General features: G+C 42.6%; 4 protein-coding genes and 1 non-coding gene across 11 annotated transcripts; 2 read left to right on the forward strand and 3 right to left on the reverse strand.

Annotated features, from left to right (window-relative positions):
- Positions 1 to 22,481: 22,481 nt before the first annotated feature.
- On the forward strand, positions 22,482 to 44,215 carry LOC129817312 (serine palmitoyltransferase 2-like). The gene is made up of 12 exons (XM_055872416.1): positions 22,482 to 22,720; positions 25,278 to 25,472; positions 26,351 to 26,505; positions 27,553 to 27,701; positions 28,985 to 29,109; positions 33,837 to 33,930; positions 34,363 to 34,468; positions 35,907 to 36,126; positions 36,705 to 36,831; positions 41,423 to 41,558; positions 41,845 to 41,974; positions 43,443 to 44,215. Exons 1-12 carry the CDS (start codon positions 22,556 to 22,558, stop codon positions 43,593 to 43,595), a joined length of 1,755 nt encoding a protein of 584 aa, XP_055728391.1. The 5' UTR covers positions 22,482 to 22,555; the 3' UTR covers positions 43,596 to 44,215.
- Positions 44,216 to 45,422: 1,207 nt separating this feature from the next.
- Positions 45,423 to 60,833, forward strand: LOC129817313 (isthmin-2-like). Its single transcript, XM_055872418.1, has 6 exons — positions 45,423 to 48,081; positions 51,268 to 51,522; positions 54,566 to 54,893; positions 57,467 to 57,604; positions 57,816 to 57,884; positions 58,016 to 60,833. The coding sequence occupies exons 1-6, from the start codon at positions 47,740 to 47,742 to the stop codon at positions 58,531 to 58,533; spliced, it is 1,650 nt and encodes a 549-aa protein (XP_055728393.1). The 5' UTR covers positions 45,423 to 47,739; the 3' UTR covers positions 58,534 to 60,833.
- Positions 60,834 to 68,646: 7,813 nt separating this feature from the next.
- trnat-ugu (transfer RNA threonine (anticodon UGU)) lies at positions 68,647 to 68,718 on the reverse strand. The gene has a single exon. It is a non-coding gene; the product is annotated as a tRNA-Thr (tRNA).
- A 12,977-nt stretch (positions 68,719 to 81,695) lies between these two features.
- si:dkey-177p2.6 (uncharacterized protein LOC568712 homolog) lies at positions 81,696 to 93,932 on the reverse strand. The gene is made up of 2 exons (XM_055872419.1): positions 93,161 to 93,932; positions 81,696 to 85,910 (listed from the first exon to the last, which is right to left on the reverse strand). Exons 1-2 carry the CDS (start codon positions 93,301 to 93,303, stop codon positions 85,235 to 85,237), a joined length of 819 nt encoding a protein of 272 aa, XP_055728394.1. The 5' UTR covers positions 93,304 to 93,932; the 3' UTR covers positions 81,696 to 85,234.
- An 8,163-nt stretch (positions 93,933 to 102,095) lies between these two features.
- cdca4 (cell division cycle associated 4) lies at positions 102,096 to 111,285 on the reverse strand. Of its 7 annotated transcripts, none has more exons than XM_055872422.1 (3): positions 111,151 to 111,285; positions 104,519 to 104,785; positions 102,096 to 104,208 (listed from the first exon to the last, which is right to left on the reverse strand). In XM_055872422.1, exons 2-3 carry the CDS (start codon positions 104,581 to 104,583, stop codon positions 103,395 to 103,397), a joined length of 879 nt encoding a protein of 292 aa, XP_055728397.1. In that variant the 5' UTR covers positions 104,584 to 104,785; positions 111,151 to 111,285; the 3' UTR covers positions 102,096 to 103,394. The 7 variants fall into 7 exon arrangements, with proteins under 7 accessions (XP_055728397.1, XP_055728396.1, XP_055728399.1 ...); XM_055872421.1 differs by lacking the exon at positions 111,151 to 111,285 and adding an exon at positions 105,304 to 106,788; XM_055872424.1 differs by lacking the exon at positions 104,519 to 104,785 and having other exon boundaries at positions 111,151 to 111,281.
- Positions 111,286 to 128,929: the final 17,644 nt, after the last annotated feature.

The raw sequence follows: 128,929 nt of genomic DNA on the forward strand, positions 1-128,929 counted from the left end.
CCCCTTTCCTCTCTTCCCCTCTCCTCTCCCATTCCCAGGGAGGATAATCCATTATAAGGAGAAGGTTTAGACAGCCGTAAAAACGCTCTAATGGTTGTGTCAGTCAGAGACAACCCTCCCTCCAACACACACACACACACACACAGTGGCTGAGAGAGAGGCATGGCTGCCTGGAATTCAGTGTTTAGCAGACTGACAGCTCTGGAATGTGTTGTGAAGTGTGATTGAGTGATGGCTGGGACAAAGTCTTCATTTAATAAAAGACCAGCTGTGTTATTGTCGGGCCTAATGGCTAATAGTAGTGTCCCTTTGGATTTTAGATGGTGGCGACGTCTACGATGATGATTTCTTCCACGTTTCACTTGCTCCTCTTTGCTTCCCCTCCCTATCTTCTAACATTCACTGGTAAATTATAATAGGCAATGATTCTAAAATCTTCTAAAATCATCATCCCCCATTAACCATACACATACAGTAAATTGAAATGTCACATTGTTAGATATAGTTGATATAGGGCATTTTTGTCCTCTGCCATGTATTAACCGACAATAACATTGAGATGAATTCATCCATCTCCTGGTTGGGAGGACCTTAGCCAGTGCCGACAATGTGATTTGTAATGCTTAGGTTTATAAATAAATGGACTGCCAGGTGATCATCTATTGTCTTTCATCAGCCTGTATATTAGAGCTTATTTCATCATTTCATTCGTTATTTGTTCATTTATTATTAAGTGCATGGCGTTAAAGTATGACAAATGACGTTGAATTATGCATGTGTGTGTTGGGGTGTGTTGGGGTGTGTGTGTGTGTGTGTGTGTGTGTGTGTGTGTGTGTGTGTGTGTGTGTGTGTGTGTGTGTGTGTGTGTGTGTGTGTGTGTGTGTGTGTGTGTGTGTGTGTGTGTGTGTGTAGTTATTTGTGTGTAGTTATTTTGCCGAAACTTCGGTCTCTAATAGGCTGTCTAGGGTGTATAGGGAGAGATTGATGCCCCTTGATGATTTCATTAGATCACATCAACATAGGGAAATGACTACAAAGACTGTGAATATATCATCTAGGCATTAGCCTAGATCATCAATCAATCGGCAGGTAGCATAGCAGTTAGAGCGTTGGACCAGTAATCGAAAAGTCGCTGGTTCGAATACTCGAGCCGACAAGGTGATAAATGTCGATGTGCCCTTGAGCAAGGCACTTAACCTTAATTTGCTCCATGGGTGCCACACTACTATGGCTGACCCTGTAAAACAACACATTTCCCTGCACCTATCCAGTGCATATGACAATACTATTTAGTTTTATCTACAGTAAAGGAACGCATCAATTGAATGTAAAACACAGCCAACAACATGCAGTACATTACCAAGGACGTGTTTACCTGTTAGAGGAGACACACAATAATTAAGTGGTTGTTCCTATGTGGATATTTAATTTAGGGTTGATGCATGTTTACGATTACAGACACATGTAGTCTAATCTGTCATATTGTGGAGATTGTTTTGCAGGGATTTAACTTAGCAGGAAATGAATTGGGTAATGTATATCTACTGGTCTCTTACCTAAGTGCCTCATCTGCAACAACAACACTATCTATGCATCTCTACATTTGCATACAAGAGTAGCGATAACAGATCAGGGAAAGGGTTTTACCACAGGCAAATTAAATGCTGATACAATAGTGGCTTTGTATATTTGAGGGCTACATATCCGATCACAAAAATCGTACCGAAAATGCAGACCTCTAAATAACATTGAAAGGTAATTGATCAATGTGTGTTGCCAATAGTTCGTTATTAATTCTATTCCATGAATAGTCTACTGGAGAAGCTTATATTGCCACCGAAAATACCCAATTAATCAGAATTGATTATATTCCAATCACTACTAAATCTACTCACTGTAACAACACTGGCAAAACTGTAACAACTCTGTGGCAACACTGTAACAACTCTGTGGCAACACTGTAACAACTCTGTGGCAACACTGTAACAACTCTGTGGCAACACTGGAACAACTCTGTGGCAACACTGTAACAACTCTGTGGCAACACTGGAACAACTCTGTGGCAACACTGTAACAACACTGTGACAATGTAGTGCGTCGTCTATTAGATCCACAGCCTCCTCCCACTTAACCCTGTCCTTGATCTTATTAAATCTTTACAGTATTATCTCCACTCTCAACTTAGGAATAGCTCTCAGGCTACCTCCCAAATGGCACCCTATTCCCTTTATGCACTTCTTTTGACCTGGGCCCATAGGGCTCTAGTCAAAAGAAGTGCACTTTGGAAGGAATAGGGTGTCATTTGGGACGCACCCTACTGGTCTTAACGACCTCTATGCAGGTTGGCAGGGCCAGACTAGATCATTTATTATAGCACAGTGAATGGTATATAACCTTGTATAGAGTACAAACTCTCCCGTTGAAAATCAATCGGACAGAGAATAAATTGGTTTGATGTTATCAGTAAATAAAATGTCTTAATCTCAGAGTTCACATTGTGTAAGAACATTGCTGTCGTATATTGAGGTATACAACAGTGATATTAAACCAAAGAAATACTTCAATATTTGGTGATATGAGGGTAAGTTTCCTTTATACTATGTTCATGGTTCCACAGTGCCATCTAGTAGGGTAGGAAGTGAAATACTATTCAATGAAACTCTTACCAATTGATATATTCCCAACCAAGTTACTGGTTGTTATTGTATTGATCCCACCGTGTAGTGTGTTCAGAGTTGTGTTTGATGATTCTATTTAGCCTTTGGCTAACCCCATAATCTACTTTAGTTTACTGTGCCAAGAGAGCACACACTTACCAAGTGTGTTGTTGTTTATAGCATCTGAAAGACAGACTTTAATAATGCATCAAGGAGAAGCACGGTTTATCTTCCAGCAATATTTATATGTATCTAGAAGACCTCAAGGCTGTTGTAGCGAGATTTGTATTGTTTGTGTGTGTGTGTGTGTGTGTGTGTGTGTGTGTGTGTGTGTGTGTGTGTGTGTGTGTGTGTGTGTGTGTGTGTGTGTGTGTGTGTGTGTGTGTGTGTGTGGAAACATACGTACAGTACGTATGTGGTGTGCTAAAACACATTGACCAAACAGGAAGAGATGTTGTAACATGACCTGGAAGGCTTTTAAAGCTCTACTTCAGAGTCCTGCACTTGACTTCAGGAGGAAAAGTCCATTGTTTTAAATTCACTATCTGACATTCCACTGATTCCACAGATCAGGCGTGTTTGTTTTCTGTTCCAGGAATGTCCTAGCTGGCAACACTAAGCAAAACAGGCTATGACTACTGGGCTCGTAATGTTCCACCTTGTACTGGTGTAATGTTTATGAATGATCTTACCATTTTAACCAACAAATGGTATCTGTTTAATTAATGATCTATAGTGTCTCCATTGATGGCCAATAAACAAATGATGAACCCTTTATGATCCCTATTCTAAAGAGTTACCAAGAAGGGATACTTTATAGGTAGAAAATATGCCCATTGATAGAGGAGCGGATAGGGATCAGGTCACACAGGCATGTCATTGTGGCAGTATGTTGCTAGCTATATGTTCGTGTGTTCAAGAGTTGGCTTCTAATATGGTCAATCATAACAAGTCAATTGTGATATGTACTTGACTCACTTTGTGTGAGTCCCAATTAATATCCCTTTCCCTATATAGTGACCTACTTTTGTCCAGAGCACAATGGGCCTGGTTAAAAGTATTGCACTACAAAGGGAATAGGGTCCTGTTTGGGACATACTCTTTATTGTGGGTAAGCTAGGTCTTATGGTGACTGAGTGGGTGAGAAAACATATCCTGTGATCAGCGATTGTGACTGTATCTATTAAAGGGATAATCTACTCCAGAAAGGACAGTGATGAAACTCCTGCCAGTGATAGTCTATGTTCTATGAGTGAATAAAGTTTGCCTGGCTACCCGTCCACACGCCAGGCCCACTAACATTTGCTCTCCACGATGAGTCTGGATTTGATCTCCTCCCCGAATGCGAACACATTCAAACTGTTCTGATTGGTCCCAGAAACCAATAGGTTGGGCCAGAGTCTGAAAACACATGGGTTTTATTGTCACATACAGTAATACCAGATAGATGCAGTGAGATGTGTTGTTTTACAGGGTCAGCCATAGTAGTACAGCACCCCTGGAGCAAATTAAGGTTAAGTGCCTTGCTCAAGGGCACATCGATAGATTTTTCCACCTTGTCAGCTTGGGTATTCAAACTAGCGACCTTTCGGTTACTGTTCCTACGCTCTAACTGCTATGCTACCTTCCAGTCATTGGCTTTGTACAACGTCCTTCACTTTGACGTCAACAGAAACGACTTCTACAATGCCAGTCTTAGACTGAATATATCTAGCGATCGATAGAGCAACTGAATTAAACTCTGTATGAGCCGTCAGGAAATGGTAAAATAACAATTTTTACTATAATTTAACTTCTAAGTGACCCATCTGGGAAATCAGGGCTGCATTCAGTATGACAAAAACAGTGTGCAACATTGAATTAAACAGATGTCCCACCAGACACGAGCAAACGTACCTCAAAGGCTGTTGAGGATCAGTGCGCACCATTTTGGGGAAACATGTCGTTCAGTACAAACCATCACGCAATGTAGCAAATGTTGAATGGAATTGAATGCACCCCTGGAAATCATGTTGTGCTGCGTCATCACGACAAGGTTCTCGTCACTAGAGATAATTTAGAGTTCAGAACAACTGTGACCTCGGAAATCTCAGACTTCCGACTTCAGTGCATTCAAGACAACTGGGAACTTGAAAACAACTAGCCCTGACTGGGAAAAATAGTTTTGAATGCTCCCCAGCTAGCGCATAATGTTCTGAGAACCAAATGTGTCTTGGTGAGAGTGTGGTTGTCATATTGTTATTTTCAGGGGCATCACTTTCACTGGGGACGGGGGGACATGACCCCCCCCCCCACATTCTGAAATTGCATTTTTGTCCCCAACAATTTTATAATTGCACTGTGATATAAAACGCAGCACCAATGTGCTTTAGGACCATGCGAACTCCTCAGAGTGGTCAGGTGGGCTGTTTGCCTTAACTGGCTTCCTGTTAAGGCAAGGGCTGATTTCAAGGTTTTACTGATAACCTATAAAGCGTTACATGGGCTTGCTCCTACCTATCTTTCCTAGTTGGTCCTGCCGTACATACCTACACGTATGCTACGGTCACAAGAAGCAGGCCTCCTAATTGTTCCTAGAATTTCTAAGCAAACAGCTGGAGGCAGGGCTTTCTCCTATAGATCTCCATTTTTATGGAATGGTCTGCCTACCCATGTGAGAGACGCAGACTCGGTCTCAACCTTTAAGTCTTTACTGAAGACTTATCTCTTCAGTAGGTCATATGATTGAGTGTAGTCTGGCCCAGGAGTGTGAAGGTGAAAGGAAAGGCTCTGGAGCAACGAACCGCCCTTGCTGTCTCTGCATGGCCGGTTTCCCTCTCTCCACTGGGATTCTCTGCCTCTAACCCTATTACAGGGGCTGAGTCACTGGCTTACTGGTGCTCTTTCATGCCGTCCCTAGGAGGGGTGCGTCACTTGAGTGGGTTGAGTTACTGACGTGATCTTCCTGTCTGGGTTGGCCCCCCCCCCCCTTGGTTTGTGCTGTGGTGGAGATCTTTGTGGGCTATACTCGGCCTTGTCTCAGGATTGTAAGTTGGTGGTTGAAGATATCCCTCTAGTGCTTTGGCAAAGTGGGTGGGGTTATATCCTTCCTGTTTGGCCCTGTCCGGGGGTATCATAGGATGGGGCCACAGTGTCTCCTGACCCCTCCTGTCTCAGCCTCCAGTATTTATGCTGCAGTAGTTTATGTGTCGGGGGGCTAGGGTCAGTTGGTAATATCTGGAGTACTTCTCCTGTCTTATCCGGTGTCCTGTGTGAATTTAAGTATGCTCTCTCTAATTCTCTCCTTCTATCTTTCTTTCTCTCTCTCGGAGGACCTGAGCCCTAGGACCATGCGTCAAGACTACCGGGCATGATGACTCCTTGCTGTCCCCAGTCCACCTGGCCTTGCTGCTGTTCCAGTTTCAACTGTTCTGCCTGCGGCTATGGAACCCTGACCTGTCCACCGGACGTGCTACCTGTCCCAGACCTGCTGTTTTCAACTCTCTAGAGACTGCAGGAGCGGTAGAGATACTCTTAATGTTCAGCTATGAAAAGCCAACTGACATTTACTCCTGAGGTGCTGACTTGCTACACCCTCGATAACTACTGTAATTATTATTATTTGACCATGCTGGTCATCTATGAACATTTGAACATCTTGGCCATGTTCTGTTATAATCTCCACCCGGCACAGCCAGAAGAGGACTGGCCACCCCTCATAGCCTGGTTCTTCTCTAGGTTTCTTCCTAGGTTTTGACCTTTCTAGGGAGTTTTTCCTAGCCACCGTGCTTCTACACCTGCATTGCTTGCTGTTTGGGGTTTTAGGCTGGGTTTCTGTACAACACTTCGAGATATTAGCTGATGACGAAGGGCTATATAAAATACACTTGATTTGATTTGATTTTGCCGGTTTGAGCAGGCTGGATTTAGGACTGGAAAGACACCACTTGCGGAGAGGCTGTGTGAAGACAAAGCTTCTGAAAGGCTGGCGTATAGGACCAGCACGGGAAAGATGAATAGAGGCGGCTGCTGTCTATGGTGCACTTTTTTCGAGTTGTAAAAGCAAGCAGAGCAGAAACTGGCTACTCTTTAGTTGACTGATCTAGCTAATTTCCCTTTCTAACTGCTGTTTGACAGAAAAATATATATACAGTTGAAGTCGGAAGTTTACATACACCTTAGCCAAATACATTTAAACTCAAGTTTTTCACAATTCCTGACATTTAATCCTAGTAAAAAATCCCTGTTTTAGGTCAGTTAAGATCCCCACTTTATTTTAAGAATGTGTAATGTCAGAATAATAGTAGAGAGAATGATTTATTTCAGCTTTTATTTCTTTCGTCACATTCCCAGTGGGTCAGAAGTTTACATATACTCAATTAGTATTTGGTAAGATTGCCTTTAAATTGTTTAACTTGGGTCAAACATTTCGGGTAGCCTTCCACAAGCTTCCCACAATAAGTTGGGTGAATTTTGGCCCATTCCTCCTGACAGAGCTGGTGTAACTGAGTCAGGTTTTTAGGCCTCCTTGCTCGCACACGCTTTTTCAGTTCTGCCCACAAATGTTCTATGGGATTGAGGTCAGGGCTTTGTGATGACAATGACTTCCAAAGTTGTGGAAAAATGGCTTAAGGTCAACAAAGTCAAGGTTTGTTGACCTTAAGCCATTTTTCCACAACTTTGGAAGTCATTGTCCATTTGGAAGACCCATTTATGACCAAGTTTTAACTTCCTGACTGATGTCTTGAAATGTTGCTTCAATATATCCACATAATTTCCCTTTCTCATGATGCCATCTATTTTGTGAAGTGCACCAGTCCCTCCTGCAGCAAAGCACCCCCACGACATGATGCTGCCACCCCCGTGCTTCACGGTTGGGATGGTGTTCTTCGGCTTGCAAGCATCCCCCTTTATCCTTCAAACATAAAGATGGTTATTATGGCCAAAAAGTTCTATTTTTGTTTCATCAGACCAGAGGACATTTCTCTAAAAAGTACGATCTTTGTCCCCATGTGCAGTTGTAACCGTAGTCTGGCTTTTTTATGGCGGTTTTGGAGCAGTGGCTTCTTCCTTGCTGAACGGCCTTTCAGGTTATGTCGATATAGGACTCGTTTTACTGTGGATATAGATACTTTTGTACCTGTTTCTTCCAGCATCTTCACAAGGTCCTTTGCTGTTGTTCTGGGATTGATTTGCACTTTTCGCACCAAGGTACTTTCATCTCTAGGAGACAGAAAGCGTCTCTTTCCTGAGCGGTATGACGGCTGCGTGGTCCCATGGGGTTTACTTGCGTGCTATTGTTTGTACAGATGAACATGGTACCTTCAGGCGTTTGGAAATTGCTCCCAAGAATGAACCAGACTTGTGGAGGTCTACAATTGTTTTTCTGAGGTCTTGGCTGATTTCTTTTGATTTTCAAGCAAAGAGGCACTGAGTTTGAAGGTAGGCATTGAAATACATCCACAGGTACACCACCAATTGACTCAAATTATGTCAATTAGCCTATCAGAAGCTTCTACAGCCATGACATCATTTTCTGAAATTTTCCAAGCTGTTTAAAGGCACAGTTAACTTAGTGAAAAATTACTTGTGTCGTGCACAAAGTAGATGTCCTAACCGACTTGCCAAAACTATAGTTTGTTAACAAGAAATTTGTGGAGTGGTTAAAAAACTAGTTTAATGACTCCAACCTAAGTGTACGTAAACTTCCAACTTCAACTGCATATTCCCAGTGTAACTGACATGTTACAACGTTAGCTAATGTTTCACCCCTTCTCGACTGAAGTGAAAGAAATACTAGCAGCTAGCTAGTAGCTACCACAGCCAGTTCAGCTCTAGTTAACCTCTAGCTATCTGTCAGGTAGCAGTATCTAACAGCTGTTGTGTGTATGGAAATGTTTTGTAGCCTTTGTTTTGTCTTAATTCAACAGAAGTAAATGTGATGATGTACCATAGCTAGCAGAGCTAAGTTGGTTAACGCTAGCTAGCTCACTAACTTTTGCTATTATTTTGCCTCAATCACACTAGACCTGAATCAAACGACCATGCTTGACAGATGGCGTCAAGCACTCCAGCATGTTTTCATTTTTTCTGCGTCTCACAAATGTTATTCTTTGTGATCCGAACACCTCAAACTTAGATTTGTCTGTCCATAACACTGCCCAGTGTCTGTGTTATTTTGCCCATCTTAATCTTTTCTTTTTATTGACCAGTCTGAGATATTGCTTTTACTTTGCAACTCTGCTTAGAAGGCCAGCATCCCAGAGTCGCCTCTTCACTGTTGACGTTGAGACTGGTGTTTTGCGGGTACTATTTAATGAAGCTGCCAGTTGTGGACTTGTGAGACGTCTGTTTCTCAAACTAGACAATATAATGTACTTGTCCTCTTGCTCAGTTGTCTACCGGGGCCTCCCACTCCTCTTTCTATTCTGGTTAGCGCCAGTTTGCGCTATTCTGTGAAGGGAGTAGGACACAGTTGTACAAGATCTTCAGTTTCTTGGCAATTTCTCGCATGGGATTGCCTTCATTTCTCAGAACAAGAATAGACTGACGAGTTTCAGAAGAAAGGTCTTTGTTTCTGGCCATTTTGAGCCTGTAGTCGAACCCACAAATACTGATGCTCCAGATACTCAACTAGTCTGAAGAAAGCCAGTTGTATTACTTATTTTAATCAGAACAAGCGTTTTTAGCTGTGCTAACATAATTGCAAAAGGGTTTTCTAATAATCAATTAGCCTTTTGGATTATTTTGGATTAGCTAACACAACGTGCCATTGGAACACAGGAGTGATGGTTGCTGATAATTATCCTCTGTGCGCCTATGTAGATATTCCATAAAAAATCTGCCGTTTCCAGCTACAATAGTCATTTACATCATTAACAATGTTACACTGTTTTTCTGAGCAATTATTTTAATGGACAAAAAATATGCTTTTCTTTCAAAGACAAGGACATTTCTAAGTGACTCCAAACTTTTGAACGGTAGTGTACATTTGAAAACACTTAGTTTAGAATATCTACATAAATTCAACAATTGCATTCCTCTCATTACTCTGTAGGCTACTGACATATTCAAAGCTTCCTCCGGCATCTCACCATACATCTGCCTGTAGTTATTGAACTCAACCTGCAGGAGGATTGTTTGTTGTGATTGAGTGAGGGAAAACAGCAAGGTTCTGACAGATGGGTGTGACGTGGTGGTGGCAAGAACATATCCAAGAAATATCCACATCCAACAACACCCACAAGCCAACTCACGTTTGGCTTCTGTCATGGTCGCCAGCTTTTCTTGAGGAGCAAGCCAAAAGAAACAAGGCCATATCAGCGGGTGCAGTTCCCCTTAAAGCTTCAGGTGACATTTCAATTGATACATGTGTAGGCCTACAGTAAACTCATGTTACTCCAAATACAGCATGTTGTTCCAAATGCTAGCTACACTATATATGCAAAAGTATGTAGAGACCCCTTCAAATTAGTGGATTTGGCTGTTTCAGCCACACCCGTTGCTGACAGGTGTATAAAATCGAGCATACAGCCCTGCAATCTCCGTAGACAAACATTGGCAGTATAGTGGCCTTCCTGAAGAGCTTAGTGACTTTCAATGTGGCATCGTTCAACTGTAAATGCTGTTATTGTGAATTGGAAACATCCAGGAGCAACAAATGCTCAGCCATGACGTGGTAGGCCACACAAGCTCATAGAACAGGACCGCCGCTGAAGCGCGTAGCATGCAAAAATCGTCTATCATTAATTGCAATATTCCATTCTGAGTTCCAAACTCCCTCTGGAAGCAACGTCAGCAAAATAAGTGTTTGTTGGGAGCTTCATGAAATGTGTTTCCGTGGCCGGGCATCTGCACTCAAGCCTAAGATCACCATGCGCAATGCCAAGCGTCGGCTGGAGTGGTGTAAGGAGAACGCCAGGGGAAGGCTATCTGCCCCAATGCATTGTGCCTACTGTAAAGTTTGGTGGAGGTCTTAATGGTCTGGGGCTGTTTTTCATGCTTCATGATTGGCCCCTTAGTTCCAGTGAAGGGAAATCTTAATGCTGCAGCATACAATGAAATTCTAGACGATTATGTGCTTCCAACTTTGTGGCAAAAGTTTGGGGAAGGCACTTTTCTGTTTCAGCATGACAATGTCCCTGTGCTCAAAGCGAGGTCCATACAGAAATCGTTTGTTGAGATTGGTGTGGATGAACTAGACTGGCCTGCACAGAGCCCTACCCTCAACCCCATCAAACACCTTTGGGGTGAATTGGAATACCAACTGTGAGCCTGGCCTAATCGCCCAATGTCAGTGCCCAAACTCACTAATGCTCTTGTGGTTGAATTGAAGCAAGTCCCCGCAGCAATGTTCCAACATCTATTGGAAAGCCTTCCCAGAAGAGTGGAGGCTGTTACAGCAGCAAAGGGGGGACCAACTCCATATTAATGCTCATGATTTTGGAATGAGATGTTTGACGACGAGGTGTCCACATACTTTTGGTCATGTAGTGTACTTTGCTAACGTTAGGCAAAAGGAACAACACGAAGGGTCACTGTGTGGGGCTACAGACGATACTTTCCATATGACACTGTAACTGATCCTAGAGCTCCAACTCCCATGACTGTAAGATCACCAAAGTCACAATTTTTCCCAGTCTGAGTTCGCTTTGTCTAAACGTTGCCTAAAAGTAGTAAGTTTTGCTTGTGGCATACTGAATACTTTTTACTAAACAGTATGTGCTAAATCAGGGGTGGGCAAATCCAGTCCTCGAGGGCCTGATTGGTGTCACACTCTACATCTCTAGCAAACACAGCTGATTAATCAAATTGAATTCTAAACTAAGATCATGATTAGGTGATTATTGGAGTCAGGTGTGTTAGCTGGGGCTGGGACAAAACTGTGACACCACAATAGTACATTGTACGATTAGTACACAGTATGCAGTTTAAGTGGTAGTAGGCAAGCCAGATTTCGAGACACAATCCCTGTGTCTGGAATGTGTTTCAAAAGACACTCATTTTACAACGCCTTGCTACGTTCTAACAACGCCGTGCTACGAAAGTAGCTTGCAACTTACTTTCAACATTTTCTCATGTCATGCAACTGTGGAAAGGATATCAACTACTGCAAATTGAATCCCTGCGGTCCTCAGTCAGCTCAGCAGTCCCACAACACAATATTCTATAACGGGCTAGTTTTGCCTTGTCCTTCAAGTCATTGCATTTTCCTCAATTGGATTGAGGTCGGGTGATTGTGGAGGCCAGGTCATCTGATGCAGTACTCCATCACTCTCCTTGGTCAAGTAGCCTTTACACAGCCTGGAGGTTTTGGGTCATTGTCCTATTGAAAAACAAATGATAGTCCCACTAAGTGCAAACCAGATGGGATGGTGTATCGCTGCAGAATGCTGTGGTAGCCATGATGGTTAAGTGTGCCTTGAAATCTAAATAAATCACTGACAGTGTCACCAGCAAAGCACCGTCACACCTCCTCCTCCATGCTTCATGTGGGAACCACACATTCAGAGAACATCCATTCACCTACTCTGCGTCTCACAAAGACACGGCAGTTGGAACCAAAAATCAGACCAAATGAGCACATCCAGGTTTCCATCGGTCTAATGTCTATTGCTCATGTTTCTTGGCCCAAGCAAGTCTCTTTTCTTATTGGTGTCCTTTAGTAGTGGTTTCTTTGCAACAATTTAACCATGAAGGCCTGATTCACATAGTCTCCTCTGAACAGTTGATGTTGATGTTTCTGTTTCTGTTACTTGAACTCTGTGAGGCATGTATTTGCGCTGCAATCTGAGGTGCAACTCTAATGAACTTATCCTCTGCAGCAGAGGTAACTCTGGGTCTTCCTGTGGCGGTCCTCATGAGAGCAAGTTTCATCATAGCGCTTGATGTTTTGTTGTGTCTGTTCTTGAAATTTCCCCCATTGACTGACCTTCATGTCTTAAAGTAATGGTGGACTGTCGTTTCTCTTTGCTTATTTGAGCTGTTCTTGCCATGACATAGACTTGGTCTTTTACCAAATAGGGCTATCTTCTGTATACCACCCCTACCTTGTCACAACACAACTGATTGGCTCAAACGCATTAAGAAGGAAGGAAATTCCACAAATACATTTTTAACAAGGCACACCTGTTAATTGAAATAAATTCCAGGTGACTACCTCGTGAAGCTGGTTGAGAGAATGCCAAGAGTGTGCAAAGGTGTCATCAAGGCAAAGGGTGGCTACTATGAATAATATAAAATATATTTTGATGTTTAACAGTTTTTTGGTTACTACATGATTCCATGTGTTATTTCATAGTTTTGATGTCTTCACTATTATTCTACAATGTAGAAAATAGTACAAATAAAGAAAAACCCTTGAATGAGTAGGTGTGTTCAAACTTTGATATTTGAGTTTATTATTTTTAATAAATGTGCAAAAACTTCTAAAAACCTATTTCTTCATTATGGGCTATTGTGTGTAGATTGATGGGGGGGGGGGGATTTAATCCATGTTAGAATAAGGCTGTAACGTAACAAAATGTGAAAAAAGTGAAAGGGTCTGAATACTTTCCGAAGGCACTGTAAAAAGCCCAGTGCAGACAAAAAGTAGATTTCCCCTGTTTTATATATATTTACACACTATGAGGTTGGAATAATACTGTGCAAATTATGATAATGCCTTTTTAGTGGAAGAGCTCTTTGAAAAGAAATGTCAGTCTGTTTTGGTGGGATGCCTGGTGACATCACCGGGCAGTAAATTGTTGAATAGACCAATAAGAAAGAGAGTTCCAAACCTCTGCCAATAACAGTTAGTTTTTGATTTTTCCCTAGCAAAATTATTGCTTGAGAAATTGCTATTTGCTAAGAAGCTTCTTTTTTTAAACATTTTAATTGAAAAGAATCAGAGTACTTAATGGCTGCATTGTTCTTTTAACATTGTATAAGTCATGGGAAAATGTGTAGAATTGCAGGAAATTAGCTGTAAAACTGCAACAACAAAGAAATGATGTAAACCAAACATTTTTTACCATTCGTGAATAAAATACTTTTTCTGAGGATCCCTCTGTTTTTAATCCCCGTGCTGGGTTAATGTGTAGTGGCTAATTGCATAGTTAATAGGCTATATGTTTGTAGATTGACTGAGGTCAAGGAAGCTACAGGAACCAGTGTGATACTGGCTGGGGTAATTTTTGATTGTTTTTTGCAGTTCTCCAAATAGCCAGGGACCTCGCCAAATCTCAGACCCTGGCTACGGCCCTGGATGTGCTCAAACTAAACAGTGGACCAAATTATTCAAATGTTTTATTTTTTATTCAACTACCATCACGCAACACGATTTTCTCCTCTCCCTTCTCGCTCTCTGTGTGTGTGTGTGTGCGTGTGCGTGTGTGTACGTGTACGTGTACCAATGACTGTATACATTGAGTGGACAAAACATTAGGAACAACTTAGGTTGCACGCCCTTTTGCCCTCAGAAAAGCCTCAATTCGTCAGGGCATGGCTCTACAAAGTGTCTGAAGCATTCCACAGTGATGTTGGCCCATGTTGACTCCAATGCTTCCCACAGTTGTGTCAAGTTGGCTGGATGTCCTTTGGGTGGTGGATCATTGTTGATACAAACGGAATACTGTTGTGCATGAAAAGTCTAGCAGTGCAGTTCTTGACACACTCAAACCTACTACCATACCCCGTTCAAAGGCACTTAAATCTTTTGTCTTGCCCATTCACCCTCTGAATGGCACATATACACAATCCATGTCTCAATTGTCTTAAGGCTTACGAATCCCATTTTAATCAACATGTCTTCTCCTCTTCATCTACACTGATTGAAGTGGATTTTACAAGTGACATCAATAACGGATCATAGCTTTCACCTAGTCAGTGTATGTCATGAAAAGAACAGGTGTTCCTAATGCTTTGTACACTCAATGTATATGAATGGACAAAGCCATCGATCATGTGACACAATTCATTAAGCCTAACCCTATCTTTAACCAACCTGCTAACCTTATTCATAACTTTAACGTTAAATGAAGACCAAAAAGCTAATGTAGACACTTTGTGACTGTGGTAACTAGCGGAAACAACATAACATGCTCAGTTTGAGCTACTTTAGGAAGTGACGTTGCAGGCTAGCTCAGTGCTGTCACCTCTCATTGGGTAACTCAAGTTGAAGGACAAACAGGGTATTGCATGCTGCAATTAGCAACTACATTAGCCTTCCAACTTCTTCTGTGTGCGATTTAAATAGAATCATCGGTTCAAGCACATACATGTGGTACCAATTATTGCTTCTAATACACCATTGTCTTCTGAATTTGTATTTATTTACACGAAGATTGACCACGAAGATGGCTACTTTGCCATTCCATATAATGGAGGATCCTGTTTTCTGCTAACAATGCAGTACCGCGGTCGGCCTTAAATTTACGTAGCTTCAATGACAGCGGGCAGTCGTTCTCCCTTGGTGTGTATTGTGTGTGGCCCAAATAGAATCTCTGTGGTATGGCCAAAGTGCTGTTACCACAGCAACGTCAGAGACTCCACTCAAGGAATTTAAAATTACTTAACTCCACACTCAGGCAGACGATCTGCAGATTGAACATGGTGAGATTGTAGACTCGTAAATTGATAGTGCAGTTTGTTTAGGAGATATCACAGCTAGGTAGCTACTTCACATGCTGATATTGACTTTGTTATTATTGTGTTTAGTTAAGTTTGCTAGCTAACTACCTAGCTAGCTTAGCCTGGTTGCCAGTCGCTGTAACATTACACTCCTTGTTGAACTGGTTGCCAGTCTGTTTCATTAACATTCCACTCCTTGTACTGCATGTCATGTGCCCAAGAGACTGACCTTTCGGTAATCTCAACGTTCAATATGCAGCTGGATTGTGTGTGCGATCGTTGATTAGTTGTTAACATAAATAATTCCATGACAAAATGTGTGATGAATTTCTGTGTTATATGTGTTAGAATTTGAGAGTTCCACCCTGGCAAGAGGAAATTCCCAGTCCCCCCTTATGATCCATGTGGGTAAAGGCAGGAGGCACTCAGGGCAAAGAAGTTTAAGTACCACCTTTACCCAATCCTGATACATCCAAATAACCAGTGATGAAAACCCCAAAAACTGAACTAATAGTGCTCAGATCTCACATATTCCCATTCAGTCCTGGCAGATTCTCTCGATCTACATCCAAAATCTGCCCATTAGAATTATAACAACAAAGTCAAAAACAATAATTTCGCTGTTAGCTAGGCAAATTGTTTTATTTTGCGGTGCTTAAAATCAAATCTAAACTGTTTTATGGTTGGAATTGCAGTATGTATTTAGTTTGAGAATGTTGATGTGAGCTAGCAATTTTTGACAGACTATTTTCATCTGGACCAACAACAAATGGTTGCCTAGCAACAACACCAACATGATCTGTGAAAACCAAAGATTTATATAATTAACCCAAGATACACCACAGCCTGTTGTTTCCAATGGGAGCAAATTATTAATAGTGGGCAGAACAAGCAAGGAGGTGGGCAGAGCAAGCACAAGAGATCCTATTGGCACCTTCTAGCATGTATTTGCATATTTCCGTTGGGGAACGCCCACTCTGAAGTGCGCTTGTGCAATAACTCAATTTGCCCTTGCACTCCTTCTAAACAACACCATTCTTTAAAGCTTTGGCAAAGGGTAAAGTCTACAAAACAGTCCATTCTGTTCGTAACAGATTCTAGTTTTGGGAACAAAAACTGTATTGTGATCAAATGTTTAATCAATGCAGAATGTCAGCCAAAATCCATCTCGGTCTATCTTCTCCCACTGCCGGCCACTGGGCTTCCTCTCATCATCATATTTGGTGGTGAGTTGAAATGTCAGCCAGATGCTTCATATTTATACATCTGGTGAAACATACACGTAGCTGTGAGTGTTATTGAATCAAGATCAAATCCTCTGTTCTCCTCAAGCTCATTAATGAGAAATTGTTCATATTCGAAGATTGCAAAAGGCCAGTGGCAAGGAGTGGAATGATAGCTAAACAGACTGGTAACACAGAGTTTCTAAACCCAGAGGCGCAACATTGCGAGACTTCTGCGAACACTTGCGAAGCAGACTCGGCATATTAGATCGATGTTTGAGAAGTCTGAGAGTAGTGAAAAATCTTTCTTTAGTTGTTAATTTTCTTGATTTCTAAAGGTACAACCTAGACTCGCGCCAATGTCTTAGCTGAACTTGTTATTACTCCAACCTTGTGAAAGTGACAAATTGACACGTTTTCATGATTGCCAAAAACAACTTTGGGTGTGTTCGAAAATTCACTCTGGAGTGCATGAGCACGCTTAGAATGTGCTCTGGGTGCCCAATCCAACTGGCAAAGTTGGCTAGCTTGCTAGCTATATCCAGACACAAATGAGAGAACACCTCACTCTGACCATTTCACTCGCCTTAGCAGAGCTGGTTAGGCTGTTTTCATGTTATCTAGAGCGTTGGTGACTGTAACTGTGCTGCTGGCAACAATTTTAATTTAAAAAAAATTGCAGACGTTGACTGACACCGATCATATTCAACGGGTATTGATTGTTAGTAAATTCCTCAGTTATTCTGCGCTGTGGCACACAGATGAGAATGCTCTGAAAAGGAGTAGATAGCATGAGTCAATTTACGAACACACCCTTTTATATTGAAGGCGTGCCCTTGATTTGACCGCATGCACGTGCACAGTTTGACAAGACCGTTCGACCCGATGACGTGTTTCTGCCTATGAGCTTAGCTAGCTAACGTCGCCATGACATCGCCTACAAGCGTGGTCTGGGATTTCTATTGAAGATCCAGTTTCTAGATATCTTCATACTAAACCCTCTTTGCTGGTACCCAGTCTATAGCTAGCTAGCCAGTCGGGAGAGACTATACGGACACTGCTGAGGCTTAAACCAACTAACAAAAAGCAAAAACCTCAAATAACCCTTACCTTACCTTACCCAAACCCGTAACCCTGACTCTAACCTAATTTTTATCAATTCTGAAATTAAATATTGGTTTGGGCGTCAGGCGTGTCCTTATAGACGGGTTGGCTGTTTAGCAACAAAACCGACTTGTGTGCAACTATAGGACAAAACTGATGGGGTTGGCTTAGATTGTTGAAAACGTGTAAACTGTATTTCGTCTTCAATGTTTATTGAAAACATAGATACATTTACACAATGAGCGCTTGTTGTCTCTCAAATACATTGTTACAGTTGTTGGATTTTTTGCCATATTAGCATAGATGTGACAACAGACAAGACATGGTATCAAAAACAAGATAAAACTAGCTGAAACGAACCACCTATCCAGAATCGCAACACACAGACCTCTGCCCCATTGAAGCGTGCGCTTCGTTTTCGTGGTGTTTTCAGCTAACCCAACTATAGCCTATTCCTAGCCAGCTCAGAGAGACAGTATTGCGATGTGGGTTTTGTAGTCAACTTGAGCTGCAACAGATTTTCACATGTTGCTACCAACCTTATTATAATGACAAGATTAAATATTTGTTCACAAAAAAGATTGTTCTCACATATTAGTGTTATTTAACATTGTGTAAATCATATGAATTAGTGGTTTTCGTTTAAATGTAATCATTAGGCCAGTTACACTAGTTAATTGGTGGATCAATTTTACCAATTCGTTCCCCGCCTTTCAAAGTGTGTTGCATTATGGGGATAAAAATTGCCTGACTTGTGTCTACACGTCAACTGCATGAACTTTACAAAAACCATGTGAGCAAAGGTCGTGCAGTTTTTGATTAAATTGCCTTCAAGTCACTGCAGTTGCTTCTCACCAAGCAGCACCATCCAGCCATCCCCTGGCTAGTCAAACTGGTCTCAGAGCATTTCGTATTATTCTGTACATAAATCCGGAACACTACATTTAGTATGATATGTTACATTTGGTATGGTTACATAAGACAGATAAGACTTAAGGCAAACTCAAAAGTAAGTGGCTGGTCGGGCATAAAACCCAAAGGTTGAAAGTTCAATTCTCATCACAGACAACTTTAGCATTTTAGCTAATTAGCAACTTTTCAACTACTGACTACTTTTTAAATACTTTGTAACTACTTAGCATGTTAGCTAACCCTAACCCTTTTAGCTAACCCTTCCCTTAACTCTAACCTTAACCCTTTAACCTAACTCCTAAACCTTTCATCCTAACCTTAACCCTAACCCAGCTACCTAGACACAGCTAGAATTCGTAACATATCATGCGTTTTGCAAATTCGTAACATATTCGTTAGCAAATTAGTAACATATTGTATGTTTTGCAAATTTGTAACATATATGAAACAGGAACCAACTTTGTTGTGATTCTAAAACCTACACAAGCATCCTATTCAGGGACAACTAGCTCAGTGAGTGGATGTAAGGGAATCTTTTTTTCTAATTCAAATAGGAGCTGCCTGTATGAGTCTCCTTGGAAAAATCCTTGACACTTTTCCTTTTTGCTAATTGCTCAAGGCCAAAGTCCTCTACACACAGGTAAGGTAATAGGTCACGGGGAAAGAAGTCGTCACGGTTTCACCCACTACAGGGAGAGGAAGAGGTGAAGCAAGAGGGTTTATTCCGCCAATAATCTGTCCATTAAAATATAACCACGAATTGAGGGTTTTTTGTATGTAGGTCAATGAGAGTGTTCGAATTTGGTCAACAAAAAATGTAATTGTTAATTTGCTACGTGAGGCTTATTTGATCGAATAGTAGTTTCGTAATGGTTAGGTTGTTACGAATGCAGTGATATACTGTAAGTGGAAGCACGTGGTATTTTGTCAACAAAAAAAACACTATCGAAGTTGTGCCTGTTGTTGACGCACGTATCTGCCCTCTCATTGGCTAGAATGGTCCCACCTGATCTCGCCTGCTTTCATCTTTGAGGAAATGCTAAAACTATTGTTTGGCCACAAGATTACCTGTATTTCTCTATGGTAGTCTCATATTACATCATTTGCAGTGGGTGTCTCCCACAGCGCCACTTGTAGTTTTTTTATTTATTTTTTATTTCACCTTTATTTAACCAGGTAGGCTAGTTGAGAACAAGTTCTCATCTACAACTGCGGCCGTGGCCAAGATAAAGCAAAGCAGTGTGACACAAACAACAACACAGTTACACATGAAATAAACAAACATACAGTCAATAATACAGTAGAGAAAGTCTGTATACAGTGTTTGCAAATGTAGGATAAGGGGGGTGAGGCAAAAAATAGGCCATAGTGGCGAAATTGTTACAGTATGGCAAATTAAACACTGGAGTGATAGATGGGCAGAAGATGGGTGTGCAAGTAGTGGTACTGAGGTACAAAGGAGCAAAATAAATAACAATATGGTGATGAGGTAGTTGGATGGGCTATTTACAGATTGGCTATGTACAGGTACAGTGATCTGTGAGCTGCTCTGACAGCTGGTGCTTAAAGCTAGTGAGGGAGATATGAGTCTCCAGCTCCAGTGATTTTTGTAGTTCGTTCCAGTCATTGGCAGCAGAGAACTGGAAGGAAAGGCGGCCGAAGGAGAAATTGGCTTTGGGGGTGACCTGTGAAATATACCTGCTGGAGTGCGTGCTGTGGGTGGGTGCTGCTATGGTGACAAGTGGGCTGAGATAAGGCGGTGCTTACCTAGCAACGCCTTATAGTTGACCTGGAGCCAGTGGGTTTGGCGACGGATATGAAGCGAGGGCCAGCCAACAAGAGCGTACAGGTCGCAGTGGTGGGTAGTATATGGGGCTTTGGTGACAAAACCGATGGCACCGTGATAGACTACATTCATTTTGCTGAGTAGAGTGTTGGAGGCTATTTTGTAAATGACATCGCCGAAGTCAAGGATCGGTAGGATAGTCAATTTTACTAGGGTATGTTTGGCAGCATGAGTGAAGGATGCTTTGTTTGCGGAATAGGAAGCCGATTCTAGATTTAATTTTGGATTGGAGATGCTTAATGTGAGTCTGGAAGGAGAGTTTACAGTCTAACGAGACACCTAGATATTTGTGGTTGTCCACATATTCTAAGTCAGAACCGTCCAGAGTAGTGATGCTGGATGGGTGGGTAGGTGTGGGCAGCGATCGGTTGAAGAGCATGCATTTAGTTTTGCTTGCAATTAAGAGCAGTTGGAGGCCACGGAAGGAGAGTTGTATGGCACTTGTCTGGAGGTTAGTTAGCACAGTGTCCAAAGAAGGGACAGAAGTATACAGAATGGTGTCGTCTGCGTAGAGGTGGATCAGAGAATCACCAGCAGCAAGAGGGACATCATTGATGTATACAGAGAAGAGAGTCGGTCCGAAGTTTGAACCCTGTGGCACCCCCAAAGAGACTGCAAGAGGTCCGGACAACAGGCCCTCCGATTTGACACACTGAATTCTGTATGAGAAGTAGTTGGTGAGCCAGGCGAGGCAGTCATTTGAGAAAGCAAGGCTGTTGAGTCTGCCGATAAGAATGTGGTGATTGACAGAGTCGAAAGCCTTGGCCAGGTCGATGAATACAGCTGCACGGTATTGTCTCTTATCGATGGCGGTTATGATATCCATATGAACCTACTCAATAGTCTGCTAAACTTAAATTGCTCTCTTGTGCTGGGCAACGGGTTTAGTAGAGAGTGCTGGTGACTCCTTACTCCACTCATTCATTCACTGCAATACAATACACTCTATATTGGAAACTTACTGGGTTGTAAAGAAACTACTACCTCATATAAACTGGCTTGGGAAGTACTCAGTCGGGTCTCCACTAACCAAATACGTTTCGTTTTTGAGGGGGATTGTGTCGCACGGCCCACTGCTGGCTTTTCGCTCCGCCCCCTCCATAACCCACAATGCAATTCACTGTTTTATACTGTATACTTTTCAACCTGTCTCAGCTAAAGTGGGATTAAAAATACTCAAATATGGTTTGTTTTTTAAGAGGGACTGTGTCGTGCATATCCAGCAGCACTTCAATATCCACCCCCTCCATTGCCTACAATGCAATACACTATAATATGGTATACATATTAGGTTGTAGAGAGAACTTTTCTACTAATGTCAGCTAAAGTGGGCAGGGAAATACTCAGTAGGGTCTCCGCTAACCAAATATGGTTCATTTTTTAGGGAGACTGCATCGCACGGCCTGCTGCTGGTTTTTCACTCAGCCCCTTCCATAGCCTCCAAAGCAATTCACTTTAATAGAATGTACATGGGAATGGGATACATATTGGTTGGAGAGAGAGAACTTTTCTACCTATCTCAGCTAAAGTCGGGTGGGAAATACTCAGTAGGGTCTCTACTAACCAAATATGTGTAGTTTTGGAGGGGGACTGTGTTGTATGTACCTAGCAGAACTTCGTTCTGCACCCACCGATACAACACGATACACATCGTGTTGGAGAGAGAACTACCAACTTTAGCTAAAACGGGTAGAACTGTTTTCTCTCTACAAGCCAATATGTAACCCATGTACAGTGTATTATGGTGTATTGCATTGGGGGCTATGGAGGGGGTGGAGAACGAAGTGCTGCTGGATATGTACGACACAGTCCTCCTGCAAAACTACACATATTTAGTTAGTAGAGACCCTACTGAGTATTTTCCTCTGCACTTTAGCTGAGACAGGTAAAAACGTTTTCTCTCTACAGCCCAATATTCTCAACATACCAGTGTCAACATTGTATTTTTTCATTATTGGTCTAAATACATTTTTTCTTCATAAATTACTTATTGGATTTTCTTGTTAGCACAATAAAAGTGGCCTTTGATTAAAATTCAATGTCTTTTGAATGAGTTATCCACTTTGCAATGTTTTGAAATGCGGTCTTTTATTTTGAAGGCTTCTTCATTACCATACGAATGTGACGTTGTTGTTTGTGCTGCTGGCAGAATGCTAGTGCCGGCATTAACGGAGAAGAGAAGAGTCCCTGGGTGAAGTATACAACCGGGATATTCAAGCGAATAAATGCCACCAAGTATGACTGAGAGCTCGGCGAATAAGTTGATAAATGGAGATGTTTGCCACCGGACCGCAAACGGTAAAAAATCTTCGGGAAGGAACGGTTTCGTGAAGAATCATTGTTTGTTCCAACAACCGCAACAGAAGAAGTATCGGCGCCCGAGTGAGAAGGTGAGGCCCACCCGTCAACGCTACATAGGAATAGGGAAGAAACACTTGCCTTTGTATACAAGTAGATTGAAAAACCACAGCCCAACGAAGTATCAAACAGTTAAAAACTTCGCTACATTTTGGAGATTTTATTACCTAGTCGTAGTTGTATTATTATAAGTTTGATAGGGTGGATGTTTTCTTACTAAATTATCAAGCCTCAGAATTTGTGTGTACTGAGGGATAGGTTATGGGTGTTGTCAGATAGCAGCCTATGATTAGGCTATGTTTCATTGATGAAAGTGAATATGAAAGTTTACAGTACACAATCGACCACATCCTTGACTAATTTTGAACATTGGTTTTATTTAGTTTTCCCAAAAGCCATTTTTAAACTAATCATTGACATCATAAATTCACTCTTTTAAACTCAAAACACCTATGTTTTTTTCTACCTGATGACGTGATAATACTGGTATGTGTGTATTAGTACAGCACTTAGCAATAACTCGTGTGTGTGTGTGTGTGTGTGTGTGTGTGTGTGTGTGTGTGTGTGTGTGTGTGTGTGTGTGTGTGTGTGTGTGTGTGTGTGTGAGAGAGAGAGATTGTAGAAGGGCTGGTCTCTGTTTACACTGACACTACTATGGAGAATACCAGTCAGCATGGGGAGGCAGAGCTTTTGTTGTGTAACAACTAGACAGGAGTACTTTGTCTCCCAGAAAAACACACACACCCCTCCCCGGCAGCACACAAGGCTGCACCTGGGGAGAATGGCTGCTGGCTATGGGAGTGGGCCCTGGCAGTGCAGGAATGTCTCTGAGGAGAAAGATATGGAAGAGAGGGACATGGTGGCAGTTGAGACAAATGAGTCATTGAAGTTGTTAGGTGTGTGTCCCATCCTATATCCTGATATTACCTGGTTCTGACCACTAGATGGTGCTGTTTCTACTTTTAGGTGATATTTGTTATCAGGATAGTTCACCCAAATTCCAAAATGACATTGGTTTCCTTACCCTGTAAGCAGTTTATGGACAAGGTATGACAGCAACCTACGCTTTGGTTTTGTTTACCTGGACCCTGTTTAAAAAGCTAACTTTTAAGCGTTTGTGGCACAAATCCAATGCAAGTCGATTTCTTTTGACCATGTCTTTGGATTCCTTGTTTCTAACTCATTGTTTAAAAAAAACGTCAAATTGTATGTCAGGTATTATATTTATTGAATATTATATGAATCCTCTAAATTAAAATGTCAAATTTGGGTGCAGTCAATTAGCTTAATTTCTCAGAGACAAAATAATGTTGCAGTAATGCTAATCTTATCTGTTTCTAACAACAGAAACGATTTCAGAACAATTTGAGATGGTGGATGTTGAAATCCTCTTGTGCTTTTTGAGGTGCAACGGCCCACATACTGTACTGTAGGCTACATTTGCAGTTTCCACCCCAGGTTCAAAGCAGTCTCTTCTCACATGACAGTTGGTCTTAGGACCGTTGCTAATGCACAGCTATAAATGGTGCTCAAATAAGATCTGTCTGTTTTTAGTAGTCTGTGGTAGTGGACGTAGGGCCTAGGACACTAACTGCTTTCTCTGAAAGGCATTTTTCACTTTAAACTGAAGCAACTCTCTCTGTGTCTGTCTGTCTCTGTGTCTGTCTGTCTGTCTCTGTGTCTGTCTGTCTCTGTGTCTGTCTGTGCATTTCAGTTAGCTTAAAGGTCTAGTTGTTAGCCGTCAGACCTCAGGGTGTATGTTGGTTAGAGGGCTATTTCCTCATGTTCGTTCCCCGTGGGAGACTGACCTGGTAGCCGGTTTGACCAGTTCTGAGCTCAGTTGAGCACAGCCTGTACGTGTGCAAACACATACACCACAAAGGTATTTCAGAGAGGGGCATGACTGGATCACGTGTGGTTGCTAAGCAGCCAGGGGTTTAATGGGGGACGAGGCTGACTGACTTCAGGTCATTTGATTTCAGAGTATAGTTTTCAGGACAATAAGGCACAGTTCAGCTCAGCCTCAATTGGAAACCTATGGATAACCCTCTGAGCCTAGGGGCTGTGTGATCTGGCTTTTTACGGGGGGAACATATATATAACTTGAAATGGTCTTGGTCTGTTTTTGTCCCTGTGTTTTTAACAAACGATCTCTGAATAAAGAAGACTTGGGCCTATTTTTCCTCATGTTTCCCACTGAGTTGTTTTAATGTCCATAGAAATGCTCGACAAGCCTCTTAAATGCTGTTGTTAGACTCTCTCTTGATCAGGACACTTTTTTTAAATGTTCACTCTCACAAATCACACTAAAGTCTATCCCTGGCCTATGTAATCAAAGAGATGATAAGTTCACTCAGATGTCACTCGTTAATATTTTTCTCACCTTGGCTGTCACCCATGGGACAGAAGTAACTTCAACTGCCATTAGGGTACGCTTTGCTAAGCAACAACTAGGCCTACCCCAAAAACAATGGTGGTTCCGTGTCATCTTGTTTGGCGTTAACCGAATTTCATGCAAAGATCAACACAAAATCACTGAGTAAGTAACACCACCGTCTTCTGTATGTTCGTGTATTTCTTCTTCTCCAGAACAACCATGTTGTTCGTAACGCCAGCCTGTACAACAAGCTGTTTGTGGAGCAGTTTGAGGAGACTCCTCTGCTTGTGGCGGTTCTCACCTACGTGGGCTACGGCATCCTCACCATCTTCGGGTACCTCAGAGACTTCCTGCGGAACTGGGGCGTCGAGAAATGCCACGTGGCCAGAGAGAGGGACGAACAGAAGGTAAGAGATGCAGACACTACTTATGTTATATATACTGTTGCATTTTGGTCATTTATCCAGACTCTCTATACATTTCGTTTGTCTGTATTTTTCTAAAGAATAAGGTATTTGCCACTAACCACTGATCTGGGATCAGATTACCTCACCGGCCCACCTCCCAATCCTAACCTAATTAAGATCTGACCCTGTATCAGTGGTTAGGGATAACTTCTCAAGACTCCCTTCTCACCACTCTCACTCTGCTCCCACCCTAACTGGCTTTTACTGGATTCGTTGCTTTGATGTAGACCCAACTATTACAATTCTAATATTTACTCAAGCGCTGTGTGAATAAGGTGTGTCTCCTTGGCGACAATCCTATTCGGATGTGGTAATATTAGACATCTTTCAATTTTAACTTCATTGAAGTTGGTGGTTACTACTGGTTTCAGATCTCAACCGAGAGAAATTGTCTGCCATGTTTTGTGTTCTGGTAAGGGCTCTGAGTGATGTCACGCACCCAAGAATGCTCAACCAATCACCCGACGGACATGACTTTTCTTCCGGCTATCCTACGAAAGGAAATGTTGCCATGTAACACAGGAATGTGTGAAAAAGCTAACTCAAGGCAGATTCCACAAGAGCTTTTTCACGACCATTATGCTCAGTGCAACCGTTATGTCCTAACAATTACTCAAGGAAGGTTATAGAACAGAGTAAGCGTTTCCCAAACCTGTTATTTGTAAACGGCAATGCTCAGTGCAAGCGTAAGCTATGTCAAACGAGCTCTCTGAAAGCGTGAATGAAAGACACACCTGTGCACTTGCATTGATCCAGACCTAGCTAATCATCCTAACGTCTGACAGTGATCTCTCTCTCTCTCTCTGTCTGTGTTGTAGGACTTTGTTCCGCTGTACCAGGACTTTGAGAACTTCTACACCAGGAATCTATACATGCGTATCCGTGACAACTGGAACAGGCCTATCTGCAGTGTCCCTGGAGCCAAGATGGACCTGGTGGAGAGAACCTCCAAAGACTACAACTGGACCTTCGAGTGAGTCGCGCACCCTAACATCCCTAACAGGGCTTACTTATAGTGTGTGGGGGCTACTACGATACCATTAGTTTGGCGCTGTAGCCTAGGGCCCAGCGCCAAACGAAAATCATGGGAGTAGCTCGGGGAGACAAGATGTGGATGGATGGATGGGTTGGTTCTTCTATCCTTGTGGGGACATAAAATCCCACAAAAGTAAAACAAGGAAAATTCTCCCTTGTGGGGACATTTCCCACATCCCCTTGAGGATAAAGGCTATTTTAAGCTTAGGTTTAGGGTTACAATTAGGAGTACAATTAAGGTTAGGGTAAGAGGAAGAATAGTGCTTATGGGTTGGGTTACTGGTTAAGGTTTGGAGTTAGGGAAATAGGATTTTGAATGGAAATACATTTTAGGTCCCGACAAGGATAGAAGAACAAAATGTTGGTGTCCTTACCTACCTATGTCATGGAAGGCATGGCTCTATCATGCCCCCTCTATCACCCTTCAGGTCGTTGCCCTACTTAAAGGGCAAATCCACTCAAAAACTATATTTTTTGGTAAGTTTCACTGGTGACACTTGGCTTCTTGGAAGAGTATTTTAACTTGACTGCTGAAATGCCAAACATTTTAGGACCGTGTCAAAAGACTAACGGGGAAAAAATATCAAAATAGAAATATATTTTTTTGCTTTTTGTGAGGGGAGACTGTCGGGACAAATGTGCTGAATAGAAACCACCAACTGTATTTAGCATTTGTTATTGTGTGTTAATGGTTGACCTCTTTCACTCTTAGTTAGGCCCCATTTGATTTATGAGCTTATTTTCACAACCAAGTGTAAGTGTTCGGGAACCCATCACGTCAAGATGCAGTTAAAAACCAAACCTATTCAAACACGTTTAGCCAGTAAGGTATTTCATTTAGCTGCCTGGCAAAATGAGAAGTACTGTATAAAACAAAGGAAAACCCTTCATATTGTCATGGGTATGTTCTCTTTTTGACACTGGTTTGTTTAATACTTCCGCCCATGTCTTGTCAGAGTTTCTCAAAGTTGTCTTTGTCTGCCAGACACACAGGCAAGGTGGTGAAAGACGTGATCAACATGGGTTCTTATAACTACCTGGGCTTTGCTGAGAACACTGGGAGGTGTGCTGACAGTGCCACAGGGTCGACACACAAGTACGGTGTGGGAGTGGGCAGCACCCGCTCTGAGATGGGTAAGACATGGTTATAATAACCTTCTTGTGGGGGGAAAAGGGACATTTGCTTTGATACACTCATATCTGTGGACCTCTGTAGCTCAGGTATAGCATGGCCCTTGCAATGGCTGTATGGTGGGTTCCATTCCCGATACCGCCCGAACACAGTCTTTTCACGCATGTCTGTAAGTCGCTTTGGATAAAAGCGTCTGCTAAATGGCATATGCTATCTAAAACGAAGCACACATATGAAACATGCACTAGTACAGACAAGCTGCTCCGCTCATTTTGTTGTCGGTCTTGTTTCTCCCGTATTCTTTGTGGTTTTGCCATTTTTAAAGAAACAAGGAAACAAAAGGCATGTCATCTGTTATTATGTACCACACAATGACAGAGCACCGACTATAATGACATGTTGGATATACACTGAGTGTACAAAACATTAGGAACACCTGCTCTTTCCATGACCGTCTGACCAGGGGAAGCTATGATCCCTTATTGATGTAATTTGTTAAATCCACTTCAGTCAGTGTAGATGAAGGGGAGGAGACCAATAATCGGAACTAAAAACCACACGTATTTTGGAATTTCTGTGCATCCTTGACAATATATCCGCTAATCAATATCCAAAAACAGCACACTTTCTTTTTTTCTCTCCCCCTTGAACTTGCACATCATCTTCTCTCTTTTGTGGCACCAATGTGAAGGTTCATGGGAGGGGAAACGGTGTTGCATTAGTCTAGTGTGTGGTGTGGGAATAATGACAAGCGACTCTGGAGAGCTTTGCGTTCACATTGCCCTAAAAAGGGAATCGGACCGCAAACTGACATCCGACCACCTCCGAGGTGGTCTCAGTTCGGTTCAAGGACACTTTTGAGTGATCCGAGTTCCTTTTGAAGTGTACACACTGCACAAAAACTGTCTGAAAGGGACCAAGTGTGAAAACACCCATAGAGCATCACTGTTACTGATATGGATAGTTATGTTTGTGCATCTTTATTGATGTCATGCACTTTACGTTGACATGAACACTTGTTCATAGACTCCGCGATATGATGTAGATGCAGTGAGTAAACAGCATAGGGGGTCAATTTCAAAGTGGGAGGCTCAACTTCTCCTCTGTTTTGGTGCCCTGGCTACCACGCTGTGAACCTGTGCACATGCGTAGATACTGTGTGAGAGCAAAGTCTTGCATCTCGCTTATCTCAATGTCTGCGGTGCTGCTGGTTGTAATGTCATTTAGCTGAGTTTGCCTTTTTAAAGTAAGGCCTTATTCTATTGACATGTTCTGCTGTCTCCAGGTAACCTGGACATCCATGAGGAGTTGGAGCAGTTGGTTGCTAGGTTCCTGGGGGTGGAGTCATCCATGGCGTTTGGGATGGGCTTCGCTACAAACTCCATGAACATTCCTGCTCTCGCTGGGAAGGTAGGAATTCGGCTGGAATGCCTCGCCACATTTCCATCCACAGTTTTAATGCAAGTAAAGTACTACCATATAAAAAACACGAAAGGTGTGATGGAAGTTTTGGTACACTCTTTTTATGTCGGTAACATTAATTATGCGAGAAATAGCGATGGAAGCGCCTTTATGCTCAAATATTTATTTAATGGCCATCATATCGAAGTAAACTGAGTCACGCGATCTGGTGTGTAGTACGCTTACTACGATTCAGGAAAGCATGCAGTTTATTAGGCTACAGATTAAATATATGATGAACTTCACAGGGAGGTGAAAGTGCAAGGTGATGAGCTTGATGCTCCTTTCCAATAAATATCGAGGGTCTGATTCTGGTGACATGATGATTGATCACAGCCTATCCGCTCACAGCCTGTCCGCTCACAGCCTGTCCGCTCACAGCCTGTCCGCTCACAGCCTGTCCGCTCACAGCCTGTCCGCTCACAGCCTGTCCGCTCACAGCCTGTCCGCTCACAGCCTGTCCGCTCACAGCCTGTCCGCTCACAGCCTGTCCGCTCACAGCCTGTCCGCTCACAGCCTGTCCGCTCACAGCCTGTCCGCTCACAGCCTGTCCGCTCACAGCCTGTCCGCTCACAGCCTATCTGCACTGTATCTGCAAACTGTTGGCTAGAGTGAAGTTGCCAAGGCCGGAGTAGACACAGTTGCTAATTAACGCAACAGTTTTTGTGACAAAACTATCAGTAGGGTTGAAAAGTGCATATTTCTTTATGCGGATTGTAGGATATTTGCATGAAAATCTGTCGCCAATTGGATGTAAACCTAGCTTATGTATCACTTTTATCCGTCGAACTGTCTCTGTGTGTGTCTCTCTGTGAGTGTGTGTGTGTGTGCCTTTCTCTCGATCTCACTTTCTCTCTCACTCTTTCCTCTCACTTTCTGTAAGTCAATGTATTAAAGTAACCTTTACTTCCCTGAAATGATCGCTGTTGGGCACACAGCGTATTTCCTTTTGGTGGTGAAAACATGTTATGTTTTCATTCACCAGTTGTACGTTGATCTTAAAGGGTTAACGCCATTCCAAAACAATCTAGTTTCCTCCATGTGTTCTCAAAACATTGAGATACGGGGTAGTCAATTGTCATAATGCCTGACGACACCAATGGCCCTGAGGGTACTAGCATAGGAAGTAGGGTCGGGCGACGTTATGATAGCATCGTCGATCAACGATGATTGACAGCCATTGTTGATGGTGCCGACTTTGTGATGTGACAGACAATAGTTTAGCCTATTTGAACTTGACTGGCGCTGCTCAGTAAAAAACGGAGTCTCGGATTGCAGGGCAGTACCCAAGATACAGTTCAAGTCGGAAATTTACATACACCATAGCCAAATATATTTAATCTCAGTTTTTCACAATTCCTGACATTTAATCCTAGTAAAAATTCCCTGTTTTAGGTCAGTTAGGATCACCACTTTATTTTAGAATGTGAAATGTCAGAATAATAGTAGAGAATTATTTATTTCAACTTTTATTTCTTTCATCACATTCCCAGTGGGTCAGAAGTTTACATACACTCAATTAGTATTTGGTAGCATTGCCTTTAAATTGTTTAACTTGGGTCAAACGTTTCGGGTAGCCTTCCACAAGCTTCCCACAAAAAGTTGGGTGAATTTTGGCCCATTCCTCCTGACAGAGCTGGTGTAACTGAGTCAGGTTTGTAGGCCTCCTTGCTCGCACATGCTTTTTCAGTTCTGCACACAAATGTTCTATAGGGTTAAGACAGGGAATTTTTACTTCGATTAAATGTTAGGAATTGTGAACAACTGAGTTTTTAAATGTATTTGGCTAAGGTGTATGTAAACTTCCGGCTTCAGCTTTATCTCCTACTAGGCCTATCATAAAAGCCTTAAGACAACTTAAAGTTATGAACAGTAGCCACCAGAGTCTCTGGGTTCGCGCAAAGGCTCTGTCGCAGCCGGCCGCGACCGGGAGGTCCGTGGGGCGACGCACAATTGGCATAGCGTCGTCCGGGTTAGGGAGGGTTTGGCCGGTAGGGATATCCTTGTCTCATCGCGCTCCAGCGACTCCTGTGGCGGGCCGGGCGCAGTGCGCGCTAACCAAGGGGGCCAGGTACACGGTGTTTCCTCCGACACATTGGTGCGGCTGGCTTCCGGGTTGGAGGCGCGCTGTGTTAAGAAGCAGTGCGGCTTGGTTGGGTTGTGCTTCGGAGAACGCATGGCTTTCGACCTTCGTCTCTCCCGAGCCCGTACGGGAGTTGTAGCGATGAGACAAGATAGTAATTACTAGCGATTGGATACCACGAAAATTGGGGAGAAAAAATGTATTACATTTTTTTTTTTAAAGACAGTTATGAACAGTAGCTTATTTCCCAAATATTCTAGGCTATGAAGGTGTTGCCCTAAAGTTGTTGTGGCTTTCAAGAATGAAGGTCTATAGCCTAGTCATAGGCTTCTCAATCACAGCTTTATGAGAGATGGCACAAACAAGTATTCATTGTTCTATTATTTTGAGGCAAATAAAGCCCATGATGTATAACTTAACTCGCTACAGTAAGACTGTAACTCATCAGACAGTCACTGCTCCATCATGTGCGTGCCACGCACACACACACCCGTTCTGCTTTTCCACCAGAAAGGAATATTTTTAAACATTTGCTATTGCCTGTACTTAGCCTCTTCACAGGCTTTCAACAACATTATCTTTCACCATGTTTTGTCCAGTTAAATTCGATTTCGCGCTACAGCCTAACTGTCGTTTTAGCAGAGCTTTTTGGTTATGTTTAAGTTTTTGAATGTATTGAAATGGCCAATGGGGCCGATGGCATCGTATATCACTGATTTATGGTACACAATCATCATCGGACAAAGGTTGACATCGCCGAACCCTACCTCCTTGCTCTGACTCTACTCATAACTACGTTATTGAGGAAAAATGTACTTTATATGCCTGTGATAAGTGGTTGTCCCACCTAGCCATCTTAAGATGAATACACTAACTTTAAGTCTCTCTGGATAAGAGTGTCTGCTAAATGACTACAATGTGAAATGTAGGAAGGGCTCTGTGTCAGACACATTCACTCTCTCGCTCTGTGTGTGTGTGTTTTGACAGAAAGTAAAATGTAAATGACCTCAGGGTACTTTAACTGTGACTTTTCGGGAGACTAAAGAAAGATGAGCGCTCTGTTTCTGTGTAAAGCTGATGTATTTATTAACGGGACAAACAAACAATAGGCTCACGTTTTGCCATGAATCCCCTTCATCAGAGCCTTGAGAAGGATATAGGGAGGCACCACAATCACCTCGCAGGGGAGTGTCCCGCTCGTCATGTCAATCAAACATGTCAGTAGTAACAGCAACGACACAAGTTGTCAAGATTCCTACACATGCATTCCACTTGAGTAACAAAAGACGATGAAAAATAAACAAAGAAAAACGTCTTTACAAAAAAGATGAGGGAGAGCTGTTCATTCAGACCCTCTGGCTTGACGCAATCTAAGCAGTCGATCCAAAGTGCCTCTCTCTGTAACTATTGCCTCCTCTGGAGGAAAGAGAAACAGTCACAATTACCCAGAATGTCAAGGTTGAGACTGCACCGTGATTGGCATTCACGTATTTATTATTTTAATTTTATTTTACCAGATAAGTTGACTGAGAACACATTTTATAGCAACGACTTGGGGAATAGTTACAGGGGAGAGGAGGGGGGATGAATGAGCCAATTGGAAGGGAAGCTGGGGATGATTAGGTGGCCATGATGGTATGAGGGCCAGTTTGGGAATTTAGCCAGGACCCCGGGGTTAACACCCCTATTCTTATGATAAGTGCCATGGGATTTTTAGTGACCACAGAGAGTCAGGACACCTGTTTTAACGTCCCATCTTAAAGACCGCACCCTACATAAGGCAGTGTCCCCAATCACTGCCCTGGAGCATTGGGATATTATTATTTATTTATTTTTGGACCAGAGGAAACAGTGCCTCCTGGCCCTCCAACACCACTTCCAGCAGCATTTGGTCTCCCATCCTGGGACGTAGTGCAACGCGATCGCACAGTCTGTATTTTTGGTGCGGATAGCTGTTTTGTTTTCAGCTACTCTTCATTTGAGTGAGCGTTTCGTCTGACCAATGTGAACAAGCCCACATGGGCATTTGAGCGTGTAAATAGCATGTGTTATACCCTCTCTTACACACACATTTCCTGTCCTGACGGACATCGGAACCACTAGTTAGAGAGGAGGTAAAGGTTCAGAGGTCTTAAACCCAGTTGGTCTCTCTCTCTCTCTCGTTTTTCCTCCTTTCCTCGCTTCTTCTTGTAAATTGCGTCATTGAATAATGAGCTCATTCTGCTCAATCATTCATTCACTAGATGATTAAATTGTGTAACCTGTCCTGAGGTAACTATGCAACGGTGTGTGGTGTCATGTGATGGCTGAGGTGTCACTGACTGTGAGACTGTCTGTAAAGCCAACCCCTTCAGGGAAGCTGTCCTGTATACCACTTTAGTTCTTCAGTATATTGTAATACTATGTAAATACATTTGATTAATATTAAGTCATTCTAGGGCTGTTCGGTGTAATATATTACATGAGTTACTTGATTTAAGACAATGGCTCCTATAAGGAGTCTATGCCATTGAATGTCCTCCATCGCTCTGTAAGGGGCAAGTTTGAATGTGTTGTATGAAATGCTTTCTGTAAATTCATTTGTCATTTCCAGGGCTGTTTGATTCTGAGTGATGAGTTGAACCATGCCTCTCTGGTGCTGGGGGCGCGCCTCTCTGGCGCCACCGTCCGCGTCTTCAAACACAACAGTGAGTACACCAAAACTAGTTCCACTCAACTACCCCCAAGGCCACTACACACTGGGGGAAACTAGACATTAAGAATTCCACATATGCTCTGTGCTTTGGTGTCGGTTTTACCTTGCACAGTAGTGCCCGTTAGCGACACCCGTCACACACGTTTACCGCTACATCATCTACTGTTCCTCCCTTTGTAATCAGTTAGGTGTGTCACGTATTAGAACCGTTACCGATAGTCTGCTCCTTTTCATGCCAGCGTTTTTGTTTTCGACTGCTCTGAGACTGGGTGCCAGTCTGTGTTAGTCAGTTGGTTGTCTTATCATGGATACAATGTAGCATTGTTGAACGTCAAGAAAACGTTCAGGTATTCCGGCTGCATTATTCACACCCTGTCTATGTCCTAGTCTTCTCTAACACCGTTCTGTCGGTCTCCGCTCCCAGATATGGTGAGTCTAGAGAAGCTGTTGAGAGATGCCATTGTTCACGGCCAGCCTAGAACACACAGGCCCTGGAAGAAGATCCTCATTCTGGTCGAGGGAATCTACAGGTAGTCTACCTTTTTTTTTTTTTTTTTTGAAAGACTAACAGATTCTAACCCTTTGAACTCTCATATGTAGGGCAAGATGGATTCTGTGGAGGCATGTTATATTTATTTAAAAAAAAAAAAATACAGGTGGAATGAATCAAACCGATTCATGCGGATACGCTCTTTCTAGCACCCAGAATTGATTGATGTAGAGTGAATCATACTGCAGTGCATTCAGACTTTGCTTAGAAGTGGACATAAAAAGTGTGTGGCTTGAGTTCTTCGTGAGGTACTTACCGTAAAAAGTCAACCAATCCATAATGATCAATATGGTTGTTAGTAAAGCTGCCTCTCCCTAATCAATATAATTCACTAATGTGTAGTTAAAATGGTCTGACACACCTGTAGGGAACTTAAGATAAACAGTCATTGTCTTCCCACTGCAAACAAAGATCAAGGAGCTGCAAATAAGATACACTCAGTGGCTCATTTATTTGGTACACCACGCCGTTCCTACAGGTGGAGTCATTGTGGCCAAGGCTTGGTGTATAAAGCAGGCAAACAGGCATGGAGGCATTCAGTTACTGTTCGATTGAACGTTAGAACAAGTGACTTTAAGCGTGGTATGATAGTCTGCGCCAGGCGCATCGGTTCCAGTATCTCAAACGGCAACCTGGGCTTTTCACGCACGACAGTGTCTAGGGTTTACCGAGAATGGTGCGACAAACCAAAACGCATCCTGTCAGTGGCAGTCCTGTGGGCAAAAACAGCTCGTTGATGAGAGGTCGAATCAGAATGGGAAGAATCGTGCAAGCTAACAGGCAGGCCACAAACAGGCAAATAACGGGGCAGTACAACAGTGGTGTGCAGAACGGCATCTCGGAACGCACAACTCGTCGATTCTTGTCACGGATGGACATTGCAGCAGACGACCACCCCGGGTTCCACTCCTATCAGCTAAAAACAAGAAGCAGCGCCTCCAGTGGGCACGCAATCACCAACACTGAACAATTGAGGAGTGGAAAAACATTGCCTGGTCCGACAAATCCCAGTTCCTGTTGCGTCATGCTGATGGCAGTCAGGATTTGGCGTAAGCAGCATGAGTCAATGGCCCCATCCTGCCTGATGTCAACGGTACAGCCTCGTAGCGGTGGTGTAATGGTGTGGGGAATAAACATCCTGGCACACGTTAGGAAAATAATTCAGGCTGTTCTGGAGGCAAAGGGGGGTCTGACCCAGTACCAAATGGGTATACCTAATAAACTGCCCACTGAGTGTACAGTACATTGTTTAGAGACTATACCTAGGGTGAACTAATCATCCGTCTTTGTAGGTGAATTAACATAAGGTGAAAAGTACAGTTAACTGACCCATCGTTTTAGTGTGCATGTGTTGGTCTTGAACGTGTGTGTGTCTCTCTCCTCCCTCCACCTCTCACCATTCTCCTCTCCTTCCCCAGTATGGAGGGCTCTATAGTACGTCTGCCTGAGGTGATAGCCCTGAAGAAGCATTATAAGGCCTATCTGTACCTGGATGAGGCCCATAGCATCGGAGCTCTCGGACCACGAGGTGGAGGGGTGGTGGACTACTTTGGTCTGGACCCCAAAGACGTTGACATCATGATGGGAACATTCACGAAGAGCTTTGGTGCTGCTGGAGGGTACATCGGAGGGAAGAGGGTGAGTTTGTTGTCTGCTCTAAAGCAACCTTGATTTCCTGCTGTCGTCACATCTGCCAATTCTGGTAACAGAGTGAATACAAGACTAGGAAGTAGGGCAACGTGTGACTCTCTCCAAAGGGTCACGGGTTAGGAGAAATGTTCTTGGCAGGGTACCAAGGTTCCCAAAGCTATGTTCAGGGCAGTAAATGTTCTAAAACATTCCATTACAACAAAGCTAGGTGTGTGTGTATAGATAACAGGCACTGACATGGGACATCATATTTATATTGACCTTTAAGATTTCCGGGATGGTTTCTGATACAGTTTACTGGGACAGTTTTAGGTGTGTAGGTTTAGTCATCAACAAGACAAACTGGTTTTATCATTGCCCCATGATGTGGGAAATTCTCTAAGGGCTGAATCCTATCTTGAGATCCTAACTCAGATTGTCACATATATCATGCTTTCACATCAATAGGAGACTTGTAAAGAAATTTGAGACTTTCACGATCTGAAGTTCGACCTTTATGTAGTATTATTGTAACTATAAAACCCATTTTATATTGACACTGGTGTTTTATTGTATCTCCCCCATAGGAGTTGATAGAATACCTGCGGTCCCACTCCCACAGTTCAATCTATGCCACGGCCATGTCCCCTCCCGTGTCACAACAGATCATCACCTCTATGAAGATCATCATGGGAGAGGACGACACCACTCTGGGTGAGTTTACACAGCAAGCCTCCACTTCAGCTGGGACCACACTGTGTTGTTGATTGAAAACTAGTTTAGTATCCGTTTAGGTAGGTCTTTTCATCTCTGGTCCTGGTGAGCTACAGGGTGTTATAAACTGGGTAGTTCAAGCGTTGAATGCTGATTGGCTGACGGCCGTGTTATACCACGGGTGTGACAAAACGCTTATTTTTATTATAGGCTCGTGTTCTTGCCTGGCACTGAAAAACATGATTCAATCATCAAATGTTTGATGTGTTGAATCTAAGCCAGAGGGTTGATTGATGACTGCTGTTCAGCACAAAAGGTATTTTGCTTGCATTAGGCAGTAACTGACACCACAGTGTCATTACCATCAGTAGCCACAAGATGGCAGTATAGACCTGGAAAGCTTAGGAGCTGTTTTGCCCGCTGTTGAGTTGACCTAAACCGTGCTGCTTGGTTAATCTTGTCACGCGAAGTCATTGCCCTCTCCAACAGATGACAGCTCAGAGGTGGGAGCTTAATGTCATGTAGGGTTTGTATAGATTTTCCTCACCAGCTTTAAACTGGTCTGATCTGTACTTTGACTCAGGGAGTGGCAATTACTCACCTACAGCCAAGTGATGAAGGCTGTATAATACATTTCTAAGTGGCTAACAGAGAAAGGTAAACAAAGGAGAGTCTGGATAATAATCCTTCTAGAATGGCACATATAGTTGCCATGGCACTATTCCTGTTTGGACTCCCCCGACAGACACACAGACAACCACGCACACAGCCTTATTGGTGACTATAAGTAAAGTGGCCGACGTTGAAAGAATCCATTTCCCTGTTCAATAACAGCAGATTTTTAGCTCATCTCTCAGGCTAGCATTAGTTGTTGATCTTGTTGTTTATGTGCATAGGTAACTGAGGGAGAGAGCGCCAACCTATTCATGGTTGTTTGATCAATAGGATTGTGAAGATCCCTAATGTAAGAGGACTATATTGGTATTTTCATATTTGCAGAAATCCATTCAGGTGTATTTTGGCGATTGCTTTCTAATGATCTAAAGTCGTGCTCTTGCTACTGCCTGTAAAATGATGTCAGGAAAACGGATTATTTGCATATAGGCCTACTGTAGCTCTGATTGGTTATGACGTGCTGGTCCTGGACAAGACTGATGTTTTCATTAGGTTTAATTTACTGCAGTGTCTAATAATTGTCCTAAACGCAATGCCGCTTTCCCACTCTATATTGCTATAGAATTTTCACAAATGCCTGACTATGCATCATTCCCAGACATTCTATGAATTTATGAAAACGTGAAAATGACCATCTAAGTGGTCGTTTTTTTTACTGTACTTTTTGCCTCATTTGATAACGAAATCTGAAAATACTGAAGATGCGTTCACTAACATAACAAGAATATTCTTGGAGAATTTTGGGGTAGGTGTCACACAAGGTAAAAAACAGTGACAAGGGTTTGAGTGAGAGGTTTAACTGGTGTCTCCAAGTGGCCACCCACCTCTCCAAAGTGTGCGCAGTTCCTAAGTAATTCCAATACATTTTTATGACTCAAAGATGTTGAACTATAAGGTGCTTCTTTTATTTAATTTTTTTTAGCTCTCCTAGCTCTGTCGTTAAGGAAGTAGATCAAGCACACTTGTAGTTGTTTTGTTTGGAACACAGCCCCGCATCACCGCCTTTACACAATTACCGTTGTTTACGCAATCCAAAAACAGTCCATTATAAATCGCAGTCTGGGTCAGGGTGGGCATAATTTGAAAGCTTGTTCTATTGCCAACATGACTAGCTACATTTTCAAATACAATCTTAGTGTTAGGCTTTCACTAGGCAATTCAGAGTACCAAATTGAATACTGAACAAAAATATAAGTGCAACATGCAACTATTTCAAAGGTTTTACTGAGTTACAGTTCATATAAGGAAATAAATTCATTCGGACCTAATCTATAGATTTCACATGACTGGACAAGGGCGCAGCCATGGGTGGGCCTAGGAGTGCATAGGCCTACCCACTGGGGAGGTCCTCAGCTGGCATGGTTACACATGGTCTGCGGTTGAGGCTTATGGTAGAGAAATGAACAATCAATTCTCTGGCAACAGCTCTGGTGGACATTCCTGCAGTCCACGTACCAGTTGCACCCACCCTCAACTTGAGACATCTGTGGTATTGTATTGTGTGTCAAAATTGCACATTTGAGGCCTTTTGTCCCCAGCACAAGGTGCACCTGTGTAATGATCAGGGATGTAAACAAATTTGTGCTCAATTTGAAATAAGCTTTTTTGTGCATATGAAACATTTCTGGGATCTTTTATTTCAGCTCATGAAACATGAAACGACACTTTACATGCTGCGTTTTATAATTTTGTTCAGTTTAATGTTGGTGCGTATAGAATGGAGTTGTGAGTGCATTCCGATGCCTGTTTCCGGGGCAACTATTTTTTACACAATAAACAGATTCATTCTGTTCAGGACAACTGTCAACACAACCCAGTGTATAACGCCATGTTGTCTTGTAACTGGACATGTAAACATGGTGATCATAAACGATGACACGGTATATGACATGAGTTTTATGATATGGAAATGTGAAGTGTACATTTGGACTCATGGGTCTTTGGCTTGCTTGTATGACATCCAAGCGTTATTTATTATAATCCTCAACATCGAGTTCTCAATGTACAGCATTTCCCTGACTCAGACGACAAAACATTAGCAAAAGTTGCCCAATTAGCAGCAGGGATTGGGGCAACTTCTTGTCACACGCAGTGCTCAAGTTCAGAACAGCTGTCAGTCCAATCCCATACAGCGCTGTGGAGCCTGAGGTCTGACGTCATGTATAGCATGTTACTGTGAAGCCACTGCGTTCCAATTTAGGCGCTTATCAGTGTCCAAATCTGCCATTTTCAATCCGTATACAGGTACGAGTGTAAAGGGATACGACCACCAACTATCACTCAAAAACTAAAGGCAATGCATGTTAAATGGAGTGGAGTTAAGGAGATCAACTGTGTTGACAGTCACTCCTACACACACAGCAGAGCACATCCCCCTCTCAGTAGCACCAGGCTGGGTTAAAACCTCCGGACAGTCCCCTGCATCCCTCAAAGGGCTCTGACTGATTGAAGCCTGTGAAGTGGTAGCATGGACTTTCCCCACATAGAGCTTTAATAGGTTTCAGATGTCTGTGTGTTGGAGCTCCGTAGTGTCTGTGCAGAAGTGTTTGTCTTCTATCTGGGTACAAAGCGGCCTGCCGCTGGGGGTTAGAGTTCTAGGTGGCTCCCCTGACCTGCAGGGCTTCAGAGAACGAGCTGTGGTAAAACAGATTGAAACAACATAGCCCAGTGAGGGTCCGGGTCACTCCAGGGTTGTTACTCTAACAGGGAGGTTCCTCCCGTCTCCCACCAAGGTACAAGTTGCGTTTAACCACAGGTCTAGGATCCGATTACTCTATAGCCCAACATTACCCATTGGGGGATGAAAACATTATCTCACCCGGTATCAGTGGATAGGGACAAGTTCCTCCCAGGTGGGCCACAGTACAGCAAGGTTGTATTCATTAGGGCATGCAATGGGAAACGTTTTACAACGGAAAATGAACAATTCCTATTGGATCAAGTCCAAGTAGGGCCTCACAGTTTCAGTCCATTTACTTCTGTTTGGTCCTCAATGAATATGGGCCTGATCTAGCAGCTATGTTCAAACCATCACAATGCTCCAGACCATTCTCTGACAAGCAGATGGATGGAAATGGCTGATCTCACGGCCTTGTCTAAATCACTTGACAGTTTTCTCAGGAAAGAGCAACATTGGCAGTTCGATGGTTCCCAGCTCCATGCGGGTTTGAGATTCAAGCCTTTGAAGTGTAGTCACTGCCAATAGCTGCATAACTAGCAGTGGCATCGAGGCTGCTAACGTTTTGGCCGGTGTGTCATGTGCCAGAATGACTGACTGGGGTTCGACGCTTTGAGAGTTAATAAGTGTTGAGTGTCTCAGGCAAGGTTGCTCATCATATTGAGTGTGGTTCAGGGAACCACCTCCTTAACACAACCAGAATTACTTTCTCTGGTTTGAAGCTCAAATCAAATATGTGGATGAGACCGGAGACAGACAGGACATTCCTACCAGGGAGCCCCTCAATATGAAAGGAATTTCAAACAAGTGGAACGCAATTCCTTCTCCTGATAGCATCACTCTCTTTTTTTTTCAGCCTATACGTTTATCATTCTACAATTCTCTCAGAATGGCTTTGAATTCCAAAGCCAGGGCCCAGGGGAAACGACTGTCTGTGTGAAATTAATTTAATTTCAGACTTGAGCCTGGAATGCTTTACGTTTTCAGCTCTGTGTTTCAAAATGAAATGGCAGATGCTGTTTTTTTGAGTTTGAGCACCTAGATGTATCCCGTCCTTTCAGTCAACAAGGAAGTTAGGCCTAAGGTTGTGGGCTGAAGTAGTGTGTACATGCCACAGTCCTTTCAATGGTTGTGGTTTACCTGTTCATGTTCTTACTAGTTAATGGTTGTAATCACTAATGGTTTAACAGGTTAATAGATGAATTAGCTAATGGTTTAATTGGTTGTTAATGGTTCCAGGGGCGGAGCGTCTAAAGCAGTTGTCAGAAAATACCATATACTTCAGAAGGAAACTCCGAGAGATGGGATTCATCATCTACGGAAACAATGACTCTCCTGTCGTACCCATGATGCTCTACATGCCCGCCAAAATAGGGTAGGTCTGGTAACCGCTAGTTCGTGATGTTTACAAAAACACAAACCTCAGCTAAGATGGAGTGGGTTTGATCAGTCAGCCAAGTCACACATCTTGGTCAACTAACACCAGTTGTTGAGTAAATAACCACAGTGAACATGATCAGATTGTTTCTGTTATATTCACTTTTCTCTCACACGATCAACATGACATTGCTCAGTCAGCCAGCCAGCCATAGAATAAGCAGATTGTTAACACATTGGTCACGTGGTCCATAATCCTGATCTCTGATTGGTTTCGCTCTCAGGGCGTTTGGCAGGGAGATGCTGAAGAGGAACATTGGGACGGTGGTGGTTGGCTTCCCTGCCACACCCATCATAGAGTCCAGGGCCAGGTTCTGTGTGTCTGCCGCACACACCAGGGACATGCTGGACACGGTGAGTCACCGATCAGAGACACACACACACACACACGCATGCACCAGACATGCTTGACACAGTGAGTCAACTAATCACAGTACAGAGTAGTCAAAGGACTCCTCCCTCTCTCCATGGAGCCATCTCTATCTGGCTCTCGCTGGTACTTTTTCAAAAGTGTAGACTTGTTTTGTCAGTCTGTCTCACTCAATAGGATTTGTGTTCAGAATTATTTATATTCTATTCAACTCTCTTTTATCTTAGTATAGGATGAAAGGAGGAGGAAGGATACTAGGTGAGGAGACTAGATTTAAGTATTGAGATGTACCCAAAGTTTCTATGTGGTCCTAGAATTGGGTTCAGTCCAATTGATGGGAATGGTTATGGTTAGTTACAAAAGTAGGTGCATTGTTAGAATGTATGGTGAAGACTTTATTTTTCCCTTGAGACATCACCATCATCCTTTGATATCTGATGGATATCCTCCACATGTCTTCGTCTCCTCAAAGTAGTTACGGTGACTGACAGACTGACTGTCTCCCAGCAGTGAGTCAGGCATGCCTGGCTTCTGACTGTCAGGGCTGATGTGTTTGCAGGCATGGAGGACAGGAAAGGCATTTCAATACATGCTTTATTAGAGGGGCGGGGGTGTGAGAGAACACCTGGGTTCAGCAAGTGTTTGTTTTCTTCAAATACTTAAGCTGAGCTCGCCTGGCGCAACAGAACCAACAAAATCATCCCACCCATCTGGCAATCCCAGGGAGACTCAATTATGTGTTCAAAGTATTTGGAAGAACACAAATACTATTTGAACCCTGGTGTGGGAGTCTTGGAAGGAAGACCGCACAGTGCCATAACTATGGTGGAGCAGCAAGCTCAGATTTAGTTTTATTTGGGCATGTGCGTTGTCTGTCCAAGGACAGTCATTTATCTTTTGGAAGAGCATGTCAACACTGTTTTTAATGCTCCATTTAAAGCACATCAGCTTCACTTTGTTAAAATGCATGAAGCCCCTTTTTTTCTTCTTTGGAAATCTCTTCTCCCTCTTTACTCAAAGTTCAGAGAAGGTGTTGGAAAAAAGAGAAAATCAAGGAAGGTAAATTGTTTCCAGGTGGGTTGCGGACCGATGGTATCGCAACACAGAAAGTCTCTTGTGGAAAGTGGTGTAGGCCAATTTTTTTTTATTTTTTTTTGTTCTCAGTTGTGTTTTAGTTTTACGCAAGTAGACTCCATTTTCTCCACTAACAATTTTGTCAGGTGAATGTCATGGTTCAGCAACCCTCACAATGGCGTAAGAAGCACACCTCTCCCCATTCAGTCTCTGATCAGCAGGAATTACTCATGGTTCTTAATACTCACAATATGCTGCTGTTGTGAGCTACTCAACCTCTCCCCTCTTTCCTCAGAATAGAATCCCACTTCTGACTCCAAGTGTAGTAAACATAATGTCTTCTGTTGTTATCTTCTCATCTCTCCTTTCTTCCCCCAGGCATTGGAGGCCATCGGTGAGGTTGGGGATGTGTTGCAGCTGAAGTACTCCAGACATCAGGATTTCCCCTCCTCCCTGGGTCCATGGTCCTCTGCGGAGAGTCTGCTCCTGGAGCCCAGCCACGTCAAGTCTTCTTGTCATATAACTAACTGAACCAGCTACACCAGGCATACTTGCACGTTTGTTTGTTTTTGCACTTACCTGGTGCACCGGCTCTAAATCAGTCCCTGACTAAAGAATGAAAATGTAGAAGTGGAACTTAGTGGATTTGAGTATCTCTTGACCTACACTACAGTGGGGCAGGGATAAAAAAGGCACCAAGGTCCTATCGTGTGTGTTCGTTTCGAAGTGTGTAAGCCCCTATCGTTGTCTTAATGTATCTTAACTTATTGTTAATTCATTTCTTTGTGTTGGACCTAAATGCTGAATCCTTTTTCCGTGTGCACACTGCATTCTGGGGGCTTCTAGTGCAATAATAACAAGATGGGGAGGAAGAGTAGAACAAGACATGGATTTCTATTGCCATTCAAATATACAATTTGTTTGGTTGTACCAATGGAGTTAATGAATCAGAGAAATGGAATCCCTAGAACCGGGATCTACATTTTGTTCTAGGGATTATATTTCTAGGATAACAGCAGAAGTTATAATGCAAGAAAGAAGTAAATAAATAATATATATCATTCATGACTAGTAGGGCAACATATAGGCTTCATATCAAATGAGGTACATCGTCAAGTGTAGCTTATTTTATATTAAACTTTCAACTCTGATCGGTGTGTTAGACTATAATATTGTCACTGGGGTTCTTTCCCTGACCATTGTTGATATTATCTGCTGTTTACACAGTAAATGAACAGGTAAAATCTCAATGTCTTAGACCTATTATCAGAGCTAATCCTCTCTCGCTCTTGCTCTCTCTCGCTCTGTCTGTGTGTGTGTAAGCTACATATTACACCTGTTTAGAAGAATAGGGTAAGAACCCTTTTGAAGAGCTGCCATGTTGTGTATATTTCTTATATATATATATATATATATATGTATGTATGTATGTATGTATGTATGTATGTATGTGTATATGTGTATATGTGTATATGTGTATATGTGTATATGTGTATATATATATATGTGTATATATATATATGTGTATATGTATATATGTGTATATGTATATATATATATATGTATATGTATATGTATATGTATATGTATATGTATATATATATATATGTATATATATATATATGTATATATATATATATGTATATATATATATATATATTACAGCTTTTTTCCCTATGATTCTTCAGCCTTTAATATTTTGTGTTTATGCCTGCACTCAAATGACTTAAGCCCAAATGTCTTAAACATGTCTATACGCTCTAGCGTATTTAACATGTCTATACGCTCTAGCGTATTTAACATGTCTATACGCTTGATAAGAGACGTGTCGTGTGAAGTGTTTCAATTGGGGTTGGTATCACGGACACTGATTTTTAGGCTAGTCCTGGACTGGAAAACGATTTGAATGGAGATTCTTGGCTTAATCTGTGTCCGGGAAACTGACCCTTACTGAAGTGCCATGTGATTTGAGTCTCTAACTGTATATCTTCTAAGTGCTTATGTTAATAACCAGTGTTGATGTCTTCGTAAACTATGACACGCTGGCCATAATATGACCCACCTGTTTATCTGTATGTATGAAGATGATGCATCCTAGCCATGCTGCTCTGATGTACAGATATGTCCTCATTTGGTAAAACTTCCTATTGACACCCTCTTCACAGTGCATTATACGTGCATTTATAGTGCCTTATGAGCTATATATAATGCACGACATAGACATACAGGAAGTGTTACGCCTTTATTTATTACAAATGTCATATCGTTTTTCAATCTGCTCTATTTTGTGGAAGATGTTTCTAATATAATGTCTCTGTGGCAGCTCTAAATATTTTCTACACCTTTTTTGGGGGGGGGGGGGGGGGATGGTAACCAAGAACCGTAAAGGGTTCTTTGTTATTTCTGTATAATCCTTTTTGGTTCCAGGTAGAACCTTTTTTTTGGGTTCCAGAACCTTTAACCAAAAGGTTCTTTTGAGGGTTCTTTGTTGGGTGAAAGAGTTCTGCCTGGAAGCAAACGGTTCTACAGGGACAGCAGAAGAAACCTTTAGGAACTCTTTTGATGGAGTATGCGTGTCTTTAATAACAGACGGACCACGTCTTCAGTGCTAGTACTACTGACAGGCATTGGAAATGCACAGATGATGTAGCCTCACTGAAATTACAGGCTTTACGGCTGGCTAACTGACGCTGGGTTTAAAGGAAGCATCTTTTCCCGCCAGCCGTCTCTCACAATGATTCTTCTCTAATATGGCATTCCAGAATTGGCTGATTTTTTGTTTTAATTTTTGTTTTGTTTAAATGTTATGTTTGACTTTCCATGGCTCAATTTATGGGTCAGTTCAAGTATAATATTGTCTTTAGTCAAATATCCAGTTTGTAGTGTGTGTGAGTACATCATTTTTATTTGTATTGGAAGTAGAAATATGTGGAACAGAGCTGCGGTTAGCACTGTGATCATTCCACTACTACAAACTCCTTATTAAACTATGGCTGAGATTTAAAGTGTCTATAATTTGTCCAGACGTAACATTTTAAACTTGCTACTTGTCTGTTGTGTTTAGTTAAATCTGGGTGGGCCCATGTAGTCTGTTTTCATCCCAAATGGCAATATTCCCTATAGTGCACTACTCTTGACCAGAGCCCTAGTCAAAATGGTGCACTATACTGGGAATAGGGTGCTATTTGGGACTCACCCTGTGTATCCTGTTCCCATCTCCTTTCTATTGAGGCATGATGTGATTGCTGACATCCAGTAACATGACCATTTATCTCAGGAAGGCTGTTTAGATTTCAATAATACCATAAACATATGAAATTAATCATTATCTGACTTAAAGTAAATGTTTTTTTTAAATGAAAAGATTGAAAAGCCCTTTGATGTAACATTACATCGTTTAACTTGCGATGGAAAGAGAGCTGTGATCTGACCTACTCTGTAAATGCATATACACCTGTATGTTATCAGTAGGCTTTTACTCTTGGCAGGTTCAATGTTTGAAGATAAACCACTTGATGGGGTTTTTGAAGCTATGGTTTGTGTTGACTGTGCTGTTGGAAACAGTGCTGAGATTTAAATCAGTCTTTGTTTGTTTCAAGCTCTTGGTTAGATTAGTCTTCTACAAAGGTCTATCTATATACACATACACAATGTGTAACACGATCTATCAGGAAGACTTTACACAATGAATAGCATTAAATGACTTACAACTTGTTTCTATCTGAAAGAAAGCATATGATTTATCCTGTTTATATAAAAGTACACACACAGCAAAGAGCGATAGGAAGAGAGTGGACACACAAAAGCCAACCTCTTAAATATATTCATATAGGTGAATAACGGGGGCAATATCGGCATGTAAAACTGTGGATCTGTTACTGGAGAGTGACGCCTCTTGCCGTAAAGTTTGCATTGATGCACCATATTTTTACATGAAGAGTAGTGTGAAAGTAGACCTATCATCAGCTGTGATCAGCGCCTTTGCTCAGAGGGAATGTTTTCTTGATGTGTGACACCTAATGTGCCTAATGAATGTGTTGGCTCCCTGGTAATCCGTTTAATACAGTCTACAAAGTCACTTATCTCCTCTTCCATTATGCGCGTGCCAATTATCAGTCGTTTCTGTGTCCCGGTCACATCTCCAAAGGGCTCTCTCCCTCTCTATTTGGATAACTAGATCCGCGAGACACCCCCTCTTAAGCATCACTCCTCTCTTCAACAGTGTAGAAGGTGTGAAGACGTGCGTATCCGAACCAGTGCGACTCAGACACTGATTGATTTGGACAAACCTGCGTTGTGGATAGTCGACTGACTTCAATTGGATAATGGATTAACGCGTCAGAGATAACGCAAACAGGCTATTCTCAACTCCAGATGTCAATGTATTGGAAGAAAGCACTCACCCATCCATAAGGAAGTGTACCCAACTCTTTTAACCTAGTTGAATAAACCGTTCCCCGGTGCGCACTGAGAGAGTGCGTGGGTGTGTGTGTCTTTTGTACTTATAGCCCAAGTTGGTCTGGTTAAATGGGGAGGCTTGAAGAACCTAGACATTGACCTAGACGCAACATACAGGCAGGCAGACAGACAGTGAAAGGATAAATCAGTCGCTTTGAGAGTCGGAGTGGTCAGAGTTGCGTCGAAGTGCGGCAGAGGGATATGGATTGTGCGTCGGATGCCATCGGACATCAGCGCGCATCTCTATCAAGAGGAAGACTCTAAAGCTGTTGTTGCTGGTCGAATAGGTGACCTGCTCGTAAGGAAACAAGTTCTGGAAAAGAGAAGCTCTGATGAGGACAGAAAACAACGTTTATCTCGCTACGTAAAGAATATACAATTTAGGGATAGATTGGAGACTTCAAATTACTTTTTAGTTGTCACTTCAATGGAGAAAATGATTCAAGTCGGAGGGAGATGTCTGACAATATTGATGATCTTTTTAGTACTTTTCGTTGGATTGGTGATGGGCTTTCCCACCAAACAGCACAACAAACTGCATAACGGCGTGTCTTTGGAGGTAAGCAAATATATTTTCTTGATTATTTTCATATTCAAAGATTTGGCCAATTCCCTGCCATGCGTTCCAAATGTAACAAGAGTTAAATGTGATGCAAATTGTATTTAAATGAATTGAGCATATGTCAATTATTTAATATTTAATTACTACAATATTTGAATATATTACAAAATCATGTCTACATGTAAATTACAGTATGAGTTATTTTGATGCCATCATGCCAATTATTTATTTAAGTCAAATTAAACGTGATAACTTAATTAGTTTCCAGAAAAGAACTACTGCTCTCCTGCCAAAAACATTCTGCATTATCATTCACATCATTCAAAGGTTTACTTGATAGCAAACCATAATCACGGCATCACAGACAGACTTACAATGCTGTGCACTCATAGCAGACTGTCATTGCCCATTCCCTGTTCATGAACCAAAGGAAACTTGTTTCAATAAAGCTCTAGGGCCTTGGGGCAAAGTGTTGTTCTGTGTTTCTCCATGTATAGTAAGGTATCTGAGCATCCAGAGAAGGTCAGCCTGAGCTAAGCAGCATAGCATTACACAGCAGCTACAATACATTCAAAGGCTGTATTCCCTTTGAACACACACACCTCGCTCACATCTGTAACCGGATCCAATAGGGGTATTTGTGCGTCTCATGGACGTGTGTGTATAGAGGGCTTGAAGGTCACCATGAACAGAATCAGATGTACGAATGAAAGAAAGGTGCAAACAGACAGATTCCAGATCTGTGTTATGAAGTCGTTCCTTTGTACTTTCTCTCCCCTGGCTCTCCTCCAGTGGGTGCCCTATTGATGTCCCGATGCCTATAACTGATGGATGATTCATGTCAGTTGGATGTCAAACTAGGGAGAGAGAAACTGAGAGGGAGGGAGTGAGAGACAGGGAGGAAGAGTGTGACTGGTGGTGCTGAATGTGCGTTTTGGGCACCAGCGAGTATGACCCTATGTCACCTTTCTGTGTGACCTGTTAGATGCCCGTGTAAGTGGATAGAGGAGGGGCTGGTTTGTACAGTAGGGGGACAAGAGGCACAATAACAAGGGCTTACATAACCAAGTGGGGTAAAAGGAACACTGGAATAAGGTCAGAGGTCAGGCTGGTTGATTGTTTATGTTGGCTCTTTACTGAGTTAATGTGGAATTTCCTGTTTTTGGTTTCCCCCTCATCATGGGGGGCAGAGGAGGGGTGTGAAGTGTGCGTGGCCTCATTCCCAAATATTGAGACCTGTTTGCTTTATTTATCTGTTCGGTTTCACCCCCCTCCTCTCCTTTCCTCTCTCCCTCTTTCAAGCGCTTGCACTTGTTTTTTCTTTTCCACATTTTCAAAGAGGCGATCAAAGGACCCCATAGTTTATTGTTCTTCTGTAATGGTTTGAAAATGGCCAAGTGCAGAGGCCTTTGATATCTGTGGACACATAAATCAGGCCTGCCTGCCTGCCACACCACCCGCCCGCCCGCCCGCCCGCCTGCCTGCCTGCCTGTTTTCCTCTCCTCTGCTTCATCATCCATACAGTACTGTACATCCACCTCCCCTCCTTTCCTCTTCTGTCCCCGCTGAATGTGTGTCACCACCGACTACTAGGCCGACCTAAATGCCACCCCCTACAAAGGACACTAAGCTTTGTTTCATGACGGAAGAGGAATGTATTGGTAATTCCTTTGTTGTGTGTCGGAAAGGCCAGGGCTCCCACTGCTGCACATCCATAGTGGCTCGTAAAGACAGACCGCATACCATCAACCAATAGGCCTTTGATCATCAGGGGAGCCCCTCTGCAGAGAGAGAGAGAGAGGAGAGAGAGTGGGATCAGAGAGAAAGAGGAGGAGGGAGAGAGGAGGAGGAGACTGAATACAGAATCCAGATGTGTAAAAAAGACATGAGGAAGGTGTGAAAATATGTGGTCCTTCATGACTCCAATCTTAAAGTCTTGTCGGTGTATATCTTTGTGTGTCAGGAGTATCTTATATGAGCTCCTTTAACTAGATCTAACTTCTGACAATACTTCTCTAGTCAGACTACAAGTGGTAGAAACGATGCAATGAAGATCTTCAGAGGGACCTGCCTAGACCCCAGGGGAAGCCTTCCTGATCCCCCTCTGACTCTCTCTCCTCGTCAGAATCCTCTGTTTACTCTTTCTCATTCCCCTTTCTCTCTCCCCGTCTTCCTCTCCGGTCCTCATGCTGTTTGACAGGGGTTACCTCTAAATGGTGACCATGTGTTCTCATGGTTGGATCTGATTTGATGGACTTTTTTTATGGGACAATTGCAGCCACTGAAAAAGTATGGTCTGTTTTCGGCCCCATAACCACAATTGCTCAACCGTTTTGTCACAGCTCCAGATTTTTTTCCCCCTCATTGTTTTAAATGGCACCACATTTTCGACCACAAACTGGCATGGCTCCAGACACTGAGGCCCCGTCAGATGTTTGGGCTATTTATTTATAGATGCTGGCTGAATTAAAAGCTTAGAGTAGTAGAAGTTACCCTTAGGCATTGATCTAGAATCAGCTCACCCTCCCTAAATTCGAACTTTAACTATAAGAGTGGAGAAACGTCAAACTGACCTTAGCTCAGAATTAGGGGAAAACTTCATCCTACTCTCTGATGAGCTTCAATTTAGAAAAAGACATTGACAGGTGTCTGATGGTTGGAATCTGACTGGGGAGGACCCCTACAGCTTGTGTCTGTTTATAGCGGGTAGCTGTGTGGCAGCACGGCAGGTTGAGACACACAAGGCCAGCCTGCCCACCGTCCCAGGGGTCCCACGACTCCGAGGCTCTCTCATTAAAACTAGAGAATCTGGCACAGTCTCCTCTTTGTCAAAGGCCTGGATGCCAGGGCTTTGGCTGCTGTGGGAAAAAAGAGAAATGGATGGACTAGGGTTGGTTGGTTGAACTCATGGTTTTCAGAACAGTCTAACAACATGGACAGTGGAAACATGATAGTAACATGGTGGAAATGTTATAGGGGGTTGACAATGAAAACCCCAATGTTTTTAAGCTTCCACATAACAACCTGCTAAATTAAACTAGCAAGTTAACCTATGTAGCTTTAAACCAGCCAGTAGCAAATGTACTCACTGTGTGTTATTCATGTCATCCAAGTCTTCAGAATGGTCCAATCCACTGTGTTTCATCATGATGCTTAATTGAGGTCTCCTATCTTTTTACTCAGGCTCGTGCTCAGTCGCCCGTCAGTGGGGTCCATCGTGGACTGGAGGCCCTGGAGCAGCAGAACCAGGTCCAGAGCCTCCTTCCCCCTGACACGGAGCACCGCCACAAGAGGAGGTGGTCTCACTCTCAGCATCGCTCCGTAGGGGTTCTGCCCCAGCCTGAGCCGGAGGAGGAGATGAAACCCTTCGTTCTGGACCTCAAGAACTTCCCTGAGCTCGCCAACGCAGACATCAGCTCTCAGAACCCCAACATCCAGGTGAGTGGGATGATTATTGATTGGATATTTGAAAGAAATTCTCACTCTCAAAGAGATTTTTCACTCTTTCCGTTGTAGGGCGGGAAACTCATCCAATACCAATGTGTGGCGGAGTGCCCACTTGGTTAGGCAGTATAGAGATCTGTTACCTTAATTCATTTCTATGGTGTTGATTTTCTCTGTGGCATGATGAGTGGGATATTTCATCAAATTTCAGCAGAAAGACAAGTCAGCTCCACATCACATAAATCTACCTCTAGTAGAAAATCCGCTTCATTCCTCCCATTTCCTGTGATTTCTCCAGCGATTAGCCTCAATGTCTTCAGCATGCCCTTCCGTTCAACTCATCTCAATCTCACGGTAGTTGGTTACATCTTCTGGTTGATTCCAGGATGTGGTTAGCAGGAGCTGCATGTAATGACCTCAGACTGGCTCTGCCCTCTAATGGGGATGGAAGTCCCTCACTATAGCCCCCTGTTGCCTGGTCCTCACATCCTCTACTATGTAGACTTTGGCCAAAATAGCACCCTATTCCCTGGGGCTCAAAAGTAGTGCACTATATAGAGGATAGGCTGCCAATTGGAGCTTTAATGTACAGGATGAGTCTTACAGTAGTCACCTATCAGTCTAATAAGTAGTCATCTACCAGTCTAATGAGAAGTCACCTACCAGTCTAATGAGTAGTCATCTACCAGTCTAATGAGAAGTCACCTACCAGTCTAATGAGGAGTCACCTACCAGTCTAATGAGGAGTCATCTACCAGTCTAATGAGGAGTCATCTACCAGTCTAATGAGGAGTCATCTACCAGTCTAATGAGTAGTTACCTACCAGTCTAATGAGTAGTCACCTACCAGTCTAATGAGTAGTTACCTACCAGTCTAATGAGGAGTCACCTACCAGTCTAATGAGGAGTCATCTACCAGTCTAATGAGTAGTCGTCTACCAGTCTAATGAGGAGTCGCCTACCAGTCTAATGAGGAGTCACCTACCAGTCTAATGAGTAGTCACCTATCAGTCTAATGAGTAGTCATCTACCAGTCTAATGAGGAGTCATCTACCAGTCTAATGAGAAGTCACCTACCAGTCTAATGAGGAGTCATCTACCGGTCTAATGAGGAGTCATCTACCAGTCTAATGAGGAGTCACCTACCAGTCTAATAAGTAGTCACCTACCAGTCTAATGAGTAGTCACCTACCAGTCTAATGAGGAGTCACCTACCAGTCTAATGAGGAGTCACCTACCAGTCTAATGAGGAGTCACCTACCAGTCTAATGAGGAGTCACCTACCAGTCTGAGGAGTCACCTACCAGTCTGAGGAGTCACCTACCAGTCTGAGGAGTCACCTACAAGTCTGAGGAGTCACCTACCAGTCTAATGAGTAGTCATCTACCGGTCTAATGAGTAGTCACCTAGCAGTCTTATGAGTAGTCATCTACCAGTCTAATGAGTAGTCATCTACCAGTCTAATGAGGAGTCACCTACCAGTCTGAGGAGTCACCTACCAGTCTGAGGAGTCACCTACCAGTCTAATGAGGAGTCACCTACCAGTCTAATGAGGAGTCATCTACCAGTCTAATGAGGAGTCATCTACCAGTCTAATGAGGAGTCACCTACCAGTCTAATGAGTAGTCACCTACCAGTCTAATGAGGAGTCACCTACCAGTCTAATGAGGAGTCACCTACCAGTCTAATGAGTAGTCATCTATCAGTCTAATGAGGAGTCACCTACCAGTCTAATGAGGAGTCACCTACCAGTCTGAGGAGTCACCTACCAGTCTGAGGAGTCACCTACCAGTCTGAGGAGTCACCTACCGGTCTAATGAGGAGTCATCTACCGGTCTAATGAGTAGTCACCTAGCAGTCTTATGAGTAGTCATCTACCAGTCTAATGAGGAGTCACCTACCAGTCTGAGGAGTCACCTACCAGTCTAATGAGGAGTCACCTACCAGTCTAATGAGGAGTCATCTACCAGTCTAATGAGGAGTCATCTACCAGTCTAATGAGGAGTCACCTACCAGTCTAATGAGGAGTCATCTACCAGTCTAATGAGGAGTCATCTACCAGTCTAATGAGGAGTCACCTACCAGTCTAATGAGGAGTCACCTACCAGTCTAATGAGGAGTCACCTACCAGTCTAATGAGGAGTCACCTACCAGTCTAATGAGGAGTCACCTACCAGTCTAATGAGGAGTCACCTACCAGTCTAATGAGGAGTCACCTACCAGTCTAATGAGGAGTCACCTACCAGTCTAATGAGGAGTCACCTACCAGTCTAATGAGGAGTCACCTACCAGTCTAATGAGGAGTCACCTACCAGTCTAATGAGGAGTCACCTACCAGTCTAATGAGGAGTCACCTACCAGTCTAATGAGGAGTCACCTACCAGTCTAATGAGGAGTCACCTACCAGTCTAATGAGGAGTCATCTACCAGTCTAATGAGGAGTCACCTACCAGTCTAATGAGGAGTCACCTACCAGTCTAATGAGTAGTCACCTACCAGTCTAATGAGGAATCACCTACCAGTCTAATGAGTAGTCCCCTACCAGTCTGAGGAGTCACCTACCAGTCTAATGAGTAGTCACCTACCAGTCTGAGGAGTCACCTACCAGTCTAATGAGTAGTCACCTACCAGTCTAATGAGGAGTCAAAATCATAATAAATGCTCAGGAAGTAGGACCATCTGATTGAGTGCTCAATGCATATCTCGTTTCTGCCTGGCCAAGTCAGAGCTATAAATTAGGCAGGTCAGTTTCCCTGGTACATCTGGAGGTTGGGATTATTTCCGAGGAGTTTGCTCAGTCATATCTTGGTTTCATTGTGGCTTTCGAATACACCCGCTTTATATAATTTAAAGAGCTTGTCTTTTTCTTTTTCTTTTTTTTTTACATAGAAGTAGGTCTTAGTACAGACTTTGTGGGCACGAATACACCAGAGTATGTAGAGGTTGCCAGTTTAGCATGCGCAGATCTTGGATACCAAGCTTGTACGTTTTTGTAATAACATTTACTAACACCCTCTTTCCTCTCAACCTGTCTCAGGTGACCATTGAGGTGGTGGATGACCCTAACATAGAAGTGGAGATGGATCTGGTAAAGGACAAGGACTGGATCCCTCCTTCCTCCCCGTCCACTGTAGACTGGCTGGGCGGTAAGAAGCTGTTCTGGCCCCTGTTCTGGGGCTACACAGACGCTGACTCCAGTGAGGATGGGACGGGCCGCTCAGGACTGGAGGAGACTGAAGAGGAGGAGGGGGAGGAGGAGGATTACCTGTTGGAGTACGGTAGTGAGGAGCCCCTCCCAAGTGGAGTGGGGGGAGACTGGGACAGTCGTTGGAACGAGGGTTGGGACGCCACTCATAGCTACTATGGTGAGGCTTCTTGTCTTCGCTAAGACTAAGTTTACACAGGCAGCCAAATTCTGACCTTTTGCCAATAATAGTTTTTTTTTGACCAATCAGATCAGATCTTTTGCCAATAATTGGGCAAAAGAACAGAATTGGGCTGCCTGTGTAAATGCCTAAGTGGTACAGTGTCTGTTTAGCTGTCACACCAGCCATCTTAGTTAACACCTAACTTGGGATCACTTTGAGTACAATAGAGTCAACATTTCTCTACATGACAGTTGCAACTGATAATCTAGGCAATCATTTTGGCTTCCAGGCAACGGTTCTGGACCAAAGTCTTTCCAAAAATCATTCTAATTGGAAAAACTTTCATCTTTGTTCCACTGGTCTTTGGCATGCCTGTCTGAGAGTAGTTGATAAAATGGCATCCAAAAGTTGGGGATGTTTTGAAATGGTGGGAGATAAAGAGAAATAAAGAGATTTATAGGAAGTTAATGTAGAAAAGTGGTACAATATAGACAGATAGAACACAGAATTGAGAGAGATAGAGAGACAGAAGTATTGACTGAGCATGCGAGCAAGAGAGCTCTCCACTCTGCGAGCACTCGACCAACAGGCCCATTGTGGAGCCCAAGCCTTTGAAGTGGACACTGGGTCCCAGCTCGCAGCTCACTGTGGAGGCCTGCTGTCGTTTGAAGATGGGCCCGATGCACTCGCTAATGGCAGCGTGAGCCTGTTCCCCCTGACAGACAAAACAGCTCACTGCTTGTGAACAATTAGAGGGCAGATTGGAAAGAGGGGATGACAGGGGCCATTCGGCTGGGTCTTTCATCCCCCCTCCGAGACCCCAGGCCCCCAGACCCTGGCTCGGCCCTCTGCCCTGGGCCCTAGGCGGCAAGGCCTTTTGAGACAGTTCAAGAATTCGGCGGCTTTCAGGGCTGTGCAGAACATTTACTCCTCTATTGTTTTTTGTTTCTCTTAATTCTCCTCAGTCTGTTTTCTCCTTCTGCACGGTGGGAAAAGAGCAGCATGCCTTCTGGTTACACAGGCAGATAGCTTTATTCAGCCCCGCAGAGCAGAGCCAATGAAAAGAGAAGGGAAGAGTATGGATGTGGAAACTAGTGGAAACTTTAAAGAAATGGATAAGACAGTGGGCTGGGATAATCCGGGCTAGGAGGATAGGCAGAGAGGGGTTACAACTTCGTAGTTTGATGAATGTTTACGTTGATAGTGCACAGGCAGAGGATCTCCCTGTTTAATTCTAAGTCTCTCCTTTTAGCCAGTGTGCCCTTTGCCTCTACCCTTCAGATCAGACAAAGGGATTGATTTCAGACAAAAGAGACTGACTGTTAACTCTGGCAATTGCTCTTAACCTCAAACCTCAATGAACCAAAACACAGCACATTCCGATAACATAGTCAGTTGAACAATTTCACTGAGTATAGAATGTGTATGCACATGTGCAGCTGGCTTGAACGTTGCTAAATGAGGTGTATGTTGGTTAGGAACAAGGCGACCATGTCTATTAAGTGGTCAGATATAAAATAAGATTGTAGTGAACATAAAGTATGTATGCCAGACTAGCGTAATGTAACGTTGGGGCTTCCCTTCTGTAATTAAAACGCTCCTGTACTGAGAAGAGTCTATTCCTGTGTTCTGGCCACATGGTGAGCTGGCAGTGCCACAAAGGCCCAAGCTGCACCGCCAACAAAGCTGCCATTTCTGCGCCCACCTCGTCTTGTCTGTAATCGAGGGCGGACATGTTTTCGGTATCATTAACACCAGACTCAAACCTCTCAGAAGCAGATGGAGAACTTCAGCCTCATTGCGGAGACTTGTCTCTAATTTGGCAGAGTCTACATTACAGGACTATGGGGCTGGGAGAAGGTTAGACCCAAGGAAGATTATACTGTTGCCTGAGATAGAAAACGTATATGCAGGCCTTGTTATGGCTTAGCTATAATAGCAAATATTAACATTTAGTCGATAGATTTTTTTGCAGATAATATTATTGTAGAAAAACTTCTAATTAAGGGGTCTTTGAGAGGGAAACTCTACTCCTGTGTAAGAGTCTACAGTATGTTACGGCTTATACTTCGGTTCAGGAAAGGCATCTAAACCTAATCTAGCATTGTTTCCCAGCAGCACTATTTACTATGCAGAGTTTCCCTTCGTGCCCACTCCTAATCAATCCTTTCAAGTTGTTGTTTTCCTTTTCCGTGATAGCTTGTTAAATGTATGTGGTGAACAAACCAAATGCTTTTAATGGGAGTTCTACACAGTTACGGAACCTAGTTAGGGAACCCTACAGCTGGGAGAGGAATTCAACTCTCTCTGATTAGAGAGTGAGCATTAGGGGGATTCTAGGGGTGTGTAGTTGTGGTTCCTACACATCCGTTATGGAAGGAGTGAGATACTAGCTTACTGTGACCAGACAGAAGTTTTGCTAGCTAAACCAAAGGTGAAACAAAGAAAAGTATTAGTCTGGTCCCAGGCTAATGAGTTACAGTTACCCCACAAAATGGAAACCACTATGTAAATCCAAATCCTTATCATTAATGAGTTTGTGTTTTGTTGTTTGTCTTCCCCCCTAACAGAGGAGGGGACGGAGGAGTGGAGCGCCTGGTCTCTGTGCTCAGTCACCTGTGGTCATGGAGAGAGGACGAGGACACGGTCCTGTGGTTACAGCTGCACCCTGACAGAGGCCACCAAATGTGACATGGAGCCTTGTCCAGGTGAGCTTCACACACAATGTTTATTCTAGATTCCGGTCACCAACTCCTAGTCCTGAGCCACAGGATGTACAGGCTTTTGCTCCAGCCCAGCACTTACACACCCAATTCAGCTAATTTAAGTTAGTTGATCGACTAGTCGATTAGCTGAATCATCTGTGAATGTGAGCTAGAGACGTGATCTAACTAAATGGTACCGTTCCTGTCTCTGCAGACGATGTCAACACAGTGGCTGAACCTTTCCCCTTCAAGATGGAGAACGGAACTGAACCGTTTGGCACAGGTATGTCGAATCAATGTACACTTAGCAAATGGTTAAGCAAGTAGGTTAATCAAACTAGCAAACATGGGTAGTTAGAATGTACCTACTGATCTAATTACATCTAACATGGTCTCTCTCTCCTCTCCCTCTAGATGTGGACACATGTGAGAAGTGGCTGAACTGTAAGAGCGACTTCCTCCAGAGATACCTCAACCAGGTCCTGTCAGAACTACCCAGCTGCCCCTGTGCCTACCCCTCGGCCGTCGCCTACACCGTGGTCAGCGTTTTCGACGAGGGACACGACCGGACCTTCCGTTGGCATGATGCCAGTGGCCCTAAAGAACGCCTGGACATCTACAAACCCTCTGCGAGGACTTGCATCCGCTCGGCCCTCTCTAGCGATGTCGCTACGCTCGGCGCCCAGCACTGTTGCTACGACGACCGTGGCTGTCTGATCACACGGGGTAAGGGTGCGGGAACGCCCAACCTGATCAGCACGGATTTCTCCCCGGAGCTCCACTTCAAGGTGGACGTGCTTCCCTGGATCCTGTGTAAAGGGGACTGGAGCCGCTTCCACGCGGTGCGGCCGCCCAACAACGGCCTGGTCTGCCCAGAGAACCCCCACCATGACGTGTTCATGAACGAGCTGGAGGAGGCCCGGGAATACTGAGAACACACACAGCAGCCAAAACTACACTACCCAGAATTAATCCGTACAGTGGGGCCCAATCCTAACTTGAGAAGGGAGCGCGTGTAGGACTGTTTTGCATAGCTTTCTGCATTTTGCATATAAGGAGGTATGGCGGTTGCAAGGTTGAGGTGCAAGTTGATTTCAAGTTAGGATTTGGCACATTAAACACCCTGTGACCAGACCCAACAGAACAGAACTGAACTTCATTGAACTGAACAACAACTAAAAAGACGCAGTCCTGTCAATGCTTGCCGACGTGTTTCGCATCCAGCATGGTACCAAGCTCTCTGTCTCTCTCTCGCTGTCTGTCCCTTAGTCTGGTATGCACTTCTGTCTGTATGTAAGCATGACATTGTCGTCTAGCCTGTTGGTGGCTTGTTGTAGGTGTTGTGGCTCTGTGTGACTGACGATAGCAACATAAACATCCCAAATGTACTTCCTGATTTGATTTTGCTGTGTGAGATGTTTGATACTGTAGTAAGTCTTATTTTGAAAAGGGGATTGTGGAATGTGTCATGCCCATCACATGAATATAGTCATAACTATGCTGCTATGAGAAGATTAAGTTAGATAGGTACTGGAGGGGGATATATGATTGAACAAACATGAATTTGCTGAAAGGTTATTCTTAAAAAATATAATCTAAAGCTGAGGAGAGAATTTGGTCTAAAGAAAGAAGTTTACAAGCACGAACAACCACACCCAGCACCTCATGCTCATTCTTGATAACATGCCAACAGAACAACTTCTTAGAAGCTTGGAGGTGGAGACAGTCATCTGGTCTGGACTGAACTTCTCGTCCTCTGTTTCAACAATGACACTTTGAGAACCTTCAATCATGGATGTTTCTACAGTTTTCTCAGGGGGACTCATATTGTTAGAGATTATAGCCCATATGTACCTCAACAGTGGAGCAGCATTGGGAACCACTACTTCAGAGTGCACTTCAAAGTGCACTTCGGACTGTACTTCAGAGCGCACATTAAAGATGAGAATGGTACCTGTTACGGAAACGAAAAAGTTGGATCTACAGTGTAAATGGATGAAGAGCGGATAAATACAGTATTAATTCAGATAAAGTTATGAAATGATGCCCTTTGTGCGGTTTTTGGCAAGCCATTTTTTCTGTCAATGTAATTAAAGTTGAATAGCTGTTCTATTCCATTGCGATATGTTGCATTGTTTTTGCAAAGACTTCATAGGAGTGGGAACTGTTGGCTTGAAGTCTTAACATTTATGCTCCAAACCTCTTTCAGGAATTCTTTTTTTTTTTTTATGTGTGCAAACATGCATTACATTTTGAAATCACATGTTGTTGTTTTTTTAAAGGAAGGCACTTTATTTAAGGTATATATATATATATACAAATGATGGCATGTATGAAAATCAAATGTTTATATGTTATAATGTTATAATTGTGAAAGGGTAACTTGCCAGAAATGCTGCATTGTTCATTTGTAAAGTATATTATCATGTGAGTTTCTGTTTAAAAGCATGGTTGATATTTTGTGATTTCTTAAACTAGTATAACTATACTCATAGAAAAAAAGGTGCTATCTAGAACATAAAAGGGTTCTTTGGCTGTCCCCTTAGGAGAACTCTTAGAATAACCCTTGTTCGTTCCAGGTAGAATCCTTTTGGCTCCAAGTTGAACGGTTTTGGGTTCCATGTAGAACCTTTTCAACAGAGGGTTCTACATGGAACCCAAAATGGTTCTACCTGGAACAAAAAAGGGTTTTACCTGGAGCCAATGAGGGGTGTCCTATGGGGGACAGCTGAAGAACCCTTTTGAAACCCTTTTTTCTAAGAGTGTACCATATTGTCTTGTACAGTATTTATTGTCCGTTTTTTTTAAGTCTGCTAAAGCTTTGAAATGACTCAACTAAAACCCACATGGTGCACTACTAGGGTTGCAAAATTCACAACATTCACTTTCCCAAAATACCCAGGTAAAAAAAATCCTGCCTGGAATATTTCTGGAATCAGCAGGGCATAACCTGCGAGGGAATCATCCAACCTGGAGTTCTTCAACTGGGATTTCTGGAAAAATCCTGGAATTGTTTCGGGAAAGGTTCTGGAATCTTTAAAACCTACTTCGGACTGAGACACTCTGACACCCCGGTGACGTCAGAAGGGAAACGACCTGCCTCACATGATATGACCACTCCAACAGCAACTCCATCAAGTGTCTGTATCGTTTTATCATTTTGTTGTACTTCTGTGCTATGAAAATATGTTGTGACAAATACAATGAGGAATATAAAGACGTTTGCATTGATTGTCTGGCTCATGATTGTCCTTGTTCTGTCCTTCTGTATACTATCAGATGTCTTTGAAATCTGCGTAGTTTCTCTGTGTAGTTGACTTCCTCATCCTACACAAATCCACAACTCATCTACTAGATTTCAAAACACAGTAAAACATAAGAAAAGTTGGCCGCAAACCTCTCTTTCTAGAGGTGCTTGAGTTTATTGATGTTTTGGCCCAAGGTCTTCATCAGAAAAGGCTGTCGACTACCCCCCCCCCCCCCCCCCCCCCCCCCCCCCAAAAAAAAAGTTGAGAGGCAACATCGGTGAACTTTTAACGGCCCTGTGTTTTACTCAGTAGTATCACTTCCAAATTGAACGTTTTCACAAGAACCTGATCCGTGGAGCATGCCCTCTCTCTCTCAGGGTCTCAGGCAGGCAGAGAAGAAGAGAAGCTGACTGCGTTTTGATGTCTTTGTTTTTCCACTTGCTGTGCCTTAACCAGGGCCATCCAGGCATGGCCTGCGGACTGATCTTACAAGGCTGAACCCCAGCCTCAGCATGTGTGGAGCAATCTGCTTTCAATTGGAGACCAAACGGCCTGAAACGTTATACATTTTAGGACAGGCAGAATGTTTTATTTTTACATGTTGGTTATTCTCGGAGCGAGCTCCTCTATGTTCTGCTGGCAGCAAACAAAAAGGCAGGATCAAAGAGGCTTTTGTCTGTCGTTGTTGATTTTGTTAGTAAGTGGGGGATTGGAGAATGATTGAGTAGACTATTGAGGTGAGCTCTACTCTCTACCTCCAAATCCTGAACTTGAGCTGCAAGACACAAAGCAACATTGGCTCATAAATGTATCTTTATTATGTCGTTCAATGATCCTCTTTGGAAACAAAATGAAACGTTAGTTCTGTGCCACGTCAGTCGTGACTATTGACTCTCTATACTGAAATGATGAGAAGCAGGGTTGAACTTTGCACCCTGATTCAATCACATATGGATGAAGAGTGCTCGGACTGGTTACGTTATTACATTACCGTAGTGAAACACCATGGATCAACAGAATCACACTCAATTTGCTTCGTCGACTGTGTCCTCCAGATGGCATCAATTTGTTTTCAAAGTCCAACCCAGATTTTGGAGAACCTGGAGTTAATAACGGAACGAACGCTTCTTAGACCAAAACATGATGACCTATTAATTACTATAGAAATCACAGGAACCTCATTCCCTTTCTTATTGACACAAGGAAGTATCAAGTGCAGGGATGATAATGTGGTTTCACTTGCTATAGGGTGAGGAAGGCACATCACATAAGCATTGATTGTTGATTCTGTAACTCACAGATGGCATCATAGACAACAATCTCCTCTGTTTTCTGGGTCGTTCTCGGTTCTCTAATCTATACATAATCATGTCTGTCCGTAACTCCGTATACTCTTACAGGGGGGTTAAATAATGGAGATTCAGATGTCAGGACAATGCAGATTCACAGGCGTATCATTCCTTCTCAAAAGGAAGGTACAGTCTTGAACTTTCTGTTACTTCTACTTTTTTGTCTGTCTAGTGTACCTCAAGTATACTTAAAAAAAAAAAAAAAAATAACATTTTTAGATTCTCTTAATTCCTATAGGTCCTCACCATAATTCATAGCATAGCATTTTTTCCTGCCTCTCTGTCACCTGTAAGAAACGAGAACACCAGGGGAACACTGATACTTCTAGAACGGAGCATTAGGTTGCTCATGGGTCAGGGTGGCAATTGAGTCTATACTGATTTGAAATATGTAGAATTAAAAGCAGGAAAAGCGTAAAGAAGAAACACCAGTGTTGGTTTGCTCATTCACACAAATGCAGGACTGGTTAATAAGGAGTCTCTGTGTGTGTGTGTGTGTGTGTGTGTGTGTGTGTGTGTGTGTGTGTGTGTGTGTGTGTGTGTGTGTGTGTGTGTGTGTGTGTGTGTGTGTGTGTGTGTGTGCGTGTGCGTGTGTGTGTGTGTTCTACAGTTATATTGTTCCAAGTTTCAGTCAACTTTATTTTATAAAGCCCTTTCTACGGCAGCAGTTGTCACAACGTGTATTACAGATACCTAGCGTAAAACCCTAAACAGAAAGTAATGCAGAGGCAGAAGCACAGTGGCTAGGAAAAACACCATAGAAGCAGGAACCTAGAAAGAAACCTAGAGAGGAACCAGGCTCCGAGGAGTTGCCAGTCCCTTTCCGGCTGTACCCAAAATTGGTATGTGAAAGTATGCACACACATAAATGCAGTATGTGAAGATTTGTATGTATTTGAGCTGCCGGTAGAATCGTTTAACGATTAACAAATCTGTGTGAGATAGCGTTTTACAGTTAGTTCTAGTTCTAAGTTGACTACAGATGAGCTGTCTGTGGAATGCGTCCAGACAGATGCTGACCACGTTTGTTCTCTGAATAATAGATAAATATCCACAGATGTGAAGACAGAACAGAGAAGAAGACATGGCTTCAAATACTCTTTGAAATCTTGACTGAGGCTTGACTGAGGTTGCCTGGCTTAGTGGACCAATAGAATAGTCCCACAAGTGTAATCCCTGCCCATCTGGCACTCTAGGCAGGCTAAAACAAACGCACAACGTATTTGAACGATTTTGAATAGTATTTGAACCCAGGTCTACAGAGAAGGAGAAAATAAATGCTCAAGGAAAGAGCATAAAAAGGATTGGAGACATTTTTGGGACTGACTAAAAATGTTATCTGAAATCTTGAATCATGCAAGAAAGAGGTGTTTTTCAATGAGCTGCATATATTTGCTCAACTCAACATGAGCGCGACACGCACATCATCTCACGGCATGGTTCTATCATTTCCATATTTCACCAAAACACAGATGTTCATAACAGAACTAGACATTCATTTATGGATCTAGAGTTCAGAATACACAAATCACTATGCAGTTGCTGTACACTGTAATAGAATCTTACAATACCATGCATGATAAATCTTTGTGAAGCAAAGGGTGGACGAAGAATAAGGGGGAATAGAAAAGGCTACTTGTAAAAGCGACGTTACAGTAGGTGAGGCATCGGAGAGGAAGCTGTGCAGATAGATGACTTGAAAGTATATGGATGCAGTCTTAGTCATGGCTGGCCAGGCCCAGAGCCAGGACTTGGTGGTTACGCTCCTGTTAACTCTGCTAGGCTGACAGGAATATGAGATTTCCTCAGCATGTTTAGTGCACCGCAGTGGACCAGGACCGGCATATAGTGGACTAAGTTCTCCACCACTACACTCCCTATATTCCCAACACACACTGTGGCCCGCATATGAGAGTAGTACACAGGCCACACATGCACACACACTTAGACACAAATACGGATCAATTACTAGAACTGACGCCATTGGAGACTGTCATACAGAAGTGATCTACTCCAGCTAATCTGTAACCCCAGGAGACCTGTAAACATCTGTGTGCCTCTGAGGCGGTGTTTTATGATTTACATGCATTTAACAAACAAACATAGCAACGCACACAGTCAATCAAAGGTACACAGAAAGACAGGAATCAGGGGTTGTTTTTTAAATAAAAATGGTTCACATCCCTTTTACCCTGCATGTTGTTAGAATGATGTAGTTGAGTATGTGTGAGGTCTCTCTTGTGGTCACATTTATAACAGACAGAGTTGGTAGATGATTGCACATGGTCTCTGATCCAATGTACCATCTCCTGCCATTGTGCTCTTGGGCAAGGCACTTAACCCTCCACAATTGCTCTCCATCCAGGGGCACTGCACTGCTGCTGATCCTGTGTCTCTCAACGTGTGTCCTTCCTAACCAATGGATAATAAAGTTGTATTCTATTCCATGTATTCTATGAGTTCTGGAGAAGTTGACAAAGCAATTGTGGTTGATATTGACATACCTATATAGTGGCATTACTTCCTACAGTGGAGTGATTCCAATACATTGTTTGAGCAATTTTCAGCACGATGATCCCAATACGGGACAGCAATATCCTCCTTAAAAAAGTCCCCCAAAAAAGGACCAACAAATTCCTCTGCGGAATCAGACTCCAGAAACGTTTGTTTTGATGCTGTTTTCCAAGAGGATAATACATTTTCTCTCTCTGTGTCTCTCTCTTTAGTGTTATCTGCTCTGTCTCTCTCTTTCTCTCTGTATCTCTTCCTCTCTCTCCCCGCCTCTCTCTGTCTGCTGTTAATGTAACCACAAGACGAGCCAAGACAATACCCTGCAACATGATGAGTCTCAGCCTTGCCTAGAGAAGAGAAGCCAGCCTAGTGATACTACTGCGACGGCAGTGAGCCAGCCATAACAATAACAACATTGAACAGCCTCCGGTGCTTACAGCCTTACACTGAGCCAAGGACCAGTTCAAAAATATGATTGCTCCTTTTTTCCCTCTGTGAATAAAGAAAGCGGAGTACTACTGAAGTTATTGGGAACAATATGTACAGGTATGAAGTTGGCATAGAGGAGAATGTGATTTAGTAGTTCAAGGTGAAGTATAACCTACATACTGCCTGAGTTGATTTTGGATTTCATTTTACCTACCCGGTAGTCTGTATGGCAGGTATGGCCGATAACGTATCATTGATACGTCACCACACAAACAGTTCTTCAGAGAGGGGAAATCTACAATCTATGGGAGGTTGTAAAATATTGATAAAACATGAATAAATATGGTAATAACTCATTGGTTAATCTCATCCACCAGCCAGCTCACTCAATTGAGCCTGGGGACAAGGTTACTGATTGATTGAAATTGTGTGATTGAGAAATTGATCTTAGATCTGGGAGCAACTTCATCCTATTCCCCAACTCGTTGTTCTCAACCTTTTTAAATTACTGTACCACCAAGTACATTTAGCTCTGTTTGAAGTACCCCTGAAGTACCCCCTCATGTGCATTTTACCAGTAGGCCTATGGTCTAATGAGTCTTCTCAAGTACCCCCTGTGGATAGGCCAAGTACCCCCCAGGGTACTGTTGAGAATCACTGCCTTATTAACTAACCTATGTAAGTGAGGCAGTGCAAAGGCCCTCAGCATGACACTAGGAAGGAAGGATCTTCAAAACCTAACATAGAGTGACCCCTGCTGTTGGACATACCTCAATACATCACTGACTCATGGACTGCATCTCAATAGTCTAGTCCTCTGTTGGACATACCTCAATACATCACTGACTCATGGGCTGCATCTCAATAGTCTAGTGAGACGTCCTCTATTGGACATACCTCAATACATCACTGACTCATGGGCTGCATCTCAATAGTCTAGTCCTCTGTTGGACATACCTAAATACATCACTGACTCATGGGCTGCATCTCAATAGTCTAGTCCTCTGTTGGACATACCTCAATACATCACTGACTCATGGGCTGCATCTCAATAGTCTAGTGAGACGTCCTCTGTTGGACATACCTCAATACATCACTGACTCATGGGCTGCATCTCAATAGTCTAGTGAGACGTCCTCTGTTGGACATACCTCAATACATCACTGACTCATGGGCTGCATCTCAATAGTTTTAGATAGGTGTCCTCTGTTGGACATAGGTCAATACATCACTGAGCCATGGGCTGCATCTCAATTGTCTAGTGAGGCGTCTTCTGTTGGACATACGTCAATGCATCACTGAGCCATGGGCTGCATCTTTTTTATTATTTTATATATTTTTTATTTAACTTTTATTTAACTCGGCAAGTCAGTTAAGAACAAATTCTTACTTACAATGACAGCCGACCCCGGCCAAACCCTAACCTGGACGACGTTGGTTAGGGTTTGCGCCGCCCTATGGGACTCCCAATCACGGCCGGCTGTGATACAGCCTGGAATCAAACCAAGGTCTGTAGTGATGCCTCTAGCACTGAGATGCAGTGCCTTATGTAACGGATGTGAAATGGCTAGCTAGTTAGCGGGTACGAGCTAGTAGCGTTTCAATCAGTTACGTCACTTGCTCTGAAACCTAGATGTAGTGTTGCCCCTTGCTCTGCAAGGGCAGCGGCTTTTGTGGAGCGATGGGTACCGACGCTTCGTGGGTGTCAGTTGTTGTTGTGTGCAGAGGGTCCCTGGTTCGCGCCCGTGTCGGGGCGAGGGGACGTACTAAAGTTATACTGTTACACTTAGACTGCTGCACCACTCTCCCGAGTGCATCTCAATAGTCTAGAGAAGATTCCTCCTCTCCTCTCCTTTATTAATAGTGATCTGAACTGAAAACACTGCTCTTCTTTTTCACCTGAATTTACGGTTCTGTCTGGTGTGTGGCTGACAAATTAAAATAGACTTCATCCTAAGCAATCATGACTTGTCGTAGGTAGGCTACAGGTTTTATTATGAAACAGAGAGCCTCTCTTGTGGAACAATGACTTTCTTAATCTGATGCACGAAGACATTAGAAGTGATCAACTTTATTCCCTTGAAGAATCACAAACAGCAAGAACTCCCCTGATATCCTGTCGAAATAAATCATGACCATGAAACTTCATGTTTAGCCAACAGATCCATAGTCATCCACTGTCTGTGCCCTTGCCTCTCTTCTCCCCCCAACCACACATTGAGACAGCACTTCACAATGCATTCAACAAGGAGATATAAACATAGTCAGAGCAACGTACAGAACTATTCAACCTTCACATTGACAATGTTCATGTGCATCACTGCTTCCTCCTCCACAGTGAATTGCTATTTTGAATTCACTTTTGAACTCACTTTGATATCTGTTGACTCCCACAAATGACTCCCACAATTACCCCATCATCAGGGTGTAATTGTATTTCTAAGGGATGCCCGCTCTGCTCTGCAACCGAGAGGGATAGGTGTTTTTAGGCAGTGAAGTGTGGGATTAGTTAGCTCTACATACACCATTCTACGCCTGGCTAGCATAACAATGCTCCTATTTTGAGCCATAGAAGGAATTCCCTGCCACTTCATTGGGCAGAGAGAAGTTACCCACACACACCTCTGTGCGCGCGCACACACACACACACGCGCGCACACCCACACACACACCCACACACACACACGCCCAACTGTGGATGAGAGGATATGGAGGTCTAACTCAATGAGAAGTTCAGAGACATGGAACATTATAATTCACCTCACTTAACACTCTATTAGAGGGAAATGCATGAGCAGATTTTTACAGTGCAACAAGTGCATGTCACGTATCTATGACACATCAGTTAAGCCTAGGTTATATTTGAGCACCCAGTATATTCACATGAGTCATACTCTCTTCTCTCAATTGATTAAGCTGGAAGTTAGAACAAAGCTTTTAAAAAGCCTTTTTTTGATCAGTAGTGCAGTTTTGTGACTCCTTGGAACTCCTCGGAACTCCTCTCACAAGAGACTCAAAACTCCATCATGATCACATTATAATTTCTATCTCTGTGACCTGTTATTACCGTCTTATATACATGTCATGACATACATAGGGCTATACACATGTTATTATTGCACTATAATAAAGCACTCGCTTACTTTTAGTCCACTAAAATGTTGACTAAATCCTCTTCACTACTATGTGAAAATTATGATAGCTATACTCATCCATACACTTGCATATTGACTCAATGCAAACAATGGATACATTGTTTATACATTTTTGACTGGCCTATAGTAACATCATAGCTGAACAGAGAAGACATTTCACACTTGGCTGAGTTTAAACAATGTGAGCATCATACAAATCTAAGTATCATTATTACACTTGCAATTCAGTCCACACGTGTCTAAAATGACACCCAAAGTGAGTGCAAAATACATCAGATGAATGCCATAGTAATTTTATTGGTTATCTTCCGCAAGTTCTCAGCGACCGTGTGTGGCAGAATTTTTTTAATTTTAGGCTCCAGCGAGGATCGAACTGGCGACCCCTGGTTTACAAGACCAGTGCTCTGCCACTGAGCTATAGAGCCGGTTTCAGCACATCGAAACTACATTGGTAGTGTTTTCTGATCTTTTGAACGACCAATATCAAATCGTAAATTTAACGACATGAAGATCACTGACGTCATGATTTGACCTCGTTTTAATCTGACTTCCCAGTTGTCATGAAAACACCAAGAGTCCACACAGCGAGAGCCTATAAGGAAACGCCTTTTCAAAGATATTTATAACTAACCCCCTTGTCTGTGGCATGGTGCCCAAATTGAAATAACTTGTAGTATTGGGCACCATCTGGATGTCACCGTGACATGCCAATTAGCTAGCGTTAGCCATTATTATTATACCTCAGTGAGATATAGGCTAGCACATATCGATGGCTATAGCTAACGTGGGCAATTTGTTCCATCCCACTTCATTTTATTTCGAGTAGGATAGCAGCCTACACGACAAATAACTTGTAATATTGGTAGTAACCATCTGTATGTAGACTGTCAGCATACAGTCTACTGCTCAATGGGAAGAGTTTGCGCTGCAAGCCGGTGTTGTGCCGAAAGTCTCCCCCCGACAGAACCCCCCCACCCTTCGCGTGAACGCGCACACACTCAATTCTTTAAATATCCTTCGCTCCCGCTTGCCGCTGGGAAGCAAGTAGCTACCTATATGGTGTAGCCAATATCAAGCTAGGGTGACAGGTAAAGCACATTTATTGTATTGATTTACCGAAAATGTACAATTACGGCATTGACGTCTACATTTTTGTACAAAAATAAATAATAATAATGCAACCAATTATTCTGAATAGTCCCAAGTCCCAACTTTGGCGGACAAGTTTCACATTCTCGCTGAAGTTTCTTGACACAAGCATACACTCGCTAGCTGGGAAGGGCAGTAGGACGACTGAGCCGAATCCGTTCGTCTCGACTCGCTTCGTGACATACTTCATCATTTAGGGGACCAGACGTGTCCGTATAACCTTTCCCGTCTACCAGGTCCTATACCTCAGTGGTCAACCCCGCATTTGTCTCATGTCAGATAGGGTTATGTCTAAATGGATACAGGGTTTCGTTGCAGTTTTAGCGAATACGATTACAGTTCGGAAAGGGGCTAGGGTTAGCTAAATTGCACAGAAAAAATATATACTTTTGACGTCAATTTGACAAAAGCTGTATCTAGACATCAGATAGCGCGAAGGAAAAGATTATGGATACCAGACAAGACACATGTCTCTCCGCCCTAACAATGTAAGTCTTTGTCCAAAATGAGGCTCGTATATCCTTTTTTTGAATTGGTGGATACATCTCATTGTTGTAATCTTTTTTTAAATATTGTATGAGGATTGTTTGCCTGTATTCAATGATACACTATGCTACTAGCTTCATGCCAAGAATATGCATATGTGACTTTCCTGGTCATAGTGAGTCAACACAGGAAGGAGTAATGGATGGATAGTTAATTTATTTCCAAAGATGCAATCGTGGGACACACACAGTATGGATGGATGATGAGTTGTCGACGGGATATAAATAGCACTCCCACAGCAATTCTCCATAAATCTGCTGTATAATATACTAACAAAATAACAATTGAAATGTCTATCAAAGTCATTGTGATAGTATAGTGGCTTTAACCATTTCTAATAATTCCTAATTTACTATAATACAAATATTTTGTTTCCATGTGTCTCATATTCACAACATCAGAATAAACTATCATCCATTTTAGTATTCAAAATATATCAAATGACCCTGAAAGATTACTCACGTTACACTCTTGGGGCGAAGAAATATATTACACAGAATGTACCGCATATTTTCCTAAACTAACAAAACCAGGATAATATGCTGCTAGCTGGTGCTCATGAATTTATAAAACATATACTTTATACATTTGTCATAAATTACCTGCAGTATGGATGAATGATGAGTAGTGACGGGATATAAATAGCACTCCTTAAGAAGATGTATTTTCGAGTTAGCTAACAATTTAAGAGGGAAATTTAGTTACCGTAAAACCCATTTGGCAAACTGAGATTTGGCAAATAACATATAGTGGTTTATTTGACACCAAACCAACAACAGTAATTACTAATAGCATAAATTGATAATGTACGATGTAAAAGGTGGATTTCATGATGTAATGTCAACTTTATACATTTCTATCCCGGGACCATTCCATTTTCAACTCACACACAGCAATTCTCTATAAATCTGCTGTGGATTACCCAGAATCCCATACCTTTATCACTGAGTGTATTAGACAATGTAAACACACTAATCCACCACGAGGTGGCATAATATCCATTTTATGCAGAAATGTAACAATTTATTTACACCGTTACACATAGCCATCTCGAGATAACGACGATATAAACGTTGTTTTTTTTTCAAAGTTAATGGGATGTCAAGTGTCCTACTTATATCAGCACACACATAAAAATGTAAGCTTTACGAAACTTCTATTCGATCAAGTAAACCTCACATAGCAAATAAGCCATACATTTGATACTAATTTGCATCGACACAAAAACTTGCTTGGTGGGCGAAACAACGAAAAAAACACCACCTGCTGGAGCAATACAGATTTTCCGCCCATCTGACAGAAGACATTGGGCGCGTTTGAGTGACAAGGCGAAAGCAACAGACTGTAGACGAAAGCCGGGACACTCGGTTTTCCAACAGCAAGGCTCAGATCAACGGAATTACCTGGAAGGCCCAAACTGTACAGCAAATGCTCTCGTAAACAAACAGAAAACACCATCCAATCTGGAAGTGAGTGAGTAATGTTTAGTCTGAAGCCATATTTTATATTCAAAAGTCAAGAAGAAAAATACATTACAATGATATATTTTACTTTATGAGGACTGAATGCTGAGTTGGACTAACAAGCTTGCTAGGAAAAGGAGATACAACTTCAAATAGCACTGACGTGTCAAGTGAGAGGAGTCAGAGCCCTTAGCCCAAGAATGGCAGGAGAATCAAACAGGCTACTTATGGAAAATCAAGAGACACTTTTTGCTGACTGTTATAAAAATGGGAACATAAGCAACTTAATCTTCCACACAGACCATCCCCTGGCATGGCACAGTGCTATATTAACACACTACCCCTCTGTTATTGGTCCAGGCAACCCCAAACAGTTTCAGCTGGACTTTCGCCTAATCAAAGAATTAGCCCAGCAGGAGAAGCTCTCCCTTGAGAAAGATACCCCCACCCCGAGCAGGTCAGACCAGACATCTTCATTATATAACCCCACAGACGAGCAACCCCAAGCGGAAAGTCAACCTCCCAGCACAGAGTACTACCCCCTCATTGAAATGAAGGATAAATTCCCCCAGCTGGAGGTAAGGCAGGTGGAGCTGGAACAGCAGGTGATTACACTCCAGTCAGCACAGACCCAGACAACAGTCCAGCACAACAACATGCCCTTTAACTAAAGCTGGAGGTGGAGAGAGACATATCTGTACTCTGGACTGTAGTGAGACAACATCTACAGGAGAAAGAGCAGGAGCAGGAGAAGAACAGAGCACTAGAGGAGAGGATCAGACTGGAGGAGAGGGTGAGGGGGATGGCGTGTGACAGAGAACAACCTACTAGAGAGGTGGCAACCCCCACAGAGAAGCCAGCAGAACAGCCCACCTCAGCTCCAGACAAAAGTCTAGACACCATGGCAGAACAGTCCACCCCTGACTATAGCTTCAAAATCACAACGGAAAGGACAAATTAAGAACCCCAAGCCCAGGGGATGTCACCCCCTCTGAGCACCCCCCCCTGACATCCCCCACACCCACTGAGGACATACACAAGACACAGATTGTACTCCTCATGGACTCAAACGGGAAATATATACAAGAAAAAAAACTCAAACACAGTGTCTAAACTCTGGTGTCCAAACACCCAGCGCGACCTAGACCTTTTGTCTGAGGACCAACTAGGGTCACCTAGCCACATAATAATACACACAGGCACAAAAAAACTGAGAACACAGCAAGAAAGGGTGGCCACAGCACTCAAGGGAGTGATTGAAAAAGCTTCTTCTACTTTCCCCAACGCACAAGTGGTTATCTCCACCCTGCTACTACGAAAATACTTCCACCCTGCTACCATACAGCGTGTAAACCCAAGTATTTCCCGTGACTGTGCCTCAAAACCAAATGTTTTCCTGGCCCACCACTCCACCCTGGACTTTACGACCAGGTCCACCTATACCAGGCAGCAGTGCCCATCTTCGCCCGGACCCTAAAAGAAATCGCTCTCAAACGCAGCCCCAACACTTCACACAGGAGCAACAGATCATTAGACACCCTGCCCAGACCAGCGAGACTCTCTCCCAGACTTGCGGGACCCTCCCCTGGACCTACACATAGAGGACCCAACCAATCAACACCCCCCCAAGTCAACCATGCCCACACCCCATTTAGGCCCCCTCAGATCAGACCTATGCCCCTCCTGCCCACCCCATGTCCCCCACTCCCGCAAATAGGGCCTCAATATGGAAGTCACACAAACGCCCAGGCCATGAGCCGGCAAACAGGCCCAGCCCCCACTCTTACACTAGCCCAAGCCAATGGAATGTACCAGATGCTCAGCAGGCTCTGCTCACACTTACTTGCCTGAGGCCAAACCACACAACCAACAACATTGGACACTTTATGGAACACAAAGCCTTCATCTGTCTCATCCTGGAATATCCAAGGCCTGAGGTCATCTGCCTTTGGCCTAAAGAGCAGGAACCTGGACTTCATCAAAGAAATCGGAAATACAGACATTGTCATGCTACAAGAAACATGGAACAGAGGAGACGGACCCACTGGTTGCCCTCTAGATTACAGAGAGCTGGTAGTCCCATCCACAAAACTACCAGGTGTGAAACATGGAAGGGACTCGGGGTATACTAATTTGGTATAGACCAGATCTAACTCACTCTATTAAATTCATCAAAACAAGAACATTTTACATTTGACTAGAAATTCAAAAGGAAATGATCTTAACAGAGAAAAATGTCTTCCTGTGTGATACATATATCCCCCCCCACTAGAATCCACATACTTTAATGAAGACAGCTTTAATGAAGACAGGAATATCAATCATTTCCAGGCCCAGGGACATGTACTAGTCTGTGGCGACCTAAATGCCAGAACTGGACAAAAACCTGACACCCTCAGCACACAGGGGGACAAACACCTGCCTGGAGGTGACAGCATTCCCTCCCCCATATGCCCCCCTAGGCACAACTATGACAACATAACCAACAAAATGGGTCACAACTCCTGCAGCTCTGTCGCACGCTGGGTATGTACATAGTCATTGGTAGGCTTCGAGGGAACTCCTATGGTAGGTACACCTATAGCTCATCTATTGACTGTAGACTACTTTATCATTGACCTCAACCCAGAGTCTCTCAGAGCGGTCGCAGTCAGCCCACTGACACCACTATCAGATCACAGTAAAATCACAGTCTACTTGTAACAGAACTCAATCATGAGGCATCAAAGCCAAAGGAACTGAGTAATATTAAGAAATGCTATAGATGGAAGGAATGTAGTATGGAAACCTACCAAAACACAATTAGGCAACAACAAATTCAATCCCTTTTAGACAACTTCCTGGACAAAAGGTTCCACTGTAATAGTGAAGGTGTAAACTTGGCAGTAGAAAATCTTAACAGTATATTTGACCTCTCAGCTTCCCTATCAAATCAAAAAAAATCTAACAGAAAACCAAAGACAATGAACAACAATGACAATTGGTTTGATGAAGAATACAAAAACCTAAGAAAGAAATTGAGAAACCTGTTCAACCAAAAATATAGAGACCCAGAAAACCTGAGTCTATGCCTTCACTATGGTGAGTCACTAAAACAAAACAGAAATACACTACGGAAAAAGAAGGAACTGCACGTCAGAAATCAGCTCAATGTAATTGAATAATCCATAGACTCTAACCACTTCTGGGAAAATTGGAAAGCACTAAACAAACAACATAAAGAATTATCTATCCAAAATGGAGATGTATGGGTAAACCACTTCTCCAATCTTTTGGGGTCTATAACAAAGAACAAACAGCAAAAACATATACATTATCAAATACAAATCTGAGAATCAACTATTAAAGACTACCAGAACCCACTAGATTCTCCAATTACCATGAATGAACTACAGGACAAATAAAAACCCTCCAACCCCAAAAGGCCTGTGGTGTTGATGCTATCCTCAACGAAATAATCAAATATACAGACAACAAATTCCAATTGGCTATACTAAAACTTTCTCTAAAACTCTCTCTTAACATCATCCTTAGATCTGGCATCTTAACACAATATTTGGAACTACAAAAGTGGAGACAAATTTGACCCCAATAACTACCGTGGGATATGCGTCAACATATAGAGCACACAAAAAACTATACATACCTCGGCCTAAACATCAGCGCCACAGGTAACTTCCACAAAGCTGAACGATCTGAGAGACAAGGCAAGAAGGCATTCTATGCCATCAGAAAGAACAGAAAATTCAACATACCAATTATGATCTGACTAAAAATACTTGAATCAGTTATAGAACCCAATGCCCTTTATAGTTTTAAGGTCTGGGGGCCGCTCACCAACCAAGAATTCACTAAATGTGACAAACACCAAATTGAGACTCTGCATGCAGAATTCTGCAAAAATATCTTCTGTGTACAACATAAAACACCAAATAATGCATGCAGAGCAGAATTAGGCCGATACCCGCTAATTATCAAAATCCAGAAAAGAGACGTTAAATTCTACAACCACCTAAAAGGAAGCAATTCCCAAACCTTCCAAAACAAAGCCATCACCTACAGAGAGATGAACCTGGAGAAGAGCCCCCTAAGCAAGCTGGTCCTGGGGATCTGTTCACAAACACAAACACACCCCACAGAGCCCCAGGACAGCAACACAATTAGACCCAACCAAATCATGAGAAAACAAAAAGATAATTACTTGACACATTGGAAAGAATTAACAAAAAAACAGAGCATACTAGAATGCCATTTTGCCTTAAACAGAGAGTACACAGTGGCAGAATACCTGACCACTGTGACTGACCCAAACTTAAGGAAAGCTTTGACTATGTACAGACTCAGTGAGCATAGCCTTGCTATTGAGAAAGGCCGCCGTAGGCAGACCTGGCTCTCAAGAGAAGACAGGCTATGTGCACACTGCCCACATAACGAGGTGGAAACTGAGCTGCACTTCCTAACCTCATGCCAAATGTATGACCATATTAGAGACACATATTTCCCTCAGATTACAAAGATTCACAAAGAATTTCAAAACAAACCCGATTTTGATAAACTCCCATTTCACCCAGTAGATATACCACAGTGTGCCATCACAGCAGCAAGATTTGTGACCTGTTGCCACAAGAAAAGGGCAACCAGTAAAGAACAAACGCCATTGTAAATACAACTCATATTTATGTTTATTTATTTTCCCTTTTGTACTTTAACCATTTGCACATTGTTACAACACTGTATATATCCATAATATGACATTTATAATGTCTTTATTCTTTTGGAACTTCTGTGAGTGTAATGTTTACTGTTCATTTTTATTGTTTATTTCACTTTTGCATATTATCTACTTCACTTGCTTTGGCAATGTTAACATATGTTTCCCATGCCAATAAAGCCCCTTTTGACTCAAATTGACTCAAATATCACATTCATATCCACCAGTGGGGGCTGCTGAGGGGAGGACGGCTCATAATAACGGCCATAATGGAGGGAATTTAATGGTATTAAACATGTACCGGTATTTGATACCATTCCATTCACTCCATTCCAGCCATTATTGTGAGCCGTCCTCCCCTCAGCAGCCTCCAGTGATATCCGCTGTATACATGAATCGGAACAAAGTTGGTTACTGTTTCAGTCATGTCTTTGGTCATGTTCGCGTGGTCAAGTGAGTATTTCTGTCTGTAATAAAGCCCTTTTGTGCCCAGTCATGTGAAATCCATAGATTAGGGCTTAATGAATTTATTTCAATTGACTGATTTCCTTCTATGAACTGTAACTCAGTAAAATCTTTGAAATTGCTGAAAATGTTGAGTTTATATTTTTGTTCAGTTTTGTTTTTGTCCTCATTGCCAAACGTCATAAAGACCTTCAACTTCAAAACTCCTTTGCTTGTTATACATTCATGTAACTAAGAAATGATCTGGAAATAAATTGAAAATGAATTATTGTTTTATGGTTTTGTTGAATAATTATGACTGGTTAGAGATATCTGAAGTATTACGGTAGTGGCGAAGGATATCATTGCAACTTAACGCAGATCCAAGTTCTGTTTTGAGATCCTCTAGCATCGGGTAGACCTGTATGTTTCTGATTGGAACTGTGACAACGGGCAGCCTCTCCCTGCTTGGCTCAATGGGATATGTTGTGATCTTGCCAAAACAGCCAGATATGTACACAGTCTTGTATCCTTACCATTTTTTAACCTGACTATCATATTTGTTGATTAAATCTGCCTTTATTAATATAACATGGAGCTCCTCCTCACCACTCTATTGATCCTATGTCCATTTCAAAGTAGTCAATTTTCTTTTTCTTTTGTGTTTGAAAAAAACCATAATGCTAATATTGGTGGTTTACCACCACATGCAGTGCTGGAGTCCTGATATTTTTTCCTTGTAGCCACTAGATGGCGGTGATATAGCTTAAAGCCATTTACTAAACATAGGCAACTTAATTTGAAGAAAAAGACAATGCTCTGGCTATTGGTTGATTGCTCCCAACCCATTGGAATCCCCACCCAGTTGACCTGGCTGACGACACCTTTAGTCCCCACATTTAAAAAAAGAAACGTCCCTTTTTCAGGACCCTGTCTTTCAAAGATAATTTGTAAAAATCCAAATAACTTCACAGATCTTCATTGTAAAGGGTTTAAACACTGTTTCCCATACTTGTTCAATGAACCATAAACAATGAATGAACATTAAGACACTAACAGCTTACAGACAGTAGGCAATTGAGGACACAGTTATGAAAACTTAGGACACTAAAGAGGCCTTTCTACTGACTTAGAAAAACACCAAAAGAAAGATGCCCAGGATCCCTGCTCATCTGCGTAAATGTGCCTTAGGCATGCTGCAAGGAGGCATGAGGACTGCAGATGTGGCCAGGGTAATAAATTGCAATGTCCGTACTGTGAGACGCCTAAGACAACGCTACAGGGATACAGGACGGACAGCTGATTGTCTTTGCAGTGGCAGACCACGTGTAACAGCACCTGCACAGGATCGGTACATCCGAACATCACAACTGCGGGACAGGTACAGGATGGCAACAACAACTGCAAGAGTTACACCAGGAACGCACAATCCCTCCATCAGTGCTCAGACTGTCCGCAATAGGCTGAGAGAGGCTGGACTGAGGGCTTGTAGGCCTGTTGTAAGACAGGTCGTCACCAGACATCACTGGCAACAACGTCGCCTATGGGCACAAACCCACCATCGGTGGACCAGACAGGACTGGCAAACGTACTCTTCACTGACGAGTCGCGGTTTTGTCTCACCATGGGGTGATGGTCGGATTTGCGTTTATCGTCGAAGGAATGAGTGTTACACCGAGGCCTGTACTCTGGAGCGGGATCGATTTGGAGGTGGAGGGTCCGTCATGGTCTGGGGCGGTGTGTCACAGCATCATCGGACTGAGCTTGTCATTGCAGGCAATCTCAACGCTGTGCGTTACAGAGAAGACATCCTCCTCCCTCATGTAGTACCCTTCCTGCAGGCTCATCCTTACATGACACTCCAGCATGACAATGCCACCAGCCATACTGCTCGTTCTGTGCATGATTTCCTGCAAGACAGGAATGTCAGTGTTCTGCCATGGCCAGCGAAGAGCCCGGATCTCAATCCCATTGAGCACGTCTGGGATCGGAGGGTGAAGGCTAGGGCCATTCCCCCCAGAAATGTCCGGGAACTTGCAGGTGCCTTGGTGGAAGAGTGGGGTAACATCTCACAGCAAGAACTGGCAAATTTGATGCAGTCCATGAGTAGGAGATGCACTGCAGTACTTAATGCAGCTGGTGGCCACACCAGATACTGACTGTTACTTTTGATTTTGACACCCCCTCCCCCCATTTGTTCAGGGACACATTAATCCTTTTCTGTTAGTCACATGTCTGTGGAACTTGTTCAGTTTATGTCTCAGTTGTTGAATCTTGTTATGTTCATACAAATATTTACACGTTTAGTTTGCTGTCATCAAAAAGTTTTGGTTCCCTAAAACCTTCAAAGCCATTTTAATAACTTCAAATAAAAGCTGACATTTTGTACTTTTTCCTCATATTCATCATCTGATCTCATATGTAAACTACTGGAGTACAGAGCCAAAACACTGTGATTGCTTCACTGTGAGCACAGTATTGCTTATTTCACTTAAGCAGGGAAACATTTAGTAGAAATACCAAGCTGTAGTTGGAATACCTTAAGATGCATATATTTTCCTGGCGAAATAAGCTTTTTATTCTCTTTGTATTCTTTTTAATCTTGATGTGTTGTGTGGACTATGAGTAACCATTTTCAACATGGAATTCATCCTGTCTTTTGTAAAGCAGCACATGTGGGATATTTTTAGGTTTTGGAGTTGCACCGTGTGGAATGTTTTGTAATTCAAGCTCTGCATGTTTGCATTTTGTCCACTAGGTTGTGCTGTGGGGTTATATGTAATTGTCTGTGGTAGTAATGAAACACGAGTCACCACGATGATTCTCGGAGAGCCTTTAACAATTGCCCTAGTTCACAGTGAGTGTATGTTTCCTGATTTAATTAGGAAACCACATCAGTTTGTTTTTCCCTATGTTTTTATGTACTGGATGCTCATATTTGATCTAACATCCAGCCTGAACCATCACAGTGTATAGACTCCTCTATGAAATTGGTAACTACGGGTATGCTTTGTGGGTGCTTTTGAAATTAACGGCACGTGGGTGCAATAGCATTGGCAAAGAACAGAACAGAATATTCCCCTCATCCTCAGGATGCGTTTGCATTCTCCAGGTGGCTAACAGCACCACATACCATCACACCACATGACTTTACATTAATAATGTGTGTGTTATGTGTTGTGTATACAAGAGATTGAATGTTGAGTGCAATTATGCTCTATGCTACCTTGGACTTCCCTACACTCAGAAAAAAAGGTTTATTTGCTGAGGTATAGGGTTCTACCAAGAACTCTTTTGATCTGAAGAAACCTTTTTGGGAGACCAAAGTTCTTTGTCGCTTTTTTCTATAAGGCAAGAAGGGTTGTACATAGAACCTATTTGAATATTCCTTTTTATTGTCATTTCCTTTCTTTTAAATAGTGCCTGAGCATTAGTGTTTACCTCAGTGTTTAAACTTTAACAGGAGTTTGAGTAATCTCATAAGTTTAAAAAGATAGGTGTGAGAATGTTTTAAATTTCCCCTATATTGGAATATTTGTTCCTGTATCTATCTGGCATTCCCTTAATTAATAATTGTACATTTACCGTACTGACATTTGATATCTTTGCTAATATTTCTTCATTTCAAATTAGTATTTTCTGTGATATCATTGAGCAGAGAGTACAATAGAAAGGAGTCTGAGGTTGCCTTTAAACAGGCAGACCACAAAAGATATCTGAACTCGTGAGGGGCTGCGGTGGCTCTGCTTACCCACACATGCAGTCAGAACCAGCCCTAGCCTTTTGGGGGCCCTAAGCGAAATTGTGTTACGTTCATAAACGGTTTTAGGAAAAACCCTCCTCTGTAGAAGTTCTAGGTTCAACCATCTGCAAAGGGTTCTTCAGAGAACCTAAAATGGTTCCCTTATGGAGTCACTCAGAGGAACTTGATTCATGTTAACCTGTGGTAATTCCACATGGACAAACTTGTTTAGTGACTTACTGGGTCTTGATGAAAACAGAGGGCACAGGTATTATATTTTGTCTGTATTTTTGCAGTATGCCAAGTCCTTTGCCAAACTCACAATATGCAACTTCAAATTTTCACACCAAAATCTGGATTAGCCAGCAGGGGTTCATACCTATATCTCCCAATTTTTGGGAGAGTGCAATATGATGCACCAGAATTTGAAAGGAAATCTGAATCTGTAAGAAAATGCTGTATTTGCAAATGCTGACTACAAACAGGGAACTTCCTCAGTGGCACCCCAGGGTGTACACGGTCTGAGGGGAGTCTTAATCCAGATGCAGTTTTTCCCCTTAACCGTCAGCCATGGTTACTACCTCTGAGGGCTTCCTCTGCACAGGGTGAGAGCCACCATAGAAATGTGTTCAAGTCATTTTGATGCCTTTCCTGTCCATCAGCATATTCAACAGAATCTGCAATGTAGGATAGGCTTTCATACTTAATTTAGGGAAAACTGATTAAGGTTGTGTGGTGGGTCTTACATAAAGAGATAAGATGCATATTTTTAGGCAAGTCAATTAATAACAAATTCTTATTTACAAAGACTGCCAAACCCTAACGATGCTGAGCCAATTGTGCACAGCCCTATGGGACTCCCAATCACGGCCAGTTGCGATACAGCCTGGAATCGAACCAGGGTCTGTAGTGACACCTCTAGCACTGAGATGCAGTGTCTTAGCTGCGCCACTCTGGAGCCCCAGATGGATCAGCATCATGAAAAAGGAACTAGACCTTTGGCATCCTCGCAAATATTGGCTTTATATCTGCCAAGATGCTTTACAACCATTACAATACTCTCTCCCTATGATGAATTCCCTCCTTTTCTCAGTGCTTGTCGGATGAGGAAAACACTACTCCTGGTTTCATATTTGATTTAGATCTGACCACAAGGGGGCAGGCAGTCAGTCACTGACAAGTCTTGTTTTTCCCCTGCTGTTCTGGCTGGCCTAATGATGCCAGGAAACTCCTGTTCCATTATCTTTTGTATTTTTCCTGATAAAAAAAAAGCTGATCATAACACAAGTGATAAGAGCCAACTATTGCGCTGCACTGATATGGACAAAAATTAAGAAATCCAAGACATTCCTCTTTTGCATTTTATTCACTTACTGAATTGCTATAGTATTGCATAGAGTATAAAAACAAATGTTAGACATTTCTACTAAATATAGATCACCAACAAACACTCATATTGCACTTGGGACAAAAGTGATAATCCCGAAGCATTCTGGTTTTCAGTAGAATGTTTTTGAAAATAACTTTACTCCAGAAGGGTCACACACAGGTGGTAAAAACCCCAAAGATGGACTCCACCTCGTTCGTTCTGTAATGCTCCAACTCTAGTAAGACCATTCCAAGTGAAGTGTTTGTCGACCTCTCAGTATTAAAAAGTCCTTTAACAAATAGATCTGTGACATTGTTCTTTATCAAGAGAACTACATCAGTATTAGTTCACATTGGTTTGTCAACACCCTACAGAGTGCAACTCCTTGCAAACTGCAGAGAAGACATGAAAAAAGTAAATGGAACACTTAGGCTACTTAAAGATGTGCTATAACAGATCTTTATTTACTCCTTTCTACACTTAATTTTAAGCATTCAGACTGTTAGTTAAGGAGTCTGCCGAGTGAAAGTGGGATTTCAGTCCTTTCACGTTTGGTAAAAATCTCCAAAACATCTTCTAAGAACCAGAGGGCTAGTGAGTTACATAACTGGCCGGAATATTAGACAGGCCATCACGTTAGCCTATTCCATTGCTCAATCCAGGGATATTGATTGGTTATACAAACGTACATGTACCACTTGTACTGCCAATTTCATATTTTGGTTAAACTTCACTAAGTGTCTGCAGGCTGAAAAGTGTGAAAAGCTGCCAGTTTTACAACTGCCTGATCCATAGTAATCTTCATCTAGACTTTGTTAGAATCCCATCGTGAACACGAAAGGTAGGCCCAGTTACATCTAAAATATCAATCTCTTCATGATCTGCAACAAATATTTAGACATGTTTTCACAATATTACCTCTTCGATGAAAATAAAATGGGTCCTGAACTCTGCTACAAAACCCCCAGACCAGTTACTTAAATAAATGCAATATATTATGTCAATGCGGTCATCAAAATAAACAATCACACAGGAAAAAGTATAAATACAAATATGTACAAGAAAAAAAGCTTACAAAGCTTAGAAATTCTCAACATTTGATGCACAGCTCTCAGCAGTGAGGGCCCACTGAAGAATGCAGATGGTGTGATAAATAAGCCTCCTTGGTTTTATTGTACCATGTGTTATGATGTTCAGGGTAGGCCGAGTCCGTCCTTAGGGTGGGGTCTGTGTGCAGTCGTGCTGGGGTTTTGGAAGGACGGGAGGGGTCTGTGTGTCAACGGCAGAGCAGCAACACCAGGGACTTGTTTACTTTGAGAGCTTCACCACAGAGTCCGGGAGCCTGTGTCCCAATCTCTCATCTAAAAATCAGCCTATTTCAGAATATGTGGATCAATGCAGACACAAGATAATTCCGTTTTAGTCATATGATTCATGATAAATTGTGGATACACGGTGTTGAACTAACAGACAACAGAAGTTGTCAAATTGTGTAAACCCTTGGTTATAAACAGTGAAAAGAGCCAAGGAAGAGGACACATACCACAGTGAGAAAAGGAACTGCATCTAGCTGCTCACATTTGTTATTCACTTTCATACAGGCTGACAAAGCCCCTCCCTCAGCATTCTTATTGGCTGACAGAAAAAGAGGGCCCCTTTTGGGGGACAGAGCTTGGCATACAGACACACACATACCAGCTGTTGTGAAACTGTGTAGCCTTTTCCACAAGCAAGGGTCTCCACATGATGAGCTACTGCCCCTCCCCCTCCAGTCTCAGGGGGAAAACCGCCTGCAAACAATGCAGGACAGTCCCTCAGCACAGGTATGACCCTTAGACAGAAGGAGCTAAAAGATAGTGGGGATGTCCCATCAGCGCCTTAAGAGTTATGGCATCCTGTAACTTTTGGAATGGCTCTAGCTGGCATCCCTTTTGTTACGCAACTCCTTTCACTACCTACACATGTAGGATTGTAATTTACGACAGCAGCAAAATAATCCTGCGTCAACAAGAATTGTGAATTATAATTCATGGACATTTTTGTAGGGGTTGATACTTAAGGGAAAATCAAGTCTGAAATTCCAAAGTGGAAATTAAACTTCATAAGCCGTTTTAAGACCCAATTACAATTTGCAGAAAAGTTATCCTGAAACAGAGAGATCAAATTAAGATCCTACATCAGTATCCATGACTTGCATTTTCTTGGGAGTAGAGTCCAACCCTGTAGTCTGTTGTAAGAGAAAAGGCGATTCCAAGAGAACAAAATGTTGGATGAGGATTCTACCGGATGGCTGACGGTTTCACTCAACATTAGGACACCGTAGTCTTGACCATAGCACGAGGCACCGACATCCAAGGTCTTCTTTTTTGCAGTGTCAGTCTTTGGCGAGGGGAGTGTGAAGGGTTAAAAGCAGATGTGCCCACACCTGGCAGAATGGCTTCTTTTCAGGACTGAGTATCACATCAAAAATAAATTACTTAGAGAAATAACTCACAGGCTGTCACCTTCTCATAGGCTAGTGTCCATGTGCGGGTCCACAGTGGGCAGTTCCACCATCACCAGTCCTCATCCTCCGTTATAGGCACTATGTTCTTTAGAGGGATACGACGGCATCTGCATTTTTCTTTCTTACAACCGTTAGTGGAGAAAAAGAATACATAGCACTCAAATTGTACAGTTCTTCAATGAGACAAACCACTAAATGCTGAAATGCATGCATTTTCTATTCTAGAGTCTAACAAAAACACACAGATCATTCCAAGTAATCAATGCAATATCCTCAAGATTCTCAAAACAAATATTCATCAAAATCTAGTGCTGATTATTTTGTTGTCCGCTACCATCTGATTAAAATGACCAAAATGGATGGACAAGGCATCAGTGTAACATGGAATTATCGGCTATGTTTTGTGATTCATATCGGCAGGAAGGCATTCTTTCTGGTGTTAAAAATCTGCATTATTGACAATCACCAGTTTTCTATGTTAAAGGAACAAGACCAATCGAAATACAAAATTAGTGAAGCGGCGAGTTCATGAATCTCTTTGAATAGTGAGACAGAGCTCTTAGTTTTAGAGAGAGGTAGTGAGTATTGAATAATTCCTATCTCATATCAATTCTTGATAAATTATTGTAATGCTCCAGAAATACTTAATGGAATCCACCCCCAATGTTCTTTTCATCACCTTGTTCCACAGGTTGTCATTCCTCCCCCCGCGAAGAATGCACTGGTGAATAACAATCCAGTATAAATATGTCTCAATGGTAATACTTGTGTTTCTTGCTTTAAGTCCCTGCATATTAATTTCATCTTGCTATAGGAAAGATGGCCTCAGCGGGCCACCAAAAATGTGCATTATCATACAGTAGAAGTGTATCAGGCAGGTATCCAGTCTTTTTGTATAAATATAACAAGTTCTCTGTATGAAAATAGAGACAATAAAAAAATCAAGTCATTCTTCCCACCCCCAGCTCATAAAATGCTGGGCAGTTGTGACTACGACGTGGCGCCAATCAGTCAAGAGCGCACCAGGATCTCCATGATGTGGTCGAGGTCGTTGAGACACATCTGCAGAGTGCTGCTGGAGGTGGTGCAGGTGGAGAATGCCTTGAGGTTATAGTCATTCCCCAAGGAGGCTCCGCTGCTCCCTCTGGGAGGCGGGCAGGCCAGAACAGAGAAGTCTGACGGGTCGTACATAGATGTATCAATGTCCTCAAAAATGTCATCCAGCTGCAGGTCCGTCAAGTAGCTGGTGGAGTTGGTTATTTCAAAGGATCCAAACATCAGATCCGGCGACTTGCCGCCGTCCTCCGACCCCGGTCCCTTGGGGAGCTCTGTGCAGGTTGACTGTGCGTCGTCACACAGCAGTGAGGATGAGAGCGCGGCCACTGGGGTGGAGGGACGGTCCGAGGGCACGGGCGGCAGATCCGGGGAGTGGCGCGGTGTGGCGGGGGATGGAGGGGAGGACTCAGGATGCGGGCCTCCCTCCTGCCTCATCTCCCGTTGAATCTGGCGCAGAGTGTTAGCCAGCAACACCGAGCGGTGCAGGCTGGGTTCAGCTCGGCGCTGGCAACTCTGGAGTTTATCCAGGCACAGGTCCAGCACCAACTGCCTCTGCTGGGGGTAGGGCAGGTCCAGCATCTGATCCTCACAGTCACTAAGCTTACGTTTCACCCCACGGCCCACCATGTACCTGTAGAGGGAAAAGGAATAAAGGATGTTAGACCAGAGGTGAGGAAGCGCTCCCCTTTTCCTGCTTCAGGAACAATTAAACTAAGCAGAACAGACCCAGCTGATAATGCAATGATGCCTACGGGAGAGCCACCTCTTAAGCAGACTGGAATTGTGACAAATTTTTTCCCAATGGTCTTTGGCTTGAGTGGGACATCTTTATTTATCCACCATCTTTGGTTACAGTCTAGTCCACTGAGGTAAAACAATAACTAACGAAATTACAGTTAATGAAAATGTACACTTAATCCAGTATGAACTAAAATTTAAAAAGAAATCAAATTCTACAGTACAACAGCATGTCAAATGTAAAACTAACAATGACTCAATAATCCATGCCGCCTGGGAATGCTATAAAGTCCAAAAGTTAAGGGCGGAGTTATAAAGTTGTCTGTCAGAACTATTACAATGTCAAAGAACTTTTAATCCGTCTGTCTGCATATTTCAAGAAATAGCATGAGGGTCCAGTGAGATACCCGATGGGTTTGACAATACTTCTCTTAAATCAAATTTGGAAAAAACATACTTAAAACTGGAAAATCAAACCAATCCTGAACTTTTGATAACGGAAAGGTCAAATGCTTTATCTAAAATGTTCAAAGTGTGCGGGTGATGGCCTCAAATTGCACCATTTTGTTTCCATGTGGCAGAGAGTGATGCAGACGCTAGAGATGGGATTGCGCGCATGTGGGTCTGAACAGATGTGATGTCGTTGATGTTTGAGTGTGTTTTGTAGTGTTTGAATATATTATTTTTCATACAACAAAAAGAACTGGAGACTGCGACCATTGTTTTCAATTTGATCTACTCACGTTAGCATATGCCGATTCTATATCTGAAAGTAATCAGACCCCTTGACATCCCCTTTGTTACGTACTGCCTTATTCTAAAATTGATTAAATAGTGCTTCCCCCCCTCAAGCTACACACAATACCCCATATTGACAAAGTAAAAACAGGTTTTTAGAAATGTTTACAAATGTATAAAAATAAAATATCACATTTACATAAGTATTCAGACCCTTTACTCAGTACTTTGTTGAACCTTTGGCAGCGATTACAGCCTCGATTCTTCTTGGGTATAATGCTACAAGCTTGGCACACATGTATTATTCTCCATGGACTTGTGTCCCAGAACTTTTTTTAAATTTGTGCTACAGGATGCAAATTTCTGCTTGAAAAAGCTAGCCTTAGCTTTCCTAACTGTCATCATTGTGTGTAGATAATTTAATATATTTTAGAATAAGGCTGTAACAGAACCAAATGTGGAAAAGGGGGTCTGAATACTTTACGAATGCACTGTATATTTGCTAAAACCCTGTCCATCCCACAGGGGAAAACCCTGTTGGCTGTCAGTGGTTGCTGCAGCATGAACGGGAGAGCTGTGGCGCTACTTAGCGCTGCACGTAGGTCACATGGCCCGCTCGTCTCAGGGGGAATGAGGCAGTGTTTGGAGTACGGTACTAGACTTGCTAGTCACCATGGCGATCCATATCCATCTATCCTGCCTGAGTGTCAGCCCAAGAACATGTCTGAGGACAGAGCACTGGCTGACTGAACGGTCCAGATCACATCTCCTTTCACGCTATATTTGCACAATGAGCAGAATCACCACACACATTCATAGGTTGGGTAAGTGGCAGAAGTAAAACATTGGATCAACCTTTTGATTTGCTGTATCTCCTACTGTCTGTGTATACTGTATAATAATTACATGAGCTAATACAGGAGCTACCTCTGCAGTGATTCCTTGATCACAGCATGCAGCCAATATGATGAGCTCGCCCTGTTCCTGGAGCACCGCCTCTCTTCCAATCAGTGTGTGGTGTTTGCGCTGAGGGGGCGTCGACAGGAAGCCGGGCTGTAGCAGCCTACTCCGTGCTGTAGGCGGTTCTGCATTCACAACTGATCCATCACTTGGATGTCTGGTTGCATGCAGCCTCCGCAGGTCCCAGTGCACACTGGTCTCCTCTACAGCAGAGGCAGCAGCAATGGGAATGAATGACTGAGGATAGTGTGGCAAGGAATGCCATTGCACAACATAAGTATGCTCTTTTTAATAAAGTAAAGTTATAGTGAACATAAAAGATGAGTAACAAATGAATAGCTGGTATTCAAATACATTTTATGTACTGCCGTCTTCTAATCTAAACGTATAATTTTCCACCTTCAGGGTGCTGTACTGTGCAGTGTTGCTTCAACGTTTGTGTGTGGAGGCAGTGGTCCAATTACGTCTGAGGCCAGTGGTTACATAACTGCATACGCCACCACAAAGAGCAGTGCTCCTTACAAACCTGCCCTATATGCTAGGTGTTCACAAAACAGTCATAGGCTGAAGAATGGATTATAGCTCTGTGCTTTCGAGGTATCTGAAAAACAGGCTACACTGTAAACATTGGCTGGTGAAACTGAAGTCTGCAGCCTGTGTCTGGCAGCAAAAAAAGTATATAAATGGAATGAGTCCATCAAATCCTATCAATGATTTCTCTGCAAAAATCACAGGATTTAATTAATTGGGCAGTGAAAACCAGAGTGAGAAAGGCAGCATCCCAGTATGGATTACACCCAAGCTCCTGGGTGATAAATGCAATGTTAACTGGATCGCTAACTTGTTCCAACACATGAAATCAAATTTGAAAAGCAAACTTATTCCATTAAAATTCCCTAGCACAACATGTTTGTAATGTAGATTTTCATTTGCAGATTAAAAACTGTAGCTTAGACTATGAGCAGAGCAATAGCTAGCTGTGCCTCTCATATGTAAGCAGTTGAGGCAGTGAGCTATTCTTTATATAGGGCCTCTGTATAAAGCCAGTTTCACCACAGCCTACTTACCATGGCAACAGTACCGGATGAGAGGCCAGAGCTAGAGACCGAGACTAGACCGGATTGTGCACAAATGATGCATAGGCCTAGATTCAGAGAGGACTGTTGAAGCAGAGATATTGGCAGTGCAGCATCAGGGAATTTCAAGTAAACCCTTCACAGTTCAGCGTTGTGAAAATATAACGGGACAAAGGATATCCTCTAAACCATGCGTACACTCATTGCACGGAGGGACGACTGTCTGCAGGTTTACGCCTCCCTTGTACTTTATTGATGAATCAGTAAGGAACTCCCCTCACCTGGTTGTCTAAGTCCTAATTGAAAGGAAAAACTAAAAACCATGGAATGAGTTTGACACCCCTACTCTGAGTCCTTCATTTTATTCCATTGCAGACTTTGGCCAAATGCTTCTTTCAGATTATTATTTTTTGCTCCTGTGCTGACTGTTCTGGACATTGTTAAACTAACGTAGCAGGCATGAAAACCTGAAACTACACTGGAAAAAAATAACAGAACATGGAACAATTTCAATGATTTTACAGTTCATACAAGGAAATTGGTTAATTGAAATAAATTCATTAGGTCCTAATCTATGGATTTCACATGACTGGGAATACAGATCTGTTGGTCACAGATACAGTACCTTAAAGGGGCATGGATCAGAAAACTAGTCAGTATCTGACGTGACCGTTTGCCTCATGCAGCACAACATTTCCTTCGCATAGAGTTGATCAGGCAGTTAGTTGATTGTGGCCTGTAGAATGTTGTTCCACTCCTCTTCAATGGCTGTAAGAAGTTGCTGGATATTGGCGGGAACTGGAACACGTCGATCCAGAGCACCCCAAACATGCTCAATGGGTGACATGTCTGTAAGTATGCAAGTCATGGAAGAACTGACATTTTCAGCTTCCAGGAATTGTGTACAAATCCTTGCGACGGGCCCGTGCATTATCACACTGAAATATGAGGGGATAGCGGCGGATTAATGGCACGACAATGGGCCTCAAGGTCTTGTCACGGTATCTGTGCACTCAAATTGACATTGATAAAACACAAATTGTTAATCATCCGTAGCTTATGCATGCCCATACCATAACCCCACCACGGGGCACTCTTCACAATGTTGATATCAGCAAACCGCTCGACCACACGTTGTCTGTGGTTGTGAAACCGGTTGGACATACTGCCAAATTATCTAAAACATTGGAGGTGGCTTATGATAGAGAAATTTATTTGATTCTCTGGCAACAATTCCGATAGACATTCCTGCAGTCAGCCTGTCAATTGCACGCTTGGCAAAGCAGAAATGCTCACTAACAGAGAAGAAAACAAATTTGTGCACAATTTTAGAGAAATAAGCTTTTTGTACACATGAAAAACTTCAGGGATATTTTATTTCAGCTCATGAAACATAGGACCAACACTTTACATGTTGCGTTTATACTTTTGTTCAGTGTAGATCCCCTACATACTGGTATTGACAAGAAAATAAAAACGTCTGGGGAGGTTCTCTTCTGCACGGTTCAACCAATCCAGTAAATGTGGAGGAGGAGTTAAGATGGGAGTTTCGCCATGTTTAACATCCGAAAGAGGAAGTCGCATCACAGGCTCTTTCCATTTCCCCTGAAAACCGGATGTTCCGGTTGTTGGGGACTCGGCAGAAACTAGGACATTGTAGACCAGCGTTTCCCCCAAACTCTGTCCTGGGGATCCCAAGGGGTGCATGTTTTGGTTGTTGCCCTAGCAGCACACAGCTGATTCAAGTTTTCAAAGCTTGATGATTAGTTAGTTGAGTCAGCTGTGAAGTACCAGTGCAAAAACCAAAACAAGCACCCCCTGGGGTCCCCAGGATGAGAATTGGAAACCCTGTTGTAGACCCTGGCTGTTGAAGAAAAGATTCAAAAGATTCAGTGTGGACATGTAAACTATCGACTAAATCAAATCCAATTTTATTGGTCTCGTAGACTGTATTTTTTAGTTATCGCGGGTAAAGAGAAACGCTTAAGTTCCTAGCTCCAGTAATACCTAACACGTAAATTCCAAAAAGAAACAAATTAACAGAAATATTAGAACAAGCAATGTCAGAGTCCAGAATATAAATGTATATAAATGGTGTGTATAGACATTATGGACAGTATATGAATAGAAAAAGTGTGTATAGCAGTAGTTAGATGAGCCATGACTACAATACAGTATATACATATATGAAGTGAGTAAAACACAGTATGTAAACATTATAAAAAAGTGACCAGTGTTCAATGACTATGTACATAGATAGGGAAGCAGTCTAAGGTTGAGTAACGGGTGGTAGTCGGCTAGTAACAGTGACTAAAGATTTGATACGTTTTTGCCAGGGAGTTGATACACTACTGACAGTTCAACTCTCCTTAAATACTTTGTTTTTCATTTAGGTAAATTTGTGAAATGCGGGGTAGACGAGTAGGGGCTGTAGAGGCCGGTATGCTACCCAGGCATGGGAATCATGTGCCATGGGCACGACTGTCCCAAGCTTTATGGTACTTTCACACAATAAAAAAATGTGGAGTAGGAAAACCCAGCCATGTGAGCCAACTCAAGTTTTCAATAAGATAATAAATTGGAGGACATAAGATTGAGTTAAAATATGGAATGTACGTCAGAAAATGTGGAATGGTTGTAACTTGACGCAACAACGGACCAGTCAGTCAATTGTAAACGGAGAACAGCGTCTCTTGCCTCTTTTCTGCCCACTCTATGGACTTCCCTGCGTCGGTGGCACATGAGTGAAGTCACGATTCTACACACTCACTCCCCCTCTCTCTCAGCCCTGGAGGCAACAGATATATGGCCAGGAGAGAGCGAGGAGGGGTAGGCTGTGGGCAAAAGTGGGAGGAGAAAGAATATAAACGAGGAAGTGCAGTGGGGATAATGGCCTGGGAGTGGAAGGGAAGAGGAGGCGGAGACAATCATTGATAAGCAGAGTAGGATCAGAGTAATGAAGAGTTAAGCGGACAGACCGCTCCGGCGGAAGTCTTTATATGGACAGATTTGTCACTGGGTGGCGGAACCACCCTGACAAAATGAGTCACGTTCATTAGGTAACAGATTAGTCACTCTACAAGGCACGGAGAAGTCCTCACCTACTGATTTCATTGGGGTTGAGCATGTAGATCCAGTCGAGGGGGAACTAACACTGCAACATCCTACCTACATTCTGAAGTGTCGAGGAAATCACACACATTTGAGGCATTACTCTCCTCCTAGTAATTAACCTGGAGAAGATGTAACAAATAGTATTGTCAAAAGTCGTTGATAATTGCTTGGTTTTACACATCATTAAGGACACTCATGGCACATGAAGATGCTCACAGATTCTGAGTGTCGAAATAGAGCAAAAACAAAATCCATTAATTGTATAGCCTCATTTCAGAAAGGCCACTTCATTAGTACAGCATGAGACCTCATATTACTGACATACATGCGTGCACAAGTCATGTGTGAACAACTGTAGAGGCTTTTCTGCATAATGCTGCATCTTCGCTAAATAAGATCTATTCTGTCCGGCTACTGTCACACCTCTTGCTTCAAGTCAGACACAACATAGTGTAGGGCAGAAACCTAAATAACATTCCGCCAAATCAAACTGGATGGTTAATAAAACATATTGGCTACGATTATCTGCAAGTGTCAGACATAACTACATGATGCACCAGCAGGCAGAAGTGCAAAACCATTATGTTGAAGTGGCTCGTGCTAGCTAGATAACTCCACATCTCAGATGTGTCGGCCAACGTTGATTGCGGGCGCTACCCCAGTTAACTAGCCAGCCAAGTTGATCCCACATTACACAGCAGCGCACACGAACTCCGTGAACTAACGTTAGTTGTGAAAACGAAACAATCGCCTTGTCCCCGTTACATAAAGGCAAATACATTAAGAACCGATTAACATAACTAGGAAGTCGCTGAACTTATAGTAACAGGGGCTAGCAATTCTGCTGCCAGTTATCGATTCAAACAATAATGTTCGCTTTGGTTACTGATACAGCTCGCGCTAACGTCAGTTACCTATGGTCGACAAAAATGTGGTTAGTTAGCTAGCTACTGTTAGTGAATTTAGGTAGTTTAGTTATTCGACAAATGTTTCAGGTATATATACGATATTTACTTGGCATTGGCATGTCGAAATCATATATTTAAAGTTGTGTCTTATTGTGGAGGAAAATGAGAGGAAGTACACAGTAGCAGGATAACTTGGCTAAAGACAAGTGGCTAGCTAGCAATGCTAACGTTAGCTAGGTTAGTAATGAAGTTTGTGGCAGAGTTAAACTGAGTTTATTTTTATTACGAACATCAACAAACGGTGTACTAAACCAAGTCAATTATATTGATTGGATAAAGTATATTACCTTGACGAAGGGATGGCATTTCCATGTTGTTCAGGTCCTTTCACGGCACACTCCACATCCAAACGACACATTGTTGAGGCAGTTCGAATTCTGCTTTTTCTTCTCACCGACGTCTCGTAGGATACAATATCACGTTGGCCCATATCATGTTGTGTTGTACTAACTATCTAGTTCAATTTCTCGCCACAGCAAAGTAGGAAAACTGAGACAGGCTGCTAAGATCTAAAATACATCTAGCTAGCAATAAATATACTGTTAGCTATGCTAACAGGCCGTATTATAAAATCCTCTGACTTTGAAAGTCGAAATATGCTTGCCAAAAGTATAGCCATTCCTGGACAAACTCCTCTATTGCAGGCATCGAACTAGCTGTTAGCTAACTGAAGAACTACCGTTCAAAACTTTGGCTACAACATTGTAGAACCTACCCGAAAGAGGCTCAGCTGATTGACGGTCGTCAGGTGGGAGAACCTTGATTGGTCGAATGAAATTTCAGGCCCGCCTAGTAACTACGTCTGATTGGCAGAGTACACTTCCCCCCACCCCTGCCTTCTCGTTCTAATTAGCCGCCTTGCGCTCGCATACTGGAAACGTGACCGAACGAAAGTACTGTACTAGCTAAAGACGATTCAAATGGCATTTATGTTTTTGGCACAAAATAGAACGATGAGCAAGATTGAGGAAAAATGTGTAATATATTTGCCAAGCTAAGGTTGAATCATTTTCACTTTTCCAGAATACAGTATCCTGCAGCCTAGCCAGGTGCAATCCACACGAAATAAATGCTCACATAACCAGTAGTGGCCAGGGAAAAGGTGCGGGGATGGGTGATGGGTAATGGAGTACATCGTGTAAAGCGTGTTCAGCATCAAACCAGACCTACGGTGTCCTCCAATAATATTGTCACCCTTGGTAAATATGAGCAAAACGGGCTGTGTAAAACATTTGTTGTTTATCCTCTTGGTCTTTCATTCAAAATATTCACAAAAATCTAATCTTTAATTTAAGTAAAATGATTGGAAAAATACATGTGAAATAAATATTTCTCCGAAACGTGTGCCACAATTATTGGCACCCCATAAATTATTATGAGTAAAATCTAACTGAAGTATATTCCCATTCACATTTTGTGTTTTTAGTGATGAGCTGTAACCAATGATTTCCTGTTTCACTGGGGTATAAATATGAGGTGACGCACAGGCCAAGTTCCCAAAGTAATCCATCACCGTGAATACAGAAATTATGTTTGACAAAAGGTTGCTGATCTGCGCAAATCAGGAAATATCTATAAGAAAATAGCTCAATGGTTGAAAATGCACATTTCCACTATCAGGACAATAATTAAGAAGTTAAAAGCAACTGGAGATGTTAACAACTGTCCTGGAAGAGGGTGTGTCTATATTGACCCCACGCACAGTGAGGAGGATGGTTCGAGTGGCCAAAACATCTCCAAGGATCACAACTGGAGAATTGCAGATGTTAGTTGGGTCTTGGGGTCAGAAAGTCTCCAAAACTACGATCAGATGCCACCTAAATAACCACAAGTTGTTTGGAAGGGTTGCCATAAAAAACCTTTGCTGTCATCAAACTCAAGCTCCTACAGTTTGCCAAACGTTACTGGAATTTAATGGGACCGGGTTCTATGGTCAGATTAGACCAAAATAGAGCTTTTTGGAAACAAACATCAGAGGTGGGTTTGACGTAGACAGAAAGATAGCCATGCAGAAAAGTCCCTCAACCCAACTGTGAAATATGGTGGTGGATATTTGAAGTTGTGGCTGTGTTTTTCTTCCAAAGGCCCTGGACAACTTTTTAGGATAAATGGTATCATGGACTCCATCAAGTACCAGCAGATATTAAATCAAAACCTGACTCCCTCAGCTAGGAAGCTTAAACTGGGCCGTGGTAGGATCTTCCAACAGGACAATGATCCAAACACACTCCAAAATCAACACAAAAATGGTTCCCTGACCACAATATCAAGGTTTTGCCATTACCATCCCAGTCCCCTGACCTAAACCCCATAGAAAATCTGTGGGATGAACTGAAGAGGAGAGTCCACAAGTGTGGAATTCAGAATCTGAAGGATCTGTAGAGATTCTGTATGAATGAATGGTCTCAGATCCCTTGCCATGTGTACATACATTTTTTCCTTTCAATTATTTTACTTTAATTGAAGGTTAGATTTTTGTGAATATTTTATATTTTCAACCACCTCATATGGCAAAGTCACAATAATCACAAGATCCTTTGATTTGAAGCCATTCTTGTGATTATTGTGACTTTGGCATTGTAATTGTTTGTAAGCTTGTGTAGTCTAAAATGAATCTATGATCGTATGCTATCCAGTTGTTTTTTTGTATGCTGTTCTTTGTATGCCATTTTAATATTTGATAATTAACCAATGATATTAGGCCACACTTAGCCATGATTACAGACACCTGTGTCTTTTGACACTATATAAACGAGTCATCCTGCAGTGTTTGTGATTATACCCTGATGACGACAGCTTGGCTGTCAAAACGTTGGACATTACATTTTAGCATCTGAGCTCCAAGAGTGTGCGGCTCTCCTTTATTTTCAAGTTTTCCACTCCGCTAGCCAGCCCCTCGCCTAATAGGTGTTCGTTTCTTTTTCTTCTAGGACACCAAATACTGACTAGTTTTCTGAAAAATGCCCCTACCTTTTCTTTAAGGTACTGTATCTGTGACCAACAGATGCATATCTGTATTCCCAGTCATGTGAAATCCATAGATAAGGTTGGAGGAAGAGATAGGTGAAGTCAAACTAGCCCGGTTCATTGGAAAAGGTAAATACTTTGTGGTAGCCAGGCTCAGCAAGGGAAGGTTCTTCAAATGGAAAAGCTTCATGGGAAGAAGATTAAAAGCCATGTCCCTGGTGCTTTAGCTAGGTTGAGGGGAGTCATCACCGGGGTCCCAATATCTATGTCCATAGATGATATTAAAGAAAATGTGAAGGGAGGCAGAGGGATTGAGGCCAAAAGGATGATCAGTAGGAAAGAGGGTCAAAAAAGTGAAAGCTTATCAGTGCTGCTGAGGTTTGAGAAGGTTTGCCTGGAAAAGTACAGATAGGATTCCTTAGTTTCAATGTCATATCATTTGTCCCTTCCCCATTACAGTGTTTTAAATGCCAAAGAATGGGACATGTAGCTGTTCAGTGTAAAGGAAAGAAAAGATGTGCCAAGTGTGAAGGGGAACATGATTATGGTGAATGTGGGAGCAATGTGAAGGTTAAGTGTTGTAATTGTGGGGTGGGGGGGAACACAGTGCAGCATTTGGTGCATGCTAGGTGCAAAGAGAGGCTAGAGAGGCTCAGAGTTATAGAATCAGTCATGATGTATCATATGCAGAGGCTGTAAGACAGATTGGTGGAACTACAGTGCGGACTAATGGAGCTTCCATGGCTGCTCCTGTACTAAGTGGACCTACTGCCGGGGCTGGTGCTTCTGCTGCTCCTGGCATGGTTTTGAGACATGTTCAGAAATCTTGTGATCATGAATGTGCTGTGTCAAAGGACACTGATAGTGAATAAAGTTAACTTCATAGCTTTCATTGGTAAGATTATCACGACTCAGGTTGTGGAACAAAGAAATGCCAGGTTAAAGGTTGGAGTGGATACAGCAAAATAGTTTTGGGGGGTAACAGATGTTACTGTTCAAATGGTTGTTGACATGCTGAATAATTCTAAAGGTAGATTGTTTCAGCATTATATGCAGTAGATACAGTTTTATGGATTGGGGGTCTTGGAAGGGTTTGGTAGAAATTAGTAGGGAGTATTATGATTTAAAAATAAAAAATTATAATACTCCCTATAATACATTAAATTGTGCAATCGCCAATATACCATAGTAGAAGAGTGGCCAACAACTTGACTTTGAGCCAATAAAAGAGCATGAACCTCCCCTTGGGGAAGCTGACAGGAGTGACAAGAAAAGGGAAACAAGAAGGCACTTTTCCGGATGAATCCACCCTCATCACCAGAATGGTTCTAACGAAACATTAAAGCTGCAGTACATCTTTTTTTTCTAGAGCAAGTCTTTAAATCTTTTACCTCTAGCTAAGGAGTTTTGTGCTTGAAGAAGGATTAGGTTTGATAATGTGCATTATAGCTTATTAGTTATCAAATGTTAGCTTGCTAACTGAGCAAGGCAGTGACACATACACTTAATATAAAATAAATGAGGTGGTAAGTACAGCACAATGCACACAACACTAAATGCTTTACCAAACTAGCTATCTGGTCACTGTAGCTAGTAACATTATATGCCTGGAGCCGGCCCTTATCCTCATTGACTCTTGTTTTAAGTCACGCCCTCATTCGAGGCATAGGCCTAATGGCACAGTCATGAAAAATCTTGGACTGATTCATGTAAATGCCAGAAGTATGATTTAGAAATGTTATTGTATTGTAACTCTGGCTTCTCAAACCAGCTCAGATATTTAGATTATTACTGAATCTTAGCAAATAGAAGTCTATGCCGAATTCTGATGTGTCTCTCTGACTGGTTATAATATACAGTATTTTGATCTGACAGAGGTGGGGGTGTCGCCTTATTTGTAAAGAGAAATTTAAATGTTCTGTGTCCCTTTCCACCTCTGTCCCTAAGCAATTTGAATGCCTAATCCTAAATGTGGGTCTTGGCAATAATGCCCCATTGACACTAGTGTGAATTTATCTCCCTCTCTCTGCTCCGCCTTGTTCTCATAACAAATTGTTTGAATTACTGTCTGACTATGCTATGTCTGAATTATTAATATTGGGTGATGTTAATCTGGATTGGTTAATGCCAGTATCAGATAGGCTGAAAGGTATTTGTACTGAGCTAAATCTAACTCGCCTCAACTTTAAACACCCTGAAAAATCTACTCTTTTAGATATTATTCTAACAAATGCCCCTCATAGGTATACTGCCAATGCAATTTTTGCTAATGAGCTCAGTGACCACTGTCCCATTGCCTGCATAAGAGATGTTAAGCTACCTAAATCCCGCCTACGCATTATTACAAAGATACATTTTAGGAGTTTTAATGAGCAACATTTAATGTCTGATCTGGGGTTGTTTTACTGGGGGATGGTATCATCTATCTCTGACTCAGATCAGGCCCTTAAATGTTTTACTTCTCTGTTTAACACTGTTGCAGATAAGCATGCTCCGTATAAAAAACTAAGAGTAAAGGATAGATCAAACCCTTGGTTCATGCATGAATTGTCTGAAAAATGACAGCAACGTAATTTTGCTTGGGCTAAGGTTAGATTGACTGATACTCTGTCTGACTAGCAGTCTTTCAGACATTTGAGAAATACTGTAGATGTCTATCTCTGGTTAGAAAAGCAAAGTCAATAAACTTCTTGAACTGTATCTGAGAATGGTGGGAATCCAGTGAACTTCTGGAAAGTAGTCAAAATTCTGAAACAAAACTCTCCCCCCTTATATTCACCGCGAAACAGACTTCAGAGAATGATGCACTCCCAGATACACATTCTCTACTTTGATTTCAACCATTTTATATATATGATGTACTAAGTGCCTTGATAAAAATCGATGTAACCCCCCCTCACATGGGCTGATTCTCTTGATACCTTCTTAATGCAGCAGCTCTCTGCCCTACTTATTGCAGAATCATTAACCTGTATTTTTTACTAGACAATTGTTTCTGGTGTTATCCCCAAGATCTGGAAAGTGGCTCGTCCTCCCGCTACACAAAGGAGGAGATTCTTCTGACTTAATAACTACTTGATAACTACTGTCCATTTTCAAAGTAATCTTGCCTTTTCAAAGTTTCAGAATCCCTGGCCAACTCTCAGCTAATCATTTTTTAATTTCTCATTCTATTCTAAATGTGCACCAGTCTGGTTTCAGACGTTGACATAGCACCTCAGCTGCTAGGCTTGTTCTAATCTAGATGATGTGTTAAATTGCTTAGATCATAAAAAACATTGTGCTGCCTTATTTATAGACTTTTCCACAGCCTTCGACACTGTTGACCATTGCATTCAAAGGCTGACTGAAATAGGCCTGGATCGGGCTTCTAGCAACCGGTTTGAGAAATATATATCTGTTAAATTGTAATATTCATCTGTATGCAGACGACACTGGTATATATTTCATTGCCCCAACTGTTGACCAGGCTATGTTGGTGCTGGAATGTGACTTTGTTGCCTTACAGAAAGCCCTGGTTGGTTTAAAACATGTAATTATGTTGTCATTTAACAGACACTCTTATCCAGAGTGATATACAGTAGTGAGCCCCTACATTTTCATTCATGCTGGTCCCCCATGAGAATCGAAACCACAACCCTGACATTGCAAGTGTCATGCTCTACCAACTGAGCCACAGGATTTACTTAATGCGGGCAAGACTAAATATCTGTTATTCACTAATTCTCACAAAAAATGTTTCAGATGGACTACATATTTATTCATTAGATGGTTCTCCTATTGATCGAGTTTCCGCCTTTAAATATCTGGGCATTTTTATTGACAAAGATGTCATGTTTAAAAAACATACGGATGAGCTAGTTGAAAAGCTATGATTTAAAGTGGGCTTTTTAAAAAAAGAAATGGATCTTGCCTCTCCGTAAATAGCAGGAGGCAGATTGTACAGTCAACTTTCCTGCCAGTTCTTGACTATGGTGACACCATTTACCAGATTGCAGCAGCCACTACTCTTAAACCTTTGGATGCCGTCTATCAAAGGGCCCTTTGCTTAATCACAGGTGACAGTTTTAATACTCACCACTGCCTCCTGTATCAAAAGGTTGGCTGGTCCTCATTAAAGTCCCGTAGATCACTTAATTGTTTCCCTTTTTGTCTACAAATCTCGACTACAAAAGCTTCCGACTTACCTAAGGTCGCTGTTAAAATATAAAAACATGAGATACCAAACCCATTCACAAGGTTGGTTAACTCTTGAGGTTCCTCGGGTCTCCACCGAACTAGGTAAATCCGCTTTTAGTTTTAAAGCACCTCATTTCTGGAACCAACTACAAATGACAGTTGGATGTTCTTGTGCAGCTCGAGCAATTAAAAATATTGATTGGGGATCTTCTTATTAAGAAATGCAATAGTTCTTCTTGAATATTTGTGTTGTTCTGTATTGTATTTTTTATTTTGTCTTGTGAAATTGTATATGCATGGTATATGCACCCTTTTTTCAATACTTTGTGCACCCTCTCCTTACGTGGATAACACTACTTACCCTTTTTATATAATGTTTAATGAGATTGGAGAACACATTGGGAGGGATCTTAGACCAGATCCTTGATATCATTTGGTATGTGCTTATGGACTACCCTCTTCAATTCAAACCACAGGTTTTCAAAGGGGTTCAAGTCCGGAGACTGAGACAGCCATTGCAAAATGTTGATTTTCTGGTCAATTAACCATTTCTTTGTGGATTGTGTTCTTGGGGTCATTGTCTTGCTGGAAGATCCACTTGCGGCCAACTTTCAGCCTCCTGGCAGAGGCAACCAGGTTTTTGGCTCAAATGTCCTGGTACTTAGTAGAGTTCATGATGCCGTTGACCTTAACAAGGGCCCCAGGACCAGTGAAGAAACAGTCTCACAACATCAAAGATCCACCACTATATTTTACAGTAGGTATGAGGTTATTTTCTGCATATGAATCCTTATTTCGAGGCCATACCCACCACTGGTGTACGTGGCCAAAGAGCTATATTTTCTTCTCATCTCACCATAGCACCCGGTTCCAATCCAAGTGCCATTGCCATTTACATTTGTTGGTTGCTCTCAAATAAGGCTTTTTTTATGGCAACCCTTCCAAATGGCCTATTGGCATGAAGGTGGCGTCTAATTGTAGACCCTAAGATACGACCAAGTTCTGGAATTCTCCCACTGTGGCCCTTGGTCTTTGCCTCCCAAACCATCTTCCTCACTTTGCGTAGAGACAAGATACACTTCCGTCCTCTACCAGGCAAGTTTACCACTGTCCCAGTGGTTTTTAAACTTCTTAAATTGTTGCCCAAAATGTGGTACATTTGCTCTTCAGTAGTTTTTTGTACCCATTGCCTGATTTGAGTCAACAACCATGTCTCTTTTCATTTGTGAGTTCTTTGCCTTTCTCAATGGTGATGGATGACAAATGGATTTTACATGCGTCTTACCAGATTTTTATAACCCAGTGTGAAACAGGAAGCCATGAAAGGCCACAATGCAGTTCCATAAAATTAGATTAACTTAAAAAAAGTATAACATAACACAGATTCTATTTTGTTTTGTTTATTTATAAGAATCATTAGGGGTGCAAATCATTGACGCATATCTATTAGAGAATTTTTTACAAAATGCACTTTGAGCAATTGTATTAGTGTAAAATAATTATACTTTTTTTTAAATCATACAATATAGCTCAGTATTTGTATTATCTATTTTATAGTATTTTTTTGCCCATTTTAAGCAATTGTGCCAATCATTGTGGAGGTGATTATTTGATTGTAGCAACTTTTAGAGGTTCAGATCTACTGGTTTAACGGTGGAAAAGTGTTTACCCCACACATTTGCTGAATGGCTTCAGAAGTGATGGGCAACCTAATCAGGAACTTAGTATATGGCTAAGGTATCGGGTTGACATTAGACTGGGATTCTGTCGGTTAGGGCTTTCCCTGAATTCACTGCAGTGTCTTTGAAGTCAAATTCTTTAAAAAATCTATGGGTACATCAGCAGGAAATCTTACAGATTACACATTTAGGTCTAGCAGCTATGTTTTGATTGAGTAAAAGTAGTTTTACCTCAATTGCACTATTTTCACTCTATAGCTTTCTCTTTCACATACTTTGAATCAGAGATGTGAATGTTTGATTTACCTGAAAGATTGGCAGGGGCACTAATTTGGAATGACAATCCAACATCAATTAATACTTCATATGTCCTCAGAAAACAGAACCACACAATTCATTCATATTACTATAATGTTGTAACCTTTATTAAAAATTGTAAAAACTGCTACAGTTTACCTGTATAAAAAAAAGCTAAATTTACTCTAGCTCATGGTCACAAATGTCAAACGTACAGTACTTATTTATAAAAAGGAAATGTGAGATCTTCCACATGTCTGTTTAATCAGCAATCAGTTGTTTACTCACAATATTATCTTGTGCCTGAGTGCAGGCTTTGAACGTGATAAAAAAAAGACATTATTTTGTTGGAATAAGTCAGCTGAATAGCACAATTCTTTACATGTTCTCAGTTTGTTTTGAATAAGAAAGTAATTACTTCACTAAAGGTATGCATGAAAGTCCGGAAACTCATTATGATTCCAAAATATCAATTCATGTCAGAAAGCTGAAAAGCTTCTACAACCTTAAGTATTACCAAGGTTTAACACCACCATATGTTTGCACTTAATAAATAAAATAGGCTAAAAGTCATAACATAAAATGAGAAATATACCCATTACAATTCTTCATTTGTAATGAGACAAATATAAGAATGTACGTTATTTCTAATAGCAAACAAATGGCACCACATGCTAGGCTGTGAGGTTAAGCTAGCCGTGGTGCAAGAACGAACTGTATGGCTCAAGAAGGCAATGTGTTTATAAGGAATACTGTACACGGTGCATATACTGTAGCACCAAACCATAGACCAAGACAAGGGTGCATCACATTGTGAGCATACTGAACGCAATTCATGTTTTCGACAATGCATCTTTACTCTTGTAGCTCAAAGACACAACCAAAGTTAAACCTTTGGAAGACAACAGGTAAATCAGTCCCAATCACACTGAGCTTTTGTGCAATTGTTGTGTATTTAGAAATATAGAAAAAAAAGACAGTCTGGAACAATTCCCAGACTGTCTCTCAAGTAAAAAAATATGTGTGTATATTTATACAGAAACGTTTTAACAATATTATATATATTTTTAAAGAAAATATGTATAGTTCATGTAAATATGTTGTGCTGCTCTGAATTGATGTAGTGTAATAAGTACAATAAATTAAACCAGAAACTACATTAAAAAAAACAGAAGAGAGAACACACAAATACAAACATAAAGAAAGTATACATAAGAAAAAGGATGGTGAACTTGAGAAAGCGTGAACCTTTTCAGATGAACATTTCATTGCACGGAGATGGATTTCACTCAGTTTCCATACAGAGGAAAGCGTGTAAATACTGTATGTTTGCACATACAAGACAAAAAGGCAGTGGCACAAGATCAATGAAACAGTATTCGAGTTTTAAGTCTGTAAGCTATGAGCCCACAATGATCTCCATAATGTGGTCAAGTTCATTGAGATCGGCTCTACAGCTGGAGTTGGACACAGGGCCGTGTGAGGAGGCCAAGCTGTCCAGAAAGTCGTAAGGCCCCATCTTGGGGGCACTCTGCATGCCTGTCAGCATGGTGTCCAAGTCATAATACGAGGCATCAACGTCAGAGAACAGCTCCTCTAGTGCCGGGTCTGACCCGGGGGCACCGTTCTTGATCTCGAACGTCCCAAACACCTGCCCCGTTGCCAATTTAGCCCCCTCCCCAGACCTCGTCCCCTCCTCGTCCCCCGTACCTGAGTCTTTGCTGACCCCATCCTCCACTCTCAGTTCCCCCCTGTCCCAGCAGTGGCCAATGGTCCCCAACAGGAGGGCCTGGGACCTGTCGCCAACAACCACAGAACACAGTGCCTTGTCCGTCACCACTTCCTCCTCACGGCAGCCGTCGTAGCCCATCACTGAGTAGAGCTTAGGCCCACCGTCCTGCTGCTCCGGCGACTGGCACAGAACCTCGGTGTCCACCAAGCGGTCAGATGGGCCATGGCCAGAGCCACCTAAGGCCTCTGTGACCACCTGCCAGCTGCCGTCGTGGGCCATCTCCTCCTGGATCTGGCGCACCGTGTTGGCGATGAGCACCGAGCGACACAGGTTGGGCTCCGCTAGCATGTGGCACAGCTGCAGCTTGAGCAGGGACATGTCCAGCAGGGACTGGCGCTGCAGGCTATAGGATGCTGCCACCGCCTTGTTGTCCACACCATCAGAGAACTTGCGTTTGGTGCCCTTGGAGTACATGTTGGCCCTGTGGGGGGAGCCAAGTAACACTTTGGTTAGAACATATAAAGCTTTTTAAGAAGTAACCTTTTCCATTCAGTTGTTTTTGCAAGTTATGCTTAGTTATTTCAGTGTTTTAAGTTGTTTGGTAAAGATGCCAAAAGTGCACGCCCTATTTACTTACAGTAATAAGATTTCTTAATAAAACACACTAGAATATCAGGATTAGGATTTCAAAATGGTTATGACAATTTGCTAATGCTAGAATTGAAATGTTCAACTTGAGTGCACCTGAAAATCTAAGATATTATGAATAATGTACTTGTGTGTTCATTTACTTTTCTCTACCTTTCCTACGGCGACGCACAGGCATATATATGGGACGGCTTCCTCTTTTTCTCATTGTTACTGAAAAACTGCTTCTGTCCTTAACTCCCTTTCAGGTCTTTTCAGACAGACCTGCAAGGTGCCTGCTGAGTGGAACATCCAACTTAGATCGCCACACTGATAAGATGGTACAGTTTGCTACCATAATTCTTGGGATTGGAGCACACTCTAGCTCTCCAGTCTTGAAACGGGAAGCAAACTCAAAGCTTGTTTGTGTGCTACAGTAGAGAGAAAGAAAGAGGAACAATGCCAGTAAGGCATTCGTCTGAAGTGATAGGATCTTTGTTGATTATCCAACATCCATTGAGCACATCTTCCAATATGACATTTTAGTAAATGCCTGTTAAGACAAAGGGATTCAAAATTATATTTCTGTTTACAGACAAAACAGAGTGACATCAACTTCAAACCAGGATGATAAAAAAAACTTCTTAGTTAACGTATCAAGAGCATATTCCGACCAATGTCAGTTTTTGTAAATCATTATCATAAGTACATATCCCTAAAACAAATATGAACACAGACTTGCTGGAGCCATTTGCAAGAAAAGCGAAACATGAAGAAGTAGAAAGTGGACCTTTATCAATTCTAACATAGTGCCTTAAACAGAAAAAGAGGTCCCACTCCCGATGCAAGCATTTTGTAATATTAACCCAAAAAATTCAGCTGAGTAAAGATAAAATGGCAGACACACACACCGAAAATGGCTAATGGCTAAACAGCACTTTGTACATACATCCAGTACTGAGACGAGTGTTGGACACTTGCCTCCAGCCACGGCGGCCTGCCAACCAGGGCTGCGGGAGCCTAAAAGTGACAAACATCCAGCTAGAGCAGGGAGAACACATGATAATCGCCAGCACGTCAATGCACATTACATCCAAAGTCACTGGGTGACTTGTGTGTGTGCAGAAGGGGGGAGGGGTGATACACTAGAACTCGGCTACTGGGACCAGGTGCTGAGGAACTGTAAAAGGCTATGAGCAGCTACGAATAATAATGCCTGCTTTTACCTCCTCAATGCAAATTGTTTGTGTCACATTGCATTGGGTGAGAACCTGAAGGTTGCTCAAGCTTCAGGACGATGGAAGAACAAGGGGCATTATGCATCGTTTTGTAGACCAAACCAACAAAATGTTAGTTGCAGGCAAAAACAAAAAAAAATCATATTGAAGGGTAGAATTTCTATGCAGATGGAGCTGATTTGTTTGATAGTCACAAAGATCACAGGAGAAAATCTTGTTTGCTATAAGGATAACTATAAGAATAACACATTGAGGGAGAGGGGTCAGTCACGGTTGAGATGAAGGCATGGGAGATCAGCCTACCCGACACAAATATGACCCTATTTTTGCCACACTCCTGAGATGGTGAAGTCTGCAAATTATGAGCATTTATCATGGTAAGTAAACTCCCAGCTACCTCCTGTATGGCAAATCACAACAAAAACATGATTATCATGAATGATTTTCAAATTGCCTGCAGTGGATTGGAATTTGTAACAAACTGTGTTTTTCTTAAAGCGAAAACGTTCCTTGTAAAATAGGACAGCAGAGTTTCCTCTGTGTTTGCTTTGACAGTGAAATTAAACTCCAAGAAGGCCATAAAGGATTGATGGGCTTGAAAAATGATTGCCTGTATCGCGATTTAAAAAAATAAACTTATAACCAGTAGTTTGAAATCAACCTTATACTGTAGTAGTTATAGAATGAAAATTCTGAAACATGTCAACAATAAGCAAATGGTCTTCTGGCCCCAGATGATAATTTTACCTCTACACAAGTGGATGTAAATTACACTTTTTATTTTATTTAACTAGGCAAGTCAGTTAAGAACAAATTCTTACTTACAAATGATGGCATACACTCACATATATTAAACCTAGTATCTTCAGTTGTTGTCTTGTAAAGTAAAAAAAAAGAATCCCAGCATGCCATCCTCCAGGCCCGTTACATTGGCAGTGACAGAATGGTGAATAACATACACTGTGTCTGACGCATACAAATACCGACATTCGATCAAAAAAACATGGTACTTGCTATCGCGGATCCTTGTGACGTCCAACTCTGGCATCATCCCATTGAAATGTAAACTGGCCATCGTGGGTTGGGTTATGGTTTAGGGTAGAGATGTCCCAAGGACCACAGATAGCACAAACAAACATGCCTCCCTCCTGTGGAAGTTCCACCCAGCTAAAGTTACTACTCCCTTCCCCCACCGTACTTACAGTCACAATGCTGATTCATCGCCGGCCGGATGACGAATAGGCCTACCTACCGCTCTCTCTGCCTACAATCAGCGCATTCCTCTGCCCAGGCGTTGCTGACGCCTGCCAGATCTTACAACGCCTGGATAGGTATTTGACTTATCAGCTAACCATATGTTATAGCAATCTGTCAGTCGATAATGTGGCACACAATCAGTGGTTGATGAACGCAATGTCTGAGCAGGGGAACGCGAACATAGTAAAATAGCAGTAAAAAAATACAAATTAATCGACGTGAGACTAGAAGCGGGGTAAATGTCGCATGCTTCCCTGTCTAAACAGTTCGCATATATGACACATTTTTGTGGCGTTTTTCAGTGTTTTTCTGGTTGTTCATGCACACAAATTATTGCTGCAGTTCGAACTTCGGTAGCCGAATTTTACGCCCCTTCGTCGTTTATTGGTCAACAGTACTACTCCTAGCAGGAGTGGGAACTAGGGACAGGATTTTTAAATTAAGTGTTTGTCATTCAACGAGACTACTAGTTTTTAGTTTATGCATTTTTTTTTTCACTTGAGAAATACAGCACAAAAATCTTAGTAAAATGTTTAATTGCCCGCCTAAACGTGTCCGCATGCTTCCCATCAGAGTGCACCGCGCCTCATTCTAAAATGGCTTGAATATTTTTTTCCATCAATCTACCCACAATAACCTATGACATAAAAACACTTTTTAGAAATGTTCGTAAATGTATATATTTTTTAAATCCCCAGAAATATTACATTTACATAAGTATTCAGACCATTTACTCAGTATTTTGTTGAAGCACCTTCGGCAGCAATTACAGACTAAAGTCTTCTTGGGTATGACACTACAAGCTTGGCACACCTGTATTTGGTGATTTTCTCCCATTCTTCTCCACAGATCCTCTCAAGCTCTGTCAGGTTGGATGGGGAGTGTCGCTGCACAGCTATTTTCAGGTCTCTCTGGGTTCAAGTCCAGGCATTGGCTTGGTCACTCAAGGACATTCAGAGACTTGTCCCGAAGCCACTCCTGCGTTGTCTTGGATGTGTGCTTAGGGTCGTTGTCCTACTTGGAAGTTGAACTTTCGCCCAAGTCTGAAGTCTGGAGCAGGCTTTCATCAAGGATCTCGCTGTACTTTGCTTAATTCATCTTTCGCTCAATCCTGACTAGTCTCCCAGTCCCTGCCGCTGAAGAACATTCCCACAGCATGATGTTGCAACCACCATGCTTCACCGTAGGGTTGGTGCCAGGTTTCCTCCATACGTGACGCTTGGCATTCAGGCCAAAGAGTTCAATCTTGGTTTCATCAGACCATCTGAGAGTCCTTAGGTGCCTTCACCCCGATTGCCCTTCACCCCGATTGCTCAGTTTGACCAGGGGCCAGCTCTAGGAAGAGTCTTGGTGGTTTAAAACTTCTTCCATTTAAGAATGATGGAGGCCACCGTGTTCTTGGGGACCTTCAATGATGCAGACATGTTTAGTACCCTTCACCAGATCTGTGCCTTGACTCAACCCAGTCTCGGAGCTCTACGGACAATTTCTTCGAACTCATGGCTTGGTTTTTGCTCTGACATGCACTGGTCAACCTTGGGACCTTATATAGACAGGTGTGTGCCTTTCCAAATAATGTCCAATCAATTGAATTTACCACAAGTGGACTCCAATCAAGTTGTAGATCAATGGAAACAGGATTCATCTGAGCTCAATTTCGAGTCTCATAGCAAAGGGTCTGAATACTTATATAAATAAGGTATCCGTTTTTTATTTTTAATAAATTTGCAAACTTTTCTAAAAAACTGCTTTTGCTTTGTCATTATAGGGTATTGTGTGTAGATTGAGGATTTTTTATTTCTTTAATCCATTTTCGAATAAGGCTGTAACGTAACAATGTGGAAACCGTCAAGGGGTCTGAATACTTTCCGAATGCACTGGATTATGACATTTTGGGACGTTTTTGTTAGTTTTGGTCTTCGGCAAGGTTTTTTTGGCTGTTCGTGCACAAAAAACAATTGTCCAGGCAAGCTGAACTTCGGTAGCCGAAGTCTAAACCCTTTCGTCGGTCATTGGTCAACAGTAGGGATTCTTCAATGAAGTGTTTGTCTTTCTACAATAGATGAGAAATACTGCATTAAACATCTTAGTTAGATACAGTGGTGTGTATTCATTGACGCCAAGGGAAGCCAGGCTTCCCCTAAAAATGTAACCCCCCTTCAGAAATATAACATCAAATTATTTATCTTTCATCTCTCTGTTTCATTATTTTCCTTCAATTCGCAAGAGGCTGAATGTATCTCACAGGAGAAAGCATCCGAGTGAGCGAAACAGATTAGCCAATCAGCGTTAAGCTAAACTAGCAAGCTCAACTGTGAATGGTCCTGGCGAAAAAAAAAAATAAAATTAAGTGTCAAGGGAAGCCAGCTTGGATTTGGCTTCTTTCCTATCAAATCCCTTTGAGCATACGTCATTAACAGAAACAACTTGAATTGTTGCATCTCATTGTGTTGTTGTCTTCCGGTGGCTAGGTAGCTAAAATTGACCCTTCCCTAAATTAGCCATGGATCGAGATGTTTAATAGTTTGTTATTATTATTTAACCTTTATAGGGATTTGGACTTGTGGTTTTACTTAATTCTCCGTACTGGCCAATGATTATAATGGCGATTGTGATCCAACCTTTAATTCATACATTGTTGTGCCCCTGGCCCGAGAGGATCAAAGTTCAATATGTACAGTAGCTAGATGTAGAAGGCTAGCCTAGGACAACAAAAAATACAAGCGTGTACTGTATGACAAAGTGATATACTGTTTCATCATGAAAAAGAGGAGGATGACATTGGCGTTTCTCTACAAGTAGTGTGAGTCAACATATTTTTCTACTTGCACAACGCACGTGCGCAGACGCGTGCACAAACAGAAATCAGAACCATGGACAGCCACATCATATGTAGCTGATGTTGATTGGACTAAATTGTTTTTTGGTATCTTTTAGTTGTCACTGTATTAGACTAAGCAGAAGGGATTTGATGATGTTGAAATGTTGAAGTTAAAATGGTGCTGGAATAGTGGAGGCAGCTCCTGTTTTCTTTGTGACTTGTGGTAACACTGTGGTTCCAAATCAATAGTTTAGTGGTCCAAAAATTTTGGAAACATTAACTTGCTTAACCATGCTGTAGGTCATGTAACTGACATAATGTAACTAACTAATGTAAATCACAAGTTACATGAAATATGTGGTTGACTTCACCGGACATAGGTTGTTATCCGGTTTTGTTATAAAACAAATATGTGGTTGAATTTATTCTGCCACTGTCTTCTTATTGTCAATGCCTTTAGGCCTATATATAACAGTCACAAAGCATATGAATTAACAGCAAACACCGCAATTAAACAAACAGTGTAAGTTGTTATATGGCTTCTGGGGGGGGGGGGGGCTTCCCCAGTGATTTTACCCATGCACTGCAACTGGTTAGATGTAAAATTGAGCAACTAAGATCTCCTCAGCATAACCTTAAATATGTAAGACCGATTTGTTGAGTTATCTTAGATGAATTCTGACTATTTTGAGGAAGCGTATACTGGCTACAGCGTCTCAAGATGGATAAACAGTACTATTGCTGCTTTTCTCATTTTTCAAGCAAAAGTCTCAAGAGAGTATGCAAGCACACTTGTTTCTTTTTGACTAGGCACCAGCCAAACCGAAGCATCAAAATTAATTACAGATTTCTTGATTTATCTTCAATTAATTCTTAATATTTTGAGGAAGTGGCTGGCTATGTTGTTGTTACGGCGTCTCAAGAAGCAAACAATGTAATATTTTTCAAGCAAAGGTGTTTTAAGAGTGTATACAGACGTTCGTGACACCTAGCTGAGTTGTGCGCCTTAACAGAGCAATATTATGAGACAACAAAACTTGGTCCAACACGACAGTATACTTAATAATGGTTTGTGTGTTGTCCCCTTAACTTACTTTTCAGACGTAAAAATAGGAACTTAGAGGGAAAGGGAAGCGACAGAGAGGAAGCCATTTTGAATGTACCAGCTACTTTTGTTAACTTCTGTTCGTTAAACACCAGTTAAGATGTATCCCGCTAGACCACGTCTTGATGAAGCACATCAAAGTGCTGATTACCAGGCTACTGGTGACAAGAGGTTACAATGTAACACATATCTATGGAACGTTGAACGAGAAATACCGCTCGTGAACTTCCGCATTGAGCACTTGCGTTCGAAATCGACCGCGCATTTGTAACACATTCGAATGGTATTTTATTTATAAAAATATGTAAAAAATACCATTAACTGGTTACACTCAACACACATTACTTAATTAATATTTCTATTTATTTGTCTTACCTTTACAGAATCAGCTTTTTTAGCCGAGGGTTCATGTGCTCTTCGTGAATAAACGAATTAAAGGCGCAGCTCTCTCAGCTTCCCTGGATACAGATTGTATTCGAGGCACTGCTGCCAGGCAGCCAGATGCAGCAGAGGGAAGGGTGAAGTGGGCGGACACATGGATCTTGATCGACAGGCTGTCGATTGAACTGGGGAAAACATGAACAAAAGCCACACTGAATAAACAGATTGCACCACGGGTCCACAGACATCTGACACAATACCCGCTTTGTTTGGGAAACATTTGAGGCTTACTGAATCTAAAATTAAACACAACTAGCTTGGATGAAAATTAAGGAAGAGATTGAACATTACGGTAGAAATATTTATCAGCCAATTAATAGGTAAATAAACTATTTTAACTCTGGGCCAGGCTACATAGCCTAAATATAGGAGAGGGAATGGAGCAATCATCAGACCTTTACAAAAGTATCAAGAAATTCAACAGTGAACAAAATAAAACAATGTTATTATTTCAACACCTCAATAAACATATACATATATAAAAAAATAAGCAAAATGTGATGAAATTAGGCTGCATTCTAGGTCACTGTCCAACCAAATGGGTCTGACCAGATAGCATATCAGAAAATGACCACTGTGTAATTTGTAAATCCTCCAAAAAGGGGGTTTCCGTTACTCTGTTCAGGACTGTATTTGCTTAAAAATGCATATTAAGCTATTCTTATTGTGTGAGTAGTGATTACACCCTCACAACCCCCCAACATATGTCCCATCTTTGCCCCTCAGCACACAGAAAGGGCAATGACAGCAGAATCACGGACAAGGCTGAGGTGCGACAGCAAAGGCGACACTAAAAGGTGCTTCATGGTCAATCCGACTTCTGCATATGCCATACAGCATTTACTGCGATGCGGCCTCCGCAGAAGTCAGACCAAATATACTTTTTGCGCTTCGCGGAGCAGCTAGGTTGTTGTGAAGGAAGTTGTCAAGGAAGTGAGTTTGTGTTCATACAGGACCTCCCGCCCTCACCTACCGTCAACCAATCATGTCAATGCGGAGCTATACGGAGCCCTCCGCATTGTTACACAATTTGAGAGGCGCAAGGTGATGCGGCATGGTGCTCAATTTGGCCTCTGCATGCCTCCGGAGGCTCCGCATTGTGTCACACTATCCATACGGCGCCTCCGACCACGTTTTCGTATCAAGCATAAATTGGCTGTAAAGCGAGAGAGACAGCTTGTGTGGGATGCTCCTGACAGCAATAAAGAACATTATTAACACCTTTTTTATTAGCATAAAGGCGTCCGCAAACTAGGTTAAGATTGCACCTAGCAGAACTCGGCGAAGCGAACGTCTGTGCCTCGCATACTCCATTAAAAAGGCCTTTGGTTGAAAAACTAGAAAAAAGCGGCAATATTACTGTTTGTCCCTCTTGCAACACCATTCCAACAACACATAAAGAAACACTTCCTTAAAATAGTCAGAATGAATCTAAGATAAATCAAGACATTTTCCATTCATTTTAATGTGTTTGCAGAGGAGGTCTTTAGTCTTGCAATTTTACATCTAACTATGTTTGGTGCAGTATTTCTCAAGTGAAAACATTTGCATGAAAACTAGTAATCTCTAGTTGAATGACAACAAACACTACATATTGCAGACCAATCCCCGGCAAAGGCGTGTAGACTTCAGCTACTGAACTTCGACTTGCCTCAAGAAAAAAATAGTGCAGGAAAATCCGTGAAAAAAACCTGCTGAAGATTGAAACATCACAAAATATACACACAAACTGTTTCTACTGGGAAGCATACAGTAAGCTTAACGGTGCACATCCATAAAAGTGGCCCGGGAAATTTGACCGAATTGACACAAACGTCAGTTTGTGTATTCAATTGAATCTTATGCTGATTTGAAACAAAATATTGTGGCTATTCTGTTGTCTACTTATTTCATATGAGTCTTTAGACATTCTTCTAAAATCCCTCGACTACCCAACATTACTGAACCTAATTGGTTTACAAGTATTGTCAGTGGCCATGAGGATAATATATGAAATGAATCATAGAGAAAGAAAGACGTGAAGAAAGGGTTAGTGCTACCCGGAATCCTTGAGACATCCCTACCCTAACCATAACCATTACCTAACCTTAATGATTTTACATTTCTACTTCTATGGGGTGACGTCAGAGTTGTACGTCCCAAGGATGCCGGATTGCAAGGACCATGTAGAAAGTCTAGCGTTGTATGTACTGTATGACGATTGGTCTAAGGCAGTGGTTCCCAACCTTTTTCCGTTACTGTACCACCAACTGCCAACCACCAACCAAATTTTCTCTGCCTGGAGTACTCCTGAAGTACCCTCTCATTTGCATTTTACCAGTAGGCCTATGGCCTACGGTCTCATGGATCTTCTCAAGTACCCACCCGTGGATAGGCCAAGTCCTAGTACCCCTGGTTGGGAACCACTGATTTAAGGCCAATCCCACCAAACGCTCTGACACCTTTTCAATTAAAAAACAATCTGTGGGATATTTTCATTATAGAAAAAAGTCAGATAATTCCTTAGATATAAAAAAAAAAAACTCTGTGCAATTGCTAATACAGAGAAAAACACAAGGCACCTATTTAAAAACAATCTGAACTTGAGCTCAGAAGTGGCTCAACAATGGTTACAATAGACCTAGGCCTAGTTTTACAACTTGTCTTTCATTTAAAAAAAATAATTGTTATTATTATTAGACAGTAGTTCCCATGTTATAGTGCATTTGGAAAGTATTCAGACCCCCTTCACTTTTTCCACATTTTGTTACATTACAGCCTCATTCTAAAATTGATGAGAAAAATGTGTATTTAATCCATCTACACACAATACCCAACAAAGCGAAAACAGCTCAGAGTCAGGATTATGTTGAGGCACAGATCTTGGGAAGGGTACCAACAAATTTCTGCAGCATTGAAGGTCCCCGAGAACACAGTGGCCTCCATCATTCTTAAATGGATTAAGTTTGGAACCACCAAGACTCTTCCTAGAGCTAGCCGCCCGGGCAGCAATTGGGGAGAAGAGCCTTGGTCAGGGAGGTGACCATGAACCCGATGGTCACTCTGACAGAGCTCCAGAGTTCTTCTGTGGAGATGGGAGAACCCTACAGAAGGACAACCATCTCTGCAGCCCTCCACCAATCAGGCCTTTATGGTAGAGTGGCCAGACGGAAACCACTCCTCAGTAAAAGGCACATGACAGCCCGCTCTGAGTTTGCCAAAAGGCACCTAAAGGACTCTCAGACCATGAGAAACAAGATTCCTGGTCTGATGAAACCAAAATTGAACTCTTTGGCCTGAATGACAAGTGTCATGTCTGGAGGAAACTAGGCACCGCTCATCACCTGGCCAATACCATCCTTACGGTGAAGCGAGGTTTTGGTAGCATCATGCTGTGGGGATGTTTTTCAGTGGCACGACAAGGAGACCAGTCAGGATCAAGGGTTAGATGAACGTAGCAAAGTACAGAGAGATCTTTGATGAAAACCTGCTCCAGAGCACTCAGGACCTCAGACAAGGCAAAGGTTCACCTTCAACAGGACAACGACCCTAAGCACACAGCCAAGACAACGCAGGAGTGACTTCGGGACAAGTCTCTGAATGTCCTTGAGTGGCCCATCCAGATCCCAGACTTGCACCCGATCGAACATCTCTGGAGAGACCTGACAATAGCTATGAAGGGACCCTCCCCATCCAACTTGACATAGCTTGAGAGGATCTGCAGAGAAGAATGGGAGAAACTTCCCAAACACAGTTGTGGCAAGCTTGTAGTGTCATACCCAAGAAGACTTGAGGCTGTAATCGCTGCCAAAGGTGCTTCAACAAAGTACTGAGTAAAGAGTCTGAATACTTATGTAAATATGATATTTCATTTTTTTTTTTTTTTTTTATACCTTTGCAAATTAAAAAATATATATGTTTTTGCTTTGTCATTATGAAGTATTGTTTGTGTGTTTTGAGTTTTTTCATTTGGGGACTTGAAAAAGACGGACATCTCAAAGAGATTTTATCCTGCTAAATGTCTAATAAATAGACAAAAAAAATACTTCTGCCCCAATTTGTCGACAGCGTTCCTGAAAAATATTAGTCTAACTGAATGGATGCATGTCGGGAGCTGGCTGAACAAGTTTTCTAAGTCTTTGTATTTGCCTTACTTGGTTATTTTGCATGATTATTATGCGCTAGCTGCCTGTTTGCTTCAGACTCACTCATCATCCAACCTGCAGACTAGAGGAAGCGAGTAAGCATTTGCGCTACTCACACTACACAGCGTTTAAGACAGGACGTGCTATATCTCTCTTTTAATACCACTTTAGTAGCCCAATGATTAGACTCTATGGAATGTCTGAATGGCACCAAACGGCCTGCTCACTCCTTATCGGGTTTGAAACATTAGTGAAAATGTGACAGTTTTGAGCAGGAACTAAGCCTATTTGAGGTAGACAATGTTGAATAGATAATGTTTTGAGGAGCCCAACTTCATTGTTCTCATATATTCTGTCTATACCTGTTGGACTAAGAGAACAAATTAAGAGCAACCACACCAGCCCTGAAATGAGGGCAAGCCACTTAGTTATGTTACCAATTAGTTTTCTGTCTCCATCTAGTGGCATGATAACAACTCCGGTACATTCTTCAACTCAGATACTGTTAGCCAAAACACCTCAGAACAGGGGAAGGACCAACAGTTACCCGAGCTGGACAGATGTATTGGTTTGTATGTTATGTACTTTCTAATGATAGGTCGGTGATAATAAATACAATTACAATATATACCTATTAATTTACCCATTTTCCATCAGTCCACTCATTCATCTGTCCATCCACCCACCCATTTATTTATCAGTGTGTGTTCTTTTGCAAATGATTTTTTTTCTCGTTTCATGAGGTAACTGTCTCCAACCTCAATCCTGTCACCCATAGGTTGTGCGCGCTTTTGTTCCAGTCAAGAAGTATTAACACACCAGCTAATTAAGGGGTTGATGATTAGTCGATTTGTTTAATCAGTTGTGTTAGTACTTGGTTGTAACAAAAACCTGCACACCTTGTTATTGTTCCCCAGGTTCAGGCTGAAGAACAATGGACTAACACCACCACATGTCATTGTCAACACATACTGGTACTGCTTGTACCTCGGTTAGCCAGTAGGGGGAGAAACAGGTCCATAAGATAGCAAAATGTAGAAATATGTTTGACCCAATTTTCTCTTCCTAAAGACTATTATGATCTTTGTTTCTCATTACAATGCAGCCAATACATAAAGGTTTCCCCATAAGCACACATCTGGGGTTTGGGTTGGGTTGGCGGATGTTTGCTGTTACATTTACATTTTACATCTTGGACGTAGAATGCAAAACTGAGTAAGAACATCAAGTTGGTCCCGGTGGTCCCCAATTGACAATCTCTCCTTCCATCACCTATATTATTAAACATCTTTCTATCGAGCACACCTGTCTTTGTGACCTTTTTTGCTATTTATTTTATGTTAAACAGCAGAAATATAAAGACATTATTGAAATATCTTGTTTCCTTATGCAATGACCGAATCGTCTATCTATGATATACTGTACCTGAAGCATAATCTTTACATACAGATAGTATCTGTAACATTTGCATGCTGATTTCACAGTTGTTCAGGCTTGCCTGAGATCCGGTGCATTTGGGGAATCATCCTTTGGAAAAGGGGGAAGCTTTTTCCAAGGAATAACAGAGGATCCGAGAGTGAGATTGTGTTTCCCGGGGCTAAAGTCAGTGGGAGCCCACGCTTGTTTGTGCATAAAAAATGCATGCCTTTCAGGAAAAAGGAAGACACAATGGAGGGTGCCATGAAAGAGAGATAGAGAGAGAGAGAAGCAGCAGAAAGAACAAAAGAGCCTCAGAGACAAGAGAGATCAGTAGGAGTAGGGAAGAGAGAGTGTGTAACACAAACACCTTGGTAAACTGACAAACTTGACCTCAAACAGCAGAGAAGTGGGTCAGTGTGAGAGATGTCACCACTATGCAGAGCAAGCAGATGCCTTCTGTGGGAAGAGGAAGAGTTAAAGAGAGTTTCATGCCAAGGCAGGTCCTTAAAAAGACCCCTCCCAGCACACCCCATACTGTACATAGCTACTTTAGAAACCGGTTATTTTTCTAGTTTTTGAATATGTTTTCCATCTGTACCATACATATCAGTCTATGAACTTTCATTCTATTGAGCCATCATCAAGCAAGCCCTTGACCTATCTAAGTGCTGTATTGGAAGACGTGCACTCCTGTGGGTCCCTACAGAGAAACCCTGCTTTAAGAATTCCACCATTCATGCATTATGATATGATCAAGCCAAGACTGGACTCTTCATCATGGACTGTTATGTGAGAAGTTGAAACAGGTCACGATTAAGAAAATGGTTCCCTTTGAATTACAAGTCTCAAACTAAGAAGCCAGGTTATACAGTTTGACCTGCTGTTCTTCATGGGAAATGTATGTCCCTACGTGATCTATAGGATATTCCTTTTGAACAGGGAACTAGGGTTGCTAATCATCCCGGTTTGGCTTGGAGTCTTCCAGAATTGGCTTTAAATGGGCAATCTGCGGTTCAAACAACAACAAAACAGTCAACCTGCCACTGTTGTAACAGGTTGGATGTACCAATATTTTGAGACACTATTCACATCATAAACAAGTACAACGGTCACTGTGGGGGAAAACAACTGCCCATTAAACTTAGCTTAGATTTACATAGTTATTACTTCTAAACAGAAAACTATTTAGGGGTTCTCATAGGTTTACAATGTTGTTTTGATTATTGCTTCAAAAGTCACTAAGCTTATATTTGGTTGTGATAGTTACAAAATACCTATTTTGGATGCAGCAGTTGATAGGTAGAACGCTAACGCTCATCGACATAGGTTCGAAGCAAAGCTAGCCAAAGAGCCATGGCACTGGTTGAAGTTTAAGTGTTTTTTGTTAAGTATAATGCAGTTGATTTGCGACGGTGATACAAAACATTATATTAAGCAAGACATTCATACAAGCCTTAAAATAAAAATATATTGAAAAAGTAGTGGGAAATGAACAACATGTAAATGTATGTTTTTTTTTACTGGCGGTCTATGATAACTCTGTGTTTTCCCCCGTGTGGGGATATGGTGAATGATGTGCAGACCTTTGCATAATGTTTGAAACCCTAAATGCAACAAAATGAGGTGTTTGGTGACAATTCACTCCCAAGTGGTCCAGTGTGGATCAGTTGGTAGAGCATGGCACTTGCAATACCAGGGTTGTGAGTTTGATTCCCACTGGGGACCAGTATGAATGAAAATGTATGCACTCATTACTGTAAATCACTCTGGAAAATAACGTCTGCTGAATGACAAATGGAAATGTGGTCATGATTGACATTACTGGGCCATGTTTGTAGACATTGACGTGCAAGGGTGTGAGGTTGAATATTTATGGTTAACCAATGAAAAGACATGTTTGGTGTTAGGTATCTCACATGCGGTCAGGTTGAGACTTCTTCCTCTTGTTAACACGTTTTTTTAGCTTTGAATTTCCAGAACCAAGTTCTGAAGTATTGGTTTGCTTCTGTCTATTCGGTAGCAATTCCATACAATGAATCAAAAGAACTTGTTCTGCCTAAATTCATTCATTCTTTTTTTTTACCAAGAACTCCCACCGATATTTTTCTCACTGACACAGCCAGAATTTTTCACAACACAGACCTCAGAAATGAGTTACATATATTCCCCGTTTTATTAAGCATAGAGCAGTAATGTCAAATCAGTAGCAGACAGAATGGAATTTGTCAATGGTCCTTTCCAGAAACAACCCCTAGCCACGCCCTGGGCTGTTGTGTACATCTGAACAAATTTGATAGATAGAAGGAAAATGGTGAAAACAGAACTAGAGGGCCTCCGACAATATTGCCTATACCTATCAAATCAAGTAAGATCTACACAAGTCTCCTCAAGCATTTGATTAGCTGAATCAGGTGAGTTATTGTTGGGCAAAGGCTCAAATGTGAACCCCTGTGGATCCCTAGGACTAGGTTTATGAACCTGGCTCCAGGTAGTGGATATGGGCTTGATTTGTGATTGGGTGTAAGTGACGAGACAATGGCATGGGGCCAACTTTCAGATTGGGATACTTGGAATCATATACTGTCTGATGAGATGCTGTTTGTGTCCCAAATGGCACCCTATTCCCTATAGAGTGCACTACTTTTAGTGTACTACTTTTTACCAGGGCCCATACTGACCCTTCTGAACCGTCTATAATGTTGTACCCTCACTGAACGTGACCCAAACAAGCCCTTAAAACAAATTAGAAACAGGACAGGGGAACCTTGTCAACAACTGTTCCTTCCCCACTCTTTCCCAACCCACCCACATGCTACCACCTTTTCCAGCCCACTCTGCTCTGTTTATCTCACTGTCCCAGACCTATCCTAGCCTGCCGACAAGAGTTCAGAGAGGGGCAGGGCTGAAAGGTGTAGTCAGGTGAATGATGCGTAAATGGCCACCTTCTTAGATTGAGGCCCTGGTCACCTATCAGCCCCACAGACAGACAGGACCCCCAAAGCCCCGTAGGCCGTTAGGCTGTCCCGACAGTTGCCCGTGCCACCACTCAGCTCTCAGACTCAGACAGACGGGTACATTAACAAACACCAACCAGGCCAAGGACAATGGTGGCAAAGGGGAGGGGCTGTGCCCCCCCCCTTTGGGCAGAGGAGGGCCCTATTGGCTCTTGCCAGGTGCTGGGTACTTAATGATTCATCAAGGTCCAATTAAGCAGGCTGCCTTGGTCATTGAGTGGATTAATTATTAATGAGGAGAGTGTGGTGGAAGGAGAGGGCCGATGCACCAGATGACCGTCTCACTGTCCCTGTCACGCCGTATGACCTCTGTCGTTATTCCAATTGCTGCAATTTATTAGGGTGCTGTGGTGGTCAAATTAAATCAAATGATTTGTTTACAGCATTAAATAAAATGTACACAGTTTACAGCATATATGAAAGGTGCAGTGAAATGCTTGCGTGCTAGCTCCCTCAAAACCGCAGTACAAAAATCAATATCAATAATAAAAAGTATAATAAAAAATATTAAGTAATTAGAAGAAGCCATGGTAGTATGCAAAGTAATAAACGGATATGTACACAGTAGGATATACAGTATAGATTATGAATGTGCGATGTCAAGTATGATTGTATTTACAAATATAAAGTGAATAGTGACTTGGCCGCACAGTTAAATAAATAGTATATAATAGAACAGCAGCATTGACTGTGTGTGTGTTTGTGTGAGTATGCGTGTGTGTGCGTGTGCATATTTGAATGTGTGTTTGTGTATGTGTGTGCTTTGTGTAAGGTTTGGATATGTGGAGAGTCATTGGTGCAAATAGTCTCTAGGTGCAGATAGTCTTTAAGGTGAAAATAGTTTTTACGGTGCAGGTCTGCGCAGGTAGAGTGCTTAGCTGTTCAGCAGTCTGATGGCCTGGTGGGAGAAGTCGTCTCGGGGGCCTGTTGGTCCGTAGTTCAGGTGACTGGAGTCCTTGTCAATCTTCCGGGCCTTCCTCAGACACCGCCTGGCATAAATGTCCTGGAGGGCAGGGAGCTCGACCCCAGTGATGTATTAGGCAGTCCACACCACCCTCTGTAGAGTCTTGCAGTTGAGGACCGTGCAGTCGCCATACCAGGCGTTGATTTAGCCGGTCAAGATGCTCTCGATGGTGCAGCTGTAGAATTTCTTGAGGATCAATTTCTTCAGATGCCTGTGGTTGGAGATGTGCTCTTGCGCATTCTTCACTACAGTGTTGGTGTGATTGGTCCATGTCAGATTCTCCTACATGTACGTGCACGCTGAGGAACATGAAAAGTTTGACCCTCTCCACTACAGCCCCGTCGATGCAGATGGAGGCATGCTCACCCCCGTTTCCTGTAGTCCACGATCATCTCCTTGTTTTTGCTGACATTGTGTTTTTCTGGCATCACTCTGCCAGGGCTCTAACCTCCTCCCAGTAGGCTGTCTTGTCGCCGTCGTTTCGTTGGCCAACTTAATAATGGTGTTGGAGTCATGCGTGGCCACAGATTCGTGATTGTACAGGAAGTACAGGAGGGGGCTGAACACACGCCCCTGGGGGGATCCCGTGTTGACAGTTAGCGTGGCAGAGATGTTGTTGCCTACCCCCACCGCCTGTGGTCTGCCCTTCAGGAAGTCCAGGATCCAGTTGCAGAGGGAAATATTCATACTCAGGCATCCAAGCTTAATAATGAGCTTGGAAGGGACTATGGTGTTGAAAGCTGATCTGTAGTCTGTGAACAGCATTCTCACATAGGTATATCTCTTGTCCAGGTGGGATAGGGCAGTGTGCAATGTAATGGCGATTGCGTCGTCTGTGGATCTGTTGGGTTGGTATGCAAATTGTAATGGGTCCAGGGTGTCAGGTAAGGTGGAGCTTAATCAGCCTCTCAAAGCACTAAGCTAAGGACACCTGGCACTAAACACTTCCCTCTGCAACTGAATCCTGGATTTCCTGATGGGCCGCCCCCAGGTGGTAAGGGTAGGCAACAACACATCTGCCACGCAACTTCATTAAATAGCACCAACAAAACACCAGTCTCAACGTCAACAGTGAAGAGGCGACTCCGGGATGCTGGCCTTCAAGGCAGAGTTGCAAAGAAAAAGCCATATCTCAGACTGGCCAATAAAAATAAACCCTTAAGATAGGCAAAAGAACACAGACACTGGACAGAGGAACTCTGCCTAGAAGGCCAGCATCCCGGAGTCGCCTCTTCATTGTTGATGTTGAGACTGGTGTTTTGCGGCTCCTTTTTAAGGAAGCTGCCAGTTCAGGACTTGTGAGGCGTCTGTTTCTCAAACTAGATGTACTTGTCCAAACACTAATGTACTTGTCCTCTTGCTCAGTTGTGCACCGGGGCCTCCCACTCCTTTTTCTATTCTGGTTATAGCCAGTTTGCACTATTCTGTGAAGGGAGTAGTACACAGCATTGTACGAGATCTTCACTTTCTTGGCAATTTCTCGCATGGAATAGCCTTCATTTCTCAGAACAAGAATAGACTAGAGTTTCAGAAGAAATGTATTTGTTTCTGGCCATTTTGAGCCTGTCATCGAACCCACAAATGCTGATGCTCTAGATACTCAACTAGTCTAAAGAAGGCCAGTTTTATTGCTTCTTTAATCAGAACAACAGTTTTCAGCTGTGCTAACATAATTTCAAAAGGGTTTTCTAATGATCAATTAGCCTTTTAAATGATAAACTTGGATTAGCTAACACAACGTGCCATTGGAACACAGGAGTGATGGTTGCTGATAATGGGCCTCTGTACGCCTATGTAGATATTTCATTACAATTCAACCGTTTCCAGCTACAATAGTCATTTACAACATTAACAATGTCTACACTGTATTTTATATTAATGGACAAAGAAATGTGCTTTTCTTTCAAAAACAAGAACATTTCTAAGTGACCCCAAACTTTTGAACGGTAGCGTATTTACTAGGCGGTGTCAGAGGAAGGCCCAAAAAATTGTCAATGTCTCCAGTCACCTAAGTCATAGACTGTTCTCTCTGATATCGCACGGCAAGCGGTACCGGAGCACCAAGTCTAGGTCCAAAAGGCTCCTTAACAGCATCTACCCCCAAGCCATAAGACTGCTGAAAAATGTATCAAATGGCCACCCGGACTATATTACATTGACCCCCCCCTCTTTGTTTTTACATTGCTGCTACTCTCTGTTTATTATATATGCATAGTCAATTTACCCCTACCTACATGTACAAATTACCTCTAACCTGTACCCCCGCACACTGACTTGATACCGGTACCCCCTGAATATAGCCTCATAATTGTTATTTAATTATTACATTTTTATTTGGTATATATTTTCTTGACTCTAATTTTTTAAAACTGTATTGTTGGTTAAGGGCTTAAGTAAGCATTTCACAGTAAGGATACAGCTGTTGTATTCGGCGCATGTGACAAATTACATTTGATGACATGGAGGGCGATAGTAATTTAGGCAGGTTACCACAATGGTGGACATCTTGAAGCATGAGGGGATTACAGACTAGGACAGGGAGGTTGAATATGTCCGTATGTGATGGTGGGTATGGTCTTCTGTATCCCATTGGCCATTCTCTATAGTCTGATATGTGATCACGCTCTATCAGTGATTACTTTGTGTCTTCATGAAGTAAAGATATCAACCCTCCGAATATCGTTATTGTCATATCCGTCTCTTTATGTAATACTCTCTCCAGACTATGTGTGTCATGGCTAGAGGTCGACCGATTAGGATTTTTCAACGCCGATACCATACCGATTATTGGAGGACAAAAAAAGCCGATACCGATTAATCGGCCGATTTAAAAAAAAACTGTTTTTATGTATATATATATATATCATACACATACACACATTTTTGTAATAATGACAATTGCAACAATACTGAATGAACAATGAACACTTTTATTTTAACTTAATATAATACATAAATAAAATCAATTTAGTCTCAAATAACATGAGAACATATGTTAAAACGAACCACCAGCTTTCATGGGTCTTCAATATTCCCAGTTAAGAAGTTTTAGGTTTTAGTGCAGAAAGCAGAGCAGAGCTTGTCTGCATGGTCCCCTGTCAGTCTGCTCCTCCGCGAAACACAGATCTTATTTGAAGTAGATCAAGACATTCTCTATGGAAGACATTTACGGTAAAATAACGAAGGAACCCCTTTCAAGTTCAGCCGCAAGTTATTACAGGAATTATAACGCGTAGACTATTTCTCTCTAAACCATATACCTTTGACTAATCCGGAAACTATCACCTCGAAAACAAAACGTTTATTCCGTTCCGTATTTTATCTAACGGGTGGCATCCATGAGTCTAAATATTCCTGTTACATTGCACAACCTTCAATGTTATGTCATAATTACGTAAAATTCTGGCAAATTAGTTCGCAAAGAGCCAGGCGGCCCAAACTGTTGCATATACCCTGACTCTGCGTGCAATGAATGCAAGAGAAATGACACAATTTCACCTGATTAATATTGCCTGCTAACCTGGATTTATTTTAGCTACATATGCAGGTTTAAAAATCTATACTTGTGTATTGATTTTAAGAAAGGCATTGATGTTTATGGTTAAGTACACATTAGAGCAATGACAGTCATTGATTGATTGTTTTTTATAAGATAAGTTTAATGCTAGCTAGCAACTTACCTTAGCTTACTGCATTCGCGTAACAGGCAGGCTCCTCGTGGAGTGCAATGCAATCAGGTGTTAGAGCAGGGGTCGGGAACCTATGGCTCCCGAGCCAGGTGTGGCTCTTTTGATGATTGCATCTGGCTCGCAGATATAAAAAAATAAATTAAAAAAAAGTGAGATTTTTTTTATAAAAAAAATAAAAAATCTCCCCTTTTCTCCCCAATTTTCGTGGTATCCAATCGCTAGTAATTACTATCTTGTCTCATCGCTACAACTCCCATACGGGCTCGGGAAAGACGAAGGTCGAAAGCCATGCGTCCTCCGAAGCACAACCCAACCAAGCCGCACTGCTTCTTAACACAGCGTGCCTCCAACCCGGAAGCCAGCCGCACCAATGTGTCGGAGGAAACACCGTGCACCCGCCCCCCTCGGTTAGCGCGCACTGCGCCGGGCCCGCCACAGGAGTCGCTGGAGCGCGATGAGACAAGGATATCCCTACCCGCCAAACCCTCCCTAACCCGGACAACGCTAAGGCAATTGTGCATCGCCCCACGGACTTCCGGTCGCGGCCGGCTGCGACAGAGCCTGGGCGCAAACCCAGAGACTCTGGTTAGCTCTAGACCACTGCGCCACCCGGGAGGCCTATTCTCACTTGTTTTAATCCATCCATCAATTTTTCACTGCTCATGTCCTGTTCAGGGCTGCAGGAGCAATTGTCCATTATTTTAATTAAATGATACTGGCCTACGTTGGCGGTTGCTAGGTAAAACAGGTAAACGACTCCTTTTGAATCAGTCTGCTCGGTCATTAGCTCAAAGCTAACCCTTCGACGAAGAAGATGGCGAAAAGAAAAAAAGATGAGTATCGTACATTTCAGGACGAATGGACCGAAGAATTCGTCTTTGTGGAGAGAGCAGGTTCTGCGGTGTGTCTAATTTGCAATGACAAAATTACATCGATGAAACGGTCGAATGTAAATCGGCACTTCGACAAATTCAGAGGCTTATTATACTGACATTTAGTTGAATTCACTTTTAAAATATATTATATGGCTCTCACTGAAATAAATCATAAATCTTTCATGGCTCTCTTAGTCAAAAAGTTTCCCGACCCCTGTGTTAGAGCATTGGACTAGTAAACTGTAAGGTTGCAAGATTGTATCCCCCGAGCTGACAAGGTTAAAAATCTGTCGTTCTGCCTCGTTCCTAGGCCGTCATTGAAAATAAGAATGTGTTCTTAACTGACTTGCCTAGTTAAATAAAGATTAAATAAAGGTGTAAAAAAAAATATATATATTGGCAAATCGGCGCCCAAAAATACCGATTTCCGATTGTTCTGAAAACTTGAAATTGGCCCTAATTAATCAGCCATTCCGATTGATTGGTGGACCTCTAGTCATGGCATTACCAACTGCTTTTCTATTTACCCGAAGCCATTTGTGTGATCTTACCTGTTGGCAAGATGCTATACATAAGAGTTGCCCTTTTGCCTCCTTGTCCTATTGTGTTTGACACAGTAAAAACGAATCCCCAAGGTTTCCATTTTAAAAGCTGTTATTTATGAGCACTGTACAGTATATTCAGGGCTTATTACTGGAATCAGGCTGACGAGGTGGAAAGGGCTGTTTGGTGAGAGTAGTCAGTCCATCAACCTCGCAGCAAAATAACTTAAGTAATGTTAATGCTGCTTGGACAGTGTTTGTGTTTCTGTGGGAGGAAACGGACACAAATAGAAAATGCAGAAAAACACAGCTCACAAGTTCACACTCGAATGCGCAGCTGCTAAACCACGAGAAAAGCAGTCAGTCTGTCACGATCGCGTTGACATGAACGAGAGGACCAAGGCGCAACATGATTTGAATACATCTTCTTTATTTACCACGACGAAGATGATCACCAAACACTTATACAACACTAACAAAACAACAAACGATCGTGAAACTTCAAACGTAAGTGCACACACAAACTACTTACGTCGACATATACATATACATAAACAATGACCCACAAACAGCTAAAGCCTATGGCAGCCTTAAATATGGCTCCCAATTAGAGACAACCGAAATCAGCTGTCTCTAATTGAGAACCCATTCCGGCCACCATAGACTTTCCTAGAACTACACCCAACATAGACACAGCTAGACACATACACTCAACACAAAACCATAAACTACAACAAACACCCCCTCTACCATATAATACCCCAAAATACACACATACCCCATGTCACACCCTGACCTAACTAAAATAATAAATAAAACAAATAATACTAAGGCCAGGGCGTGACATAACCCCCCCCTTAAGGTGCGAACTCCGGACGCACCAGCACATAGTCTAGGGGAGGGTCTGGGTGGGCTTCCTTCCACGGCGGCGGCTCCGGCACTGGTCGTGGTCCCCACCCCACCATAGTCATAAGGGGCAGCACCGGGATAAGGGGCAGCACCAGGATAAGGGGCCGCACCAGGATAAGGGGCCGCACCAGGATAAGGGGCAGCACCAGGATAAGGGGCAGCACCAGGATCAGGGGCAGCACCAGGATCAGGGGCAGCACCAGGATCAGGGGCAGCACCAGGATAATGGGCAGATCCTGGCTGGATGACGGCTCCGGCGGATCCTGGTTGGACGGCTCATGGCTGGCTGACAGATCTGGCTGCTCATGGCTAGCTGACGGATCCGGCTTCTCATGGCTGGCAGACCAATCTGGACGCTCATGGCTGGCTGACAGCTCTGGCAGATCCTGTCTGGTTGGCGGCTCTGGCAGATCCTGTCTGGTTGGCGGCTCTGGCAGATCCTGTCTGGTTGGCGGCTCTGGCAGATCCTGTCTGGTTGGCGGCTCTGGCAGATCCTGTCTGGTTGGCGGCTCTGGCAGATCCTGTCTGGTTGGCGGCTCTGGCAGATCCTGTCTGGTTGGCGGCTCTGGCAGATCCTGTCTGGTTGGCGGCTCTGGCAGATCCTGACTGACGAATGGCTCTAGCGGCTCCTGACTGACTAATGGCTCTGACGGCTCGGGACAGATGGGCGGCTCTAATGGCTCTGGACAGACGGATGGCTCAGACGGCGCTGGGCAGACGGATGGCTCAGACGGCGCTGGGGAGACGGATGGCTCAGACGGCGCTGGGGAGACGGATGGCTCAGACGGCGCTGGGGAGACGGATGGCTCAGACGGCGCTGGGGAGACGGATGGCTCAGACGGCGCTGGGGAGACGGATGGCTCTGGCCGGATGAGGCGCACTGTAGACCTGGTGCGTGGTGCCGAAACTGGAGGCACCGGGCTAAAGGCACGTACTTTCATGTTAGTGCGGGGAGAAGGAACAGGGCATACTGGACCCTGGGGACGCACATTAGGCCTAGTGCGTGGGGACGGAACTGGTGTTACCGGACTGGGGACACGCATCTCAGGGCTAGTGCGGGGAGCAGCATCAGGATGCACAGGACTCTGGAGACGCACAAGAGGCTTAGTGCGTGGTGCCGGAATTGGTGGTACCGGGCTGGAGACACGCACCATAGGACGAGTGCGTGGAGGAGGAACAGGGCTCTGGAGACACACTGGAAGCCTGTTACGTGGTGTAGGCACTGGTGGAACTGAACTGGGGCGGGGAGGTGGCGCCGGAAATACCGGACCGTGCAGGCGTACTGGTTCCCTTGAACACCGAGCCTGCCCAACCTTACCTGGTTGAATACTCCCCGTCGCCCGACCAGTGCGGGAAGGTGGAATAACCCGCACCGGGCTATGTAGGCGAACCGGGGACACCATGCGTAAGGCTGGTGCCATGTATACCGGCCCGAGGAGACGCACTGGAGACCAGACGCGTTGAGCCGGTCTCATGGCACCTGGCTCAATGCCCAATCTAGCCCTACCAGTGCGGGAAGGTGGAATAACCCGCACCGGGCTATGAACACGTACAGGAGACACCGTGCTCTCTACTGCGTAACACGGTGTCCGCCCGTACTCCCGCTCTCCACGGTTAGCCTGGGAAGTGGGCGCAGGTCTCCTACCTGCCCTCGGCCCACTACCTCTTAGCCCCCCCCCCCCAAGAAATTTTTGGGTAGTACTCGCGGGTCTCCAGCCTTGCCTCCGTGCTGCCTCCTCATATCGCCTCCTCTCGGCTTTCGCTGCCTCCAGCTCTTCACGAGGGAGGCGATATTCTCCCGGTTGCGCCCAAGGTCCCTTACCATCTAAAATCTCCTCCCATGTCCATGAGTCCTTAATGCCTTGATCCTGTTGCCGCTGGTCATGTTGCTTGGTCATAGATTGGTGGGTCATTCTGTCACGATCGCGTTGACATGAACGAGAGGACCAAGGCGCAACATGATTTGAATACATCTTCTTTATTTACCACGACGAAGATGATCACCAAACACTTATACAACACTAACAAAACAACAAACGATCGTGAAACTTCAAACGTAAGTGCACACACAAACTACTTACGTCGACATATACATATACATAAACAATGACCCACAAACAGCTAAAGCCTATGGCAGCCTTAAATATGGCTCCCAATTAGAGACAACCGAAATCAGC

Source organism: Salvelinus fontinalis, chromosome 20 (assembly GCF_029448725.1).
Source record: "Salvelinus fontinalis isolate EN_2023a chromosome 20, ASM2944872v1, whole genome shotgun sequence".
NCBI classification, from domain to species: Eukaryota; Metazoa; Chordata; class Actinopteri; order Salmoniformes; family Salmonidae; genus Salvelinus; species Salvelinus fontinalis.

Bases quoted from the DNA above. Each gene is read 5' to 3' on its own strand.
- LOC129817312 (XM_055872416.1), top strand. From the start codon at position 22,556: ATGCCACCAAGTATGACTGAGAGCTCGGCGAATAAGTTGATAAATGGA. The intron at 26,506-27,552 runs GTGAGTCGCGCA...TTTGTCTGCCAG, and splicing joins GACTACAACTGGACCTTCGA to ACACACAGGCAAGGTGGTGA. The intron at 33,931-34,362 runs GTGAGTACACCA...CTCCGCTCCCAG, and splicing joins CCGCGTCTTCAAACACAACA to ATATGGTGAGTCTAGAGAAG.
- LOC129817313 (XM_055872418.1), top strand. From the start codon at position 47,740: ATGCCATCGGACATCAGCGCGCATCTCTATCAAGAGGAAGACTCTAAA. The intron at 51,523-54,565 runs GTGAGTGGGATG...AACCTGTCTCAG, and splicing joins CTCAGAACCCCAACATCCAG to GTGACCATTGAGGTGGTGGA. The intron at 54,894-57,466 runs GTGAGGCTTCTT...CCCCCCTAACAG, and splicing joins CGCCACTCATAGCTACTATG to AGGAGGGGACGGAGGAGTGG.
- si:dkey-177p2.6 (XM_055872419.1), bottom strand. From the start codon at position 93,303: ATGGGCCAACGTGATATTGTATCCTACGAGACGTCGGTGAGAAGAAAA. The intron at 85,911-93,160 runs GTAATATACTTT...TTCCCTCTACAG, and splicing joins AATGCCATCCCTTCGTCAAG to GTACATGGTGGGCCGTGGGG.
- cdca4 (XM_055872420.1), bottom strand. From the start codon at position 106,581: ATGTCGGTATTTGTATGCGTCAGACACAGTGTATGTTATTCACCATTC. The intron at 104,209-106,417 runs GTAAGTAAGAAT...CTCCCCCCACAG, and splicing joins GTGAGTGTATGCCATCATTT to GGCCAACATGTACTCCAAGG.